Raw genomic sequence first — 144,179 nt, forward strand, 5'->3', positions numbered from 1 at the left:
ACGGATACAATTGTATCCACCTCTCAGCTGAGGGCAAAAACGGCTTTGGGGACTCCCAAAAATGAAGGAGGGAAAGAAAGGACCCAATCTGTATCAATGTGTGACAATATACAGCAAGGTGTAATGGTATGAGCGTGGTATATATGTAGCTGTATTGGAAGCAGCACATATTCCATGTATCAGGTGCCTATGGGCATACACCCATCAACCACAGGATTATCTGGTGACAATGGCGCCTGTCTGGGGGGGGGGGGGATATATCAGGCGGCAATGAATGCTCTGTTCTGGAATTTGTTGGAAGCAAGAAATATGGGCAAGCGCGAGGCGTTGAGCGACTCTGACACGGGCCAAAGTGTGGCATGTGGACACCTGGGTCAGAACATCTCCAGAACAGCCGATCTTGTGGAGGCCCCAGCACTCCAGTGAGCATTGTAGCCTCCTTTCAGCATACTAAGCACAGCGCCGTACATTGCATAGTGGCTGTGCTTGGTATTGCAGCCCAGACCCGTTCATTGACTGTTCTTTAGACAGTAGCAGCATCCAGAGTTGGGACCCATTTCTTTAAGCCACTGATGACCACAGATATCCAGATAGAAGCACCCCTTTAATTTTGTCCATGCACCCGTATTTAGTGACCACTAGGGATGAGCGAATCAACTTGAAACATCCAAAGTCGATTCGCATAAAACTTTGTTCTAATACTGTACGGAGCAGGCGCTCCGTACAGAATTAGAATGTATTGGCTCCGATGAGCCGAAGTTATTGCTCTGCGAAGTCTCGCGAGACTTCGCGCAATAACTTCATAAATAAACTTGTACTGTAAAAAAACATTTTCCGAACTCGGGTTTGGGACCAAGGTACCACTTGGAACTGAACCCGAGTTCGGAAAATGGTTTTTTTACAGTACAAGTTTATTTATGAAGTTATTGCGCGAAGTCTCGCGAGACTTCGCAGAGCAATAACTTCGGCTCATCGGAGCCAATACATTCTAATTCTGTATGGAGCTCCTGCTCCGTACAGTATTAGAACAAAGTTTTATGCGAATTGACTTCGGATGTTTCATCCAAAGTCGATTCGCTCATCTCTAGTGAACATCAATGCTCCTTGTTATGGTGGTCACTAAGAGGCCTTAGGCTGAGCCACAGTGGAGTGGAGAGTGGGGGGTTTGGCTCTCCCATGAGAACCCGGACTGTTTAACCCCTAAAATGCTGAGGACAATAGCGTCCATGACATAAAAGTGGTTACAGAGGGAGCGGACGGGGGAGCACGCAAATAAGATTGTGGGGGTGCTGCTACCAGAACATGCAGGCCAGGACCTAGTGAAGGCCCCAGGCCTGCCTCCAGCATGTCCTAGCAGCATATACTCTCTGGCGCAGCCTGCTGGTGAATGTCAGTATAGCACTGACAGTAAAATACATTGCACTGCATGAACAGTGCAATGTATTTTAGAAACGATCAAAAGAATGCCTATTATAATCCCCTTGTGGGACTATTAAATGGTTAAAAAAGTTTTAATAAATAAAAAAATAAAAAAGTTAAAAAATAGACAATTTTTGCATTGGGAAAAAAAAATATTTCAATGCAAAAAAATTGCAAAAATAAAATATTTCATGTCACCATGTCCGTAACGACCTGCACTACGCAATTATCATGTAATTTATATTGTAAGATGAAGGGTATTTAAAAAATGCCAGAATTACTGCTCTTTGCTGATTCGCCACCAAAACAAAAACAGGATAAAAAGTGATTAAAAAGTGTTATGTACCCAAAAATGATACCAATGAAAACTACAAGTTGTCCCACAAAAATCTAGCCCCACACAGGTCCGGAGAAATAAAAAATACAAAAACGATGGGTCTCGGGATGCAGCGTTGCAAAACCTTTTTTTTCTTAAAAAAATAAGTTTTAATTATTTAAAAGTAGTAAAACATAAAAAAATAATAACTTTTTTGGTATCACTGTAATCGTACCGACCGAGAGAATAAAGCTATCATGTTATTTAAACTGAAAAATGAAAGCAGCAAAATTTATAACGTAAAAACTCAGTGGTAGTATTGCTGTATTTTTCCTAATCAGCTATGTGTACCCCAAAAATAGTGCCATTAAAAACTACAACTTGTCCCACAAAAATAGACCGAAAAATAAAAACGTTATATCTTTTGGAAGGCAATGATGAAAAAAAAAATTGCTTGGTCATCGAGGCCTAAAACAGGCCGGTCACTAAAGCCCCTTTCACACGGGCGAGTTTTCCGCCCGGGTGCAATGAGTGAGGTGAACGCATTGCACCCGCACTGAATCCGGACCCATTCATTTATATGGGGCTGTGCACATGAGCGGTGATTTTCACACATCACTTGTGCGTTGCGTGAAAATCGCAGCATGCTCTATTTTGTACGTTTTTCACGCAACGCAGGCCCCATAGAAGTTAATGGGGCTAAGTGAAAATCGCAAGCATCCGCAAGCAAGTGCGGATGCAATGCGATTTTCACGCACGGTTGCTAGGAGACGATCGGGATGGGGACCCGATCATTATTATTTTCCATTATAACATGGTTATAAGGGAAAATAATAGCATTCTGAATACAGAATGCTTAGTACAATAGGGCTGGAGGGGTTTAAAAAAATAAAAAATAATTTAACTCACCTTAATCCACTTGATCGCGCAGCCGGCATCTCCTTCTGTCTTCTTTCTTCAGGACCTGGTAAAGGACCTTTGATGACGTCACTGCGTCCATCACATGATCCATCACCATGGTGATGGGTCATGTGATGGACCATGTGATGAGCATAGTGACATCATCAAAGGTCCTATTCCTCACAGATGAAGACAGAAGAGATGCCGGCTGCGCGAACAAGTGGATTAAGGTGAGTTAAATTATTTTTTATTTTTTTTAACCCCTCCAGCCCTATTTTACTTAGCATTCTGTATTCAAAATGCTATTATTTCCCCTTATAACTATGTTATAAGGGAAAATAATACAGTCTACACAACCTTGAACCCAAACCTGAACTTCAGTGAAGAAGTTCGGGTCTGGGTACCACAGTCAGTTTTTTATCATGCGCGTGCAAAACGCATTGCACCCGTGCGATAAAAATTGAACAACGGAACGCAATCGCAGTCAAAACTGACTGCAATTGGGTACCTACTCGCGCGGGTTTGCCGCAACGCATCCGGACCTTTTCCGGACATGCTCGTGTGAAAGAGGCCTAAGGGGTAAAATCTCTGGCAGCTAGGAGCCAACAGCGAGCACAACATAAACGGAGGGTCTTGGTGCCAGGAGCAGACTTGTTTCGGAAGCATGAGAGTATTCCTAAGAAGTCACCCAGGTCTGGGAGACATTTTTCTATTTTGGACCGGTTTCTTCTGTATGATGGACTACCACTGGACCTAAAAGGTTGTGTCATGGAAGGAAGTCTTTGGTGGGGTCACAGTTGCCTTTGCTCTGTTGCAGCCATGACAGAAAGGTATGAGGGATGTGATGTCCACATGGACGAATGGACATGTTTGAATTGTAAGTGATGGCAGAACATACAACTTACGGGCCTGTTCTCCAGCAGAATGTATTGACATGATGTCACGGACGTTCCCGTGGCAGGTATCAGGAGATTGGAGAGACTGGAAACTCGTGGGTTAAATTGACAAGTTCACTGTGGATCTTATTGTGTCTGTGTTTTGGTGAATGCCACACCCCTTGCTTCAGGTGTTGCTTGTTGGTAATTTACCTTTCCCATAAGTAGCCGCTTCTCATTCTTGGAGGTCCGGTTTATAGATTTTCTAGCTGGTCGGTTGCACTCTTTGGTGCTTCTGGAGTTGCCAGTTTTCTACTTTCAGATAAGTCTTGTCTGTTCTTATTGCTTTGTGTTTGTTATATTCCCTGTTGTTTGTATCTGGGCCTTAGACAGAGACTTCCATTCGTCCATCTGGGGAAGAATGAGTTGTCTCTGGTCCTAACCTTATTCCAGGGCCTTATAGGGATATAAGGACCTAGGTACACAGCATATGAATATTCCTACCTTAAAGGTCTATTCATATTGATAGGTAGTTAGGGTCCGGATAAGGGTTGTTTAGGAGATGACCTGTTCCTTCCCTAGTTTCCAGGCCCAGTTACTGTTCCCTTTCCCTCCTGTGTTTAGTGTGTGTCACGGGTAAGGAAGGTAGAGAGGAAGTGCACACCCTAAACTGCCACTCTCAACCCTGTCCCTGCCTACTTGCACCACCCGCCCTAGGTGACGAGGCGCAACTGGGCGACGGTCCCTGACCTACGTAAGTGTAGAGCAGAGCGAACAGAGAAAGAGAGGAACAGACAGTCAAAGCAGAAGGCTGTACACAAGACTAAGGCAAACGGGTAGACAGGGAGGTAGATAAAACAACAGTACCCAGTGATGGAAAAGGCAATGGCGAGTCAACTAGCCGAGGTCGGTCCAGGAGGTTGCGTCAATACAAGGGATGAGGCAGGAGACGAAATCCGAGAACGAGCCGAGGTCAAATCCGAGAGATAGTGTAGGTACCAAGGGAGTGGGCAAAGCGAGGTCAGGAAACAAACAAGGTCAATACCAGAGGTCAAGTAGGAAGCAATAATAATAGTACACACAAGCCTAGAGACGAAAATCACAGGCAACCTGTAGCCAGCAAGCCGCCTGTATTTATAGTGGGGAGTGAGGGGGGAGTGAGGGTCATGTGACATGGCTAGCGTCACATGACCGACAGACAGACAAGTCAAGCGCCGAGTGATCAGCTCGGCGCTCAAGGCAGACCTAGGAGCAGGGAGCCTCCCAGCTAGCAAAGCCGCCCTGGGAACGAGGCCAAACACAGATCCTTGCTCCCGAAGCTAAGCAGCAGGTCTGTGGCTGATTGGAGACCAGGTGCGTCTTCGGCGCCCCGTTACAGTGTGGAGTTTTTCCCCCACACTGATCTTGACATTATAAACCGCCGAATAACCGTCATTTTGTTGTCTGTATCAGTTCAGCCATGGATGTTATCGCTGCACTGACCGGACAGCTCCAGGGGCTGTCTCTGAGGGGGATGACCTCCGCACGACTGTCTCACAGATGCAGAGACCACTGTTGGCTGATCCTAGTACCAGGTTACCTGACCTGTCCTGAACCTAAAGTTGCACTCCCGGATAGATTCTCGGGGGGAGTGATACTTTTATTCGGTTCAGGGAAGCGTGCAAATTGTACTTTAAGCTGCATCCACACTCATCTGGGGACGAGAGCCAGAGAGTGGGTGTGATTATTTTGTTGCTTAAAGGGGACGCCCAGTCTTGGGCTTTTTCTCTGCCGACCGGATCACAGTCTGTCCGATCAGTAGATGCATTTTTCGGAGCTTTAGGTCTCATCTATGATGACCCGGACCGAACCTCCCTGGCCGAGACTAAATTACGCGGCCTGCGTCAGGGAGAGCGTTCGGCGGAGATCTATTGTTCCCAATTTAGGAGGTGGGCTACGGATACTGAGTGGAACAATCCAGCTCTCCGTAGCCAGTTTTGTCACGGATTATCTGAGAGGCTGAAGGACGCTTTGGCCTTTCATGAGAATCCTTAGTCTTTGGAAGCCGCTATGTCTTTGGCTGTACGTATTAATAGACGCCTGAGAGAGAGATCTAAGGGCCCACTCTCTCAGGACGTTCTATTACATAACGTACCATATTCCTTTGACCCTTTGGGTGAAGAGACTCCTGAGCTTATACCTGGGGATGAACCCATGCAATTAGGGGGAGCGACTCCGGGATCTGCTTGCAAAAGTAGGAGTCGCAAGCAGGGAGAATAATTTTTCTGCGGTCAAAGGGGAAATTTTCCTTCCGTAGTTTCCAGGCCCAGTTACTTCCCTCTTTCCTGTGTTTAGTGTGGAGTTTTCCCCCCACACTGAACGTGAGACATGAAACTGATCTATAACTGGAGGTAACAGAGTCTACTCCACCTGCTATAGTGTCCTATGTCCAACCAAGACCATGCAGAAAGCACATAACACCCACCTTACTCCATGAACACTTGTCATGTCCACTGAAAACTAAGAGCCACACCAGAGCTAAATTAAAGTTGGAGGGGGCCCCTCTAGAGGTCGAGGATCCTAGTTTTACTCTATAAGTCTCTGACATAACCACTCTTCTCCGCATCTCATCTCATACATGTCTGTAGGTTTCCTCTCATGCTGCCCCTATTCCCTGGAACATTCTTCCTTTTTATACCTCAAAAGTATTAAAACGGCAAAGAACTCATGAAGCTCTAGACCATGGTTGGTTGAAACCAATGCATGCTGAGTTCCCAGTAATCCCTGGAGAAAATGTTCCCTGAATCTCTGAATGGTTCAGTCATTGGCTGCCAATTTGTAGGTTCTTCATCAGGCTGACCATTAGCCAAGGCACCTGAAGACCATTTAAGCCAAATCTGCCTTCCAAAAATCAATATGGAGCACCTTCCCTTCTGAGCCCTGCAGGGAGCCCATACAGCAGTTTATAACCGCATATTGTGCATTGTCGTATTGAGGACAAAATGGGTAAAAAATTGTTGGGTGTTTTTTCTCCTGCTACCCATTGTGAAAATGAAAAGTTTGGGGCAAAATAACCACTTTATTGGAAAAAAAATTATTTTTCATTTCCACAGCCAAGTGTTTCTGAAGTGTATGAAAAGCCTGTTGGGTCAAAGTGCTCACTATACCCCTCAATAAATTCCTAGTAGTTTCTAAAACAGGTTCATTTCTGGGTGGTTTCCCCCGTAAAAAGACATGAGGATCTCTTCAAATGCATCATGGCACCTGAAAACTATTCTAGCAAGATCTGCTCTCCAAAAACCATATAGAACTTCCCTTCTGAGCCCAGCAGCTTACGACCACAGATGGGGTGTTTCCGTATTCAGGAGAAAATGGTTAACAAATAGTGGGAATCATTTTCTCCTGCTACCTCTTGTGAAAATGAAAAATAAAGTACTAAAGCAGCATTTCATTGGAAATGTAATTTTTCATTTGTTTCTAAATTCTATGAAACATCTGTTGGGTCAAAGTGCTCCCGACACCCCTTTGAAAAATTCCTTGTAGGGGGTAGTTACTAAAATGGGATCACTTCTTGGGGTTTCCACTGTACGGGTACATAATGGTCTCTTCAAATGCAATGATGGTTATATGTGTAAAGACCCGAAACTTAAAATTATGGAATTTTACCACCAAGAGGAGGAGGATTTCACGCAGAATATGATATAACAAGCCATCTACTCACATAGTAATCCCCCGAGATGTCATCGGGTTCTTTAGCATGGAGATGGGACATCACGACCATCATTATCAGCACACTTTCTATTAAGGTTCTTCTCCTCTCCATTCCTCGATGTTGCTCAACCATAAATTAAGCTGCAGCCAGGATGGACACTGTATACGAGGAGGTTGGATGCAAATATTTCTGATCCCATATGGATGTCTTTTGGGAGGTCGGGTTACTCGTAGTGACACATTTAAATTGGAATTCGACTAAGTCATTTGCATTCATTTCTCTTAGAAATTTGCAGATGATCTTCATGGAGAGCCATCGACAACCTGTCTCCGCAATGGAATGAGTTACAGATCTGTAAGTGAGATCTAATGAGGACACCTTGACCAGTCTCCAAGGTCCATCATTGTGCTACCACGCACCTGTTACCAAATTTTTTAAGTGTGCCGGTCCTCCAAATCAGTGAGCGTGCTGTCCTATGACAACACCAGCATCCTTTCCTCCCCATGCCGCTGTCTGGCTCCTCTGGATCGGTGGGAACAGCACCACCAGGTCCGGCTGCTAGATGGTTCTGTGCCCCTAGGACGATGACGAGCAGTGATGATGCGGCTAGTACGCCATCAGTTCATAAAGGAGAGCATGTGAGCCATTTTAGGACAGAGCATATCCTTCTGGGGGTTAGTGTAAGGTGGGCCCTGCTGCAGCAGCCAGGACTGAGAGAGGGGCTGCAGGGGCATAATGCCTGCTGGTAATAACTGGCATCTAGGAGTGTGGAATACTTGGATCCTGAAAAGACCTACATTTCTGTGGAGGTAGACTGAGGTGGGGGAGGTGGATGTGGTCTGCAAAGAGCTGCACAAGTTGGTGCACTGAGGTTATGCTGTCCTACCGAGTGAGCTGGGGGTCACTGGAGCAGGGAGGTCTCAGTCACTAACCCTATGGAGATAGGAAGAGACCTCGCTACAGTATATGATGGAAAGTCTGTGGAAATGAAGATTTCTTTGTCTTTTCTTTCACTTTCTCTCACTCATGGTCGAATGGACAAGAACAGTTTGTTATATTTATTTCTGCCGATTTTGAGATACACCTACTCTACTCACATCCAGAGCTGTACGTGCTATCCTCATAGACTTGAAGGTTCAGTATCCTCTGAGGACTGATAGCTTCGAGATGAAGCCACCTTCTGGTAATGGCTTCCTATTAGTCAAAATCTGAATTTTTAACAAGAGAAGGGAAAGTAGCAAAAAAAACTAACAAACAAAAAAATGGATTTTGACTGCCACAAGGTGGCGCTAGCAAGATGCTTCCCTTTTCCTGGGAGATACCTCTTTGCATTCTGGTGCAGATAGCTGTGGAAAGAATTTTCTTCTTATGACAATATGGTAGAGCACTGATCCTGAGTTGTTGCGAGACTACAACTCCCAGCATGATTTGCTGCACCTCTGTAAACACGTCCTCCGAACAGCACATTGTGTTAAGAACAGGCTGCTATACCAGAAGTCACCACTAGATGGGGACACTCAATACTCAGGTTGATGAGGGATTGTACTGGGACAGGAGGAGGAGCGACATTTCTTCACAATGTTCACAACCTCTGGCTCTCCAACTGTTATAAAACTGCAACTCCCATCATGCCCCCAACAGCCTTCAGCTATTATGGCATGATGGGAGTTACAGTTTAGCAACATCTGGAGAGCGGCACTCTCTATTGCAGGGAACACCAGCCAGATGGAAGTTGAGGTGCCCTTGATGGTGTAGGTGTTTAAGGTGCTTTGGTGGCTGGGCCCCTGTGTTCGTGACGCCAGCAACATAAGGTGCAAATGTTGAGGGTAGTAGAAAGGATGAGGAGTCAGTTGTAATAGAACAGTTGAACATTTACTTAAATCAAATGTCTCGGGACCGTTGGTCCAGTTCATCAGTAGAGTGCACTTATATGGCATAAAGGAGGATTCAGAAATTAGTGTAACTGTAATCCTTACAACAGGTCTGGCAATTATCAGTTGAGGAGTTTTCCTAATGCTGTTACTTTACAGGCAAGACAAAAGTTCTCTTCTTCTTAGATAGTTCTACTTTAAGTCCAATCTCTAGAACTCAAGTACTGAATATAATGGTTTCCTTACTTTTATATTGAGCAATCCAATAAGGGCGTTCTCCCTCGTGGCAGGCAAACTCTCTGCTACATTATTTTATGCAGGATGCTCTCCTGAAATATTCAGGTTCACTATGTCCCAGTAGGCATTTAGTGAAAAAGGATAATTATGGCCTTTAATAATCAAGTTGTGTCCAGGTACCTTTAAGTTCCTCCTGGTCACTGAAGCTTGTGAAGTCCCTTGGCTCGACTCACTCTAATCTTCACTAGACTTGCTTTATATTCCTACATAGACTCACTTGTCTGTACTGGGCTGCTGTGACTACTTGGTCTGTCCTCTCCAGGCTTGATCAGGGCCCAGAGGAAAGAAAGGCAGCTACATCTTGGACTGAGCCTGCTCTGCTCCTCCATACACTTGCTTCTCCTCTCTGTTTCCTTTCTACACACTTCCTCTCTGAGCTAGCACACCCCAAGCTATATATAATATGTGGCTCCAGCACCACCTAGGGGCGAATAGATGAAATGACAATGCCAGCCTGATATTAGGAAATACAATACATTAAATACAGAAATTTAATGAGACCACTTATACGCATATCAGTGGGACGCTGCAGGGGCGCTGTGGATGTCACTGTTATGGGGGCGCTGTGGATGTCACTGTTATGGGGGCACTGTGGATGTCACTGTTATGGGAGCACTGTGGATGTCACTGTTATGGGGGCACTGTGGATGTCACTGTTATGGGGGCGCTGTGGATGTCACTGTTATGGGGGCACTGTGGATGTCACTGTTATGGGGGCGCTGTGGATGTCACTGTTATGGGGGCGCTGTGGATGTCACTGTTATGGGGGCGCTGTGGATGTCACTGTTATGGGAGCACTGTGGATGTCACTGTTATGGGGGCGCTGTGGATGTCACTGTTATGGGGGCACTGTGGATGTCACTGTTATGGGAGCACTGTGGATGTCACTGTTATGGTGGCACTGTGGATGTCACTGTTATGGGGGCGCTGTGGATGTCACTGTTATGGGGGCACTGTGGATGTCACTGTTATGGGGGCGCTGTGGATGTCACTGTTATGGGGGCACTGTGGATGTCACTGTTATGGGGGCACTGTGGATGTCACTGTTATGGGAGCACTGTGGATGTCACTGTTATGGGGACACTGTGGATGTCACTGTTATGGGGGCGCTGTGGATGTCACCGTTATGGGGTCACTGTGGATGTCACTGTTATGGGGGCGCTGTGGATGTCACTGTTATGGGAGCACTGTGGATGTCACTGTTATGGGGGAACTGTGGATGTCACTGTTATGGGGGCACTGTGGATGTCACTGTTATGGGGGTACTGTGGATGTCACTGTTATGGGGGCACTGTGGATGTCACTGTTATGGGGCACTGTGGATGTCACTGTTAGGGGGGCGCTGTGGATGTCACTGTTATATGAGCACTGTGGATGTCACTGTTATAGTAGCACTGTGGATGTCACTGTTATGGGGGCACTGTGGATGTCACTGTTATGGGGCACTGTGGATATCACTGTTATGGGGGCGCTGTGGATGTCACTGTTATGGGGGCGCTGTGGATGTCACTGTTATGGGAGCACTGTGGATGTCACTGTTATGGAGGAACTGTGGATGTCACTGTTATAGGAGCACTGTGGATGTCACTGTTATGGGGGTGCTGTGGATGTCACTGTTATGGGGGCGCTGTGGATATCACTGTTATGGGGGTGCTGTGGATGTCACTGTTATGGGGGCGCTGTGGATGTCACTGTTATGGGGGCACTGTGGATGTCACTGTTATGGGGACACTGTGGATGTCACTGTTATAGGAGCACTGTGGATGTCACTGTTATGGGGGCGCTGTGGATGTCACTGTTATGGGGGCGCTGTGGATGTCACTGTTATGGGGACACTGTGGATGTCACTGTTATGGGAGCGCTGTGGATGACACTGTTATGGGGGCGCTGTGGATGTCACTGTTATGGGGGCGCTGTGGATGTCACCGTTATGGGGGCGCTGTGGAGGTCACTGTTATGGGGGCGCTGTCGATGTCACCGTTATGGGGGCGCTGTGGATGTCACTGTTATGGGGGCACTGTGGATGTCACTGTTATGGGGGTGCTGTGGATGTCACTGTTATGGGGGCGCTGTGGATGTCACTTATGGGGGCACTGTGGATGTCACCGTTATGGGGGGCACTGTGGATGTCACTGTTATAGGAGCACTGTGGATGTCACTGTTATAGGAGCACTGTGGATGTCACTGTTATGGGGGCGCTGTGGATGTCACTGTTATGGGGGCGCTGTGGATGTCACTGTTATGGGGGCACTGTGGATGTCACTGTTATGGGGGCACTGTGGATGTCACTGTTATTGGGGCACTGTGGATATCACTGTTATGGGGGCGCTGTGGATGTCACTGTTATGGGGGCACTGTGGATGTCACTGTTATGAGGGGCACTGTGGATGTCACTGTTATGGGGGCGCTGTGGATGTCACTGTTATGGGGGCGCTGTGGATGTCACTGTTATGGGGGCGCTGTGGATGTCACTGTTATGGGGGCGCTGTGGATGTCACTGTTATGGGGGCGCTGTGGATGTCACTGTTATGGGGGCACTGTGGATGTCACTGTTATGGGGGCGCTGTGGGTGTCACTGTTATGGGGGCGCTGTGGATATCACTGTTATGGGGGCACTGTGGATGTCACTGTTATGGGGGCGCTGAGGCTCAGCCTCCTCTCTCTTGTGTTTCACGGTGCCTCCCTCACTTAAGCCTCATTCACACGTCAGTGTTTGGTCAGTGATTTCCATCAGTGATTTTGAGCCAAAACCAGGATCGGAGCCTCCACAGACAAATGGTATAAATGAAAGATCTGCTCCTGTTCTGTGTTTAGAGCCGCCCCTGGTTTTAGCTCACAATCACTGATGGAAATCACTGACCAAACACTGACAGGTGAATGAGGCATTACTCTCTTGGCCTCTTCCTCTCGCCCACTCCTCGCGGTGACCTTCACACGACCTCGTGCACACTATGCGGTCGGTTCTCTAAGTGACGGGTTTACGTGGAGCTCAGTGAAGTCAATGACTCGTCCTCCTTTTCTATTCATGATTTCTCAGTTATCTGTACCTGGAAAAGCTGGGTGTCCGCTCATCACCTCGCTGTCTCACCGCTCGCCCTGCGTTTCTCTGCGTCTGTGTACTGGATAATATGAGAAGATATTAGGGGTGAAATCATAATGTACACCAGTCGTTCAGTGCTCCAGGAAAGCTGGGTGACCTCCTCGGTGGCCATATTGTTCGTCCCAGATCCCAGAAACTGCTGGAGCCACGTACAATATGTGAGGACACCTTATACTCTAGTCACATCCAAATCTGCATTCAAGACTTCTGCTAGTTTCCCCTCAGAGCAGCAGGCAGCGGATTGTAGACTGGTACGAAAATTATTATTGTGGCCTGCAGTATAGCTATGAGGGGGTGCAGGGGTACAGCATGGCAGATGGGGCCCTGGGGCAGATTTTGCTCGGGGCCCCTGGTTCTGCAATCTCCCCTTCTGATCATTTATAAGAGGGGGAAATGAAATGCCTTTGTGACAATGTAAATCCATCAGTGTCATTCTGCAGTCTCGCCACCAGGTGGCAGCGCTCATTGCTATTTCTGTGACCCTCCATATGAACATCTGTGTAAATCCCGGATTTTGCGCCTCACATCAGCCCCTCCAGATGGGCGCGCGATACATTATTATTATTATTATTATTATTATTATTATTATATGTGTGTTTTATAGCATTTTTACTCATTCCTTTATTATAACCCATTTACGTCCCCTTCCCCCGCTCTTCACAATAATGACACCTAGTGACAAACGCCTCCCTGACATCTGCTGAGATGTCACAAGCCCCGGTCGACATGTACCAACCGAGCTTGGACTCTACTTCCCTATTGTTTGCAGAGGTGAACATACCCTCAGGACTACTACCCCCAATTAGACAGCGCATTGATAGAACATTAAAAAATATTGCGCCGTGCATTTTTTTTTTCCGCCCGTCCATGCCCTTAAGATCCAGTGTGGTGCCGCTAACCCCTGCGCAGTGTTAACCCCTTGCACCGCTGCACACAAAGACTCTGCATTATGTATGGAGGCATGTCATTGCCCCAGCCTCTTATCAGGACTACAGCCCCCAGAATTCCTATGCAGGATATTATCCCGCCTCCCCTGGGGCTGAGATCATCCTCCTGGTGGGCTGGGTCCTGTGGCCTGCACAGTGGAGGCATCTCCCTCCCTCCCCTGTTCTCCAGAGCTCCAGCAGCTCCAGCATCATTCCCAGGCCCCGCCCCGGCCCCAGTCCCTGTTTTTCCCTGTCATTCTACCACAGACAGCGGCTGCACTGCAATGAATGAGGATCCATCGCTGGGGGAGAGACTAGGCGTTTCCAGCTGCTCGCTGCTGAGGAACATCAAAGAGGATTAGAGGCCAAAGCTGTAAGTGACACAAGGACACCCTGCCGTCATCGTTGCCCCTGGGTCACGCTCCTCTCCCAGCTGCATCCCTGTCACTTCGGCATCTGGTGGGCAACCATGGGCAACGCAGAGAGAGAGATGCTGCACGGGGATCATTGTGCCCGTTAAATCCAGGTCCGAAGAAAAAAGGTGAAGAGGAGGAGGAAACGTTCCAGATCTATCGATGACCAGGAACGTCTGAGGATATCTCTCGCTCTTCCTAGGAATAAACAATCTCATCGTAAGGAGACGCAGGAGGGGAGGGGAAGCAAGATGTGCAGCAAGACCAAGAGCAGCGAGGCTCTCAAGGTGGTGGTCAGATGCCGCCCCATCAACAGGAAAGAGGAGGCAGCTGGTTCCAACAGGATTGTGTCCATGGATGTCAAACTGGGGCAAGTGACCATCCGGAATGCCAGGGCAAACCCCGGGGAGCTGCCAAAGACGTTCACCTTCGATGCGGTGTACGATGCCAACTCTAAGCAGGCGGACTTGTATGACGAGACCGTGAGGCCCCTCATTGATTCCGTCTTGCAAGGGTTCAACGGGACCTTAATTGCTTATGGACAGACTGGCACGGGCAAGACCTACACCATGCAAGGTCTGTGGGCAGAGACGGATAAAAGAGGGGTCATCCCCAACTCGTTCGACCATATTTTCACCCATATTTCCCGATCCCAAAACCAACAGTATTTGGTGAGGGCATCTTACTTGGAGATCTACCAGGAGGAAATTCGGGACCTGTTGTGCAAGGACCAGACGAAGAAGCTGGAGCTCAAGGAGAATCCAGAGAGCGGAGTTTACATAAAAGACCTGTCTTCATTTGTGACCAAAAATGTTAAGGAGATTGAACACGTCATGAATCTGGGTAACCAGGCGAGGTCGGTCGCTTGTACCAACATGAACGAGTACAGTTCTAGGTCCCACACGATATTTGTGATAACCATAGAGTGCAGTGAGTTGGGTGTGGATGGGGAGGAACATATACGAGTGGGCAAACTCAACCTGGTGGACTTGGCCGGCAGCGAAAGACAAAGCAAAACTGGAGCAAACGGAGAAAGACCCAAGGAGGCTTCAAAAATTAACCTCTCCCTGTCGGCACTGGGGAACGTAATATCATCGCTGGTGGATGGCCGGAGTACCCACATTCCATACAGAGACTCCAAACTGACACGCTTACTGCAGGATTCACTGGGTGGCAATGCTAAAACCATCATGGTTGCCACCTTGGGCCCAGCATCGCATCACTACGACGAGACCTTGTCCACTCTCAGGTTTGCCAACAGGGCTAAAAACATCAAGAACAAACCAAGAATCAACGAGGATCCCAAAGACACTCTGCTGAGGGAATTTCAAGAAGAAATTGCACGTCTGAAGGCCCAACTTGAAAAGAGAGGGATGCTAAGCAAGAAACGGAGGAGGAACAGTCGAAGGAAGAAATCGGTGGATGGGGACAATGTCCCGGAGATGGAAGCTGAAGAGGACAATGAGGAGAACCTCATCGAGAACAATGTCGGGAATTACTTGAAGGAGCAGGCCGAGAGACTAGAGCAGGAGAAGGCCGCCATACAAGATGACCACAGTCTGCTGGCGGAGGAGAAGCTCAAGCTGATCGAAGAGAAGGAGAAGATGATGGAAGACTTGTCCAAGGAGCAGAAAGCCACCGAGCTACTGGCTGTCAAATTCAAGGTAATTCTCTAAACTTCTTCTCTTGTGCACTAGGACGACAGGGGAACTTAAAGGGGTACTCCCATCTTAGACACTGGTGGCATATCTCTAGGATGTCAGATAAGTGCAAGTCACACTTCGGGGAACCGCTCCTATCTCCAGATCATGACTCCCAAAATTAAGGAGAGTGCACTGATCAAGAGCGTCCACCCTCTGTCCACCACGATATGCTGCCAATGTACGAGATAGGTATAACCCTTTAAGGTCTACTTAAAGGGGTCATCCAACATTAAAGCAGCACCACAACACCTGTCTGTGGTTTGTGTCTGGTATTGCAGCTGAGCCCCATTGAAGTGAATGAGGCTGAGCTGCAATACCACATACAACCTGTGGACTGGTGTGGTGCTGTCTTTCTAAGACAGAAGCCATGTTTTTCTAATTTCTAAAATCCAAAAACTACCAATGATGGTGACAACCAACCGGAAGGACTGGGTTCCAACCAATGTGATTGCCTTGACCCTTTTGTAGCCCTGAATATTAATTCTGATGGGTAATGTACACTGGGCTCCCATATGTCTACAGTACATAGCAGTTGGACTCTATAGACTTCTCAGAAAGCTGTTGACAACCTCTGTAGGAGCAGTCATGGCAGCCATATTGGTTGTTACCCAATTTCCACGGACTTTGTGGAAATTTTCTCATGGTGTTTGGACCACGAGTGATGACAATGAAGATCTGATGGGATGGAAAACTATAACTGGGCAATGCCTGCTCAATGTCTTCATTTGACCCTTTAGTTTTTATGCTTCTCCTGTTATGTGTATGGAGCCTCACACTGTAGACGTCTGCACAATGTCAATAAGCTGCAGTAAAGCTCAATCATAAAGGCAGTAAACATAAAGTAAAAGGGAAAAATGAAACATTTCCCAGTTAGACCTGTCTGAACGTATATGTTACATTTATAGTATGCGGGCCATCTGATAGTCCTCAGTGCTGTGCTCCATGAATTCAGCTTCCACCTTCATCACCTGCAGATCCCTCAGCTCAGGAGAGTTCTCTCTGGTATCTGGAGAGATGAGATCATAATCAGTCTTCATTAAGTGATTGAGGTTTGGCCAACTGGAACCCGTCTTCTCCTGGCTCCTGTCCTAGGTGATAATCACCACTTGATCTCTTGTTAAGGGGATCATCTGGAAACAATATGGAGACCAGAGGATGGAGCCAGTGACACGGTGCAGTATAGACAGGATAGTGTCAGATGCAGGGTTCACGGCACGTCTTATGGGGTTCATACTTTGTGACTGTGCTTCATATGTACCACGTCTGTTATTCCCGGGGTAAGATAAGGCCTCGTTCACATTGGTCAAGCATCTGCTTCAGTTGCCCTCTGATGTGAATTAGTAAATGTAGCTAGAACTGATTCCGTGGGATGATCGTTCTCAGACATCCAGTGCAGGACAGAAAAACGCTGCATGCCCGGTATCTCTGCCCGGTGCTATCAGTGTGCAGTCGCCGGATCTGAGCTCTGAAGTACAGTACACATATATCAGTAATGTCCAGCTCCCGGCCTAAAATAGCTGACCAGACACAACAAATATGTGAAGCAGGCCTAACAATTATATTTTAAAGGTTATGTCTGACTTTCTACGCAATTTACATACAGTATTTACCTATATATAGAGAATAGAGTCACTATATACTGTATATCCGTTACTGTACTGATCCAGAGCTATATCCTGTATTATACTCCAGAGCTGCACTCACTATTCTGCTGGTGGAGACACTGTGTACATACATTACTTATCCTGTACTGATCCTGAGTTACATCCTGTATTATACTCCAGAGCTGCACTCACTATTCTGCTGGTACAGTCACTGTGTACATACATTACATTACTTATCCTTTACTGATCCAGAGTTACATCCTGTATTATACTCCAGAGCTGCACTCACTGTTCTGCTGGTGCAGTCACTGTGTACATACATTACTTATCCTGTACTGATCCTAAGTTACATCCTATATTATACTCCAGAGCTGCACTCACTATTCTGCTGGTGGAGTCACTGCTTACATACATTACTTATCCTGTACTGATCCTGAGTTATATCCTGTATTATACTCCAGAGCTGCACTCACTATTCTGCTGGCACAGTCACTGTGTACATACATTACTTATCCTGTACTGATCCTGAGTTACATCCTGTATTATACTCCAGAGCTGCACTCACTATTCTGCTGGTGCAGTCACTGTGTACATACATTACATTACTTATCCTGTACTGATCCTGAGTTACATCCTGTATTATACTCCAGAGCTGCACTCACTATTCTGCTGGTGCAGTCACTGTGTACATACATTACTTATTCTGTGCTGATCCTGAGTTGCATCCTGTATTATACTCCAGAGCTGTGCTCGATATTCTGCTGGTGTAGTCACTGTGTATATACATTACTTATCCTGTACTGATCTCGAGTTATATCCTGTATTATACTCCAGAGCGGCACTCACTATTCTGCTGGTGCAGTCACTGTGTACATACATTACATTACTTATCCTGTACTGATCCTGAGTTACATCCTGTATTATACTCCAGAGCTGCACTCACTATTCTGCCGGTGCAGTCACTGTGTACATACATTACATTACTTATCCTGTACTGATCCTGAGTTACATCCTGTATTATACTCCAGAGCTGCACTCACTATTCTGCTAGTGCAGTCACTGTGTACATACATTACATTACTTATCCTGTACTGATCCTGAGTTACATCCTGTATTATACTCCAGAGCTGCACTCACTATTCTGCTGGTGCAGTCACTGTGTACATACATTACATTACTTATCCTGTACTGATCCTGAGTTACATCCTGTATTATACTCCAGAGCTGCGCTCACTATTCTGCTGGTGCAGTCACTGTATTCATACATTACATTACTTATCCTGTACTGATCCTGAGTTACATCCTGTATTATACTCCAGAGCTGCACTCACTATTCTGCTAGTGCAGTCACTGTGTACATACATTACATTACTTATCCTGTACTGATCCTGAGTTACATCCTGTATTATACTCCAGAGCTGCGCTCACTATTCTGCTGGTGCAGTCACTGTGTTCATACATTACATTACTTATCCTGTACTGATCCTGAGTTACATCCTGTATTATACTCCAGAGCTGCACTCACTATTCTGCTGGTGCATTCACTGTGTACATACATAACATTACTTATCCTGTACTGATCCTGAGTTACATCCTGTATTATACTCCAGAGCTGCACTCACTATTCTGCTAGTGCAGTCACGGTGTACATACATTAAATTACTTATCCTGTACTGATCCTGAGTTACATCCTGTATTATACTCCAGAGCTGCACTCACTATTCTGCTGGTGCAGTCACTGTGTTCATACATTACATTACTTATCCTGTACTGATCCTGAGTTACATCCTGTATCATACTCCAGAGCTGCACTCACTATTCTGCTGGCTGTTACTGGAAACAGTCAACAACAACAGTCATAGAATAGCTGTTGGGGGCAATTAATTTTTTATTTATTTTTTACAATATAATTAGACAGCGTTTAATGTATAAAAAAAACACAGGATACACATTGCCAAACCAAGTGTGTATGTGCTGAACAAGCAGGGAATGATGGGAGAGTTCAGAGAGGTTTTTAATATATATATATATATATAATAGAGGTTACCTCAGTGTTACTACATCTTTGATTGGCAGTGTTAGTGTGGTAACATCTTTGAAGATCATCGGATGGTCAGCTCAGCAGTGGGCAGTGCATGGCATGTGCCACCTCCTTCCCCTCTACAGTGTGTGCCCGCTGTGCTGTTGTCCTCAGTAGTAGTGCCTCTTCCCCTCTGCAGTGTGTGCCCGCTGTGTCCTCAGTAGTAGTGCCTCTTCCCCTCTGCAGTGTGTGCCCGCTGTGTCCTCAGTAGTAGTGCCTCTTCCCCTCTGCAGTGTGTGCCCGCTGTGTCCTCAGTAGTAGTGCCTCTTCCCCTCTGCAGTGTGTGCCCGCTGTGTCCTCAGTAGTAGTGCCTCTTCCCCTCTGCAGTGTGTGCCCGCTGTGTCCTCAGTAGTAGTGCCTCTTCCCCTCTGCAGTGTATGCCCGCTGTTGTCCTCAGTAGTAGTGCCTCTTCCCCTCTGCAGTGTGTGCTCGCTGTGTCCTCAGTAGTAGTGCCTCTTCCCCTCTGCAGTGTGTGCCCGCTGTGTCCTCAGTAGTAGTGCCTCTTCCCCTCTGCAGTGTGTGCCCGCTGTGTCCTCAGTAGTAGTGCCTCTTCCCCTCTATAGTGTGTGCTCGCTGTGTCCTCAGTAGTAGTGCCTCTTCCCCTCTGCAGTGTGTGCCCGCTGTGTCCTCAGTAGTAGTGCCTCTTCCCCTCTGCAGTGTGTGCCCGCTGTGTCCTCAGTAGTAGTGCCTCTTCCCCTCTGCAGTGTGTGCCCGCTGTTGTCCTCAGTAGTAGTGCCTCTTCCCCTCTGCAGTGTGTGCCCGCTGTGTCCTCAGTAGTAGTGCCTCTTCCCCTCTGCAGTGTGTGCCCGCTGTGTCCTCAGTAGTAGTGCCTCTTCCCCTCTGCAGTGTGTGCCCGCTGTGTCCTCAGTAGTAGTGCCTCTTCCCCTCTGCAGTGTGTGCCCGCTGTGTCCTCAGTAGTAGTGCCTCTTCCCCTCTGCAGTGTGTGCCCGCTGTGTCCTCAGTAGTAGTGCCTCTTCCCCTCTGCAGTGTATGCCCGCTGTTGTCCTCAGTAGTAGTGCCTCTTCCCCTCTGCAGTGTGTGCTCGCTGTGTCCTCAGTAGTAGTGCCTCTTCCCCTCTGCAGTGTGTGCCCGCTGTGTCCTCAGTAGTAGTGCCTCTTCCCCTCTGCAGTGTGTGCCCGCTGTGTCCTCAGTAGTAGTGCCTCTTCCCCTCTATAGTGTGTGCTCGCTGTGTCCTCAGTAGTAGTGCCTCTTCCCCTCTGCAGTGTGTGCCCGCTGTGTCCTCAGTAGTAGTGCCTCTTCCCCTCTGCAGTGTGTGCCCGCTGTGTCCTCAGTAGTAGTGCCTCTTCCCCTCTGCAGTGTGTGCCCGCTGTGTCCTCAGTAGTAGTGCCTCTTCCCCTCTGCAGTGTGTGCCCGCTGTGTCCTCAGTAGTAGTGCCTCTTCCCCTCTGCAGTGTGTGCCCGCTGTGTCCTCAGTAGTAGTGCCTCTTCCCCTCTGCAGTGTGTGCCCGCTGTGTCCTCAGTAGTAGTGCCTCTTCCCCTCTGCAGTGTGTGCCCGCTCTGTCCTCAGTAGTAGTGCCTCTTCCCCTCTGCAGTGTGTGCCCGCTGTGTCCTCAGTAGTAGTGCCTCTTCCCCTCTGCAGTGTGTGCCCGCTGTGTCCTCAGTAGTAGTGCCTCTTCCCCTCTGCAGTGTGTGCCCGCTGTGTCCTCAGTAGTAGTGCCTCTTCCCCTCTGCAGTGTGTGCCCGCTGTGTCCTCAGTAGTAGTGCCTCTTCCCCTCTGCAGTGTGTGCCCGCTGTGTCCTCAGTAGTAGTGCCTCTTCCCCTCTGCAGTGTGTGCTCGCTGTGTCCTCAGTAGTAGTGCCTCTTCCCCTCTGCAGTGTGTGCCCGCTGTGTCCTCAGTAGTAGTGCCTCTTCCCCTCTGCAGTGTGTGCCCGCTCTGTCCTCAGTAGTAGTGCCTCTTCCCCTGTGCAGTGTGTGCCCGCTGTGTCCTCAGTAGTAGTGCCTCTTCCCCTCGGCAGTGTGTGCCCACTGTGTCCTCAGTAGTAGTGCCTCTTCCCCTCTGCAGTGTGTTCCCGCTGTGTCCTCAGTAGTAGTGCCTCTTCCCCTCTGCAGTGTGTGCCCGCTGTGTCCTCAGTAGTAGTGCCTCTTCCCCTCTGCAGTGTGTGCCCGCTGTGTCCTCAGTAGTAGTGCCTCTTCCCCTCTGCAGTGTGTGCCCGCTGTGTCCTCAGTAGTAGTGCCTCTTCCCCTCTATAGTGTGTGCCCGCTCTGTCCTCAGTAGTAGTGCCTCTTCCCCTCTGCAGTGTGTGCCCGCTGTGTCCTCAGTAGTAGTGCCTCTTCCCCTCTGCAGTGTGTGCCCGCTGTGTCCTCAGTAGTAGTGCCTCTTCCCCTCTGCAGTGTGTGCCCGCTGTGTCCTCAGTAGTAGTGCCTCTTCCCCTCTGCAGTGTGTGCCCGCTGTGTCCTCAGTAGTAGTGCCTCTTCCCCTCTGCAGTGTGTGCCCGCTGTGTCCTCAGTAGTAGTGCCTCTTCCCCTCTGCAGTGTGTGCCCGCTGTGTCCTCAGTAGTAGTGCCTCTTCCCCTCTGCAGTGTGTGCCCGCTGTGTCCTCAGTAGTAGTGCCTCTTCCCCTCTGCAGTGTGTGCCCGCTGTGTCCTCAGTAGTAGTGCCTCTTCCCCTCTGCAGTGTGTGCCCGCTGTGTCCTCAGTAGTAGTGCCTCTTCCCCTCTATAGTGTGTGCCCGCTCTATCCTCAGTAGTAGTGCCTCTTCCCCTCTGCAGTGTGTGCCCGCTCTATCCTCAGTAGTAGTGCCTCTTCCCCTCTGCAGTGTGTGCCCGCTGTGTCCTCAGTAGTAGTGCCTCTGCCCTGAGACCTTGCAGTAAATCCCCTCTTGTTGGGTGATGTTTCTCAGGCAGCAGACTCCAGGGATCTCATGGGGCATCCTTTGTGCTCTAGAATTCTCTCCTCTCCAGAATTGGCACTCTTGTCTCCTGACATACACAGCAGTGGGCAGCGTGCCAGCGTACAGCAACTATTCAGGGGCCAAGAGGTCGCCTAATGTGTGGGACAAGAATGATGACCAATGGGTCCTGACAAAGGGACGACTGACCAGAGCACAAACCCCACTGTCCTCTGTCAGGAGCAGAGATACCATCAGACTCATGTCATCCTGCGGATATGAATGTGGACTGTGTGCAAGATGGAAGATACAGTATATTGTACAATGCCTCTGATAGCACCCAGTGTAATACAGCAGTGTCTGGGGTGATATCTGATGTATTATATAATATTACATACTACATTATATAGCACAGTGTCTGGGGTGATATGATGTATTATATAATATTACATACTACATTATATAGCACAGTGTCTGGGGTGATATCTGATGTATTATATATATAATATTACATACTACATTATATAGCACAGTGTCTGGGGTGATATCTGCTGTATTATATATATAATATTACATACTACATTATATAGCACAGTGTCTGGGGTGATATCTGCTGTATTATATATATAATATTACATACCACATTATATAGCACAGTGTCTGGGTGATATCTGATGTATTATATAATATTACATACCACATTATATAGCACAGTGTCTGGGGTGATATCTGCTGTATTATATATAATATTACATACTACATTATATAGCACTGTGTCTGGGGTGATATCTGCTGTATTATATATAATATTACATACCACATTATATAGCACAGTGTCTGGGGTGATATCTGATGTATTATATATATAATATTACATACTACATTATATAGCACAGTGTCTGGGGGTGATATCTGATGTATTATATATATAATATTCCATACTACATTATATAGCACAGTGTCTGGGGTGATATGATGTATTATATAATATTACATACTACATTATATAGCACAGTGTCTGGGGTGATATCTGCTGTATTATATATATAATATTCCATACTACATTATATAGCACAGTGTCTGGGGTAATATCTGATGTATTATATATAATATTAGACATTAAGCCTGTTACAATAACGGGCGCTAGAACAGTAGTGCTGGCACTGTTATGGGGGATCTGTGGATCACACTGTTATGGGGGTATCTGTGAATGGTACTGTTATGGGGTATCTGTGAATGGTACTGTTATGGGGGATCTGTAGATGGCACTGTTATGGGGGGATCTGTGAATGACACTGTTATGGGGGAATCTGTGGATGGCACTGTTATGGGGGATCTGTGGGTGACACTGTTTTGGGGGTATCTGTGAATGGTACTGTTTTAGGGTGATCTGTGGATGGCACTGTTATGGGGGGATCTGTGGATGACACTGTTATGGGGGAATCTGTGGATGGCACACTGTTTTGGGGGTATCTGTGAATGGTACTGTTTTAGGGTGATCTGTGGATGACACTGTTATGGGGGATCTGTGAATGACACTGTTATGGGGGAATCTGTGGATGGCACACTGTTTTGGGGGTATCTGTGAATGGTACTGTTTTAGGGTGATCTGTGGATGGCACTGTTATGGGGGGATCTGTGGATGACACTGTTATGGGGGATCTGTGGATGGCACACTGTTATGGGGGTATCTGTGAATGGTACTGTTATGGGGTGATCTGTGGATGGCACTGTTATGGGGGATCTGTGGATGGCACTGTTATGGGGGGATCTATGGATGACACTGTTATGGGGGATCTGTGGATGGCACGCTGTTATGGGGGTATCTGTGAATGGTACTGTTATGGGGGGATCTGTGGATGGCACTGTTATGGGGGTCTGTTAATGGCACTGTTATGGGGGGATCTGTGGATGGCACTGTTATGGGGGGATCTTTGGATGGCACTGTTATGGGGGGATCTTTGGATGACACTGTTATGGGGGATTTGTGGATGGCAAACTGTTATGGGGGTATCTGTGAATGGTACTGTTATGGGGGATCTGTGGATTGCACTGTTACTGTTATGGGGGGATCTGTGGATGGCACTGTTATGGGGGATCTGTGGATGACACTGTTATGGGGGTATCTGTGAATGGTACTGTTATGGGGGGATCTGTGAATGGCACTGTTATGGGGGTATCTGTGAATGGTACTGTTATGGGGGGATCTGTGGATGGCACTGTTATGGGGGATCTGTGGATGACACTGTTATGGGGGTATCTGTGAATGGTACTGTTATGGGGGATCTGTAGATGGCACTGTTATGGGGGGATCTGTGAATGACACTGTTATGGGGGAATCTGTGGATGGCACACTGTTTTGGGGGTATCTGTGAATGGTACTGTTTTAGGGTGATCTGTGGATGACACTGTTATGGGGGATCTGTGAATGACACTGTTATGGGGGAATCTGTGGATGGCACACTGTTTTGGGGGTATCTGTGAATGGTACTGTTTTAGGGTGATCTGTGGATGGCACTGTTATGGGGGGATCTGTGGATGACACTGTTATGAGGGATCTGTGGATGGCACACTGTTATGGGGGTATCTGTGAATGGTACTGTTATGGGGTGATCTGTGGATGGCACTGTTATGGGGGATCTGTGGATGGCACTGTTATGGGGGGATCTGTGGATGACACTGTTATGGGGGATCTGTGGATGGCACGCTGTTATGGGGGTATCTGTGAATGGTACTGTTATGGGGGGATCTGTGGATGGCACTGTTATGGGGGTCTGTTAATGGCACTGTTATGGGGGGATCTGTGGATGGCACTGTTATGGGGGGATCTTTGGATGGCACTGTTATGGGGGGATCTTTGGATGACACTGTTATGGGGGATTTGTGGATGGCAAACTGTTATGGGGGTATCTGTGAATGGTACTGTTATGGGGGATCTGTGGATTGCACTGTTACTGTTATGGGGGGATCTGTGGATGGCACTGTTATGGGGGATCTGTGGATGACACTGTTATGGGGGTATCTGTGAATGGTACTGTTATGGGGGGATCTGTGAATGGCACTGTTATTGGGGGATCTGTGGATGGCACTGTTATGGGGGATCTGTGGATGGCACTGTTATGGGGGATCTGTGGATGACACTGTTATGGGGGGATCTGTGGATGGCACTGTTATGGGGGGATCTGTGGATGGCACTGTTATGGGGATCTGTGGATGGCACTGTTATGGGGGATCTGTGGATGACACTGTTATGGGGGATCTGTCTGTGGATGGCACTGTTATGGGGGATCTGTGGATGGCACTCTTATGGGGGCACTGTGGCTGACACTGTTATGGGGCTGGTCTGTGGCTGACACTTATTGGGGTCTGTGGCTGACACTGTTATGGGGGTATCTGTGGATGACACTGTTATGGGGGTATCTGTAAATGGTACTGTTATGGGGGATCTGTGGATGGCACTGTTATGGGGGATCTGTAGATGGCACTGTTATGGGGGATCTGTGGATGGCACTGTTATGGGGGGATCTGTGGATGACACTGTTATGGGGGGATCTGTGGATGACACTGTTATGGGGGATCTGTGGATGACCCTGTTATGGGGATCTGGGGATGACACTGTTATGGGGGATCTGTGGATGACACTGTTATGGGGGATCTGTGGATGGCACTGTTATGGGGGATCTGTGGATGGCACTGTTATGGGGGATCTGTGGATGGCACTGTTATGGGGGATCTTTGGATGGCACTGTTATGGGGGGAACTGTGGATGACAGTGTTATAGGGGATCTGTGGATGACACTGTTATGGGGGATCTGTGGATGACACTGTTATGGGGGATCTGTGGATGACACTGTTATGGGGGATCTGTGGATGACAGTGTTATGTGGGATCTGTGGATGGCACTCTTATGTGGCTGTGGCTGACACTGTTATGGGGCTGTTCTGTGGCTGACACTTATTGAGGTCTGTGGCTGACACTTATTGGGGTCTGTTGCTGACACTGTTATGGGGGTATCTGTGGATGACACTGTTATGGGGGAATCTGTGGATGACACTGTTATGGGGCTGGTCTGTGCCTGACACTTATTGGGGTCTGTGGCTGACACTTATTGGGGTCTGTTGCTGACACTGTTATGGGGGTATCTGTGGATGACACTGTTATGGGGGTATCTGTGAATGGTACTGTTATGGGGGGGATCTGTGGATGACACTGTTATGGGGGATCTGTGGATGGCACTGTTATGGGGGATCTGTGGATGACACTGTTATGGGGGATCTGTGGATGACACTGTTATGGGGGTATCTGTGGATGACAGTGTGATAGGGGATCTGTGGATGACACTGTTATGGGGGATCTGTGGATGGCACTGGTATGGGGGGATCTGTGGATGGCACTGTTATGGGGGTATCTGTGAATGGTACTGTTATGGGGGGATCTGTGGATGGCACTGTTATTGGGGATCTGTGAATGGCACTGTTATGGGGGATCTGTGGATTGCACTGTTATGGGGGAACTGTGGATGACAGTGTTATAGGGGATTTGTGGATTTGTGGATGACACTGTTATGGGGGTTCTGTGGATGACACTGTTATGGGGGATCTGTGGATGACACTGTTATGGGGGGATCTGTGGATGACAGTGTTATAGGGGATCTGTGGATGGCACTGTTATGGGGGATCTGTGGATGACACTGTTTTGGGGGATCTGTGGATGACACTGTTATGGGGGATCTGTGGATGACAGTGTTATGTGGGATCTGTGGATGGCACTCTTATGTGGCTGTGGCTGACACTGTTATGGGGCTGTTCTGTGGCTGACACTTATTGAGGTCTGTGGCTGACACTGTTATGGGGGAATCTGTGGATGACACTGTTATGGGGCTGGTCTGTGCCTGACACGTATTGGGGTCTGTGGCTGACACTTATTGGGGTCTGTTGCTGACACTGTTATGGGGGTATCTGTGGATGACACTGTTATGGGGGTATCTGTGAATGGTACTGTTATGGGGGGGATCTGTGGATGGCACTGTTATGGGGGGGATCTGTGGATGACACTGTTATGGGGGATCTGTGGATGGCACTGTTATAGGGGATCTGTGGATGACACTGTTATGGGGGATCTGTGGATGACACTGTTATGGGGGTATCTGTGGATGACAGTGTGATAGGGGATCTGTGGATGACACTGTTATGGGGGATCTGTGGATGGCACTGGTATTATATAGCACAGTGTCTGGGGTGATATCTGCTGTATTATATATATCATATTTCATACTACATTATATAGCACAGTGTCTGGGGGTGATATCTGCTGTATTATATATAATATTACATACTACATTATATAGCACAGTGTCTGGGTGATATCTGATGTATTATATATAATATTACATACCACATTATATAGCACAGTGTCTGGGGTGATATCTGCTGTATTATATATAATATTACATACCACATTATATAGCACAGTGTCTGGGGTGATATCTGCTGTATTATATATAATATTACATACCACATTATATAGCACAGTGTCTGGGGTGATATCTGATGTATTATATATAATATTCCATACTACATTATATAGCACAGTGTCTGGGTGATATCTGATGTATTATATATCATATTACATACCACATTATATAGCACAGTGTCTGGGGTGATATCTGCTGTATTATATATCATATTACATACTACATTATATAGCACAGTGTCTGGGTGATATCTGATGTATTATATATAATATTCCATACTACATTATATAGCACAGTGTCTGGGTGATATCTGATGTATTATATATCATATTTCATACTACATTATATAGCACAGTGTCTGGGGTGATATCTGCTGTATTATATATAATATTACATACCACATTATATAGCACAGTGTCTCGGGTGATATAATACTGGACAGGGCATTGTCTGCTGGGATATAGAATATATCATTCAAAGGAATGCCTAATGTATTATTATTATATAATGGACTACACCTTATGCAGTGTAGGAGATATATCATACAGTAGAAGGGATCATCGAATGCAGTATAGGATGCAGTGTCTGCACATGTAATCATCATACAACACGGGAAGGCCGTGGTTAGACGCCAGCGCTGTGTACACTGTGAATTGCTGGTGTCTGTAAATCTGGGCTGTGAGGACAGACATGAGGCTCTCAATGTAATTACCCTCAACCATCCTCTCACACTTCAGCCATTTCCTCTGACCTTCCTGAGATCCTGTCCTATATCTGTCTCCTGTCATCAGCCCAACATGTATGACACTTCCTCTGAGACGCCTTCTGTAAGAGGCAAGCCAAGGTCCTCACTGCAATGTCCTAGTCTGCCATATACCCCTCAGACCTGATATCTACCATGCAATGTCCTAGTCTGCCATATACCCCTCAGACCTGATATCTACCATGCAATGTCCTAGTCTGCCATATACCCCTCAGGCCTGATATCTACCATGCAATGTCCTAGTCTGCCATATACCCCTCAGACCTGATATCTACCATGCAATGTCCTAGTCTGCCATATACCCCTCAGGCCTGATATCTACCATGCAATGTCCTAGTCTGGCATATACCCCTCAGACCTGATATCTACCATGCAATGTCCTAGTCTGCCATATACCCCTCAGACCTGATATCTACCATGCAATGTCCTAGTCTGCCATATACCCCTCAGACCTGATATCTACCATGCAATGTCCTAGTCTGCCTATTACCCCTCAGACCTGATATCTACCATGCAATGTCCTAGTTTGCCATATACCCCTCAGACCTGATATCTACTATGCAATGTCCTAGTCTGGCATATACCCCTCAGACCTGATATCTACCATGCAATGTCCTAGTCTGCCATATACCCCTCAGGCCTGATATCTACCATGCAATGTCCTAGTCTGCCATATACCCCTCAGACCTGATATCTACCATGCAATGTCCTAGTCTGCCATATACCCCTCAGGCCTGATATCTACCATGCAATGTCCTAGTCTGCCATATACCCCTCAGACCTGATATCTACCATGCAATGTCCTAGTCTGCCATATACCCCTCAGACCTGATATCTACCATGCAATGTCCTAGTCTGGCATATACCCCTCAGACCTGATATCTACCATGCAATGTCCTAGTCTGCCATATACCCCTCAGGCCTGATATCTACCATGCAATGTCCTAGTCTGCCATATACCCCTCAGACCTGATATCTACCATGCAATGTCCTAGTCTGCCATATACCCTCAGGCCTGATATCTACCATGCAATGTCCTAGTCTGCCATATACCCCTCAGACCTGATATCTACCATGCAATGTCCTAGTCTGCCATATACCCCTCAGGCCTGATATCTACCATGCAATGTCCTAGTCTGCCATATACCCCTCAGACCTGATATCTACCATGCAATGTCCTAGTCTGCCATATACCCCTCAGGCCTGATATCTACCATGCAATGTCCTAGTCTGGCATATACCCCTCAGACCTGATATCTACCATGCAATGTCCTAGTCTGCCATATACCCCTCAGACCTGATATCTACCATGCAATGTCCTAGTCTGCCATATACCCCTCAGACCTGATATCTACTATGCAATGTCCTAGTCTGCCATATACCCCTCAGACCTGATATCTACCATGCAATGTCCTAGTCTGCCATATACCCCTCAGGCCTGATATCTACCATGCAATGTCCTAGTCTGCCATATACCCCTCAGACCTGATATCTACCATGCAATGTCCTAGTCTGCCATATACCCCTCAGACCTGATATCTACCATGCAATGTCCTAGTCTGCCATATACCCCTCAGGCCTGATATCTACCATGCAATGTCCTAGTCTGCCATATACCCCTCAGACCTGATATCTACCATGCAATGTCCTAGTCTGCCATATACCCCTCAGACCTGATATCTACCATGCAATGTCCTAGTCTGCCATATACCCCTCAGGCCTGATATCTACCAGGCAATGTCCTAGTCTGCCATATACCCCTCAGGCCTGATATCTACCATGCAATGTCCTAGTCTGCCATATACCCCTCAGACCTGATATCTACTATGCAATGTCCTAGTCTGCCATATACCCCTCAGACCTGATATCTACCATGCAATGTCCTAGTCTACAGTATACACATTACATGGACATAAGACCTGGACCTCTCCACATTCCACCTCCAGGAGATTTTCTGACCTCTCATTCTACATCCAGGCCTTAATGTGGAGTTGGTCCCCCTTTGCTCTTCTGGGAAGTCTTTCTACAAGATTTTGGAGAGTGTCTGTCGGAAGTTTTGCTTATTCATCCAGAAGAGCATATGTGAGGTCTGTGAGATGTTGGACGAGAAGGCCTAGCTCACAATCGTCATTCTAGTTCATCTCCAAGGTGTTGGATGGGGTTGAAGACAGGACCCTGTGTGGACCAGTCAAGTTCTTCCACACCAAGCTCCCCAACCATGCCTTTATGGAGCTTGCTTTGCGCACTAGGGCACAGTCAGTATGTAATATTATCATGGTCATTGTGGAACAGAAAAGGGTCTTCCCCAAACTGTTCCCACAAAGATGGAAGCATACATCTAGCATTATCCTTCCTCCGCAAAACTTTACAGCTGGCATCAGGCTCGGACTGGCCAACAGAGGAGCAGGTGAATCCATCAGTGGGCCCCTGAGCAAGGTGGGGCCCTAGTCCCTCACCTTCTACTCAAGTGGCACATGGCACAGTACACGTACTGCACTACATAAATGGTAAATAAGCAGCGTGACATGGGAGATGACTTCTAGGCACAGTGGCAGGCCATCCAGTATCTTCTTTCCCCAGGGACCTCTCCTCTAAAAGTCAATAAAGGGCCCCATAATCATCTTACCTTGCTGCTGCCAATGTGTGAGCAGGTAATATTTGCATGGAACTTTACAGACGGCCCTCAGAATGAATTTTACTGGTGGGCCCCAGGCAATCCAGTCTGACATTGGCTTGAGCAATGCAGTAAGACAGATAGCGTTGAGGTGGCATCCACCATTAACTCGTCCATCACTAGATAGACAAGTGTGATTCATCATTCCACAGAAGACATTTCCACTGCTCCTGTGGTTGCATTCTTTACACCACTCCATCCAACGCTTGGTCTTATGCTTAGTGATGTAAGGCTTGCATGGAGCTGTTCGGCCATGGAAACCCATGCCATGAAGCTCCCAGCACAGCACAGTGGTTCCTTCCACTATGCAATAATAACACTGGTGGAATATCAAGGAGGGAAGAAACTTCAGGAAGTGACTTGTGGCAGTGGTGGCATCCTATGAGAGGACCATACTGGAATTCAGAGAGTTCTTTAGAATGAAACATTCTTTCAAAAATGTTTTAAAGCCAACTGCATAGCTAGAGGCTGGATGTTATACATGTGTGGTTATGGCAGACTGCATGTCTAGGGGCTGGATGTTATACACTGTGGTAATGGCAGACTGCACGGCTAGAGGCTGGATGTTATACACCTGTGGTAATGGCAGACTGCACGGCTAGAGGCTGGATGTTATACACTGTGGTAATGGCAGACTGCACGGCTAGGGGCTGGATGTTATACACCTGTGGTAATGGCAGACTGCACGGCTAGAGGCTGGATGTTATACATGTGTGGTTATGGCAGACTGCATGTCTAGGGGCTGGATGTTATACACTGTGGTAATGGCAGACTGCATAGCTAGAGACTGATGTTATACACCTGTGGTAATGGCAGACTGCACGGCTAGAGGCTGGATGTTATACACTGTGGTAATGGCAGACTGCATGTCTAGGGGCTGGATGTTATACACTGTGGTAATGGCAGACTGCATGTCTAGAGGCTGGATGTTATACACTGTGGTAATGGCAGACTGCACGGCTAGAGGCTGGATGTTATGTACCTGTGGTAATGGCAGACTGCACGTCTAGAGGCTGGATGTTATACACCTGTGGTAATGGCAGACTGTACGGCTAGGGGCTGGATGTTATACACCTGTGGTAATGGCAGACTGCACGGCTAGAGGCTGGATGTTATACACTGTGGTAATGGCAGACTGCACGGCTAGAGGCTGGATGTTATACACTGTGGTAATGGCAGACTGCACGGCTAGAGGCTGGATGTTATGTACCTGTGGTAATGGCAGACTGCACGTCTAGAGGCTGGATGTTATACACCTGTGGTAATGGCAGACTGTACGGCTAGGGGCTGGATGTTATACACCTGTGGTAATGGCAGACTGCACGGCTAGAGGCTGGATGTTATACATGTGTGGTAATGGCAGACTGCACGTCTATAGGCTGGATGTTATGTACCTGTGGTAATGGCAGACTGCAGTTCTAGAGACTGATGTTATATACCTGTGGTAATGGTATACTGCATGGCTAGAGACTGGATGTTATACACCTGTGGTAATGGCAGACTGCACGGCTAGGGGCTGGATATTATACAGTACACCTGTGGTTATGGCAGACTGCATGGCTAGAGAATGGATGTTATACACCTGTAGTAATAATAGACTGCATGGTAGAGGCTGGATGTTATGTACCTGTGGCAATGGCAGACTGCATGGCTAGAGGCTGATGTTATATACCTGTGGTAATTGAAGACTGCATGGCTAGAGGTTGGATGTTATACTCCTGTGGTAATGGCAGACTGCACGGCTAGGGGCTGGATATTATTTAACTGTGGTATTGGCAGACTGCATTGACAAGGGCTGGATGTTATACTCCTGTGGCAATGGGAATGAATGAAACACCTGAAGTCAATGATTAAGACGTGGGGACCAATACTGTTCTGTATATAATGCACATGTAGCACAGATCTGATCTCTACACTGCAGTGTGCTAGTCTGCAATATTAGCCACCGTCCTGATTGCAGCAGATCTGCCCTGCGGTGCCCCATCCTGCACTGTCAGCCGTCCACATCCAGTCAGTGCAGACCTTCACTGCAGCTCTGTCTGAACACATCTGCACTTCCCAATCCTGCAATGTCCATAGATGTTACTACTGGGGACCCTGGAAACAGCTCAGCATTCTGCAGCTCCCCTGCTGTTGGTGGCCTAATTAGCAGGAATTCTGGACCATCAGATTTCTGTGTGACTTGTTTATCCAGATTCTCGGACATTGACCCATGTGCTGCACTGCAAAGAGTCCATGAGAGCAGATCCCTCCCTCCCCCCAGATATGAAACTGGGGACAATAAATAATTAAAGGCACTCGGTGGCATCAGATCACTCGGAGTCAGCGCCCTCGCCTCTGCCGGGCTTTGTCTGGCATCCAGTGATTTCCAGTGATAAATTCATTAGCCTCTGACCAGCTGCTTTGTGCTCAGTCCTAAGCTTGGAGACAGTTAGTTCTCCCCTTAGTCACTCCTTCTGTGTGGAAGCCCCTCGCTTCTCCTCTCCACCCAGATTATAAGCCATGTGGGCCATGTAATTAGGGACGGGATGTTAGAACCACAGTCAACCATATTGGAGGCTACAGAGTAATGTGGTCACCTGTCTGCCTGGAAGTATAGAAAATGTTATCTCCCCTCTCCTCTTTGCCTTCCATCCTCTCCTCTTTTTTATAGTCTTATCTCTTCTATGCTCCTCTTCTCCAATCTTCTTCATCTTCCACCCTCCCCTCTCTTCTGTAGACTTCTCTATTCTATGATCACCTCCTCCTTTCTTCTTCATCTTCCATCATCTCTACTCTTCTGTAGTCTTTCTTATATGCTCCTCTCCCCTCCTTTCTTCATGATCCACCCTCTCCTCTCTTCTATAGTCTTCTCTCTACTATGCTCCTCTCTTCTTCACCTTCCAGCCTCTCCTCTCTTCTATAATTTTCTCTCTTCTATGCATCTCTCCTCCTCTCTTCTTTATCTTCCATCGTCTCCTCTTTTCAATGGTCTTCTCTCTTCTGTGCTCCTCTCTTCCTCTCTTCTATCCTTTGCTCCTCTCTCCTCTTTTATTCTCATCTCTTTACTCTGATCTTCTCTCTGCCATCGTCTATCCTCTCTTCTATGCTGCTTCTATTTTCCTCTTCCCAGTTTCATACTTTCCTCTTCTATCCTCTTATTCTGATCTCCTCTTTTCTTCTCCCCTCTTCTATCCTCACTTCTATACTCTCCTCCTCTTCTATTTTATACTATTCTGATCTTTTCTATATTTTCTTATTCATCCACTACACTTTTCTGCTTTCTCTCCTCTTCTCTCCTCCTCTTCCCAATTCTTTCCTCTCTTCTGCTCTCCTCTATTCTTGGTTCTTCCCCTCCTCTTACCACTTCTTTCTTCTGTTCTCCCTCCTCTGGTCTCTTCTTCCCTCTATTCTTTCCTCTCTTCTCCCTTCACACCTCTCTCCTATCCTCTTATGCTCTATTCTCCTCTCTTCTCACTTCTTCACTGTCTTCTCCTCTCTCCCCTTCTGAGTTGTGGAAGCATCTAACACACAGAGCGCTAACATACTGGGGGTCATTTATCGGAGTTTTCCGCAAGTCTTTGATACACCTGTGCTGCTGGAGGATGAGCCTAATTTATTACAATGATTAATGGGGCAGGCCTTGCTGTAGATTAGGAGCCCCTCCGACAGTCCATGGCCCCTGATGTGAGTAGATTTCAAACATCACTTACTCCTTTCTCCAGGTGTAAACGTTAGTGAATTTGTTGGCGCCGAGCCTGTCCTGCCCCCGACTCCTGAGTGATGGGGAGAAAACGCCAGTGCGAAAAAATTCTGTCATATGGTTTTAAAAAGAAAGAGGCTTTGTGAATTATGTAAATTCCAAATTGGCTTTAGTAAATGACCCCCACTGTCTGCCGAGCCAGGGTATCCAATTCTATCATGTGTGATACTGTCTGCTGAGCTGTGTATCCAATTCTATCATGTGTGATACTGTCTGCTCAGCTGTGTATCTAATCCTATCCTGTGTGATACTGTCTGCCGAGCCAGGGTATCCAATTCTATCATGTGTGATACTGTCTGCTGAGCTGTGTATCCAATTCTATCATGTGTGATACTGTCTGCTCAGCTGTGTATCTAATCCTATCCTGTGTGATACTGTCTGCTGAGCTGTGTATCTAATCCCATCCTGTGTGATACTGTCTGCTGAGCTCTGTATCTAATCCTATCCTGTGTGATACTGTCTGCTGAGCTGTGTATCTAATCCTATCCTGTGTGATACTGCCTGCTGAGCTGTGTATCTAATCCTATCCTGTGTGATACTGTCTGCTGAGCTGTGTATCTAATCCTATCCTGTGTGATACTGTCTGCTGAACTGTGTATCTAATCCTATCATGTGTGATACTATCTGATGAGCTATGTATCTAATCCTATCATGTGTGATACTGTCTGCTGAGCTGTGTATCTAATCCTATCATGTGTGATACTGTCTGCTGAGCTGTGTATCTAATCCTATCCTGTGTGATACTGTCTGCTGAGCTGTGTATCTAATCCTATCTGCTGAGCTGTGTATCTAATCCTATCCTGTGTGATACTGTCTGCTGAGCTGTGCATCTAATCCTGTCATGTGTGATACTGTCTGCTGAGCTGTGTATCTAATCCTATCCTGTGTGATACTGTCTTCTGAGCTGTGTATCTAATCCTATCCTGTGTGATACTGTCTGCAGAGCTGTGTATCTAATCCTATCATGTGTGATACTGTCTGCTGAGCTGTGTATCTAATCCTATCATTTGTGATACCATCTGCTGAGCTTCTGTATCTAATCCTATAATGTGTGATACTGTCTGCTGTATCTAATCCTAGCATGTGTAATACTATTTGATGAGCTGTGTATGTAAGCCTATCTTGTGTTATATTATCTGGTGATCCAGTGTATCTAATCCTATCCTGTGTGATACTGTCTGCTGAGCTGTGTATCTAATCCTATCCCGTGTGATACTGTCTGCTGAGCTGTGTATCTAATCCTATCATGTGTGATACTTTCTTCTGAGCTGTGTATCTAATCCTATCATGTGTGATACTGTCTGCTGAGCTCTGTATCTAATCCTATCATGTGTGATACTATTTGAGGAGCTGTGTATCTAATCCTATCCTGTGTGATACTGTCTGCTGAGCTGTGTATCTAATCCTATCATGTGTCATACTGTCTGCTGAACTGTGTATCTAATCCTATCCTGTGTGATACTGTCTGCTGAGCTGTGTATCTAATCCCATCCTGTGTGATACTGTCTGCTGAGCTGTGTATCTAATCCTATCCTGTGTGATACTGTCTGCTGAGCTGTGTATCTAATCCTATCCTGTGTGATACTGACTGCTGAGCTGTGTATCTAATCCTATCCTGTGTGATACTGTCTGCTGAGCTGTGTATCTAATCCTATCCTGTGTGATACTGACTGCTGAGCTGTGTATCTAATCCTATCCTGTGTGATACTGCCTGCTGAGCTGTGTATCTAATCCTATCCTGTGTGATACTGTCTGCTGAGTTGTGTATCTAATCCTATCCTGTTTGATACTGTCTGCTGAGCTCTGTATCTAATCCTATCCTGTGTGATACTGTCTGCTGAGCTGTGTATCTAATCCTATCCTGTGTGATACTGTCTGCTGAGCTGTGTATCTAATCCTATCCTGTGTGATACTGTCTGCTGAGCTGTGTATCTAATCCTATCCTGTGTGATACTGTCTGCTGAGCTGTGTATCTAATCCTATCCTGTGTGATACTGTCTGCTGACCTGTGTATCTAATCCTATCCTGTGTGATACTGACTGCTGAGTTGTGTATCTAATCCTATCCTGTTTGATACTGTCTGCTGAGCTGTGTATCTAATCCTATCCTGTGTGATACTGTCTGCTGAGCTGTGTATCCAATCCTATCATGTGTGATACTGTCTGCTGAGCTGTGTATCCAATCCTATCATGTGTGATACTGCCTGCTGAGCTCTGTATCTAATCCTATCATGTGTGATACTATTTGAGGAGCTGTGTATGTATACCTATCCTGTGTTATATTATCTGGTGATCCACTGTATCTAAGCCTGTCACGTGATACATGCTCAGAGAAGCTCCCAGCTCTGCATTCCTCTGCCCAGGATTTACATTCCCTGGAGAGGCAGAGTTCTCTGGAAGCTCCCAGAGGAGCCTCATCCCGTGCCAAGAACCAGCCTCCTTATAAACACCAACACGATTATATCATCACACGTGCTAGCGCATAGCAGAGCTGAGTTTGCTGTTTTCAGGATGGAAAAGAAAAGATCCTCATTACTTACAGTACAGACCAAAAGTTTGGACACACCTTCTCATTCAAAGAGTTTTCTTTATTTTCATGACTATGAAGGCATCAAAACTATGAATTAACACATGTGGAATTATATACATAACAAACAAGTGTGAAACAACTGAAAATATGTCATATTCTAGAATCTTCAAAGTAGCCACCTTTTGCTTTGATTACTGCTTTGCACACTCTTGGCATTCTCTTGATGAGCTTCAAGAGGTAGTCCCCTGAAATGGTTTTCACTTCACAGGTGTGCCCTGTCAGGTTTAATAAGTGGGATTGCTTGCCTTATAAATGGGGTTGGGACCATCAGTTGCGTTGAGGAGAAGTCAGGTGGATACACAGCTGATAGTCCTACTGAATAGACTGTTAGAATTTGTATTATGGCAAGAAAAAAGCAGCTAAGTAAAGAAAAACGAGTGGCCATCATTACTTTAAGAAATGAAGGTCAGTCAGTCAGCCGAAAAATTGGGAAAACTTTGAAAGTAAGGGCTATTTGACCATGAAGGAGAGTGATGGGGTGCTGCGCCAGATGAACTGGCCTCCACAGTCACCGGACCTGAACCCAATCGAGATGGTTTGGGGTGAGCTGGACCGCAGAGGGAAGGCAAAAGGGCCAACAAGTGCTAAGCATCTCTGGGAACTCCTTCAAGACTGTTGGAAGACCACTTCAGGGGACTACCTCTTGAAGCTCATCAAGAGAATGCCAAGAGTGTGCAAAGCAGTAATCAAAGCAAAAGGTGGCTACTTTGAAGAACCTAGAATATGACATATTTTCAGTTGTTTCACACTTGTTTGTTATGTATATAATTCCACATGTGTTAATTCATAGTTTTGATGCCTTCATAGTCATAAAAATAAAGAAAACTCTTTGAATGAGAAGGTGTGTCCAAACTTTTGGTCTGTACTGTATATTCCCAGGCCATTGTCCCTGTCCCATCAGTGTGATTACTGGGGGAGGAAGATTCTCTTGGAGGATATAAGTCGCGCTGTAGCTTTAAGAGACACAGCTGCATCATTTTCTGAGGATTTCCCGTCTTCTGCAGCATCTGCTCTGTGGATCCGCACCATGTGTGCAGCAGCTGCAGATGTGGACAACAAGTCATTAGACATGGGAAACCTCAGCGGAACTACTACAACCCCCAGCATGACACAATAGACAAAGAGAAGTGGTACTATGCAGTGCCCAGATATACAGAATAAGAGCAGATACTGAGGATTACACCCAGTATACAGGACAAGAGAAGTGGTACTAGGGGGTTGGCACTGCTGTCTGTGGGCACCTGGAGGCTGATGCCAGAGGAAGAACAGTTCTTCTGCTGATTCAGATCTAAGCCTCCACTGAACAGGAAGATGTCATATTTGAAATAACTTTCCTTCTGTACAGTACATCCTACTATGTGCACAGTCACTGATAGCTGAGGCACAACACAGCAGTACCAGGGTATTACAGGATCGTGTACAGTATCACAGAGAAATGCCATTATATTATAGGGCAGGACACAGTAAAACAGACCAGTACCTGAGTATTATAAGGCAGTGTTTATTAGCATATCGTAGCACTACAGGATTATAGGATTATAGTATTACCTTATCTAGTACTTTAGAACAGTACTAGAGAATCACAGGGCAGTATTTGGCATCACAGAGCAGTGTCAGAGTACTTTAGGACAGTTTATAATATCACAGAGCATTGCCAGAGTATTATAGGACAGTATATTATATCACAGAGCAGTTGTAAAGTACTATAGGATAGTGTATTATAATTATAATACAGAGCAGTGTCAGAGTACTATAGGAAAGTATATTATATCACAGAGCAGTACTGGAGTACTATAGGACAGTATATATCACAGAGCAGTACTGGAGTACTATAGGACAGTATATATTACAGAACAGTACCAGAGTACTATAAGACAGTATATATTACAGAACAGTACCAGAGTACTATAGGACAGTATATTATATCACACAGCAGTACCAGAGTACTATAGGACAGTATATAATATCACAGAGCAGTTCCAGAGTAGTATAAGAAAGTATATTATATCACAGAGCAGTACTGGAGTACTATAGGACAGTATATATCACAGAGCAGTACTGGAGTACTATAGGACAGTATATATTACAGAACAGTACCAGAGTACTATAGGACAGTATATTATATCACACAGCAGTACCAGAGTACTATAGGACAGTATATAATATCACAGAGCAGTAGCAGAGTACTACAGGTCAGTATATTATATCACAGAGTAGCCTCAGATTACTATAGGACAGTATATAATATCATAGAGCAGTGTCAGAGTACTATAGGACAGTATATTATATTACAGAACAGTAGCAGAGTACTACAGGTCAGTATATTATATCACAGAGTAGCCTCAGATTACTATAGGACAGTATATCATATCACAGAGTAGTGTCAGAGTACTATAGGACAGTATAAAATATCACAGAGCAGTGTCATAGTACTATAGAACAGTATATAATTTTAGAGAGCATTGTCAGAGTACTATAGGCCTGTATATAATACTACAGAGCAGAATCAGAGTGCTATAGGTCAGTATATAATATCACAGAGCAGTACCAGAGTACTATAGGAAAGTATATTTTATCACAAAGCAGTGTCACAGTACTATAGGACAGTATATTATATCAAGGAGCATTGTGAGAATACTTCTGGACAGTATAAAATATCACAGAGCTGTACCAGAGTACAATCGGAAAGTATATTATATCACAGAGCAGTGTCAGAGTACTATAGGACAGTATATAATATCACAGAGCAGTGTTAGCGTAATACAGGGCAGTACATAATATCACAGAGCAGTACCAGAGTACTATAGGAAAGTATATTTTATCACAAAGCAGTGTCACAGTACTATAGGACAGTATATTATATCAAGGAGCATTGTGAGAATACTTCTGGACAGTATAAAATATCACAGAGCTGTACCAGAGTACAATCGGAAAGTATATTATATCACAGAGCAGTGTCAGAGTACTATAGGACAGTATATAATATCACAGAGCAGTGTTAGCGTAATACAGGGCAGTACATAATATCACAGAGCAGTACCAGAGTACTACATGATAGTATATTATATTACAGAGCAGTGTCAGAGTACTATAGGACAGTATATAATATCACAGAGCAGTAACAGAGTACTATAGGACAGTATATATTACAGAGCTGTAGCAGAGTAATATAGCACAGTATATATTACAAAGCAGTACCAGAGTACCATAGGACAGTATATATCACAGAACAGTACCATATTACAAAAGGACAGTATATTATATCACAGAGCAGTACTGGAGTACTATAGGACAGTATATATCACAGAACAGTACCAGAGTACTATAGGAAAGTATATGATATCACAGAGCAGTGTTAGAGTAATATAGGACAGTATATAATATCACAGAGCATTGTCAGAGTACTATAGAACAGTATATAATATCACAGAGCAGTACCAGAGTACTATAGTAAAGTATATGATATCAAAGAGCAGTGCCAGAGTACTTCTGGACAGTATATAATATTACAAAGCAGTAACAGTGTACTATAGGATAGTATATTATATCACAGAGCAGCGTCAGAGTACTACTGGACAGTAAATAATATCACAGAGCAGTACCAGAGTACTATAGGTATGTCAATTATATCACAGAGCAGTGTCAGATTAATATAGGACAGTATATAATATCAAAGAGCAGTACCAGAGTACTATAGGAAAGTATATAATATCACAGAGCAGTACCAGAGAACAATAGGACACTATATAATATCACAGAGCAGTGTCAGAGTATTATATGACAGAATATAATATCACAGAGCAGTAGCAGAGTACTATAGGAAAGTATATTATGTCACAGAGCAGTTTCAAAGTAATAATTGACAGTATATAATATCACAGAGCAGTCCCACAGTACTATAGGAAAGTATGTTATATCATAGAGCAGTATCAGAGTACTATAAAACAGTATATAATATCACAGAGCAGAACCAGAGTGCTATAGGTCAGTATTTTATATCACAGAGCAGTGTCAGAGTACTATAGGAAAGTATATAATATCACACATCATTGTCAGAGTACTATAAGACAGTATATAATATCACAGAGCAGTAACAAAGTCCTACAGCTCAGCATATTATGACACAGAGCAGAGTCAGAGAACTATAGGAAAGTATATAATATCATAGAGCATTGTCAGAGTACTTATAGACAGTATATAATATCACAGAGCAGTACCAAAGTATTATAGGAAAATATATTATATTGCAGAGCAGTGTCAGAGTACTATAGGACAGTATATAAGATCACAGAGCATTGTCAGAGTACTATAGGACAATGTATAATATCACAGAGCAGTACCAGAGTACTACAGGTTAGTATATAATATCACAGAGCAGTACTAGATTGCTATAGAAAAGTATATTATATCACAGAGCAGTGTCAGAGTACTACTGGACAGTATATAATATCAAAGAGCAGTACCAAAGTACTATAGGAAAGTATATTATATCGCAGAGCAGTGTATTAATACTATAGGACCGTATATAATATCACTGAGTATTGTCAGAGTACTAATGGACAGTATATAATATCACAGAGCAGTACCAGAGTACTTTAGGAAAATATGCTATATCAAAGAGCAGTGTCATAGTACTATAGAACAGTATATAATTTTAGAGAGCATTGTCAGAGTACTATAGGCCTGTATATAATATCACAGAGCAGAATCAGAGTGCTATAGGTCAGTATATAATATCACAGAGCAGTACCAGAGTACTATATGAAAGTATATTATATTACAAAGCAGTGTCACAGTACTATAGGACTGTATACTATATCAAGGAGCATTGTCAGAATACTTCTGGACAGTATAAAATATCACAGAGCTGTACCAGAGTACAATCGGAAAGTATATTATATCACAGAGCAGTGTCAGAGTACTATAGGACAGTATATAATATCACAGAGCAGTGTCAGGGTAATACAGGGCAGTACATAATATCACAGAGCAGTACCAGAGTACTACAGGACAGTATATTATATTACAGAGCAGGGTCAGAGTACTATAGGACAGTATATAATATCACAGAGCAGTAACAGAGTACTATAGGACAGTATATTATATCACAGAGCAGTGTCAGAGTACTACTGGACAGTATACAATATTACAGAGCAGTACCAGTGTAGTATAGGAAAGTATATTATATAACAGAGCCGTTTCAGAGTACTACTGGACAGTATATAATATCACAGAGCTGTACCAGAGTACTACAGTTCAGTATATTATATCACAGTGCAGTGTCAGAGTACTATAGGAAAGTATATAATTTCACAGAGCATTGTGAAAATACTAATTGGACAATATATAATATCACAGAGCAGTACCAGAGTACTATAAGAAATTATATTATATCACAGAGCAGTGTCAGAGTACTATAGCAAAGTATATTATATCACAGAGCAGTGTCCGAGTACTATAGGAAAGTATATAGTATTACAGAGTAGTGTCAGGGTACTACAGGGCAGTATATAATATCACAGACTGGTAACAGAGTACTACAGGACAGTATATTATATCACAGAGAAGTATAAGAGTACTTAAGGACAGTATATAATATCACAGAGGATTGTAAGAGTACTATAGGACAGTATATAATATCACAGAGCAGTGTCAGAGTACTGTAGGAAAGTATGTTATATCATAGAGCAGTGTCACAGTACTATAGAACAGTATATAATATCAGAGAGCATTGTCAGAGTACAAAAGGCCTGTATATAATATCACAGAGCAGAATCAGAGTGCTATAGGTCAGTATATAATATCAAAGAGCAGTACCAGAGTACTATATGAAAGTATTTTATATTTTAATGCAGTGTCACAGTACTATAGGACAGTATACTATATCAAGGAGCATTGTCAGAGTACTACTGGACAGTATATAATATCACAGAGCTGTACCAGAGTACTATAGGAAAGTATATTATATCACAGAGCAGTGTCAGAGTACTATAGGACAGTATATAATATTTTACAGAACAGTACCAGAGTACTACAGGCCAGTATATTATATCACAGAGCAGTGTCAGAGTACTATAGGACAGTAGATAATATCACAAAGCATTGTCAGAGTACTACTTGACAATATATAATATCACAGAGCAGTACCAGAGTACTATAAGAAAGTAAATTATATCACAGAGCAGTGTCAGAGTACTATAGGACAGTATATCAAATCACAGAGCATTGTCAGAGTACTATTGGCCAGTATATAATATCACAGAGCAGTACCAGAGTACTATAGGAAAGTTTATGATATCACAGAGCAGTGTTAGAGTACTATAGGACAGTATATAATATTACAGAGCATTGTCAGAATACTATAGGACAGTATATAATATCAAAGAACAGTACCAGAGTACTATAGGAAAGTATATGATATCACAAAGCAGTGTCACATTACTATTGGACAGTATATTATATCACAGAGCAGTACCAGAGTACTGTATGAAAGTATATTATATTTCAATGCAGTGTCACAGTACTATAGGACAGTATACTATATCAAGGAGCATTGTCAGAGTACTACTGGACAGTATATAATATCACATAGCTGTTCCAGAGTACTATAGGAAAGTATATTATCACAGAGCAGTGTCAGAGTACTATAGGACAGTATATCATATCACAGAGCATTGTCAGAGTACTATTGGCCAGTATATAATATCACAGAGCAGTACCAGAGTACTATAGGAAAGTATATGATATCACAAATCAGTGTTAGAGTACTATAGGACAGTATATAATATCACAGAGCAGTACCAGAGTACTAAAGGAAAGTATATGATATCACAGAGCAATGTTTGAGTACAATAGGACAGTATATAATATCTCAGAGCAGTACCAGGGTACTATAGTAAAGTATAAGATATCAAAGAGCAGTGTCAGAGTACTTCTGGACAGTATATAATATCACAAAGCAGTAACAGTGTACTATAGGATAGTATATTATTTTACAGAGCAGCGTCAGAGTACTACTGGACAGTAAATAATATCACAGAGCTGTTCCAGAGTACTATAGGAAAGTATATTATCACAGAGCAGTGTCAGAGTACTATAGGACAGTATATCATATCACAGAGCATTGTCAGAGTACTATTGGCCAGTATATAATATCACAGAGCAGTACCAGAGTACTATAGGAAAGTATATGATATCACAAATCAGTGTTAGAGTACTATAGGACAGTATATAATATCACAGAGCAGTACCAGAGTACTAAAGGAAAGTATATGATATCACAGAGCAATGTTTGAGTACAATAGGACAGTATATAATATCTCAGAGCAGTACCAGGGTACTATAGTAAAGTATAAGATATCAAAGAGCAGTGTCAGAGTACTTCTGGACAGTATATAATATCACAAAGCAGTAACAGTGTACTATAGGATAGTATATTATTTTACAGAGCAGCGTCAGAGTACTACTGGACAGTAAATAATATCACAGAGCAGTACCAGAGTACTATAGGACAGTATATGATATCAAAGAGCAGTACCAGAGTACTATAGGACAGTATATATTACAGAGCAGTAGCAGAGTAATATAGCACAGTATATATTACAAAGCAGTACCAGAGTACTATAGGACAGTATTTAATATCACAGAGCAGTACGAGAGTACTATAGGAATGTCAATTATATCACAGAGCAGTGTCAGAGTAATATAGGACAGTATATAATATCACAGAGCCGTTCCAGAGAACAATAGGACACTATATAATATCACAGAGCAGTAACAGAGTACTACAGGTCAGTATAAACTATCACAGAGCAGTGTCAGAGTACTATAGTATAGTATATAATATCACAGAGCAGTACCAGAATACTATATGACAGAATATAATATCACAGAGCAGTAACAGAGTACTACAGGTCAGTATAAACTATCACAGAGCAGTGTCAGAGTACTATATGAAAGTATATTATGTCACAGAGCAGTTTCAAAGTACTACTTGACAGTATATAATATCACAGAGCAGTCCCACAGTACTATAGGAAAGTATGTTATATCATAGAGCAGTGTCAGAGTACTATAGAACAGTATATAATATCACAGAGCAGAACCAGAGTGCTATAGTTCAGTATTTTATATCACAGAGCAGTGTTAGAGTACTATAGGAAAGTATATAATATCACATAGCATTATCAGAGTACTATAGGACAGTATACTATATCAAGGAGCATTGTCAGAATACTACTGGACAGTATAAAATATCACAGAGCTGTACCAGAGTACAATAAGAAAGTATATTATATCACAGAGCAGTGTCAGAGTACTATAGGACAGTATATAATATCACAGAACAGTGTCAGAGTACTATAGGACAGTATATAATATCACAGAGCAGTAACAGAGTACTATAGGAAAGTATATTATATCCCAGAGCAGTTTCAGAGTACTACAGGACAGTATATAATATCGCACAGCATTGTCAGAGTACTACTGGACAGTATATAATATCACAGAGCTGTACCAGAGTACTACAGGTCAGTATATTATATCACAGTGCAGTGTCAGAGTACTATAGGAAAGTATATAATTTCACAGAGCATTGTCAGAGTGCTACTGGACAATATATAATATTACACAGCAGGACCAGAGTACTATAAGAAAGTATATTATATCACAGAGCAGTGTCAGAGTACTATAGCAAAGTATATGATATCACAGAGCAGTGTCAGAGTATTATAGGAAAGTATATAGTATTACAGAGCAGTGTCAGGGTTCTACAGGACAGTATATTATATCACAGAGCAGTGTAAGAGTACTATAGGATAGTATATAATATCACAGAGCAGTGTCAGAGTACTATAGGAAAGTATGTTAAATCATAGCGCTGTGTCATAGTAATATAGAACAGTATATAATATCAGAGAGCATTGTCAGAGTACTATAGGCCTGTATATAATATCACAGAGCAGAATAAGAGTGCTATAGGTCAGTATATAATATCAAAGAGCAGTACCAGAGTACTATAGGAAAGTATATTATATCGCAGAGCAGTGGCTTAGTACTATTAGACAGTATATAATATCACAGAGCATTGTCAGAGTATAATAGGAAAGTATATTATATCACAGAGCACAACCAGAGTGCTATAGGTCAATATATTATATCACAGAGCAGTAACAGAGTACTATAGGACAATATATTATATCACAGAGTGGTGTCAGAGTACTACTGGACAGTATACAATATTAAAGAGCAGTACCAGTGTAGTATGGGGAAGTATATTATATCACAGAGCAGTTTCAGAGTACTACAGGACAGTATATAATATCGCACAGCATTGTCAGAGTACTACTGGACAGTATATAATATCACAGAGCTGTACCAGAGTACTATAGGAAAGTATATTATATCACAGAGCAGTGTCAGAGTACTATAGGAAAGTATATAATTTCGCAGAGCATTTTCAGAATACTACTGGGCAATATATAATATCAAAGAGCAGTACCAGAGTACTATATAAAAGTATAATATATCACAGAGCAGTGTCAGGGTACTACAGGGCAGTATATAATTTCACAGAGTGGTACCAGAGTACTACAGGACAGTATATTATATCACAGAGCAGTGTAAGAGTACTTAAGGACAGTATATAATATCACAGAGCATTGTAAGAGTACTATAGGACAGTATATAATATCACAGAGCAGGGTCCGAGTACTATAAGAAAGTATATAGTATTAAAGACTAGTGTCAGAGTACTACAGGACAGTATATTATATCACAGAGCAGTGTAAGAGTACTTAAGGACAGTATATAATATCACAAAGCATTGTCGGAGTACTATAGGACAGTGTATAATAACACAGAGCAGTACCAGAGTATTATAGGAAAGTATATCACAGAGCAGTGTCAGAGTACTATAGGACAGTATATAATATCACAGGGCAGTTTCAGGGTACTACAGGACAGTATATAATATCACAGAGCATTGTCAGAGTACTACTGGACAGTATATAATATCACAGAGCAGTACTAGAGTACTACTGGACAGTATATAATATCACAGAGGAGTGTCAGAGTACTATAGGAAATATATTATATCACAGAGCAGTGTCCGATTACTATAGGAAAGTATATAGTATTAAAAACTAGTGTCAGGGTATTACAGGACAGTATATTATATCACAGAGCAGTGTCAGAGTTCTATAGGACAGTATATAATATCACAGGGCAATGTCAGGGTACTACAAGACAGTATATAATATCACAGAGCAGTACTAGAGTACTAAAGGAAAGTATATTATATCACAGAGCAGTATCAGAGTACTATAGGACAGTATATAATATCACAGAGCAGTATCAGAGTACTATAGGACAGTATATAATATCACAGAGCAGTATCAGAGTACTATAGGACAGTATATAATATCATTAGAGTAGGACCCATCTGATTAGAAGCGACCTTGACGACCGGTAGATGGGCCCGAAATATTTTTGATCAATTATATTCGCAAAGAGCTTCTAGCTGCATTTGCAGTAAGTATGACCGCCAAGCATTTATTCTTTCATTGTTTGCTTATATCTTTGTGCAATTGACTAGCAGAGTGCTGTTACCTGTAGTTCTACTAATCCAAGTGTATAATATCACAGAGCAGTGTCAGAGTACTATAGGACAGTATATAATATCACAGAGCAGTGTCAGAGTACTATAGGAAAGTATATAATATCACAGAACAGTACTAGAGTACTATAGGAAAGTATTTTATATCACAGAGCATTAAGAGAGTACTACTGGACAGTATATAATATCACATAGCAGTACCAGCATACTACAGATCAGAATATTATATCACAGAGCAGTGTCAGGGTACTATAGGAAAGTATATAATATCACAGAGCATTGTTAGAGTACTATATGACAGTATATAATATCACAGAGAAGTACTAGAGTACTATAGGAAAGTATGTTATATCACAGAGCAATGTCAGAATACCATGCAATGCGTTTTCACTGCAGCCCTATTCACTTCTATGGGGCAGGGCTGCGTGAAAAACGCAGAATATAGAACATGCTGCGATTTTCACTCAACGTAGATCTGATGCGTAAAATAATAAAATGCTCATGTACGCAGACCAATTTAAATGAATGGGTCAGGATTCAGTGCGGGCGCATTGCACCCACGTGAAAAACTTGCTCATGTGAAAGGGGCCTTAAAGCACAGAAGAGTTCCAGGGAGTATCTCAGCATCATAGAGAAGTACCAGATTATAACAGGGTGGTATATAACAGTATTATAGGACATTATAGCACAGCAGTACCAGTGAACTGTATGTACTATCACTGTCTGCTGAGCTGAGTATCTAATCCTATCCTGTGTGATACTGTCTGCTGTATCTAATCCTAGCATGTGTAATACTATCTGCTGAGCTGTGTATCTAATCCTATCCTGTGTGATACTGTCTGCTGAGCTGTGTATCTAATCCTATTATGTGTGATACTATCTGCTGAGCTGAGTATCTAATCCTATCCTGTGTGATACTATCTGCTGAGCTGTGTATCTAATCCTATCCTGTGATACTGTCTGCTGAGCTGAGTATCTAATCCTATCCTGTGTGATACTATCTGCTGAGCTGTGTATCTAATCCTATCCTGTGATACTGTCTGCTGAGCTGTGTATCTAATCCTATCATGTGTGATACTATCTGCTGAGCTGTGTATCTAATCCTATCCTGTGTGATACTGTCTGCTGAGCTGTGTATCTAATCCTGTCCTGTGTGATACTGTCTGCTGAGCTGTGTATCTAATCCTATCCTGTGTGATACTGTCTGCTGAGCTGTGTATCTAATCCTATCCTGTGTGATACTGCCTGCTGAGCTGTGTATCTAATCCTATCCTGTGTGATACTGTCTTCTGAGCTGTGTATCTAATCCTATCCTGTGTGATACTGTCTTCTGAGCTGTGTATCTAATCCTAAAATGTGTGGTACTGTCTTCTGAGCTGTGTATCTAATCCTATGTGTGATACTGTCTGCTGAGTTATGTATCTAATCCTATCATGTGCGATACTGTCTGCTGAGCTGTGTATCTAATCCTATCCTGTGTGATACTGTATGCTGAGCTTTGTGTCTAACCCTATCATGTGTGATACTGTCTTCTGAGCTGTGTATCTAATCCTAAAATGTGTGGTACTGTCTTCTGAGCTGTGTATCTAATCCTATGTGTGATACTGTCTGCTGAGTTATGTATCTAATCCTATCCTGTGTGATACTGTCTGCTGAGCTGTGTATCTAATCCTATCCTGTGTGATACTGCCTGCTGAACTGTGTATCTAATCCTATCCTGTGTGATACTGTCTGCTGACCTGTGTATCTAATCCTATCCTGTGTGATACTGTCTGCTGAGCTGTGTATCTAATCCTATCATGTGTGATACTGTCTGCTGAGCTCTGTATCTAATCCTATCCTGTGTGATACTGTCTGCTGAGCTGTGTATCTAATCCTATCCTGTGTGATACTGTCTGCTGACCTGTGTATCTAATCGCATCATGTGTGATACTGTCTGCTGAACTGTGTACCTAATCCTACAATGTGTGGTACTGTCTGCTGAGCTGTGTATCTAATCGCATCATGTGTGATACTGTCTGCTGAGCTGTGTATCTAATCCTAAAATGTGTGGTACTGTCTTCTGAGCTGTGTATCTAATCCTATGTGTGATACTGTCTGCTGAGTTATGTATCTAATCCTATCCTGTGTGATACTGTCTGCTGAGTTATGTATCTAATCCTATCCTGTGTGATACTGTCTGCTGAGCTTTGTATCTAATCCTATCCTGTGTGATACTGTCTGCTGAGCGGTGTATCTAATCCTAAAATGTGTGGTACTGTCTTCTGAGCTGTGTATCTAATCCCATGTGCGATACTGTCTGCTGAGCTGAGTATCTAATCCTATCCTGTGTGATACTGTCTGCTGAGCTGTGTATCTAATCCTATCCTGTGTGATACTGTCTGCTGAGCTTTGTATCTAATCCTATCCTGTGTGATACTGTCTGCTGAGTTATGTATCTAATCCTATCCTGTGTGATACTGTCTGCTGAGCTGTGTATCTAATCCTATCCTGTGTGATACTGTCTGCTCAGCTGTGTATCTAATCCTATCCTGTGTGATACTGTCTGCTGAGCTGTGTATCTAATCATATCCTGTGTGATACTGCCTGCTGAGCTGTGTATCTAATCCTATCCTGTGTGATACTGTCTGCTGAGCTGTGTATCTAATCCTATCCTGTGTGATACTGTCTGCTGAGCTGTGTATCTAATCCTACCCTGTGTGATACTCCCTGCTGAGCTGTGTATCTAATCCTATCCTGTGTGATACTGTCTGCTGAGCTGTGTATCTAATCCTATCCTGTGTGATACTGTCTGCTGAGCTGTGTATCTAATCCCATCCTGTGTGATACTGTCTGCTGAGCTGTGTATCTAATCCTATCCTGTGTGATACTGTCTGCTGAGCTGTGTATCTAATCCTACCATGTGTGATACTGTCTGCTGATCCTATACCTCCATGCGGCGTAGAAAGGGTTAACTCCTGGGTATTGATTGGGGTGACGTCACGCCCCGTTATTACACTATAGATCAGCGGGCTGTGGCTCCTCGGCCTCTGGCAGTCGTGCGTGGTTCAGGCCCTGTCACTAAGCGGAAGACATTTTGTTGCTATGACAACCCCTGACTAAACAGCACTCGGAGGATGGTGAGACAATGGATGAGGAGGATGAAGGCTGCCATGTCTGTCTCCTCATCTCTATGATATCATCAGTGACCCCGACCCTCAGCATCATTGATCCTGACATCATCCACCTGTTCCCAGAACATCACCCCGGGGGAGGGGGCTGCAGGGTGTCAGGGGAGGGGGCTGCGGGTGACAGGGGAGGGGGCTGCGGGTGACAGGGGAGGGGGCTGCGGGTGACAGGGGAGGGGGCTGCGGGTGACAGGGGAGGGGGCATCTGGGTGTCAGGGGAGGGGGCTGTGGGTGTCAGGGCAGGGGACTGCCAGGTGTCAGGGGAAGGGGTTGTAGATGTCAGGGCAGGGGGCTGCTGGATGTCAGGGGAGGGGGCTGCAGGGTATCAGGGGAGGGGGCTGCGGGTGTCAGGGGAGGGGGCTGCGGGTGTCAGGGCAGGGGTTGAAGGGTGTCAGGGGAGGAGGCTGCGGGTGTCAGGGGAGGAGGCTGCGGGTGTCAGGGGAGGGGCCTGCGGGTGTCAGGGGAGGGGGCTGTGGGTGTCAGGGGAGGGGGCTGAGGGTGTCAGGGGAGGGGGCTGCGGGTATCAGGGGAGGAGGCTGCGGGTGTCAGGGCAGGGGTTGAAGGGTGTCAGGGGAGGAGGCTGCGGGTGTCAGGGGAGGAGGCTGCGGGTGTCAGGGCAGGGGTTGAAGGGTGTCAGGGGAGGAGGCTGCGGGTGTCAGGGGAGGAGGCTGCGGGTGTCAGGGGAGGAGGCTGCGGGTGTCAGGGGAAGGAGCATCTGGGTGTCAGGGGAGGGGCCTGCGGGTGTCAGGGGAGGGGGCTGTGGGTGTCAGGGGAGGGGCCTGCGGGTGTTAGGAGAGGGGGCTGTGGGTGTTAGGGGAGGAGGCTGCGGGTGTCAGGGCAGGGGTTGAAGGGTGTCAGGGGAGGAGGCTGCGGGTGTCAGGGGAGGGGGCTGTGGGTGTCAGGGGAGGGGGCTGAGGGTGTCAGGGGAGGAGGCTGCGGGTGTCAGGGCAGGGGTTGAAGGGTGTCAGGGGAGGAGGCTGCGGGTGTCAGGGGAGGAGGCTGCGGGTATCAGGTGAGGGGGCTGAGGGTGTCAGGGGAGGGGGCTGCGGGTATCAGGGGAGGAGGCTGCGGGTGTCAGGGGAGGGGGTGAAGGGTGTCAGGGCAGGGGTTGAAAGGTGTCAGGGGAGGAGGCTGCGGGTGTCAGGGGAGGAGGCTGCGGATGTCAGGGCAGGGGTTGAAGGGTGTCAGGGGAGGAGGCTGCGGGTGTCAGGGGAGGAGGCTGCGGGTGTCAGGGAAGGGGTTGAAGGGTGTCAGGGGAGGAGGCTGCGGGTGTCAGGGGAGGAGGCTGCGGGTGTCAGGGCAGGGGTTGAAGGGTGTCAGGGGAGGAGGCTGCGGGTGTCAGGGGAGGAGGCTGCGGGTGTCAGGGCAGGGGTTGAAGGGTGTCAGGGGAGGAGGCTGCGGGTGTCAGGGGAGGAGGCTGCGGGTGTCAGGGGAGGGGGCTGCGAGTATCAGGGGAGGAGGCTGCGGGTGTCAGGGGAGGAGGCTGCGGGTATCTGGGGAGGAGGCTCAGGGCGGGTGTCAGGGGAGGGGGCTGCGGGTGTCAGGGGAGGGGGCTGCGGGTGTCAGGGGAGGGGGCTGCGGGTATCTGGGGAGGAGGCTGCGGGTGTCAGGGGAGGGGGCTGCAGGTATCTGGGGAGGAGGCTGCGGGTGTCAGGGCAGGGGGCATCTGGGTGTCAGGGGTAAGCAGGACTAATTGACATGACAGCAAACACTGAGAAGACAGACCGCTCCCTGGGAAACAAGATGTCCGCCTGAGATACAGATAAGGGCAACACACTGGTCCAGAGCGGGTCCTGCTGAGCAGTGGATACAATGTATCTAATCCGGACCAAACCTCCTGGACTTCAGAGGAGTGTATGATGGGTTTACCTCCCAGAGAATTGTCTACATCAGATACAACTGTAACAAACTTGCTTTCAGTGAATAGAAATAGTGGTGTGTACATCCAATGGCTAAAACCCTGTCCTAACTTAAAGGGGTTGTAACATCTCACACATTGGGGGCATATCCCAGCGATATGCCCCCAGTCTCTGAGATGGGAGTGCCCCTTTACAACTTCTCACTTGTCTTAATTGGGAACAATTGTAACAGATCTTCTGCTGTGAGAATATTAGGGCAGCACAGGTTTTCAGCCACTGAATGTAGAAAAAACTGTTTCCATTCACTGACAACAAGATTGCTACAATTGTATCACCGCCCTCCTCCGCCCTAATGCATTCTGAATGGAAAAGGATCTGCTCAGAATGCACCAGTTTTCCTCCGTTCCGTGTAGAAGGCTCGTAACTCTGTACCCCGAACCTCAATGACCTGAGGGCCACCCTTCAAGAAGAGTGGGGTGCCGTGCCTCAGCGGACGATAAGTCGCCTTGTGAAGAGCAGGAGACGTCTTTGTCAAGCTGGAATTGATGCTCAAGTTCCTGAGACGCTGACATTTTTGTGGCGGTATACCCGGCACCGGGGTCGGCTTTTGTTTCAATAAATTGTGTGAGATGAGGAAATCACCATTGCTGCTTCTACTGAAATGTCCGACCTTCATGATATAATGTCACCGGAGCGGGAACTTTTTACGTTTTCCATAAATTTCACCCGAAAGCCAAATATCCCAAACTTTTTGTGTGTGGTGCAAATATACGGGTCAGTATTAGTAGTTTTATTCTTATTCATGGGGCAGTGACATACGGCAAGGCCTGTGTCAGATAACGTAAGGATGACTCCTTCTCCGGTGATGATATCACCTGGACTTTCTCCAGTCCGTACGGTTCTTAAAATAGTCTCTGGAAAGACGGAATATTCTGTCATCTTCCTGGCATTGAGCTGTAAGAATGGAGTGAAGGAGAGAGCTGTGACCTTTGTCCCTCGTCCATTACTGGTTGGAACGGTTCCAGCAGCTCGTCCTCCCTCTTCTGTGTGAAGTACCTCTCTGGAGAAGATGGGCAGCCGCTCCCCTCTCTATGATGTGGCCCTCACTCATCGCCGGGCTAATTTTACATCTGCTTGTGCGAATTAACTTTAAATTATTCCCTTAATTTTGTAAGACTGAGATGCAATACGACACCTGTTTATAAATGACATTAATATAAGGGAGGAGGTTATGAGGTCTGTGATGGAGGCAGCTTATAATACGTCTCTATGGATGGGCCTACATTTTAGGAAGCTGCTGTGTCGTAGATCCGTTGTGTTTTAGTACATGGTCAATCACCAGTGCTCGATTAAGCTGGCCATTGCCTCCTCTCCTTCCCTACCTCCATCCTGCCTCGCTGTGATATTATTACTTTTCTGAGCGAGGATTGACCACAGGCTGTTTCCCTACATACTGACTGTGTCCAGTCCGTTGGTCAGTTAGGCCTGGTTTACATGGAGACTTTGCAAGTATTTACCATATCAGACATGACAGGAGTGGTGACGGCTCTTCTATATGTCCAGGCCCTCACAGGTGACATCTCTTCTGATTGTAGATGCTCTCTTTCACTTTCTTGTCCATTCAGCCCAGACCACCATGATGGCTTCTTCTGAAGAATGCAGAGTTTTCTGGTGAGACAGTTTTGACCCCTTACTTCCGGAACTTTCTGCAAAATATCTGTAAATTCAGAAGTTAAACTAAGTCCCAGAATAAATACAACACCCCCCCCCCCTTCCAATAAAGATATAGATAGCCGTAAGCTATTACAGTCAATAGACATCTAGGGCAGACGACCAAAATAAATTCAGACCTATAACCTCTAAACAATTCAGTTCCCAGACCAGGCTCCCCCATAAATAAACACCAACCCACAACCAGACCCTAGAATTAAATACAGCTCTCCAAACGAAACCCCCTAAATACAGACCCAGAGCAGACACCCTAAATACAAACACAGACCTGCTAAATACAGATTCAGGGCATGAAGCTCACAGTTATTTCTCCTTTCCCTTGGCTTGAGGACCTGCATGGGACCATGTTCAGGTCCTTCAGCAGGTCACATTTTTTCCCTAGGATTCATGGCAATAAAACTGAAACAAACCCACAAGGCTCATCAAGTCTTTGGCCAAGATGATTGCACCAAGTTGTTTTGTGGTTTTGCTGCAATTTACAGGAAAAATGTGATACTGTAACACTGTAATATGCATCTTGTCTTTGCACACTTTTGGGATTGCTGTGAACCCACCGAACGCCTCAGACCCCTAAACTGCCAATATTGTAAACCACCATTGGAAATCACCTATCTTAAAGAATCCTTCCCTGACTTAACCCAGAAGAGGGCAGAGCTTTGGTCCTCTGTGTATTTCCACTTTGACTCATTGTACCAAGCCCACAGCTCCCAACCATCCTGGATCCAGCAATCCTGATGTTTGGGTGCTGTCCCATGAATGTCACCATTTGTCTCTCTATGTCACTAATTTCCTAGCGTGGTGCCTGTGCCTATGGTACTTCCCTCTAAATACTACTTCCACCATTTCATGTGTATCTTCTCTCCCTTGCACATCAGAGGTAGCTTTACCTGAGCTGTTCTTGGCTATCTCTATAGACCGTGAATGGAGTGGTGGTCACAGAAGTGCTCTACAGCTCCATTCCACATGCTCCATTCATACGGGGGTACACAGGACCCCTGTTCTCATGCATGTCCACAGGTTTGACCCTTGCTGATCAGACTCTTACCCGCTACCCTGTGGATAGGGAATATTTTTTAATCTTCGCACAAACCTTTCAAGCTTTATAAACCTGGACAAGCCCTTTAAAGTCATGATGGGTATAAATAGGACAGTGTTGGCTTTGCCCGCTGTGCTCCTTTTTATACCATGGGTTCAGGAGCAGGCCTATAGGGGGCAGCAGTTGGGCCCTTGTACCTGAGAAGACCATATAAGAAGACACACAGCATTGATTATGGCACATGCTAAGTGGTGGGGTCAGGGACAGGTCATAGATTTTGCATTGGGAGCCTAGAGCTAAGCTCTTGGTTTAGTTTATCACCCAATAGTCATAGTGTACTGTACCTTTAAAAGATGACGTTCATCGGTCTGGTATAGTCGGAGGATCAGACTGGGCTCAGCTGCTGCAGAACTGTCTCCCTGTCATTTATGGTCTGTAGATTCATTGATATTTCCATCTTATGCCCCAGGGGACACCTACCCACATGAGAACTATTGCTGGCTGGGATGATAGCGCTGTATCTGTGCAGTACATTATCATCTATAATTCATGCTCCGGTGATGGAGAGCAGATGACGCTGTGGCCCTCTATATGGATCACTATTGGAACATAGGGCACAATGTTATTACTGGAGGCCTCAGCGGACATCACACAAAGCCTCAGCTTCATGATGAGATTCTAGATAGCTAGGGGTCCGGAGCATTGGCAGAGCAATGGAAACACAGCAGAGTAGAAGTCTGTGGATCATGTACTGCCCAAGGGCTTCATACATGGGGGCATGCAATGTCCCTGCTGGTTGGACCATAGAAGCAGAAGCTTCAGGATCTGTGGTCAGCATCGACAGGCTTCTCACCCAGCTTTCCATAGACCCTGAATGTCATATACATACAGTATAGAATGCACACTGCATAACAAATAATCCAGATTTATCCTCAGGGGCTGACAACCTGTATGCGTATGGTGGTTGTCACTCAGTATCTGTACAAAACAGAAAATGAAAGTCTGGAGAACATGCTAACATGCTAATATGCATACATCGGCAGGCTTCTAATCCAGCTTTCCATAGACCCTGAATGTCATATACATACAGTATAGAATGCACACTGCATAATAAATAATCCAGATTTATACTCAGGGGCTGACAACCTGTATGCGTATGGTGGTTGTCACTCAGCATCTGTACAAAACAGAAAATGAAAGTCTGGAGAACATGCTAATACGTCTGTGAAGGTTCTCATTTATCCAGGTCATGGTATATCTGTAAAGAATAAATCAAGGCAACTGGACTTACTGTAGATTTCTTGAAAACGTTTCACTCGTTCTTCCAACGAGCTTTCTCAATTCTGAGTGACTGTACAAGAATTCTCTGGGAATAGATATGTAACTGAATCAACATGCTAATATGCTTCATATTCCAATGTCTCATCATTTTAAAGATCTTTGCTTGCTATCAGTGAATAAAGCTATTCCTATTCAGTGGTAGTAACCCTGTCTGTAGCCAGTCCTGCTCTCTTCTGAGAAGTGGATACAATTGTCTCCAGTGTAGACAATACTCTAAACATTCTGGACTCCACACTGATACATTTTATCAAACCACAAGCCTTTAGCTCACAGAGCATTGTTTAGACTGAATACAACTGTATCCACAGCCACAGGGTTACTGACCTTGGATATAGCCTAAAGTGTTCCCATTCACTGATAGGAAGCAAAGTTCTTGAAAATAATGAGGAACTGAAACACATTGTCTATTAGAGAGCTGTAAACCTTCATTTCTACAGGGGATGTACTCTCTTTGTGATTCCCAATAGATAATTATATGCATTATATGGCTGTTTGGACGTCAGCCTGAAGCCCGGGGCACAGCTGCATTCTTATTCAATGACAGGGAGCAGAGATCTTGAAAGTGGCGAGGAAATGAAATAGAAAGATGTAGAAGTATCCATTTATACACTGATTATGCTTTAAAAAACTGGAGAACCAGAAAAACTTCCAGTACTACGTGTGATATTGTGATTTACTGTAAGTCGTTGTATCTCGGTAAGTTGCAGAAAAACATCTCCTGATTGTCTTTTCTTCATTCTTGTTGAGACACAGGCGATGGAGAGCAAACTTCTCATTGGTGGAAAGACCATTATGGACCATACCAACGAGCAGCAGAAAATGCTGGAGATAAAGAGACAGGAGATTGCCGAGCAGGTGAGACGTAGACCCTCACAAGATTTGACATCCGACCACCACAGATGACATATCTATGGGCCACAATGATGGTAAGGAATTAAGATTCTTACCCTAGAGTGAAATCTACCGCAGTGTCTCTGGGAATCTACAAGATTTACAGGGGCTGGTCAGAAATTTTGGACCTACCAACATGTTTAAGAGAGTCCGCTTCCTACAGTACCCTATAGAGAGGAAATAACTACTCCTACATTATATGCAGGCTATGGGGATGAGGGATTGTATTTAGCATAAAAAGTAAAAAATAAAGTTCCAACAATCTGTAGGCTCTTCACTTAGATTAGGATTTAGTTCTGGAGATCTTGGACCTTGACATCTTAAGGGTATGGCCACATGGTCAGGTTTCTGCATGCAGTTTTGTAATACAAAACCAGGAGTGAATTAAAAAAAACAGGAGACATTGTATCTGTCCTTTATACTTTCTCTCCTTTTATGATCCAGTCCTGATTTTGGCTGTGTGGTCGTGTGGTTGTACCCTAAGAAAGCTGTGAGACCACTAGAGTAGGAGTTACTGTGTGATCGAGCAACCAAAAAGGATGACCTCCGCTCATAGACCAGATGCGGTTAGTGATCATTGAAGAGGCAAGTGAAAACTGAGGGCAAATCAGCAGATGACCAAGGAAAGTCATAAAGAACTGAGGGTCAAATGTGCTGTGAATAGTGGCCATAATGGATTGGGGTCCCCATTAACATTTTTAGAAAGGGGCACCATGGATATTTGCTATATAACCAGCTATCAATACTTTTTAATTATTAATTGAACAAATTCCTTACTCCCCCCCAAAAAAAAATAAAAAATACTAATTTATGAAATATACATGGGGATCACTCCCCTCTCACAGCAGGAAGTCCCAGCACTTTCTTAAGCACCGTGTTATTTAGCAGCTGAAACTCATGTAACCAAAGCTTGTGTACTATGTTAGAAAGCTGAGGAAATTCTCTTTAGTCCGAGTCATTTCCCAGTATCTATCAAGATGGTAGTCATAAAGTTCACGTTTCCATCTTGTTGGACTGCCGATGGCCTACTATATCCTAACATCAAGTTATTATTGCCAACTTCTTCATCAAAAGTGTCCAAACAACAGATTATACTCACATGATTTGGGATTGAGGTCAAAGGACCAAATTATAACATTTTTAGTTAAATTAACCCTTTAATATAACAAATTCCATTCTTTGTTTCAGAAACGTCGGGAACGTGAGATTCAGCAACAGATGCTCCTCAGAGATGAGGAGACTGTGGAACTGAGAGGGACATACACATCTCTACAACAGGAGGTTGAGATGAAGACCAAGAAACTGAAAAAGGTGACACGTCTACGTCTTTCTACAGCTATGAAAAACAAGCCTGGCCATGATATAGAGGCACTCCCCTATGCAGCACATAACCCTGTAGATTTAGGTGGACACTTGACAGATCTAGTGAATTGAATTCCTCACAAGATGGACTGTGTTCTTCTTTCAGCTCTATGCCAAGTTACAGGCTGTAAAGGGAGAGATCCAGGACCAGCACGACGAGTACGTACGGGTGAGGCAGGACCTAGAACAAGCCCAGAATGAGCAGACACGGGAGCTGAAATACAAGTGAGTTTGCAATTTCTCAAGAGCTTATGATACATGTACCTCAAGAATTCCCAAAACTGGAGCTTTACTGCAAGTCAACATCTCAGAACCAAACTTTCATCTTCTTAACTCCTAGGTATCTGATCATTGAAAATTTTATTCCTCCGGAAGAAAAGAACAAGATCATGAACCGTCTCTACTACGATGCAGAAGAGGACCATTGGAAATTTCAGCCTCTTGTACCTCCAGGAAAGTAAGTTCTTCTAATATCCTCACAATAAGTCCCTAAAACTGTCTTGTGAGACCATGGAGGCCGGACAGAGTGTACAGTGTTGGACTTGGGTTCCTTGGATGCACTAGAGAAAATAATCCTGAGGGCCACCAACCATCTATACAGACCATTGCATCATAATTGTAACAGTCTGATTCCTGTGATACCCAGTTAAAGAACTGGATGGCACAATTTCACCTTTAGCGTTCCCATTTCCCTCGACCTTGGGTTTGGGTTGAGGTACTAAGCTGACTCCATGTGCCTCTAGATGGTCCAGTGGTCATTTTCCTGGATAACTTTAATAGGTTGGGATCCAATATCGGCGAGATTAGAGATATTGGTGTTATGGTCAGGGAATTTAAATATTCCACCCACTTAAGAGTCCCCATAATGTTTAAAGGTGTTGTGCAGCAAGGGAAAACATTTTTGAAAAAAGGGATAGAATGGATTAAAAAGTTAAAAAAGAGTAATACTCACATTACTGATCCCCACCATTCTTGTTGCTTGCAGATGTCTACTTCCTGGTCCCTGCTCGGCCAATCACTCGCCACAGTGGTGACCCACCTTGGCTAGTGATTGGCTGGGGTGATCATTTCCAGTGTGTTGAGAGGTACCAGGAAATAGAGACCAGGGAGGAACCATCAGAACGGTAGTGGGAGGGGATCGTTCTGTTGAGTAGGATTTTTTACAGTATTCTGAGCATTTCTAAATGTTTTTCTTGGCTGGACCACCACTTTAACACTATCAGGGGATTTGGGAAGCCAAGAGTGCTAGATAGGACTTACTATAATTTACAGCAAAATGTTAGACCGAGATGTAAATGGGATGAGAAAAATACAAATATCAAGGCTAATATTGTACGGGGTGTTCCACAGTGAAAGCGGAGGTGGAAGCACAATGAAGAGGCGGCCAATATCAGCTGTTGGATACAAAAGGCCAATCAGCCAGTATGCCAGGGTGGCCATGGTGATGGGCTATCATCCGAGGTACCGGGTAAGTAACCTCACTGTTTTTCCAACCCAGTAGTACTAAAGTGGAAACATTAGTAGCAGTAAGTCCTCTATATGTCAACATTTATGTTGACATATAGATGTGCAGTGGCAGGATTTGGGATGGTCTCAACACTACGATGAGTCCTCTAGACACTGTTGAGGTGTCACCACATATTGCTGCTCTCCAGAAGGCGAGGTAAGGCGCAGTGCACTGTAATGGGAAATAAGTTCTGAGGGTCAGGGTTTGTAGTAAACCAATGTGCTTTTTTACTGGAGGAACTCAAGTGAAAAATAATACAGGTAATGCACTGAGCTGGCTTCTCCAGTTTCCGACCTGGCAGAAGGAGGTTCTTTGTCTAGAAAAGGCTTGAGCTAGTTGTCCCTCTGTCTATCAAAAAGTTAGTACCCTGGGCTGGTGGCCCAGGGTCTGTGGGTCAGTCATCGGCTAACCCTCTGGTCAAAGGGCTGGTATCCCTGTCTCAGTGTCTTTTTCTGGTCACTTGTGCAGTCTGGCAAAGTCTCTTCTACTAAACACTGGTCCCTACCTGCAGATCACTAGGGGCTCTGACTGCTCTCCTTATGTACAGTTTTTAACTGAACTAGAACCTTCTAGTGGGAGGGGTGGATTGGAGAAACACAGCCTAAACAGAAACAAGGTTGCAATTTCAGTCCATTAGAAACTTACATGGAGTTTTAATTCAAGTCTATGGGAATGACTAAGCTGTTTTTCAAGACATAAACAAAGCTTCAGACATAAGCAACAGAGCTAAACCGGACAGTCAAAAGGTCACTGCATCTGTTTTTTTTTTGTTGTCTTTTTACTTCCAAAACGTTGCATAGTCCCTAATAGTAACTTCTCAGTGCATAGATAGAAAGTCCCAACGTCTCTCAGTATTAGCTGACTGTGCATTATCTCTTTCCACATTGCAGTGCAATAACAGGATATATTACAATAAACATATAAAATGCAGTTCAACAATATAAAACATGATAGGTGCACACAACAGCATAAATCACAGTGTAAGGTAACCCTTAAAAGTGTAATAGAGAGTTGATGGTGTTGCATAGTTGCAATAGGACTAATGTCCACAAATGTCCAAGGTCCAAAATACTCCAGCGGTTCCTATGTAAGAACTAGTGTAAAATGTTTACATGATGGCTATCGCTGTCTTGGCTTTTCGTTTCTAGGCCGAAAACATCATGTTCCTCGAGTTGGACCTGACTCCCCCCACTGTGTTTGAGATGGACTTTTCTAAGGATCGAGCAGAACAGGACCCGCGAGCTCTTCATCTTGAGAGACTGACTCGTCTTGATAGTCTTTTGGAGCGTCCAGCTGCTGCTCGGGTCAGGAAGTCCAGGTCTTGGTGAGTAAACCCCTTAGATATCTCCACCAATCTACGGAGTCATGATTGTACATATGGAATCATTACATACCTTCTCCATATTAATATGTATAGTTTCAATAAAAAGTAAGTGAACAAATCAGAATTACCTGGATTTATGCATAAAAATATGGTCTGGTGGTTATTTAAATCACAACTGTAGACAAACACAATCTAACTAAACTAATAACATGCTATCCATTGGCAGATCTATGTTTACCAACCTGTGGCCTTCCAGTTGTTGCAAAACTATACTTCTTGTCATGCCCTAACAGCCTACAGCCATCAGGTCATGATGAGAGTTGAAGTTTTGCAACAGCTGGAGAGCCACAGGTCGGTAAGCATAGGGCTCCAGTATTGTAAGAAGTGCTGTAGTAAAATGATAACAATGGTAACAAACAGTTTGTCTTTTAGACAGTACATGCAGGGAGATGAGAGGCAGAGTGAGAAGCAGTGCCTCGGCAACTACAGTTCTATCAGTGTATAATATACGTGCTGCATAACTGGTTGCTATGGGAAACAAAGTTTTGGACAGCACACGTAGGGAGATTACCACTCTGAACGGGCCTTATTTTCTGACAACATACAAAGAGAGGCAGATTGAGAGGCTCTGTAGTAAAATGACAGCTGTGCTGTGATTGGGTGCTGTGGGCAACAAACAGTTTGTCTTTTAGAACAGTTGAGGAAGGCTGGACGGGCCGAAACGCGTCTTGTAAACTGATGATGTACTTGGAATAAAATATACTACAAACAACAAGCACGTTTGCTGGGATTATCTTCTATATGTCTTTTAGAACACACATGCAGGGAGATAAGAGGCAGGTTGAAATGCAGGGGAGAATGGAGGCAGCAATGTGTGGCAAGCACTATTATAGTGGAGAACTAAATGGTTGGCACTGTTATAGTGAATAACTGTGTGGCTGGCACTGTTATACTGGAGTGCTACATGGCTTCCACTGTTATGGTGAAGCACTTTCTGGCCAGCACTGTTATAGCGTAGTACTGTGTGGCAGGCACTTTATGGTGGAGTACTGTACGGCTGGCACTGTTATAGCAGAATACTGTGTGGCTGGCATTGTGATACTAGAGTACTGTGTGGCTGGCATTGTTATACTAGAGTACTGTGTAGCTGGCGCTGTTATAGCAGAATACTGTGTGGCTGGCATTGTTATACTAGAGTACTGTGTGGCTGACACTGTTATAGTGGAGCACTGTGTAGCTAGCATTGTTATAACAGAGTACTGTGTGGCTGGCACTGTTATAGCGGAGTACTGTGTGGCTGGTACTGTTATACTGGAGTTCTGTGTGGCTGGCATTGTTATAGTGGAGTAATGTGTGGCTGACACTGTTGTAGTGGAGTACTGTGCAGCTGGCACTATTATACTGGAGTACTGTGTGGCTGGCATTGTTATACTGCAGTATTGTGTGGCTGGCACTGTTATAGTGGAGCACTGTGTAGCTAGCATTGTTATAACAGAGTACTGTGTGGCTGGCACTGTTATAGCGGAGTACTGTGTGGCTGGCACTGTTATACTGGAGTACTGTGTGGCTGGCATTGTTATAGTGGAGTAATGTGTGGCTGACACTGTTGTAGTGGAGTACTGTGCAGCTGGCACTATTATACTGGAGTACTGTGTGGCTGGCATTGTTATACTGCAGTATTGTGTGGCTGGCACTGTTATAGTGGAGCACTGTGTGGCTAGCATTGTCATGGTGGAGCGCTGTGTAGCTGGCACTGTTATAGCTGAGTACTGTGTAGCTGGCATTGTTATACTGGAGTACTGTGTGTCTGTCACTGTTATACTGGAGTACTGTGTGGCTGGCATTGTTATAGTGGAGTACTGTGTGGCTGGCACTGGTATACTGGAGTACTGTGTAGCTGGCATTGTTATACTGGAGTACTGTGTAGCTGGCATTGTTATACTGGAGTACTGTGTGGCTGGCATTGTTATACTGGAGTACTGTGTAGCTAGCATTGTTATAGTGGAGTACTGTGTAGCTGGCATTGTTATAGTGGAGCACTGTGTGGCTGGCATTGTTATAGTGGAGTACTGTGCAGCTGGAACTTTTATACTGGAGTACTGTGTAGCTGGCATTGTTATAATGGAGTACTGTGTAGCTGGCATTGTTATAGTGGAGTACTGTGTAGCTAGCATTGTTATAGTGGAGCACTGTGTGTCTGGCACTGTTATACTGGAGTACTGTGTGTGGCTGGCATTGTTATAGTGGAGTTCTGTGTGGCTGGCACTGTTATACTGGAGTACTGTGTGTCTGGCACTGTTATACTGGAGTACTGTGTGGCTGGCATTGTTATAGTGGAGTACTGTGTGGCTGGCATTGTTATAGTGGAGCACTGTGTGGCTGGCATTGTTATAGTGGAGTACTGTGTGGCTGGCACTGTTATACTAGAGTACTGTGTGGCTGACACTGTTATAGTGGAGCACTGTGTAGCTAGCATTGTTATAACGGAGTACTGTGTGGCTGGCACTGTTATAACGGAGTACTGTGTGGCTGGCACTGTTATACTGGAGTACTGTGTGGCTGGCATTGTTATAGTGGAGTAATGTGTGGCTGACACTGTTGTAGTGGAGTACTGTGCAGCTGGCACTATTATACTGGAGTACTGTGTGGCTGGCATTGTTATACTGCAGTATTGTGTGGCTGGCACTGTTATAGTGGAGCACTGTGTGGCTGGCATTGTTATGGTGGAGCGCTGTGTAGCTGGCACTGTTATAGCTGAGTACTGTGTAGCTGGCATTGTTATACTGGAGTACTGTGTGTCTGGCACTGTTATACTGGAGTACTGTGTGGCTGGCATTGTTATAGTGGAGTACTGTGTGGCTGGCACTGGTATACTGGAGTACTGTGTAGCTGGCATTGTTATACTGGAGTACTGTGTAGCTGGCATTGTTCTACTGGAGTACTGTGTGGCTGGCATTGTTATACTGGAGTACTGTGTAGCTAGCATTGTTATAGTGGAGTACTGTGTAGCTGGCATTGTTATAGTGGAGTACTGTGTGGCTGGCATTGTTATAGTGGAGCACTGTGTGGCTGGCATTGTTATAGTGGAGTACTGTGCAGCTGGAACTTTTATACTGGAGTACTGTGTAGCTGGCATTGTTATAATGGAGTACTGTGTAGCTGGCATTGTTATAGTGGAGTACTGTGTAGCTAGCATTGTTATAGTGGAGTACTGTGCAGCTGGAACTTTTATACTGGAGTACTGTGTAGCTGGCATTGTTATAATGGAGTACTGTGTAGCTGGCATTGTTATAGTGGAGTACTGTGTAGCTAGCATTGTTATAGTGGAGCACTGTGTGTCTGGCACTGTTATACTGGAGTACTGTGTGTGGCTGGCATTGTTATAGTGGAGTGCTGTGTGTCTGGCACTGTTATACTGGAGTACTGTGTGTCTGGCACTGTTATAGTGGAGTACTGTGTAGCTGGCATTGTTATAGTGGAGCACTGTGTGGCTGGCATTGTTATAGTGGAGTACTGTGTGGCTGGCACTGGTATACTGGAGTACTGTGCAGCTGGCACTGTTATACTGGAGTACTGTGTGGCTGGCATTGTTATAGTGGAGTGCTGTGTGGCTGGCACTGTTATACTGGAGTACTGTGTAGCTGGCATTGTTATACTGGAGTACTGTGTGGCTGGCACGGTTATACTGGAGTACTGTGTAGCTGGCATTGTTATACTGGAGTACTGTGTAGCTGGCATTGTTATAGTGGAGTACTGTGTGGCTGGCACTGTTATACTGGAGTACTGTGTAGCTGGCATTGTTATACTGGAGTACTGTGTGGCTGGCACTGTTATACTGGAGTACTGTGTAGCTGGCACTGTTATAGTGGAGTACTGTGTGGCTGGCACTGTTATACTGGAGTACTGTGTAGCTGGCACTGTTATAGTGGAGTACTGTGCGGCTGGCATTGTTATACTGGAGTACTGTGTGGCTGGTACTGTTATACTGGAGTACTGTGTGGCTGGCATTGTTATAGTGGAGTACTGTGCAGCTGGAACTTTTATACTGGAGTACTGTGTAGCTGGCATTGTTATAGTGGAGTACTGTGTGGCTGGCACTGTTATACTGGAGTACTGTGTAGCTGGCATTGTTATACTGGAGTACTGTGTGGCTGGCACTATTATACTGGAGTACTGTGTGGCTGGCACTATTATACTGGAGTACTGTGTAGCTGGCACTGTTATAGTGGAGTACTGTGCGGCTGGCACTGTTATACTGGAGTACTGTGTAGCTGGCACTGTTATAGTGGAGTACTGTGTGGCTGGCATTGTCATGATGGAGTATTGTGTGGCTGACACTGTTATACTGGAGTACTGTGTAGCTGGCATTGTTATACTGGAGTACTGTGTGGCTGGCACTGTTATACTGGAGTACTGTGTGGCTGGCACTGTTATAGTGAAGTATTGTGTGGCTGGCATTGTTATGATGGAGCACTGTGTGGCTGGCACTTTTATACTGGAGTACTGTGTGGCTGGCACTGTTATAGTGAAGCTCTTTTTTACCATCATATAGGTGATGTACAGTGAAAGAAATAACTAAAACTCAGCTTCTTCTAATTCCAGGTGTCAACAGCCAAAGCCTCTGCCGTCATCAACCACCAACATCTCCTTGTCATCGAGCAGCCAAAGGCGCCCACTGTCTCCCACCCATGAGTGATGCCCACCTCATTTCCTTGACAGCTCTACCCACGCACATTAACCTATATGCCAGGCTTTGCTTCCAACAGGATAAGGAGAGGACGGGGCGTTTGTGCGCCTTGTCGATCCTTTGCTTAACTCTGCCTGGAGATGAGACCTCAGTTGTGGAAGATGTGAAGACTTTTTTATTTTATTTAAGTAATTAACATATTTATTTAATTTATTAACCTGTGAAAAAGTCCACGCTGGTGGTTCTGGCACTTTCACCTAACAACCGTTGCTTGAAAACAGGTTCCGATAGCTCCAGAAGCTTGTAAAGAGTAAAGATCAGGAAATGCTTGACCAAGGTTTGGGTCTTCTAAGATTCTGAAGTGCTGAATCTTCTAATATCTGAAGGATATTTGAATATCTGAAGGAATATTGATCTTCTGGTCACGTTACCTGATGGATGTCAAAACATGCACTCGCCTTGCAGATCCAGCAGCTACGCCTCTACTTACTTTTAACTGCTCCAGGACAATTTAGTTCACCAAGACTGGATGATTCCTTTCCTTCCTCCGATAAGTTGTGTTTCGAAGCACACAAGGCGCTTATCTTGCCTTGAAATCCTTGCAAACTCTGCAGCTTACACATCAAAACGCCAGTGCCTTATCTCAAAGGCTTCTTTTATCCACCTCTTGTGACATTGGCCTTCAGGTACAAGAATTCAGAGCTGAGATTTGAAAGGACAGCCGTCTGTGTGGGCAGGTCTATCTTCAAGAACAGGGAAAGTTCTTACTCAGTCATGCTCGGTCTTTGACCATATAGAATGTTGCCAATGCCTGTTTTTGCCATGTTGCTTCTTCTTTCGTTGCTCACCACTGTCGTCTTTTTTGGAATTCGTTAGGACAATGGCATCTAAATGTTGCAGCTGAAAAGCATTCATCTCTCGCAAGGGACAGGACAGGACTGAATCTTCGAGAGAGGTCTCACAAGAAGTTAGGGTGTGTTGAGATCTTTTGGTGTAATTGAGAAATGCTGTCGATATTGAGGAACAGGGGTCGGAGGTCTCCCAGCAGAATGCAATGTTCGGTGTAAATCTATAATGGTCTAGTACACAGCATGGAGTATGCGAGCTGTATGCACATTTAAAGCAGAATTGTTGAAACAACTTTATCCTTCTTTTTATTACTTGAAGTTGATGTTTTTTATGCAATTAGCAAGGTGTAACCACTATACAGATCCTATTGTGTGGTAGGTAGGGTAGGTAGGTTTCCAGGTCCCATTCTTTACATAACATATTGCCATGAATGACACAAAAAAGGATTCAGATGAAAATTCTACAATGATCTGGAACTTCGTGTACAATAATGTGCAATAATCTTTCTATGCAGTCAAAAATCTACAACATTGAGTAAGCTGGAGATCCACAGCATGCCTGGTCATCCTTCAAAATAACTGCACATGGGTTTTCACTGCACCTCAGTCATTTACCGAGTAGTTATAATTTATAGGGGTTGGTGGCGACCCCATGGCGGTTCCTATTCAGGTCATCCTAGTTCTATGAGATACTTTATAAAGCAGCCTTGTTCAATCACTTTGCTCATGCATCAAGTGCCCCCTCCATATCTCCTGTTCAGTTAAGTGTCTGCATTGTGCACTTTGGTTGCCAGCAAGAGTTAGATATTTGTATTTATAGCACCCTTATCATCCAGAGTTGCAGGCTCCAACATCCTGTAGATCTATGATTCCTATCCACAATGATCTGTTCTGAAAAACAGAATGATTTTACTGGAGGGTTGGCTGCATAAATACTCAAACCAATGAATTCATGTGCTATCGTTCGGCACTGTGTTCTCCTTAATTACATTATTGTATGACATGGCCACCCGAGAACAATTTTCAAGCACAAATTATACATTTTGCCAGATTTTTATCAATGGACCAAAAATTCTGCTTAAAAGGCGGATCTAACATTTTTATAAAAACCTGCCCCATAGGGATGAAGTGTAACTGTTGTCTATGCCTGACCTGAGCTGGTCACAAGATGTTTGAGTGAGGTTCAGTAGATGCAGGAGAGCATGCCACATCAGAACATGCTCACCAATGGGCTGATGATCTGTGAACATAGTAGAGCTCTACCACCACTACATCCCACTCCCCACAAGAACCATGGGCAGAATTTTGTCTTTTTTTATTAAAGGAGTACTCTCATCAAGTCCTTGCCAAGTATCCGATTTGATTACAGCCAGGTCCATAAATATTGCGACATTGACACAATTCTAAAATTTTTGGCTCTATACACCACCACAATGGATTTGAAATGAAACAAACAAGATGTGCTTTACCTGCAGACTGTCAGCTTTAATTTGAGGGTATTTACATCCAAATCAGGTGAACGGTGCAGGAATTACAACAGTTTGCATATGTGCCTCCCACTTGTTAAGGGACTAAAAGTAATGGGACAGAATAATTATCATAAATCAAATTTTCACTTTTTAATACTTGGTTGCAAATTCTTTGCAGTCAATTACAGCCTGAAGTCTGGAACGCATAGACATCACCAGACGCTGGGTTTCATCCCTGGTGATGCTCTGCCAGGCCTCTACTGCAACTGTCTTCAGTTCCTGCTTGTTCTTGGGGCATTTTCCCTTCAGTTTTGTCTTCAGCAAGTGAAATGCCTGCGCAATCGGATTCAAGTCCGGTGATTGACTTGGCCATTGCATAACATTCTACTTCTTTCCCTTAAAAAACTCTTTGGTTGCTTTGCAGTATGCTTTGGGTCATTGTCCATCTGCACTGTGAAGCGCCGTCCAATGAGTTCTGAAGCATTTGGCTGAATATGAGCAGATAATATTGCCCGAAACACTTCAGAATTCATCCTGCTGCTTTTGTCAGCAGTCACATCATCAATAAATACAAGAGAACCAGTTCTATTGGCAGCCATACATGCCCACGCCATGACACTACCACCACCATGCTTCACTGATGAGGTGGTATGCTTAGGATCATGAGCAGTTCCTTTCCTTCTCCATACTCTTCTCTTCCCATCACTCTGGTACAAGTTGATCTTGGTCTCCTCTGTCCATAGGATGTTGTTCCAGAACTGTGAAGGCTTTTTTAGATGTCGTTTGGCAAACTCTAATCTGGCCTTCCTGTTTTTGAGGCTCACCAATGGTTTACATCTTGTGGTGAACTCTCTCTATTCACTCTGGTGAAGTCGTCTCTTGATTGTTAACTTTGACACACATACACCTACCTCCTGGAGAGTGTTCTTGTTCTGGCCAACTGTTGTGAAGGGTGTTTTCTTCACCAGGGAAATAATTCTTCGGTCATCCACCACAGTTGTTTTCCGTGGTCTTCCGGGTCTTTTGGTGTTGCTGAGCTCACCGGTGCGTTCCTTCTTTTTAAGAATGTTCCAAACAGTTGTTTTGGCCACGCCTAATGTTTTTGCTATCTCTCTGAGGGGTTTGTTTTTTCAGCCTAATGATGGCTTGCTTTACTGATAGTGACAGCTCTTTGGATCTCATCTTGAGAGTTGACAGCAACAGATTCCAAATGCAAATAGCAGACTGGAAATGACCTCTGGACCTTTTATCTGCTCATTGTAATTGGGATAATGAGGGAATAACACACACCTGGCCATGGAACAGCTGAGAAGCCAATTGTCCCATTACTTTTGGTCCCTTAGCAAGTGGGAGGCACATATGCAAACTGTTGTAATTCCTACACCGTTCACCTGATTTGGATGTAAATGCCCTCAAATTAAAGCTGACAGTCTGCAGTTAAAGCACATCTTGATTGTTTCATTTCAAATCTATTGTGGGGGTGTATAGAGCCAAAAATGTTATAATTGTGTTGATGTCCCAATATTTATGGACCTGACTGTATATGGATGTTATAGAGGAGGTCCTCCTAAAAGACCCCTCCATCAACCAAGACCAAGAACTCTCACTCTGACGGACCATTTGTTTATTTGCATGGCCAACAAGTAATAGTCTACATCAGGGATGGCCAACCTGCGGCTCTCCAGCTGTTGCAAAACTACAACTCCCAGCATGCCTAGTCTACTAACAGCTATCAGCCCACAGCAGGGCATGGTGGGAATTGTAGTTTTGCAACAGCTGGAGAGCCGCAGGTTGGCCAGCCCTGGTCTATATCAACTGTAGCTTCCCTTTTAGATACTGTGATTTTTAGAGGTACTGCAACACAATTCAGCAACACTATTCATACATGTCTCTCCCGTCAAATCACATGACCCTCACGGCAGAAAACCATGTCATGCTAGCAGAGCTGGACGAGGACTCTGCATCATTTTATGTGTATAGACTATGACTTACTAACTGTTCTGGTAACACAATGTGTATGGAGTGTGATATATGATCACAGGACAGATGTTCTGGTTGTATATTATGGTGGTCCAGTCTGTGAGTGGTGACCAAAGGAGTCCAAAGGGCCAGTGTGTGCTCAGATAGTTCCGGCTTTGGTTATGCCACCTACATTTTGCAGAATTATTGAGATAAGCAGGATTTCTTTAAGGTCGTTGTTTGTATTCTTCAAGCCTTGAGTCATGTGACTGCAGAGTGGTCATACACATTGGAGCAGTGGTCAGGAGGATACATTGACCTTGCTGGCCCACTCACTTTTTACAGCAAAGTAACTTCATATAGAGCACATTTTTTATTTATTTTTTTGCTATCCCCCAAATTTCTATGCCAAAAATTTCTCACACTTAAAGGAAACAAGAACCCCTATCCCAGCTGGGACAATGCTCCATATAACATACGTGATATTTACACTGACTCCATATATATAGCCAACGTATATTTTGTCATTTGGTGTATAAGCCACTGGTCATGGGCTGAGCAAAGGGTTGGGCAGTTGTAGGGTCCAATGACCCACATTCCCATACCATGAAGGGTCAAGATTGGTGCGTCTTTAGCTCCATTGATGAGGTTGGATGCTGCATTGATTAAAAGCCCTCACACCTTATAGAATTGATAACATCTATGCTGATTTCCTCATAATGGTCTTCTCATGACTTTTGTATAGGTCAAGGCACTATAACATTCCCCCCGACAAACCCATACTCATCACATTTTTTAGGTATTTTTAAGATCCTTGGATGAAGACGAAGCAGATGCACTACTGATGTGAAAGATTTGGCCGGTGCTTTTTGGAGCAACTTGTATAACAGATAATAATGGGGCAAATAATTCTTGAATCTAGACCATGTTGGGTGAAGGCCCCATCACACCTGAGTCGGCAGACTTCCTCTAAGTCTATGGCCATCTTAAGATTTTTGGATGTATATAGTTGATCGGGCCACCCACCACCACATCCTCCATAATGTACTCTGACAAACCTATATTCATTACGTCACAGACCCAGCTGTCCATGGACATTAAGCTGAAGCCAACTGGTGTTGACCTATGTAAAGATGCCTGAGGTTAAAATTGGACAATTATGGCAAGAAATGGATTGATCTCATTGACATTTTGTCAGATAATTTTTAGGCTCCTTGGCAAGAGATGAATCAGGTACACTACAGGTGAAGCCTTTGGTCAATGCTTATTGAGGCAACCTGTAGAACTGGTAATAATGGAGCAAATAATTCTTGAATCTTGACCATGTTGGCTGTAGATCTCTTCCTCTAAAGTCTATGGCCATCTTTAAGATTTCTGGATGTATATAGGTCACTGGGCCCTCCATTGGGTTTGCTTTTAGTGTTGACCTCGATAAATACAATATGTGTTTACTCATCATGTTGGGTGAAGGCCCGATTATATCTGAGTTGGTAGACTTTCCTGTAAGTATATGGCCATCTTAAGATTTCTGGATGTATATAGTTGATCGCCCCATCCCTTTCTGGGTTCAAACAGCACATCACCCATAATGTACTCTGACAAACCCATACAAACTCAAATTAGACCCAGCTGTCCATGGACATTAAACTGAAGTCCACTGATGTTAACCTATGTCCACATGCCTGAGGTTGAAATTGGACAGTTATGGCAAGAAACAGATTGATCCCATTGACACCTTTTTTGTTATATATTTTTGGGCTCTTTAGCTGAAAATGAGGTGGGTGCACTACTGGGGTGAAGCCTATGGCCAATGCTTTTTGGAGTGACGCTTAACAATGGGGCAAATGATTCTTGAATCTTGACCATGTTGGCTGAAGGTCTCTTTCACCAAAGTCTATGGCCACCTTAGGATTTCTGGATGTATATAGGTGACTGGGCCCCCACCATTGGGTTTGTTTTTAGTGTTGACCTAGATACGGTAAGTGCAATATGTGAGTGTTTACTGGGAAGTGTGGACAATTTAGTTGAGTGTTTGGCACCCCCTTATCAACTCCCTGATTGTTGTTTCTAGATAGAATGGGAAGGTAAACGGACATGTATGGTGGTATACAGCTATGTCACTATATACGGTATATATATATGAGTACTGTATACAAGACATATACATATATAGATATATATTATATATACATACTGTGGGGAGGGGGGACTTCCCTGCTCCCAGCTTTTGACTGACAGTTTGATTTGCTTGACCTAACACGGAGGAGTGCCGGACAGTGCACCCTTCACACAATCAATAAATAAATGATAAACATTGTACTCCGCTGTCCCGTGTGTTTTGTATGATATATCGCGTGTTCATTACTCATGGGTATAGATCATATGCATAATCTGACGCATTTCGGACTGTACATTTCTTACCCACAAATAAAATCTTCTATGTCCTTTCAGCCAAAGATAAGGAATGTGCCAGCAATGTAGATATCTAGATATGTAGATATAATCTTCTCTTCATTTAGATCACTAGAAACATATGTCGACGCATTTCGGACTACACGCTTCTTACGCATAGATAAAAACTTCTCTTTATATATACTGTAATAAACATAAACCATATTATGATGTATTTCATCAATGTGCAGTCATAAGTGAATCTTCGCTTAATTTAGAAAATCATTAATATAATCATATCCTGACACGTTTCGAACTATACAGCTGTATATAGTAAATATATACTATTACCACTGACTTGCAATGTATATTTAACAGCAGTTCTATTTATATGAAACCTTCTGTTTATGTGTCTCGATGCATTTCAGACTACCGTATATAGTTCTTAGTGAAAGATCATGATAAATATAGGTAGACGCGTTTTGGACTATACAGTAGATAAAATCTCTTTGTTTATGTAGTCTGCCGTAACAATACACTTATACATCACACATGTCCAAGGATGCCGTTTTAGGTGAAATCTGTTTATTTAGATCTTCAAAAATATAACCATACTCTGACGCGCTTTGAACGACACCCCACTTAGTTATATATAGCTGTATATATTCAAGATAGGTTATTTGTAATCATTTGTATGTAGTTATGTTCATTCAATTGGAACCTCCAAGTATACATTCACCGAGATCATAATAAACATATGTAGACGCGTTTCAGGCTATACACCTAGTGTATAGTTAGTGTAGTTAAAATCTTCCATTTATTTAGATTGTAGTAAAAATACACCATAGGCGGATGCGTTTAGAACAAGACAATTTTGGGTTGCAGGTGAAATTTTTATTTTGAAAATTACAATCACGAATCGTGCCATGACGCATTTCGATCTATACTGTAGTCCCCGTGTAATACTTGCGTTCACTTGCCTACAGTTACAGTATTTTCATTCAACCACGGATAAATAAAAAGTAGATAGAATCTTTTCATTCAGCTCTTCAGTCATTGAAAGATGTAGACGCATTTTGAGCTATACAGATATTAGTAAGAATACACCATATCTTGATGCATTTCAAACAGTACAGACTTAGTTATACTCTTCACATAGATCATCATAATCATACATCGAAGGCTGGCACGTTTTGAGCTACACCTTTGTCAGTTGTAGATGAAGTCTTGGCTTTTATCTAGGCGTTTATGAAAATATATATATACCCTATACTGATGCATTTCATGATAAACATACAATACATATACCCTATACTGATGCATGTCATGGTTTTATATTAAATCTGTTTGTTTAGAGCATCATAAACATACATTGTACGCTGACGCATTTCATAGTAAACAGCTCTTAGCCATCGATAAGCCTCCTGGCATTGACCATACGGATCTTAGAAACCCATTTCACAAACATCACAACTTTAGTAAAGTGCCAATAGGGACCACAGCAGCAGAGCTCGCCACGACACATGCCTCTGCCCAGTCCTTGATGGCACTAAGGGGGCATCATACTGCATAGGAAGGCATCGGTCGTGGCGAGCTCTGCTGCTGTGGTCCTTATTGGAAAGCTCAATGCCAGTCTCCTGCGGGTGTGGAGTAAGCACGTCATGACTGGACTGGTCCCTGGAGTGGTGAATCAGTCTGATGATGGATGAACCTGGGTTTGTCGGATGCCCAGAGAACACTACCTACCGGAATACCAAGTACCCGCTGTAATATGTGGGGGAAGGGGGGAGGTACTGTCATGTACTGTATGGGACTGTTTTTCAGGCTTCTCGTGGACACTGCAGTATATTGTAGGTCTTCCCATAAGAGCTGCTGATGTTATAAGCAAAAAACAAGCCCAACGTCACATTACCTCCATTTTGGAACAGGATGTACAACAAGCTGACGTACACAAAACGGGAGAACTTGGGTAACATTGTCTCATGTTTTATTCCAGATGAAATAAAAAAGAGTCAAACACTTTATTGGGGGATGATATACGGCTGAGTATCATTCATCATCTGTAATACCCCCACATGGTGACATCATCATCTGTAATACCCCCACATGGTGACATCATCATCTGTAATACTCTCACATGGTGAAATCATCATCTGTAATACCCCCACATGGTGACATCATCATCATCTGTAATACCCCTACATGGTGACATCATCATCTGTAATACCCCCACATGGTGACATCCTCATCTGTAATACCCCCACATGGTGATATCATCATCTGTAATACTCCCACATGGTGACATCATCATCTGTAATACCCCCACATGGTGGCATCATCATCTGTAATACTCCCACATGGTGACATCATCATCTGTAATACCCCCACATGGTGGCATCGTCATCTGTAATACCCCTACATGGTGACATCGTCATCTGTAATACCCCTACATGGTGACATCGTCATCTGTAATACCCCCACATGGTGACATCATCATCTGTAATACCCCCACATGGTGACATCGTCATCTGTAATACCCCTACATGGTGACATCGTCATCTGTAATACCCCTACATGGTGACATCGTCATCTGTAATACCCCCACATGGTGACATCGTCATCTGTAATACTCCCACATGGTGACATCATCATCTGTAATACTCCCACATGGTGACATCATCTGTAATACCCGCACATGGTGACATCATCTGTAATACCCGCACATGGTGACATCATCTGTAATACCCGCACATGGTGACATCATCATCTGTAATACCCCCACATGGTGACATCGTCATCTGTAATACCCCTACATGGTGACATCGTCATCTGTAATACCCCTACATGGTGACATCGTCATCTGTAATACCCCTACATGGTGACATCGTCATCTGTAATACCCCCACATGGTGACATCGTCATCTGTAATACCCCTACATGGTGACATCATCTGTAATACCCCCACATGGTGACATCGTCATCTGTAATACCCCTACATGGTGACATCGTCATCTGTAATACCCCTACATGGTGACATCGTCATCTGTAATACCCCCACATGGTGACATCATCATCTGTAATACCCTCACATGGTGACATCATCTGTAATACCCCCACATGGTGACATTGTCATCTGTAATACTCCCACATGGTGATATCGTCATCTGTAATACCCTCACATGGTGACATCATCATCTGTAATACCCTCACATGGTGACATCATCTGTAATACCCCCACATGGTGACATCATCATCTGTAATACTCCCACATGGTGACATCATCATCTGTAATACTGCCACATGGTGATATCGTCATCTGTAAGACCCCCACATGGTGACATCATCTGTAATACCCCCACATGGTGACATCATCATCTGTAATACCCCCACATGGTGACATCATCATCTGTAATACCCCCACATGGTGACATCATCATCTGTAATACCCCCACATGGTGACATCATCTGTAATACCCCCACATGGTGACATCATCATCTGTAATACCCAAACATGGTGACATCATCATCTGTAATACCCCCACATGGTGACATCCTCATCTGTAATACCCCCACATGGTGATATCATCATCTGTAATACTCCCACATGGTGACATCATCATCTGTAATACTCCCACATGGTGATATCGTCATCTGTAATACCCTCACATGGTGACATCATCATCTGTAATACCCCCACATGGTGACATCATCTGTAATACCCCCACATGGTGACATCGTCATCTGTAATACCCCCACATGGTGACATCATCTGTAATACCCCCACATGGTGACATCATCATCTGTAATACTCCCACATGGTGACATCATCATCTGTAATACTCCCACATGGTGATATCGTCATCTGTAATACTCCCACATGGTGACATCATCTGTAATACCCCCACATGGTGACATCATCATCTGTAATACCCCCACATGGTGACATCATCATCTGTAATACCCCCACATGGTGACATCATCTGTAATACCCCCACATGGTGACATCATCATCTGTAATACTCCCACATGGTGACATCATCATCTGTAATACTCCCACATGGTGATATCGTCATCTGTAATACCCCCACATGGTGACATCATCATCTGTAATACTCCCACATGGTGACATCATCATCTGTAATACTCCCACATGGTGATATCGTCATCTGTAATACTCCCACATGGTGACATCATCTGTAATACCCCCACATGGTGACATCATCATCTGTAATACCCCCACATGGTGACATCATCATCTGTAATACCCCCACATGGTGACATCGTCATCTGTAATACCCCCACATGGTGACATCATCTGTAATACCCCACATGGTGACATCATCATCTGTAATACCCCCACATGGTGACATCATCATCTGTAATACCCTCACATGGTGACATCATCATCTGTAATACCCCCACATGGTGACATCATCATCTGTAATACCCCCACATGGTGACATCCTCATCTGTAATACCCTCACATGGTGACATCATCTGTAATACCCCCACATGGTGACATCATCATCTGTAATACCCCCACATGGTGACATCATCATCTGTAATACCCCCACATGGTGACATCCTCATCTGTAATACCCCTACATGGTGACATGAATATATAGGAGGCTATATACAGAAGGTCAGAGCTCCAGAACCTCAGGGTCACCATCCCACCTGATACATCTGGGTAATGAGCTTCAGCCACCACAAAAATCATTCATGATGATTACAAGAAGTGTCTTTCCAGGGATGCGGTCTCCATGGTAACTGTATCCAAGGAGGGTGTCAGCATGGATGCTATACACGGGGGAGTCACGGCTCAGATGTTACATGAGATTCTAGATGACATTAATAGCTGCAGGCCCAGTCAGCCATAATACAGCACTGCCTCCAGACAACAAGGGGTTAATCCGTGAGCCTTCATCCAGCAGCCGAAAACTGGAGAATGGACGAGATACGCACCAGAGAGATCTGCTCTAGATCTGTTATATGCAGCACAGGATCTCCTCTAGATCTGTTATATGCAGCACAGGATCTCCTCTAGATCTATTACATACAGCACAGGATCTCCTCTAGATCTGTTATATATAGCACAGGATCTCATCAAGATATGTTATATGCAGCACAGGATCTCCTCCAGATCTTTTATACACAGCACAGGATCTGCTCTAGACTAGATCTCATACACAGCACAGGATCAGAATCTCCTCTGGATCTGTTATATACAGCACAGGATCTCCTCTAGATATGTTATATACAGCACAGGATCTCCTCTAGATCTGTTATATACAGCACAGGATCTCCTCTAGAACTGTTATATATAGCACAGGATCTCATCAGGATATGTTATATACAGCACAGGATCTCCTCCAGATCTTTTATACACAGCACAGGATCTGCTCTAGACTAGATCTCATATACAGCACAGGATCAGAATCTCCTCTGGATCTGTTATATACAGCACAGGATCTCCTCCAGATCTTTTATACACAGCACAGGATCTGCTCTAGACTAGATCTCATATACAGCACAGGATCAGAATCTCCTCTGGATCTGTTATATACAGCACAGGATCTCCTCTAGATCTGTTATATACAGCACAGGATCTCCTCTAGATCTGTTATATGCAGCACAGGATCTCCTCTAGATCTTTTATATGCAGCACAGGATCTCTTCTAGATCTGTTATATGCAGCACAGGATCTCTTCTAGATCTGTTATATGCAGCACAGGATCTCCTCTAGATCTGTTATACACAGCACAGGATCTCCTCCAGATCTTTTATACACAGCACAGGATCTGCTCTAGACTAGATCTCATATACAGCACAGGATCAGAATCTCCTCTGGATCTGTTATATACAGCACAGGATCTCCTCTAGATCTGTTATATGCAGCACAGGATCTCCTCTAGATCTTTTATATGCAGCACAGGATCTCTTCTAGATCTGTTATATGCAGCACAGGATCTCCTCTAGATCTGTTATACACAGCACATGATCTTCTCTAGATCTGTTATATACAGCACAGGATCTGCTCTAGATCTTTTATATACAGCACAGGATCTCCTCTGGATCTGTTACATACAGCACAGGATCTCTCCCAGATCTGTTATATACAGCAAATGATCTCCTCTAGATCGATTATATACAGTACAGTATCTCTTCTAGATCTGCTATATACAGCACAGGATCTCTTCCAGATCTATTACATACAGCACATGATCTCCTCTAGATCGATTATATACAGTACAGTATTTCCTCTAGATCTGTTATATACAGCACAGGATTTCCTCTAGATCTGATATATATAGCACATAAGCTCCTCCAGATCTATTACAGACAGCATAAGATCGCCTCTAGATCTGTTATATACAGCACAGGGTCTCCTCTAGATCTATTATATACAGCAAAGGATCTCATCCAGATCTTTTATATACAGCACAGGATCTCCTCCAGATCTGTTATATACAGCACAGAATCTCCTCTAGATCTGTTATATGCAGCACATGATCTCTTCTAGATCTGTTATATACGGACAGGATCTCTTCTAGATCTGTTATATACAGCACAGGATCTCCTCTAGATCTGTTATATGCAGCACAGGATCTCTTCTAGATGTTATATACAGCACAGGATCTCCTCTAGATCTGTTATACACAGCACATGATCTCCTCTAAATCTGTTATATACAGTACATGATCTCCTCTAGATCTGTTATATACAGCACAGGATCTGCTCTAGATCTGTTATATACAGCAAATGATCTCCTCTAGATCTGTTATATACAGCACAGGATCTGCTCTAGATCTGTTATATACAGCAAATGATCTCCTCTAGATCTGTTCTATACAGCACAGGATCTCCTCTGGATCTGTTACATACAGCACAGGATCTCTTCCATATCTGTTATACACAGCACGGGATCTCCTCTAGATCTGTTATATACAGCACATGATCTCCTCTAGATCTGTTATATGCAGCACATGATCTCTTCTAGATCTGTTATATACGGACAGGATCTCTTCTAGATCTGTTATATACAGCACAGGATCTCCTCTAGATCTGTTATATGCAGCACAGGATCTCTTCTAGATGTTATATACAGCACAGGATCTCCTCTAGATCTGTTATACACAGCACATGATCTCCTCTAGATCTGTACTATACAGCACAGTATCTGCTCTAGATCTTTTATATACAGCACAGGATCTCCTCTAGATCAGTTATATATAGCACAGGATCTCCTCAGGATCTGTTATATACAGCACATGATCTCCTCTAGATATGTTATATACAGCACATGATCTGCTCTAGATCTCATATACAGCACAGGATCAGAATCTCCTCTGGATCTGTTATATACAGCACAGGATCTCCTCAGGCTCTGTTATATACAGCACAGGATCTCCTCTAGATTTGTTATATACAGCACAGGATCTCCTCCGGATCTGTTATTTACAGCACAGGATCTCTTCTAGATCTGTTATATGCAGCACAGGATCTCCTCCAGATCAGTTATATACAGCACATGATCTCTTCTAGATCTGTTATTTACAGCACATGATCTCTTCTAGATCTGTTATATACAGCACAGGATCTCTTCTAGATCTGTTATATACAGCACAGGATATCTTCTAGATCTGTTATATGCAGCATAGGATCTCTTCTAGATCTGTTATATACATCACAGGATCTCCTCCAGATCTGTTATATACAGCACAGGATCTCTTCTAGATCTGTTATATACAGCACAGGATCTCTTCTAGATCTGTTATATACAGCACAGGATCTCTTCTAGATCTGTTATATACAGCACAGGATCTCTTCTAGATCTGTTATATACAGCACAGGATCTCTTCTAGATCTGTTATATGCAGCACAGGATCTCCCCCAGATCTGTTATATACAGTACATGATATCCTCTAGATTTGTTATATACAGCACAGGATCTCCTCTAGATATGTTATACACAGTAAAGGATCTCTTCTAGATCTGTTATATACAGCACAGGATCTCCTCTAGATCTCATATTCAGCACAGGATCTCCTCCAGATCTGTTATATACATCACAGGACCTCCTCCAGATCTGTTATATACAGCACAGGATCTCTTCTAGATCTGTTATATACAGCACAGGATCTCTTCTAGATCTGTTATATACAGCACAGGATCTCTTCTAGATCTGTTATATACAGCACAGGATCTCTTCTAGATCTGTTATATACAGCACAGGATCTCTTCTAGATCTGTTATATGCAGCACAGGATCTCCCCCAGATCTGTTATATACAGTACATGATATCCTCTAGATTTGTTATATACAGCACAGGATCTCCTCTAGATATGTTATACACAGTAAAGGATCTCTTCTAGATCTGTTATATACAGCACAGGATCTGCTCTAGATCTGTTATATACAGCAAATGATCTCCTCTAGATCTGTTATATACAGCACAGGATCTCTTCTAGATCTGTTATATACAGCACAGGATCTCTTCTAGATCTGTTATATACAGCACAGGATCTCCTCCAGATCTGTTATATACAGAACAGGATATCCTCTAGATCTCATAATCAGCACAGGATCTCCTCCAGATCTGTTATATACAGCACAGGATCTCTAGATCTCATATTCAGCACAGGATCTCCTCCAGATTTGTTATATACAGCACAGGATCTCCTCTAGATCTCATATTCAGCACAGGATCTTCTCCAGATCTGTTATATACAGCACAGGATCTCTAGATCTCATATTCAGCACAGGATCTCCTCCAGATCTGTTATATACAGCACATGATCTCTTCTAGATCTGTTATATACAGCACAGGATCTCCTCCAGATCTGTTATATACAGAACAGGATATCCTCTAGATCTCATAATCAGCACAGGATCTCCTCCAGATCTGTTATATACAGCACAGGATCTCTAGATCTCATATTCAGCACAGGATCTCCTCCAGATCTGTTATATACAGCACATGATCTCTTCTAGATCTGCTATATGCAGCACAGGATCTCCTCTAGATCTGTGTTATGCAGCACAGGATCTCCTCCAGATCTGTTATATACAGAACAGGATATCCTCTAGATCTCATAATCAGCACAGGATCTCCTCCAGATCTGTTATATACAGCACAGGATCTCTAGATCTCATATTCAGCACAGGATCTCCTCCAGATTTGTTATATACAGCACAGGATCTCCTCTAGATCTCATATTCAGCACAGGATCTTCTCCAGATCTGTTATATACAGCACAGGATCTCTAGATCTCATATTCAGCACAGGATCTCCTCCAGATCTGTTATATACAGCACATGATCTCTTCTAGATCTGTTATATACAGCACAGGATCTCCTCCAGATCTGTTATATACAGAACAGGATATCCTCTAGATCTCATAATCAGCACAGGATCTCCTCCAGATCTGTTATATACAGCACAGGATCTCTAGATCTCATATTCAGCACAGGATCTCCTCCAGATCTGTTATTTACAGCACATGATCTCTTCTAGATCTGCTATATGCAGCACAGGATCTCCTCTAGATCTGTGTTATGCAGCACAGGATCTCCTCTAGATCTGTGTTATGCAGCACAGGATCTCATCTAGATTATTATACACAGTAAAGGATCTCTTCTAGATCTGTTATATACAGCACGGGATCTCCTTTAGATCTCATATTCAGCACAGGATCTCCTCCAGATCTGTTATATACAGCACATGATCTCCTCTAGATCTGTTATATACAGCACATGATCTCTTCTAGATCTGTTATATACAGCACAGGATCTCCTCTAGATCTGTTATATTCAGCACAGGATCTCCTCTAGATCTGTTATATACAGCACAGGATCTCCTCTAGATCTGTTATATTCAGCACAGGATCTCTTCTAGATCTGTTATATTCAGCACAGGATCTCCTCTAGATCTGTTATATACAGCACAGGATCTCCTGTAGATCCGTTATATACAGCACAGGATCTCCTCCAGATCTGTTATATACAGCACATGATCTCCTCTAGATCTGTTATATACAGCACAGGATCTCCTCCAGATCTGTTATATACAGCACAGGATCTCCTCCAGATCTGTTATATACAGCACAGGATCTCCTCCAGATCTGTTATATACAGCACAGGATCAGGTTTTTCTCTATAGTAGACTGTAGGATGATATCATTTGCTCTCTCACATACATCATGTGAGAATTGTGATTGATCGGCGTCTCCCTCATTCCTTTGCTCCTTTGTTACAATCCTACACAATGTATGGCACAATGCTGTTGACTGATCTTTGTAGCCGCAGGAGTCCAGCAATGATGCGGATGAGCAGGTATTTCCCAGCGCCCAGGCCATGATGACAGATGACACTGATCTCCTTCATGCTTTGTGACAGCAAAGACCAGAAAACAAAGCTGAGTCTTTCAGGCTGGACTGACACTGCCCCCTGCTGGACCTGCCATGTAATGTCCTGCAGAACAACCTGCCTATAGAAATGTATACCTGACATATAGAAAAGAGCATAGAGAGGGGGCCCCTAGACAAAACTAAAAACCTCTGCTGCCTGACATTACAGCTTTCAATGCCTGAAAATCATTTGCTAATATTCTACAAACTCTGCCTGCGGTCAGTGAATGGAAACACTGGAACAGACCTTATACTTGTCACAGCAGGCTGCTCGCTACTGTACTTATGAATGAGCTTCTATGGAGAATCAACCCCCCTCCAATCAATCACCTATTTCGCTGCTGCCCCTAAACCCTGCGGCCCCATGCAGGAGCCCAGTTTGTACTGGTTTGCCATACTGGTTTCTTTTTCTAAAAATAAAAGAAGACGATGGTTTATGGCGACGGTGTGAGAAAAAAACTGTTCTGATGGAAACCTTCTCCACTTCTCCACCCAACAGAAATATATCAGAACTTCCTCCGTAGTCTGCGGGTTTCTGTCGCTGTGACCCGGACGATGGGTCGTGGGTCGATAAAACTGCCTAATTAGGGGCAGAGGGGATTAGATGGCGAGAGATTATCTTCTCATTGCTGAGAAATGAGGTGACATATACTGGATGTGTCCGTCAGACAGCAGCTACGCCGCCACTACCGTAGGGTCGCCACCTCTCCCAACAAAAAAATGCCCGGCAAGTTAAGCCACGCCCCAAAGGGGGTGTGGTTGTGGGGCATGGCTTAACACAGGGTGGGAAGTCGCTGTCATACTGTGGCTCCCCAGGAATATTAAAGCCTCCATTAGTAGCCCCAGTAATATTAATGCCCCATTAGTGCCCCCTCAGTAATAGTAATGCCTCCATTAGTGCCCCCTCTGTAATAGTAATGCCTCCATTAGTGCCCCCTCAGTAATAGTAATGCCTCCATTAGTGCCCCCTCAGTAATAGTAATGCCTCCATTAGTGCCCCCTCTGTAATAGTAATGCCTCCATTAGTGCCCCCTCAGTAATAGTAATGCCTCCATTAGTGCCCCCTCAGTAATAGTAATGCCTCCATTAGTGTGCCCCAGTAATAGTAATGCCTCCATTAGTGCCCCCTCAGTAATAGTAATGCCCCCATTAGTGCCCCCTCAGTAATAGTAATGCCCCCATTAGTGCCCCCTCAGTAATAGTAATGCCCCATTAGTGCCCCCTCAGTAATAGTAATGCCCCATTAGTGCCCCCTCAGTAATAGTAATGCCTAATTAGTGCCCCCTCAGTAATAGTAATGCCTAATTAGTGCCCCCTCAGTAATAGTAATACCCCCATTAGTGCCCCCAGTAATAGTAATGCTCCATTAGTGCCCCCTCAGTAATAGTAATGCCTCCATTAGTGCCCCCTCAGTAATAGTAATGCCCCATTAGTGCCCCCTCAGTAATAGTAATGCCCCCAGTAATAGTAATGCCCCATTAGTGCCCCCTCAGTAATAGTAATGCCTCCATTAGTGCCCCCTCAGTAATAGTAATGCCCCATTAGTGCCCCCTCAGTAATAGTAATGCCCCCATTAGTGCCCCATCAGTAATAGTAATGCCTCCATTAGTGCCCCCTCAGTAATAGTAATGCCCCATTAGTGCCCCCTCAGTAATAGTAATGCCCCCATTAGTGCCCCATCAGTAATAGTAATGCCTCCATTAGTGCCCCATCAGTAATAGTAATGCCCCCATTAGTGCCCCCAGTAATAGTAATGCCCCCATTAGTGCCCCCTCAGTAATAGTAATGCCCCATTAGTGCCCCCTCAGTAATAGTAATGCCTCCATTAGTGCACCCCAGTAAGAATAATGCCCCCATTAGTGCCCCCCAGTAAGAATAATGCCCCCATTAGTGACCCGTCATTCCCCTCATTGTTATCCGGCCTGATCTGGGAGTGAGAGCAGCTCAGTCCCGGCGCGGCCGCCATGCTGTGGGGCGAGGGTTTGCTGCTCTCCTTCAGCAGCGTCTTCGTGCTCCTGCTCCTGACCACCCGCAGCCCCCAGCTCTCCAGCTTCCAATCCATCCTGACCGGCGACCTCGTCCTCTTCAGGTTTGAGTCGGTCCCGGAGTGCCGGCCGCTCACTCACCGCCAGCTGTCAGGACCGTGAGCGAGCAAGTCAGACAGTCTGCACTGCAGTTTAAAATGAATCCTGTGCCCGGGCCTGAGAAAGGCTTGTACCCGGGCACAGGATTACAAACCCGGACTGTCCGGGTCAATCCCGTACGGGTGGCAACCCTAGACTACGGGGGGCGGGGGGAGACTGAGGTCACATCTGCGGTCACTTTTCCGTCAAAGGAACAGAAAAATTGAAAAAAAGGTTCCGGTAAATGGATTCATAACAGATAAAGGGATCACCTTCTATTTCTGTCCGTTATTCATTCATTGCCTTTAATGTAAAAAATATAATAAAAGCTCCTTATCGCCATGTTTCCACCCTATTGGGGTAATATTTCCACCATATATGGGTAATATCTCCACCATATTTGGACCATGCTTCTACCATATTTGTGTCATGTTTCCACCATATTTGGGTCATATTTCCACCATATTTAGGGCATGTTTCTGTCACGAACAGGAGGTCCCAGGAGAGACCCCCGCGTCGTCAAGCAATAAACAAACGGAAATCAGGTACAGACACATAAGAGTTTATTGCACAAACAAAAACCAGGGAAGGCAGCACAGACAAAACATGAGCTCTATGTACCGTCAGCACCGTGGGAGAAAACCCCCACTGCGCCACTGTCTAGTAATACTCCAGAGGGGCGTGACTAAGCAACTCCTGGTATTCACTAGGGCCCCAGATGGTAGGGTTAGACTTTGCAGCAGGAAGTTGCCAGGGTCCACTCTGGAGCGTGAACTAGACAGTGACAGCAGGAACGAATGGACAACGGGTACCAGAAGGTACCGACGGCACATAGGCATACATAACATAGACAGGCAAATACAAACAGGGCAACTAATAACACAAGCAGGACTACATAGCAAGGAAACAGGATTGACAATGAGCAGAGAAGGACTTGCTCCACCAGTAGTAAACTGCATGGCCTTGCGCATGGCACTCTGCTGCAAAGAAAGGTGCAGCAAGGGCTTGCTGAACAGAGACATATAACATAAGACAAGGTGACTCAAACATAACTGGCAGAACAGATAACAGAAAGACAGGAAAGAGGACGGGAATGAACAAGTAGGAAACCCACAGAGCACAGACAGACAGACAGACACGGATCCCATGGGTCAGCAGCATGGGAGAGTGAGTACAAACAAGGAGCAGGACAAGACAACACACACCAGGAGAGCTGACCCAGAACTGAGGAAACCTCAGCCTTATATACAGGTTCCATGGGTGCAGCAGAGAGGCCACACCCATGGAGCAGACAGAAAGGATTAACTCCTAATAGGAACACAGGGGAGTTAACCCATACAGAACCACAAACACACAGAAACGAAACTTCAGCGAGGAGCGCTGAACGAGCAAGGACGTAAGGTCACAGCCAGAGATAGTGGCTGTGACAGTTTCCACCATATTTGGGTCATATTTCCACCATATTTGGCGCATGTTTCCACCATATTTGGACTATGCTTCCACCATAATTGGGTCATGTTTCCACCATATTTGGGTCATATTTTCACCATATTTAGGGCATGTTTCCACCATATTTGGACTATGCTTCCACCAGTTATGTTTCCGCCATGTTTTCACTATATCTGGGACATGCTTCCACCATATTTGGGTCATGTTTCCACCATATTTGGACCATGCTTCCACCATATTTGAGTTATGTTTCCGCCATGTTTTCACCATATCTGGGACATGCTTCCACCATATTTGGGTGCTGTTTCCACCATATTTGGATCCTGTTTCCACCATATTTGGGTCATATTTCTACCATATTTGGGTCATATTTCCACCACATTTCCACCGCCATGTTTTCACCATATCTGGGACATGCTTCCACCATATTTGGATCCTGTTTCCACCATATTTGGGCCATGTTTCCACCATATTTGGGTCATATTTCCACCACATTTGGGTCATGTTTCCACCAAACTTTGGTCATATTTCCTCCATGTTTCCACCATATTTGGGTCATATTTCCACCAGATTTGGGTCATATTTCCACCAGATTTGGGTCATATTTCCACCATATTTGGGGCATGTTTCCACCATATTTGGGGCATGTTTCCACCATATTTGGGTCATATTTCCTCCATGTTTCCACCATATTTGGGTCATATTTCCACCACATTTGGGTCATGTTTCCACCAAACTTTGGTCATGTTTCCACCAAACTTTGGTCATGTTTCCACTATATTTTGGTCGTGTTTCCACCATATTTTGGTCATGTTTCCACATATTTGGGTCATATTTCCTCCATGTTTCCACCATATTTGGGTCATATTTCCACCACATTTGGGTCATGTTTCCACTATATTTTGGTCGTGTTTCCACCAAATTTTGGTCATGTTTCCACATATTTGGGTCATATTTCCTCCATGTTTCCACCATATTTGGGTCATGTTTCCACCAGATTTGGGTCATATTTCCACCAGATTTGGGTCATGTTTCCACCAGATTTCCACCATATTTGGGTCATGTTTCCACCATATTGGGGTCATGTTTCCACCATATTTGGGTCATGTTTCCACCATATTCGGGTCTTCCACCATGTTTCCACCATATCTGTATCATGTTTCCACCATATCTGGGTCATGTTTCCACCATATCTGGGTCATGTTTCCACCATATCTGGGTCATGTTTCCACCATATCTGGGTCATGTTTCCACCATATTTGGGTCATGTTTCCACCATATTTGGGTCATGTTCCTGTTGCTTCCTGCAGACAGATATAACGGAAGCACGGCAGCCGCTTGCATCAATAGTAATAAAGCGCTGATATGAACTTAGCTGGGTTCAAAGTAGCATTTTTCTTTCTATTGCTCTGCTCCATCGTAGGCGCGGTGTTTTCATGAAATGACGGAAATGGCCACCACCTGACGAACCCCACTGACTGTAATGGAGTTTCCATTAAAAAAAATTCTCATCTTGTTTTAAAGCTTAGATTCTTGGTTGAACAGGACGTTGGTAACGCCGCCTATGCTACTTTCACATTAGTGTTTTAGGGCCAATGTACTGTGAGTGGAGTATGCTCCGATCAGGACGCATTCCGATCCAGCAGCATTTCGTCTTGTGAGCGGACACTAAACTGCTGCAAGCTGTGGTTTTCTCTCCAGTCATTAAAACAGAACAAACCGGATCCGTCACTAAAACAATGTAGATCAATGGAGCCAGATAAGTTTTTTTTCGAATCATAAAAATAACTGATCCATCACCCATTGACTAACATTGTTTTTAGTGACGGATCCGGTTTGTTCCATTTCGATTTAACACAACCGCATCCTAACGGAACGGATGCATCCTGATGTGTTAAATGAAACAGAACCGTTTGGTCCGGTTTTGAGATCTTCTGCCAGATCTCAAAACCGGAAACCAAAGTGCAGATGTGAAAGTAGCCTTAGACTAGTGCTTTACTGGCCGGATGGCAACCCTAGGGCAAGCTGGAATTATGAGCTGGGTTCTGGTGCTGTAGATATGTACTGAGCGGGTTCTGGTTCTGTATTCATGTAATGAGCTTGGCACTGGTTTTGGTTCTGTATTTATGTAATAAGCTTGGTTCTGGTGCTGTATCTATGTAATGGGTTTGGTTCTGGTGCTGTATTTATGTAATGGGTTTGGTTCTGGTTCTGTAGTTATGTAATGAGCTTGGTTCTGGATTTATATAATAAGCCTGGTTCTGGTGCTGTATTCATGTAATGGGCTTGGTTCTGGTGCTGTATCTATGTAATGGGCTTGGTTCTGGGGCTGTATCTATGTAATGGGCTTGGTTCTGGGGCTGTATCTATGTAATGGGCTTGGTTCTGGTGCTGTATCTATGTAATGGGCTTGGTTCTGGTGCTGTATCTATGTAATGGGCTTGGTTCTGGGGCTGTATCTATGTAATGGGCTTGGTTCTGGGGCTGTATCTATGTAATGGGCTTGGTTCTGGTGCTGTATCTATGTAATGGGCTTGGTTCTGGTGCTGTATCTATGTAATGGGCTTGGTTCTGGTGCTGTATCTAAGTAATGGGCTTGGTTCTGGTGCTGTATCTATGTAATGGGTTTGGTTCTGGTGCTGTATTTATGTAATGGGTTTGGTTCTGGTTCTGTAGTTATGTAATGAGCTTGGTTCTGGATTTATATAATAAGCCTGGTTCTGGTGCTGTATTCATGTAATGGGCTTGGTTCTGGTGCTGTATCTATGTAATGGGCTTGGTTCTGGGGCTGTATCTATGTAATGGGCTTGGTTCTGGGGCTGTATCTATGTAATGGGCTTGGTTCTGGTGCTGTATCTATGTAATGGGCTTGGTTCTGGTGCTGTATCTATGTAATGGGCTTGGTTCTGGTGCTGTATCTATGTAATGGGCTTGGTTCTGGTGCTGTATCTATGTAATGGGCTTGGTTCTGGTGCTGTATCTATGTAATGGGCTTGGTTCTGGTGCTGTATCTATGTAATAGGCTTGGTTCTGGTGCTGCAGTGAGACAGGCCGCCCACATGACTCCAAAGAACAGAAAAATTCCCTGTTTTTCGGACTCTTCCCCGTCACCCTCGGCTGCGCTCCTCCTGCGCTATGGCTGGCGCCTGCAGACCGCACAGGTTACTTCTAGTTGTATTCCCTATTATAAGGTGAGGCGCAGTATATGGTAATAATATTTGTGTAAGGGGCTTACGGTAGTACAGTGAAGAGCCCTGGGAAAGCAGGGAATGAGTGCAGTCGGTTGTGGTGTGCCGAAACCGAGGATGAGGTAGGCCTGAGAAAGAAGAGGGCAAAAATGGAAATAAACCAGTTTATTGTAGCCAATTGATGTATCAATAGCTTGACCCGACATGTTTTGGAAAGCCACTCTTAAACTCTTGTGTTGGTTTGGGAATGTATTGCGCGTAAGCGGATGACTCCCAGCGCCCCAATTCCCTGATGACATGAGTGAGGATGTTGGCACTGGAGGCCGTGAACGTGGCTCCAATGCGAAAGGAGTGCCCTGAGTAGTTGGCTGCGTTGAGGCCTAGTTGTGTGAGGGATGACCTGACATGGGTCATGAAGGTGGTGGTGGTGAGTACCGAACCATGTAGTTGAAGTAGCGATTGAGAGGGTAGAACTTGTGACGCTGATTGTAAGCATCCAGGACCCTGACTGGACACCATCTGTTGTGCGTGGGGTAATATGAAATGTTGACGGGTAAGTGCTGACTATTCTTGGAGTGAGGTAAGGACAGGATGTAGTGATCCATGTGTTTTGACAAGTGGGAGACAAGAAGACAAGGTGAGGTTCGGGTCGTGGAGGCTGTAGTGAATTTCCCGGAACTCAGGAATCCGTAGAAGGCCAAGTAAATTGCCGTTTTGATGATGGAGTTGGTATCTGTTTCAAGAGGCGTGGCGTCCAGCAAGTCGGATAATGCTTTGAAGATATGATTGATTATGGGTAGCCTCTGGGCTGGACGTGCGGGTTCCGTTTCCTGAATACCTCTGAGTATGGATTTGATCTGGTGCGAGGACATGAAGCTGATGTTATTGGGGTGTATGATTAGCATATGATGTTGAAATGCCAGTGAGATATAGTTTGATGGTGTTGTATGACATTTGAGTTTGAGGTGGCAAAAAGAAGCCAACCCCGGAAGAGACGTCATGACAAAAGGGTGCGTGATGTTGTGTTCCAACAGGGACCTGTTGAATAGTGTGAACGCTCTGTCGTATGTTCTATGTGTATTTGTCTGACAGTGCTAAGTGGGACAAAGACTGGCTATGCCGCATGATGCCTTCTAATCCAGAATGAGCTGTTTGAAATGATGGAGTGATGGAGGCCATGGGTGACGCTGATGAGAGAGCTTGATGAAATGCCTGAAATTTGACGCGAGACAGACTGTCAGCTGCCGTATTGCCCACCCCCGGGACATGGAAACAATGTAAGAAGAAATTATTGCAAGCGGCCAACCAAGGAAGTCTCCGCAGAAACCTCACGATTGTGAGAGATTTGGAACGATCCTGTTGATGAACTGGCAGGTCGTATGGTTGTCTGAATAGCACCGGACCGACATGTTTGCCCATGAATGACCCTACGCTACGGCAGCCACCACGATGGGGTAGATCTTGAAAAGCGCTGAGGCAGTGGAGGATCCTTCCAAACCCCGGACCGCAGGAGGCCAGCTGCCCCACAGCCAATCGTTCCCAAAAATGGCCGCGAAGCCTGTGGTAGATGCCGCATCTGACCAGATAGAGGGGGAAGAGTCCGACGGCTGAGGGAGAAACAAGCTCCCGCCATTCCAGGTGGACAGAAATCTCCCCCACATGCCCAGACCTGCCGCAGCGTGGGCATCCAGGGACAACCTGTGCGAGTCGTGTAGGAAAAAAGGGGAGAGGTGCAGGAGCCGTGATATAAATGAGCGACCCTGAGGTGGATGCGCATGGCAAAGATCAGGGAGCCCAGCAGGGACTGCAGTTCTTTGCGGTTGCCGGTGCTGAGTTGAAGGTAGTTGTCTATGTGGGCGAGAATGTCCTGGATCTTCCCGGATGGCAAACTGGCTTGCATTGAGGCTGAATCCAACTGGGTACCCAGGAAAGGTGATGACCCTGTCTGGCCCTTCTGTCTTCTTGGTGGCGATGGGTACCCCAGGTTCCTCCTCCGGTATTATGTGCGCCAGGCTGACTTCTTGGTCCTCCAGGCTAACGGTCGACGTGATCACTGGCAATCCGGCCAGCGCCGGTGACGCTGCCGGTGGTGGCCCTGCCAAGGAGAGGGTCGCGGTGACCGATTCCAGCCTCTCCAACCTGGCGTTGACTTTAGACATGGATGACATTTAGAGAGGACAGCATGGTATGTATATCCCCTGTGCTGGACTGGCTAGGTCCTCCCCTGCCTCCCTGTTATCGGTTGGTGTGCGCAGCAGCCGGAAAAGCTCTGCTTTCCTCGCCGTGGCGGGGAAGGGAACATGCCGTCACCTTAACTCCGTCGTTATGCGCGGGATTGTCCAGGATCTGATGGGTGCTGGACTGGCTAGACCGTCTCCCTGGGTAGCAGTGACGGATCTAGCAGGGGTGCCAGGTAGGGAGAAGTTCTCTTTCCCTTCCAGAGACATGGTAAAACAAAACAGTTGATTAGCTTGGGGAAACACAGGATCGTGCTGGCAAGCTAGCTAGGCCGGATGGCGAAAAAATTATACTTGCATGGTGACAGATGAGGCCCTGCTAATTTGCCAAGCGGCTTGAGAGACTCTACCTATGATTTGGCGCGAGGGGTTAATGAGGCCACTTGTGGTAGTGGCAGGAGCGTTGGCCTCTCGGTGACTGTAAGACAGGACTAGGGGAAGGGAGTGACAGGTGAGGCCCTCTCTATGCAACACGCGAGGCGGCTTACCAACGAGGTGGCGCGTTGGGCGGTTGCCTCTGTACGTTTAAGGCGGGGTGTCGGCCTCGCGGGACCACTAACTGCTGGCGAAGCCAAGAAGGGGGTAACCTAGTGGGATGATGGTGCCCCTAAAGCCAGCACGCTGACCCTAACGGGATCATTCGAAATGTAAGGAAGACTGTTGTTAAATGAGCAGGTGAACGTACCTGGTGGTAAGAAAAAATTCTCCGGATACACGGTAGTGCAAAATACAATATAGGTTGACCGCCTGAAAAAAGGGGGTTGGGTAGACATAAAATAGTGTGATGAAATGTGACAATGTACATGGTACATATACACGACCGGGAGGATCATGACGGTTGTTCATGTAATGATAGCTTGCGCCTGGTGTGAGAAGAGACCAGCGCGTGGCGCATGGCCGTGCACAAGTGGGAATGTGCGTTTTGCAATCCAATGGAACGTATTGGTCTGTGTCCTTTAATTTGTTTTTTTGTTTTTTTTGGTGACCAGCTGATATCTCTTCCCCCCCCCCCTTTTTTTTTTTCTTTTCTTTATTAGTAACCAGACGATAACTCCTCCCCCCTGTTTTTATTTTTATTTTTATTGTGTGGGGCTGCTGGGGTGATGTTTGACTTTGGAGGGGCGTGCTGGAAGCCCCCCCTGCAACCTGCGCAGGAGGGGCCCCCTGTGTGACCGGCGCCCCCTGAGCTTTTGTTGGGGCTGCTGGGGTGATATATGACTTGGAGGGGCGCGCTGGAAGGCCCCCCTGCCATCCGACGGCGGCCCCCTGCATCAGATGCGGCGCGCATGCGCCGACGGAATCGCCGCGCATGCGCAGACCAGGCACCAGGAGCGGTAAAACAGGCAGGAGGCGGTTGGGAGGGGATGTCTGTGCAGCGGTCAGCCCAGAGGAGGTTGAAATGAATGGGGGGTGTGCCGGGTGTACCGCAGCTGGCCCCTGTGCTGTGTAGATGAATACGAGGAGGGGGGGGGGGGGAGGAGGGCATGAATGTTGGATGTTGAGGGGTGGAATGAAATAACCAGAAATGGGGAATGGGGCTGGAACCATCAGGGAGCTGACCGGGGTGACGGTCCTGTGGGGAGACGCCAGAATAGGCATGAGCAATGAGCTGCCGGTGATTGCTGCGAGAAGCTGTGACATGGTGCAGCGTGTGTGATATAAACAACAGAAATGGGGGATTGGTCCAGGCACCATTGGCCGTCTGCTGCAGAGCTGTTGACCGGAATGGTGGTGCGGTTTGCGAACAAATGCGCATGAACAGGTGTGACAGAAATGAATGCTGGTGAATTTGTATGAAAACCGTGACATTGGTGCGCATTGATGACATGAACCGGTACAGGGGCAACCGTGAGACCCCAGCTGTACCGTATGAAATAACTCATACGCATTGTGCTCCTGCAGCCGTGCACATGAACATGAGGAGGGGGGGGGGGGGCATGAATGTGGATGATTGTGGGGTGATATGGACTGAAAAAGAAATGGGGAACGAGCCTGGACCCCAGGGGTGCTGACCGCAGTGTTGTTTCTGTGGGATTGCTTGAACAAGACATGACAAAATGAGATGCTGGTGACTGTGAGAAATCCGTGACATTAGCGCAGCGTCCATGAAATGAAACAGAAATGGGGGATTAGGCCAGAAACCATTGCCGCATGCTGCAGAGGTGTTGACCGGAAGCGTAGTACGGTGTGGACAAATTGCGCATGAACAAGGCGTGACAGAAATGAATACTGGTGACTTGTATGAGAAAACCGTGACATTGGTGCAGCGTATGATGAAATGAAATGAACCGGTACAGGGGCAACCGTGAGGCCCCGGCTGTACCGTGTGGATGACTCAGAACCACTGCCTGCATGCCGCAGGGGTGTTGACCGGAGTGGCGATACGGTGTAGATAAATTTACGCATGAACGAGACATGACAGAAATGAAATGCTGGTGACCTGGGCGAGAAAGCTGTGACAGTGCAGCGTTTGGTGAAATGAAATGAACAGAAATGGGGATTGCCCAGGAACGACTGCATGCCTGCCGCAGGGGTGCTGACCGGAATAGTGGTACGGTGTAGACAAATTGTGCCTGAACAAGGCGTGACAGAAATGAAATACTGGTGACTTGTACGAGAAAACCGTGACATTGGTGCAGCGTTTGGTGAAATGAACCGGTACAGGGGGCAACCGTGAGGCCCCGGCTGCACCGTATGGATGACTCGCAGTTTAACGGGCAAACGTGACCCACAGTGAACCTGAGTAAAGCCGGAAAAATGGAACCGAAATGCTCCAAATCCAGAACTGATGGCAACGAAAAACTCCCAGAAATTCAGCGACTCGCAGGCAACTCTCCAGACACTCCACAAGCGACCTCCTCTCTCAAAAGCTCAGACCGCAATGATGCAGGAGCCAGGTAAGGGGAGTGCCCTAAATAGGCTGGAGGCGGACCTCAGCCCCTCCCACAAATCCAGGCAATCTGCCTTAATACATGTTGCTGTATGTGGGAGCAGTAGATGTGATGGTCTGTTACTGCGTATGACACGCTACAGTGTGTGTTATAGGATGGTGAGCTCTGCTGTGGCATAGTGTGGGTAACCAGAGCCCAGGGCAAGCCAAGTATTGTGCACCCCGAAATTGTGACACATGATCACAGGGTCCACTGGAGGAGGCAACATACCCACTTGCTCAATTTCCTGCATATCACTCATCCATTCACCCAGCATTATCGTCTCCTGACAACGCCTTCCCAACTGGCAGCAGTATTGTTCCCAGACCACCTATCCTCATCTCCCATGACAGCAGTATTGTCCTCTGACAACCCCACCCTTACTGTCTAGATTATTGTCCCCAGACAACCTCTCCTCCACTGGAAGCAGCATTGCCCCCATATGTCTCACCTGTCTTGTGGACTTGTAGGACAGGAGCCACAAAGCTGGAGTTGGAGGCAGAGAGCTTCTCTTGCAGTTCTTCTATATACTATCAGGGAATGAAGAACCTGCGCCCCCCGATCCTCAGAACTAAACACCAAAAACCTTGAGCATATCATGCAGTTTTGGAGTGAAGTAAACACACCAAAACGCATCAAAAAGCACAAAAAAAACCACAATGTATGTACACAGTGACTGCACCAGCAGAATAGTGAGTACAGCTCTGGAGTATAATACAGGATGTAACTCTGGATCAGTACAGGATAAGTAATGTATGAACACAGTGACTGCACCAGCAGAATAGTGAGTGCAGCTCTGGAGTATAATACAGGATGTAACTCTGGATCAGTACAGGATAAGTAATGTAATGTATGTACACAGTGACTGCACCAGCAGAATAGTGAGTGCAGCTCTGGAGTATAATACAGGATGTAACTCAGGATCAGTACAGGATAAGTAATGTATGAACACAGTGACTGCACCAGCAGAATAGTGAGTGCAGCTCTGGAGTATAATACAGGATGTAACTCTGGATCAGTACAGGATAAGTAATGTAATGTATGAACACAGTGACTGCACCAGCAGAATAGTGAGTGCAGCTCTGGAGTATAATACAGGATGTAACTCAGGATCAGTACAGGATAAGTAATGTAATGTATGTACACAGTGACTGCACCAGCAGAATAGTGAGTGCAGCTCTGGAGTATAATACAGGATGTAACTCAGGATCAGTACAGGATAAGTAATGTAATGTATGTACACAGTGACTGCACCAGCAGAATAGTGAGTGCAGCTCTGGAGTATAATACAGGATGTAACTCAGGATCAGTACAGGATAAGTAATGTATGTACACAGTGACTACACCAGCAGAATAGTGAGTGCAGCTCTGGAGTATAATACAGGATGTAACTCAGGATCAGTACAGAATAAGTAATGTATGTACACAGTGACTGCACCAGCAGAATAGTGAGTGCAGCTCTGGAGTATAATACAGGATGTAACTCAGGATCAGTACAGGATAAGTAATGTATGTACACAGTGACTGCACCAGCAGAATAGTGAGTGCAGCTCTGCAGTATAATACAGGATGTAACTCAGGATCAGTACAGGATAAGTAATGTATGTACACAGTGACTGCACCAGCAGAATAGTGAGTGCAGCTCTGGAGTATAATACAGGATGTAACTCAGGATAAGTAATGTAATGTATGTACACAGTGACTGCACCAGCAGAATAGTGAGTGCAGCTCTGCAGTATAATACAGGATGTAACTCAGGATCAGTACAGGATAAGTAATGTAATGTATGTACACAGTGACTGCACCAGCAGAATAGTGAGTGCAGCTCTGGAGTATAATACAGGATGTAACTCAGGATCAGTACAGGATATGTAATGTATGTACACAGTGACTGCACCAGCAGAATAGTGAGTGCAGCTCTGGAGTATAATACAGGATGTAACTCAGGATCAGTACAGGATAAGTAATGTATGTACACAGTGACTGCACCAGCAGAATAGTGAGTGCAGCTCTGGAGTATAATACAGGATGTAACTCAGGATCAGTACAGGATAAGTAATGTATGTACACAGTGACTGCACCAGCAGAATAGTGAGTGCAGCTCTGGAGTATAATACAGGATGTAACTCAGGATAAGTAATGTAATGTATGTACACAGTGACTGCACCAGCAGAATAATGAGTGCAGCTCTGGAGTATAATACAGGATGTAACTCAGGATCAGTACAGGATAAGTAATGTAATGTATGTACACAGTGACTGCACCAGCAGAATAGTGAGTGCAGCTCTGGAGTATAATACAGGATGTAACTCAGGATCAGTACAGGATAAGTAATGTATGTACACAGTGACTGCACCAGCAGAATAGTGAGTGCAGCTCTGAAGTATAATACAGGATGTAACTCAGGATCAGTACAGGATAAGTAATGTATGTACACAGTGACTGCACCAGTAGAATAGTGAGTGCAGCTCTGGAGTATAATACAGGATGTGACTCAGGATCAGTACAGTCCCTTGGACCTTCTATGCGTTACACATACAGTCAGCGACTCTATTGCACATGCGCAGTTGAGAGTATGAACACCTGCGCTCTCCGTCACTTGTAACCCCGCCCCTTTCCTGCAGCCACGCCTATCGACTGACAGCCCCTCCCTCCCATTTGACAGCCACCGCTGTACAGTAGGTGACGTCACGCAGGTCACATGACCTCTCAGTACAGTAGCGGCCCCAACAACATGGCAGCTGTGGGCAAATAACCGCGGAACGAGCCGGGGAGAACCGGACACAGCATGAGGGACGCGGCGCGGAGGAAGAGGAGGAGGAGGCGGCGGAAGAAGAAAGGCAGGACGTGGGCTGAGGCCGCCAGGACGGTAAGAGCCGGCAGGAGCCGCCACAGGTGTCTCGGGCCCGGGCACTGCCTGCTGTAAGGAAGAGAGCCCTGCCGGACACAAGGGGTTAATGCTGAGCCTGACCAGCAATATGTATGGTGCTCGGCGGAACCCTGAGCTGTATGCAAGGTGCACAAAGGGTTAATAGTGATCCCAGAGCTGTTTGCAAGGTGCACAAGGGGTTAACCCGGATCCCAGAGCTGTTTACAAGGTTCACAAAGGGTTAACCCTGATCCCAGAGCTGTATGCAAGGTGCACAAAGGGTTAACCCTGATCCCAGAGCTGTTTACAAGGTGCACAAGGGGTTAACCCTGATCCCAGAGCTGTTTACAAGGTGCACAAGGGGTTAACCCTGATCCCAGAGCTGTTTACAAGGTGCACAAAGGGTTAACCCTGATCCCAGAGATGTATGCAAGGTGCACAAAGGGTTAACCCTGATCCCAGAGCTGTTTACAAGGTGCACAAAAGGTTAACCCTGATCCCAGAGCTGTATACAAGGTGCACAAAGGGTTAACCCTGATCCCAGAGCTGTTTACAAGGTGCACAAAGGGTTAACCCTGATCCCAGAGCTGTATACAAGGTGCACAAAGGGTTAACCCTGATCCCAGAGCTGTTTACAAGGTGCACAAGGGGTTAACCCTGATCCCAGAGCTGTATACAAGATGCACAAAGGGTTAACCCTGATCCCAGAGCTTTTTACAAGGTGCACAAAGGGTTAACCCTGATCCCAGAGCTGTATGCAAGGTGCACAAAGGGTTAACCCTGATCCCAGAGCTGTTTACAAGGTGCACAAGGGGTTAACCCTGATCCCAGAGCTGTTTACAAGGTGCACAAATGGTTAACCCTGATCCCAGAGCTGTATGCAAGGTGCACAAAGGGTTAACCTTGATCCCAGAGCTGTTTACAAGGTGCACAAAGGGTTAACCCTGATCCCAGAGCTGTTTACAAGGTGCACAAGGGGTTAACCCTGATCCCAGAGCTGTTTACAAGGTGCACAAGGGGTTAACCCTGATCCCAGAGCTGTTTACAAGGTGCACAAAGGGTTAACCCTGATCCTAGAGATGTATGCAAGGTGCACAAAGGGTTAACCCTGATCCCAGAGCTGTTTAGAAGGTGCACAAAGGGTTAACCCTGATCCCAGAGCTGTATACAAGGTGCACAAAGGGTTAACCCTGATCCCAGAGCTGTATACAAGGTGCACAAAGGGTTAATGCTGATCCCAGCACCGTATACAGAGTACTTAAAGGGTTATTACAGATCTCAGAGCTGTATACAAGATACTTAAAGAGTTAATGCTAATCCCAACTGTATGCAAAGCACATAAATGGTTATCTCTGATCCCAACTCTATTTAAGGTGCACAAAGGATTATTCCTCAACCTCGAGGGGTATACAGGGTGCATAAAGGGTTAATGCGGCTACAGGTGCACAGAGTGGTAATTTAGAGCTTTATGCAAGGTGTAGAAAGGGATAATCTGGAGCCTGGCGGCATATACAGGGTGCGGAAGCGGTTAATATGGAACCTGACGGCGTATACAGGGTGCGGAAGTGGTTAATATGGAGCCTGGCGACGTATACAGGGTGCGGAAGTGGTTAATATGGAGCCTGGCGACATATACAGGGTACGGAAGTGGTTAATATGGAGCTTGGCGATGTATACAGGGTGCGGAAGTGGTTAATATGGAGCCTGGCGGCATATACAGGGTGCGGAAGCGGTTAATATGGAGCCTGGCAGCCTATACAGGGTGCGGAAGTGGTTAATATGGAGCCTGGCGACGTATACAGGGTACGGAAGTGGTTAATATGGAGCCTGGCGACGTATACAGGGTGCGGAAGTGGTTAATATGGAGCCTGGCGACGTATACAGGGTACGGAAGTGGTTAATATGGAGCTTGGCGATGTATACAGGGTGCGGAAGCGGTTAATATGGAGCCTGGCGGCGTATACAGGGTGTAGAAGGGGTTAATATGGAGCCTGGCAGCGTATACAGAGTGAGGAAGGGGTTAATATGGAGCCTGGCAGAATATACAGAGTGCGGAAGGGGTTAATCTGCAGCCTGTCAGCGTATCCAGGGTGTAGAAGGGGTTAATCTGCATCCTTGCAGCGTATACAGGGTGCAGGAGGGGTTAATCTGCATTCTTGCAGCGTATACAGGGTGCAGGAGGGGTTAATCTGCAGCCTTGCAGCGTATACAGGGTGCAGGAGGGGTTAGGATGAGAGTTTTGTTGAGGGTGACAGAACCCAGAAGGGGTTAATGCTGACAGGATTGGAGACTAGAAAGGGTTAATCTGCACATGGAGATAACAGGGAGGGGTATTTCAGCTACATGACCGGGAATATGAGGGGTTAACACGATGTAGAGCTGGGCAGGTGCTGAAGGGTTAAGGAGCGGTGAGGGGCAGATGCTTCCTGTTTACATCGTGTGCTTGCAGTCTGCCCTCTGGAGGCTGAATACTAATACTGCATGGAAACCATCAGCAAGCTGCTACTGATGGATGCGTCCTTCCCATTACCATGCTGTGACCAGTAACCTCCATCTGATGCCAGGTCGGAGGCTTCCTGCAGAGCGTCGCACTGCCCGCAGCTTGTCCTCTCCCCATGGTAAGTGATGTAACCTGATTCATCAGACTGGGCCGCGGCTTCCATCGCTTCGTGGTCTCCCATTCACCGATTATCGTTCCTTGGACCACATTTGGTAGGTACTGGTGACCGCCACATACTGGGAGCACTCCACCAAGCCGGACCCTCTGGAGATCCTCGGAGCCGGTCACCACAGTTTGGCCCTTGTCGCTCACGTCCTCCCGCTTGCTCATGTTTCCTGCTTCCAGCACATCTACTTCAAGACCTGACTATTTAAAGGGGTTTTATCATCTCAGACATTGATAGCATATCGCTAGGACACGCCCACAACGTCAGAGAGGTGCCGCTCCCACCTCTGGGACCTGCACCTATCTCCCGAAAGTGAAGGAGAGTGCGCTGCGCATGCGTGTGGTGCTCTCCATTTATTTATATGGGAGTTCAGAAGATAGAAGTCCCATAGAAATGAATGGAGATCACACTGCGCAAGCGCTGCCACCGCTCCAGTCAGCTCTATGGCCGGTGCTCGGCTATTTTCGGAACTCCGATAGAAATTAATAGAGGGCGATGTGCATGCGCAGTCCGCTCCCCGTCACTTTCCGGGCCCCGTTCTGGAGATAGGAGCAGGTCTCAGAGATGGGAGCGCCACCTCTCTGAGACTACTACCCCCATCATTGGTATCACCACTAAGACGAGTAATTGGCCGCAGGGGGCACCTGGCGGGCGGGGGAGTGAACGGGTGAAGCCGGCCCTGCCTTTAAAACCAGTATTTTCCTTACTGGAAGCCCCCTTTACAGGGCTGGAGACACCGGACAGATTGGCTGCCGGGATTAGACGGCTTTACAGGATTAGACTCTGCAGATGGAGGAGCGGTGATGGTGTCACCGGGGGAGTCCACATGTCACGTCTGGTTCGTGTCTCCTGGATATCTACACTGGTGCTCGAAAGTTTGTGAACCCTTCAGAATTTTCTATATTTCTGCCTAAATTTGACCTAAAACGACATCAGATTTTCACTCATGATTCCATGATCCCACCACCACTGTGTCACACAGATGGGATGAGGCTTCCATGATCCCACCACCACCGTGTCTCACAGATGGGATGAGGCTTCCATGATCCCACCACCACCGTGTCTCACAGATGGGATGAGGCTTCCATGATCCCACCACCACCGTGTCTCAAAGATGGGATGAGGTTTCCATGATCCCACCACCACTGTGTCTCACAGATGGGAGGAGGCTTCCATGATCCCACTACCACCGTGTCTCACAGATGGGATGAGGCTTCCATGATCCCACCACCACCGTGTCTCACAGATGGGATGAGGCTTCCATGATCCCACCACCACCGTGTCTCAAACATGGGAAGAGGTTTCCATAATCCGACTACCACTGTGTCTAACAGATGGGATGATGTTTCCATGATCCCACCACCATCTCACAGATGGGATGAGGTTTCTATGATTTCACCACCACCGTGTCTCACAAATGGGATGAGGCTTCCATGATCCCACCACCACTGTGTCTCACAGATGGGATGAGGCTTCCATGATCCCACCACCACCGTGTCTCACAAATGGGATGAGGCTTCCATGATCCCACCACCACCATGTCTCACAAATGGGATGAGGCTTCCATGATCCCACCACCACCGTGTCTCACAAATGGGATGAGGCTTCCATGATCCCACCACCACCGTGTCTCACAAATGGGATGAGGCTTCCATGATCCCACCACCACCGTGTCTCACAGATGGGATGAGGTTTCCATGATCCCACCACCACCACCGTGTCTCACAGATGGGATGAGGTTTTCCCTCCTCCAAACCTAATGCTTCTCATTTACACCAAGAAGTTTTATTTTGTTCCACAAATCATTGCTCTAATAGCAAACTGCAGACAGGCAGCAATGTTCTTTTTGGAGAGCAGTGGCTTTCTTCTTGCAGTCCTGATATGCACACCACTGTTGTTCAGGGTCCTCCTGATGGCTCATTAGCTAATGTGAGAAAGACATTTAGTTGCTTAGAGCTTACCGTGGGCAACTTTGTGACCTGACGGAGTATTGTATTTCTTGCCCTTGACATGATCCTTGTTGGTCGACCACTCCTGAGGAGGGTATAATGGTCTTGAATTTCCTCCATTTGTATACAGTCTGTCTGACCGTGGATTGGTGGAGTCCAAACTCTTTAGAGATGATTTTGTAACCTTTTCCAGTCTGATGAGCATCAACAGCTCTTCTTCTGAGGTTTTCCACAAACGTATTCCTTCAAATTATCTGCTAATCCTAAAGGTTCACATACTTTTGCCAGTCCCAGATGTGTGATATTAGATCATTTTCCTCAATAAACATTGACCATTTTTGACTTGGTTATTTGATTTGGTTCTTTATGTACTTTTAGGACATGTGTGAGAATCTGATGTACAGTAGGTTTAGGTCAAATGTATGCAGAAAATTCTGAAGGGTTCACAAACGTTCAAGCACCACTGTATTTAAACACTTCACCACCCATACCACCAAGAAGGCCACGATAACCCCTTCAGCACACAGTACCACCAGGGAGGCCACCATAACCCCTTCATCACACAGTACCACCGGGGAGGCCACCGATAACCCCTTCATTACCCAGTACCACCAGGGAGGCCACCGATAAACCCTTCATCACACAGTACCACTGGGGAGGCCACCAATAAACCCTTCATCACACAGTACCACCGGGGAGGCCACCGATAACCCCTTCATCACAGTACCACCAGGGAGGCCACCGATAAACCCTTCATCACACAGTACCACTGGGGAGGCCACCAATAACCCCTTCATCACACAGTACCACCGGGGAGGCCACCGATAACCCCTTCATCACATAGTACCACCGGGGAGGCCACCGATAACCCCTTCATCACACAGTACCACCGGGGAGGCCACCGATAACCCCTTTATCACACAGTACCACCGGGGAGGCCACCGATAACCCCTTCATCACACAGTACCACCGGGGAGGCCACCGATAAACCCTTCATCACACAGTACCACCGGGGAGGCCACCGATAAACCCTTCATCACACAGTACCACCGGGGAGGCCACTGATAAACCCTTCATCACACAGTACCACTGGGGAGGCCACCGATAAACCCTTCATCACACAGTACCACCGGGGAGGCCACCGATAAACCCTTCATCACACAGTACCACCGGGAGGCCACGATAAACCCTTCATCACACAGTACTACCGGGGAGGCCACCGATAAACCCTTCATCACACAGTACCACCGGGGAGGCCACCGATAAACCCTTCATCACACAGTACCACCGGGGAGGCCACCGTTAACCCCTTCATCACACAGTACCACTGGGGAGGCCACCGATAACCCCTTCATCACACAGTACCACCGGGGAGGTCACCGATAACCCCTTCATCACACAGTACCACCGGGGAGGCCACCGATAACCACTAAGCACCCAAGACAACCAGAAATCTCACCATTTTTCACTTCCCCAGCTAACACAACCAGGGAGGTCACCACTAAAGGGTTTTTCTGGGACTCATATATTGACGACCTAATCTCAGGATAGGTCTTCAATATCAGACCGGTGAGGGTCCGACTCCCTGCACCCCCGCCGATCAGCTGTTTGAAGAGACCTCGGCATTCTGGTGAGCTGTGCAGCCTCTTCCTAGGCCAGAGACGTCAGGTTCATTGGTCTCATAGCCTATGTGCAGCTCAATCACATTGAAGTGAATGGCCTGGGTTGTAATACCAAGCACAACCACTATGCACGGTACAGCGCTGTGCTTGGTACGTTGTGGCCGGAGCTCTGCGTCCTCCTACAGCTGGTCGGCGGGGGTGTTGGGAGTTGGTGTTGGATTTTAGATATTGATGACCTATCTTGAAAATAGTCTGTCAGTATTGAACTCCTGGAAAACCCCTTTAACCCCTTCCACAGTCAACACCTCCAGGGTTGTCACTAATAACCCCTAACCACCCAACACAACCAAGGAGGTCGCCATTAAACCCTTCAACATCCAACACCATTTACTCCCTCACCACCCAGTATCTCCAGGAATGTCACCATTAACTCCCTCACCACCCAGTATCTCCAGGGATGTCACCATTTACTCCCTCACCACCCAGTATCTCCAGGAATGTCACCATTAACTCCCTCACCACCCAGTACCACTAGGGATGTCACTATTAACTCCCTCACCACCCAGTATCACTAGGGATGCCATCTTTAACCCCGTCACTACCCAGCACCACCAGGGATGCTATCATTAACCCAGCACCAATAGAGATTCCATCCTTAACCTCTTCGCTACCCAATAACGCCAACGGTGTCACAATTAATCCGATCACTGCGCCATTCTACCATCCCGTACATAGACGAGGGACAGGACCCCCACCAACCCTAAGAACGGGAGTCCTGTTCCTCGTCTGAATGGGGCAGCAGGTGGAGCTTGCCCCCAAGCTCCATTCATTCTCTATGATAATGCCGGATGCACAGCGCTCGGCAATGGACCGATACATAATGTAGTGACTTTAGTAGGTTCTACTTGTATGTAGAAAGGTGTCCATGCAGGGGTCTAATGACCCCTTTGTTCATTTCAAAAAAACTTTATTTCCAGTATTGGCATGAGGCTGGTTGTTATGGGAGCAGCAGGCGGCCACTTACCCGGTGGCGGAGGGTGCAGTCTGCGGTGTTATTCTTAGAGGCTGATGACTGATCCCGGCTCTCCTGACCTAATCCTGCCTGCAGATGAGAAATTCCCAAGACACCAGCTCCAGGGTTACAGCCAAACACAACAGACGATTATCCTGGAAGTCGCTGCCCCTGGGACCTACCCCGGCACGGGGGCCCTCTGAACAGTGGGGGCCAGTAATGACTTCTCACCAATTTGTTACACAGTCTATTCGGTTCTTAGCGTTGTCTGTTCCTGGGAAAGCTGGATGACAAGCAGTACTGCTCCCAAAGGAGCAGACTTCTGAAGGACAAATGTGCCCAGTTAGGTAGGAGTGCAGAATAGGGAGTGCAGCTCTGGAGTACAGATCACTACATTTCTAGGGGAACTCGTCACTCAGGACTTCAAGAAAGCTGGGTAGACACCAATATGGCTCCCAACAGAGTTGTTTCCCAGCTCTCCGGCACTCCTTAATGACAGATGCAGAATAGTGAGCGCAGCTCTGAAGTACAGATCACTACATACTGTAGCTAGGGAAACTCGGCACTCAAGACTCCAGAAAAGCTTGGTGGCAACCAGTATTTTTCCCAACAGAGTTGTTTCCCAGCTTTCTGATACTCCTGAATGACAAAGCTGCCTCTTCAGGTATGAACACAGAATAGTGAGCGCAGCTCTGGAGTACTGATCACTGCATAACGAGGGAAACTCGTCACTCAGGAAAGCTGGGTGTGGGAGCGACATGTCATGGCTACAATTATAGCTCCACATGCTTCACCTTTCAGATGAACTATGATAAGGGTAAAATCTGGCACTGATCTTGAATAACGTAACGTCGTATACTCCAGTCACATCCAGAGCTGCAATCACAAATCTGCTCAGTGCCTGGTGGAGACTGTCTGACACATCCCTAAATGTATTCTCCTGGAGAGTGAGGGACTGATGTAAGGACTATAAGCAGAATCTGCAGTGCATAGGCAGTGCCAGCAGGGGGCATAGTGCAATCCTAGACTGTGATTGCAGCTCTGGACCTTTTATGTAAGACTATTAAATGCCGCTGTTGGAGCACATGCAGAGCTGATCTGTCCGAGGACACGCCCGATCAGCATGTTCACTTCCTCTGTTCCCCTCGGGGCGCTCACTGAGCACCATGTCCAGAGAGAAAGAAAAGCCAAATAAACCACCTCTGTCTTCTTCATGAGGTCCCCGGGTGTCTCTGACAGACTGGTACCCGACCCCCCCCCTTCCCCGCTAGATTAGAGGAGCAGGAGCTGTAATCCCGCCCGGTAAATGTACGGCACTTGGTTGCCATTACTAACACTTCTTAGGTTAATGACGTCAGCGGTATAGTGATACTCTTCTCCTCAGACTGCTGACTGTTTCCATCCTCTACTCCTCTGCAGGTACTGGAGAAATACCACAACACACCCATGAGCCATAAAGAGATCCTGCAGGTGATCCAGCGAGAGGGGCTGAAAGAGATCAGGTCAGTCATTATCCTGGGTACACGGTATACGCTGTGCTGTGCGTTCACTCTCGGTATACGCTGTGCTCGGCGTTCACTCTCGGTATATGCTGTGCTCACTGTCGGTATACGCTGTGCTCGCTGTCGGTATACACTGTGCTCCGCGTTCACTCTCGGTATACGCTGTGCTCCGCGTTCACTCTCGGTATACGCTGTGCTCGGCGTTCACTCTCGGTATACGCTGTGCTCCGCGTTCACTCTCGGTATACGCTGTGCTCGGCGTTCACTCTCGGTATACGCTGTGCTCTCTGTCGGTATACGCTGTGCTCGCTGTCGGTATACGCTGTGCTCGCTGTCGGTATACGCTGTGCTCGCTGTCGGTATACGCTGTGCTCGCTGTCGGTATACGCTGTGCTCGCTGTCGGTATACGCTGTGCTCGCTGTCGGTATACGCTGTGCTCGCTGTCGGTATACGCTGTGCTCGCTGTCGGTATACGCTGTGCTCGCTGTCGGTATACGCTGTGCTCGCTGTCGGTATACGCTGTGCTCCGCGTTCGCTGGGCGCCGCGCTCCTTGTGTCACTAAATCATCTTCTGTTTCATCACCTTCATGGTGTCCTGTATACACACAGGCGGTTGGAGTACAGAGCACTGCTTCCATCACCCTCATCATCCCTGTGTACTCCCCTGTGTACAGTGTGTATAACCGTCTTGTGTACCTGTGTCTTACAGCGGCACGTCGCCCCTGGCCTGCCTGAATGCCATGCTGCACACTAACTCCCGTGGTGATGAGGGCATGTTCTACAAGGTCCCGGGCAGGATGGGAGTCTACACGCTGAAGGTAAGTGCCCTGCAGACCTTCTGTGTGGCATGTAGTGCAGAATGTTGTTATTGATGGTCTGTCCCCAGGATCGGCCGTTACTATCAAATCGATGAGGGTCCAGTATCCAACACCCCCCTCTCATCAGCTATTTACCGGTAGCTTCACCGCCAGAAGCTGGTGCTGAAACTCCACAGCGCCATCCATTGTGTGGTGGACAGAGCTGGTAACTGCAGGACTGATCATAGCCATCATTTTCTGAGATGAACCACTTCATCAATCAAATATAGTTTTCAACAGCATTTTAAGTTTATACTCCAGAGCTGCACTCACTATTTTTTCTGTTGCAGTCACTGTGTACATACATTACTTATCCTGTATTGATCCTGAGTCACATCCTGTATTATACTCCAGAGCTGCACTCACTATTCTGCTGGTGCAGTCACTGTGTTCATACATTACATTACTTATCCTGTACTGATCCTGAGTTACATCCTGTATTATACTCCAGAGCTGCACTCACTATTCTGCTGGTGGAGTCACTGTGTACATACATTACATTACTTATCCTGTACTGATCCTGAGTTATATCTTGTATTATACTCCAGTGCTGCACTCACTATTCTGCTGGTGCAGTCACTGTGTACATACATTACATTACTTATCCTGTACTGATCCTGAGTCACATCCTGTATTATACTCCAGAGCTGCACTCACTATTCTGCTGGTGCAGTCACTGTGTACATACATTACATTACTTATTCTGTACTGATCCTGAGCTACATCCTGTATTATACTCCAGAGCTGCACTCACTATTCTGCTGGTGGAGTCACTGTGTACATACATTACTTATCCTGTACTGATCCTGAGTTATATCTTGTATTATACTCCAGTGCTGCACTCACTATTCTGCTGGTGCAGTCACTGTGTACATACATTACATTACTTATCCTGTACTGATCCTGAGTTACATCCTGTATTATGCTCCAGAGCTGCACTCACTATTCTGCTGGTGCAGTCCCTGTGTACATACATTACTTATCCTGTACTGATCCTGAGTTACATCCTGTATTATACTCCAGAGCTGCACTCACTATTCTGCTGGTGCAGTCACTGTGTACATACATTACATTACTTATCCTGTACTGATCCAGAGTTACATCCTGTATTATACTCCAGAGCTGCACTCACTATTCTGCTGGTGCAGTCACTGTGTACATACATTACATTACTTATCCTGTACTGATCCTGAGTTACATCCTGTATTATACTCCAGAGCTGCACTCACTATTCTGCTGGTGCAGTCACTGTGTACATACATTACATTACTTATCCTGTACTGATCCTGAGTTACATCCTGTATTATACTCCACAGCTGCACTCACTATTCTGCTGGTGCAGTCACTGTGTACATACATTACATATCCTGTACTGATCCTGAGTTATATCTTGTATTATACTCCAGTGCTGCACTCACTATTCTGCTGGTGCAGTCACTGTGTACATACATTACATTACTTATCCTGTACTGATCCTGAGTTACATCCTGTATTATACTCCAGAGCTGCACTCACTATTCTGCTGGTGCAGTCACTGTGTACATACATTACATTACTTATCCTGTACTGATCCTGAGTTACATCCTGTATTATACTCCACAGCTGCACTCACTATTCTGCTGGTGCAGTCACTGTGTACATACATTACATATCCTGTACTGATCCTGAGTTACATCCAGTATTATACACCAGAGCTGCACTCACTATTCTGCTGGTGCAGTCACTGTGTACATACATTACATTACTTATTCTGTACTGATCCTGAGCTACATCCTGTATTATACTCCAGAGCTGCACTCACTATTCTGCTGGTGGAGTCACTGTGTACATACATTACATTACTTATCCTGTACTGATCCTGAGTTATATCTTGTATTATACTCCAGTGCTGCACTCACTATTCTGCTGGTGCAGTCACTGTGTACATACATTACATTACTTATCCTGTACTGATCCTGAGTCACATCCTGTATTATACTCCAGAGCTGCACTCACTATTCTGCTGGTGCAGTCACTGTGTACATACATTACATTACTTATTCTGTACTGATCCTGAGCTACATCCTGTATTATACTCCAGAGCTGCACTCACTATTCTGCTGGTGGAGTCACTGTGTACATACATTACTTATCCTGTACTGATCCTGAGTTATATCTTGTATTATACTCCAGTGCTGCACTCACTATTCTGCTGGTGCAGTCACTGTGTACATACATTACTTATCCTGTACTGATCCTGAGTTACATCCTGTATTATACTCCAGATCTGCACTCACTATTCTGCTGGTGCAGTCACTGTGTACATACATTACATTACTTATCCTGTACTGATCCTGAGTTACATCCTGTATTATACTCCAGAGCTGCACTCACTATTCTGCTGGTGCAGTCACTGTGTACATACATTACATTACTTATCCTGTACTGATCCTGAGTTACATCCTGTATTATACTCCAGAGCTGCACTCACTATTCTGCTGGTGCAGTCACTATGTACATACATTACATTACTTATCCTGTACTGATCCTGAGTTACATCCTGTATTGTACTCCAGAGCTGCACTCACTATTCTGCTGGTGGAGTCACTGTGTACATACATTACATTACTTATCCTGTACTGATCCTGAGTTACATCCTGTATTATACTCCACAGCTGCACTCACTATTCTGCTGGTGCAGTCACTGTGTACATACATTACATATCCTGTACTGATCCTGAGTTACATCCAGTATTATACACCAGAGCTGCACTCACTATTCTGCTGGTGCAGTCACTGTGTACATACATTACTTATCCTGTACTGATCCTGAGTTACATCCTGTATTATCCTCCAGAGCTGCACTCACTATTCTGCTGGTGCAGTCACTGTGTACATACATTACTTATCCTGTACTGATCCTGAGTTACATCCTGTATTATCCTCCAGAGCTGCACTCACTATTCTGCTGGTGCAGTCACTGTGTACATACATTACTTATCCTGTACTGATCGTAAGTTACATCCTGTATTATACTCCAGAGCTGCACTCACTATTCTGCTGGTGCAGTCACTCTGTACATACATTACTTATCCTGTACTGATCCTGAGTTACATCCTGTATTATCCTCCAGAGCTGCACTCACTATTCTGCTGGTGCAGTCACTGTGTACATACATTACATTACTTATCCTGTACTGATCCTGAGTTACATCCTGTATGATACTCCAGAGCTGCACTCACTATTCTGCTGGAGGAGTCACTGTGTACATACATTACTTATCCTGTACTGATCCTGAGTTACATCCTGTATTATCCTCCAGAGCTGCACTCACTATTCTGCTGGTGCAGTCACTGTGTACATACATTACTTATCCTGTACTGATCGTGAGTTCCATCCTGTATTATACTCCAGAGCTGCACTCACTATTCTGCTGGCCGCCTTGTCTCAGGGTCTCCTCCTTGTATTACAGAAGGACGTGGCGGACATGGTGAAGGATCTCTCGGACTGCTCAGAAGACAGCAATGAAGCTCAGTCCGATTCTCAGAGCTCAGAGAGCAGCTGCTCGACCAGCAGCACCAGCGCGATCAGTAACAAGGAGCCGAGGAGGAGCTGCTGGAAGAGGAAAGGTAAGGAGCCTCCACTGCTACTCCTCCAGCCTGGAGCTCACACAGCTGCTTGGCTTGTTACAGTGTCTCAGCGCAGGTAGTAACTGTCAGCCTGGAGATTTGAGCTGCTGCTGTGCCTGCACTGATACACTGTGACAGAGCAGCTGTGAAGGCGGTCAGTGCAGTGTCCACCTCACCTCTGCGCTGGCAGCAGCGTCTGTGCAGATGACATCAGCGAGCGATGCACGTACGTGTGACAAACAGGAAACAGATCTGTACAAACCACTTCCTTATAAGAGCGAAAAGATTCAACGTATATTCAAAAAACGAGAACCCCGAGAGCCCAGCCAGCGGCCTCCCCCCATATTACCATAGACTGTGCCGCCATATCTGCCGAGCACCAGCAGCACAGAGGATGGACAGAGGTCAGCAGCGAGGTCAGTGACATCTCCGCAGCACCCAGCCTGCTAGGTCGCCCGCCTCATCATGTATAGTGCGGTATTATGGGCTGTGTGACATTATCACTAACGTCTCCTCCTGAAGAGATGATGGGAGTGTTCACAGCCACATAAAGAGCACTCCCATCATCCACACTGTGTGATATATGTGATGGGTGTCTACACAGCCACATAAAGAGCACTCCCATCATCCACACTGTGTTATATGTGTGATGTGTGTGTACACAGACACTTACATCTATACCGTGCACCAAGCGGGTGGGATTGGTTTTTGTGCAATGTGTAGTTTTGGATTATTCATGTGTGTGTACTGTGTCTGTATAGATGTGTGTACTGTGTCTGTATAGATGTGTGTACTGTGTCTGTATAGATGTGTGTTGTGTCTGTATAGATGTGTGTGTGTGTGTATAGATGTGTGTACTGTGTCTGTATAGATGTGTGTACTGTGTCTGTATAGATGTGTGTACTGTGTCTGTATAGATGTGTGTACTGTGTCTGTATAGATGTGTGTACTGTGTCTGTATAGATGTGTGTACTGTGTCTGTATAGATGTGTGTGTGTGTGTACTGTGTCTGTATAGATGTGTGTACTGTGTCTGTATAGATGTGTGTACTGTGTCTGTATAGATGTGTGTACTGTGTCTGTATAGATGTGTGTGTGTGTGTGTGCTGTGTCTGTATAGATGTGTGTACTGTGTCTGTATAGATGTGTGTGTGTACTGTGTCTGTATAGATGTGTGTACTGTGTCTGTATAGATGTGTGTACTGTGTCTGTATAGATGTGTGTACTGTGTCTGTATAGATGTGTGTACTGTGTCTGTATAGATGTGTGTGTGTGTGTGTGTACTGTGTCTGTATAGATGTGTGTACTGTGTGTGTGTGTGTGTGTGTGTACTGTGTCTGTATAGATGTGTGTACTGTGTCTGTATAGATGTGTGTACTGTGTCTGTATAGATGTGTGTACTGTGTCTGTATAGATGTGTGTACTGTGTCTGTATAGATGTGTGTGTGTACTGTGTCTGTATAGATGTGTGTGTGTACTGTGTCTGTATAGATGTGTGTGTGTACTGTGTCTGTATAGATGTGTGTGTGTACTGTGTCTGTATAGATGTGTGTGTGTACTGTGTCTGTATAGATGTGTGTACTGTGTCTGTATAGATGTGTGTACTGTGTCTGTATAGATGTGTGTACTGTGTCTGTATAGATGTGCATTGTGTGTATTCAGCTGTGTACAGTCTTTGTAGTATAGTGTTTCTTGCTGATCTTTTCCGTATTGTGTGTATTACATCTGTGTGTCACCATACCGGTGTGTGTGCCGTGTGTGCATTATGTGTAGTCATTCAGTAGCAGCACCTTTCTGTATTGTGTATGTGTTCATAGCTGTGTGTTGTGTGTGTATATTACACTCTGTACTAATGTAGATATCACTGTGCAGGATGTTATGGTTTATGGCGCAGTATTACAGTATTTCATCATGTGTTCTAGTTTTTTAATGGTATATTGGAGCGATCAGACAGTCTGCGATGGACCGTACCTAGTGCACAATATTTGTTGCACGTGTGTAGAAAGCACGCTGCTGCACCAGCAGAATAGTGAGTGCAGCTCTGGAGTATACAGGGAGTGCAGAATTATTATTGTTGTATTTTTGAGGATTAATTTTATTATTGAACAACAACCATGTTCTCAATGAACCCAAAAAACTCATTAATATCAAAGCTGAATATTTTTGGAAGTAGTTTTTAGTTTGTTTTTAGTTTTAGCTATTTTAGGGGGATATCTGTGTGTGCAGGTGACTATTACTGTGCATAATTATTAGGCAACTTAACAAAAAACAAATATATACCCATTTCAATTATTTATTTTTACCAGTGAAACCAATATAACATCTCAACATTCACAAATATACATTTCTGACATTCAAAAACAAAACAAAAACAAATCAGTGACCAATATAGCCACCTTTCTTTGCAAGGACACTCAAAAGCCTGCCATCCATGGATTCTGTCAGTGTTTTCATCTGTTCACCATCAACATTGCGTGCAGCAGCAACCACAGCCTCCCAGACACTGTTCAGAGAGGTGTACTGTTTTCCCTCCTTGTAAATCTCACATTTGATGATGGACCACAGGTTCTCAATGGGGTTCAGATCAGGTGAACAAGGAGGCCATGTCATTAGATTTTCTTCTTTTATACCCTTTCTTGTCAGCCACGCTGTGGAGTACTTGGACGCGTGTGATGGAGCATTGTCCTGCATGAAAATCATGTTTTTCTTGAAGGATGCAGACTTCTTCCTGTACCACTGCTTGAAGAAGGTGTCTTCCAGAAACTGGCAGTAGGACTGGGAGTTGAGCTTGACTCCATCCTCAACCCGAAAAGGCCCCACAAGCTCATCTTTGATGATACCAGCCCAAACCAGTACTCCACCTCCACCTTGCTGGCGTCTGAGTCGGACTGGAGCTCTCTGCCCTTTACCAATCCAGCCACGGGCCCATCCATCTGGCCCATCAAGACTCACTCTCATTTCATCAGTCCATAAAACCTTAGAAAAATCAGTCTTGAGATATTTCTTGGCCCAGTCTTGACGTTTCAGCTTGTGTGTCTTGTTCAGTGGTGGTCGTCTTTCAGCCTTTCTTACCTTGGCCATGTCTCTGAGTATTGCACACCTTGTGCTTTTGGGCACTCCAGTGATGTTGCAGCTCGGAAATATGGCCAAACTGGTGGCAAGTGGCATCTTGGCAGCTGCACGCTTGACTTTTCTCAGTTCATGGGCAGTTATTTTGCGCCTTGGTTTTTCCACACGCTTCTTGCGACCCTGTTGACTATTTTGAATTAAACGCTTGATTGTTCGATGATCACGCTTCAGAAGCTTTGCAATTTTAAGAGTGCTGCATCCCTCTGCAAGATATCTCACTATTTTTGACTTTTCTGAGCCTGTCAAGTCCTTCTTTTGACCCATTTTGCCAAAGGAAAGGAAGTTGCCTAATAATTAATTATGCACACCTAATATAGGGTGTTGATGTCATTAGACCACACCCCTTCTCATTACAGAGATGCACATCACCTAATATGCTTAATTGGTAGTAGGCTTTCGAGCCTATACAGCTTGGAGTAAGACAACATGCATAAAGAGGATGATGTGGTCAAAATACTCATTTGCCTAATCATTCTGCACGCAGTGTAATACAGGATGTAACTCAGGATCAGTACAGGATAAGTAATGTATGTACACAGTGACTGCACCAGCAGAATAGTGAGTGCAGCTCTGCAGTATAATACAGGATGTAACTCAGGATCAGTACAGGATAAGTAATGTATGTACACAGTGACTGCACCAGCAGAATAGTGAGTGCAGCTCTGGAGTATAATACAGGATGTAACTCAGGATCAGTACAGGATAAGTAATGTAATGTATGTACACAGTGACTGCACCAGCAGAATAGTGAGTGCAGCTCTAGAGTATAATATAGGATGTAACTCAGGATCAGTACAGGATAAGTAATGTAATGTATGTACACAGTGACTTCACCAGCAGAATAGTGAGTGCAGCTCTGGAGTATAATACAGGATGTAACTCAGGATCAGTACAGGATAAGTAATGTATGTACACAGTGACTGCACCAGCAGAATAGTGAGTGCAGCTCTGGAGTATAATACAGGATGTAACTCAGGATCAGTACAGGATAAGTAATGTAATGTATGTACACAGTGACTGCACCAACAGAATAGTAAATGCAGCTCTGGAGTACAATACAGGATGTAACTCAGGATCAGTACAGGATAAGTAATGTAATGTATGTACACAGTGACTCCACCAGCAGAATAGTGAGTGCAGCTCTGGAGTATAATACAGGATATAACTCAGGATCAGTACAGGATAAGTAATGTATGTACACAGTGACTGCACCAGCAGAATAGTGAGTGCAGCTCTGGAGTATAATACAGGATGTAACTCAGGATCAGTGCAGGATAAGTAATGTAATGTATGTACACAGTGACCCCACCAGCAGAATAGAGAGTGCAGCTCTGGAGTATAATACAGGATGTAACTCAGGATCAGTACAGGATAAGTAATGTAATGTATGTACACAGTGACTGCACCAGCAGAATAGTGAGTGCAGCTCTGGAGTATAATACAGTGTGTCACTCAGGATCAGTGCAGGATAAGTAATGTAATGTATGTACAATAGTTGCACCAGGTATCCAAATTTCGATATTTATTCAATACTTTTTCACCCAGTTTGATACAATACCGGGATTTGCATTTTAATATACAGTCCTGATCAAAAGTTTAAGACCACTTGAAAAATGGCAAAAAATCATATTTTACATTGTTGGATCTTAACAAGGTTCCAAGTAGAGCTTCAACATGCAACAAGAAGAAATGGGAGTGAGACAAAACATTTTTTGATCATTCAATTAATTGAAAATAATGATTAAACTGAAACAGGCTGTTTTTCAGCTGATCCAAAGTTTAGGACCACGTGCCTTTAAAAGGCCAAATCTCTGCAAAGATGTGGATTCATTGTCATTTTCTGTCAGGTAGTCACACGTTGTGATGGCAAAGGCAAAAAAACTCTCCCTTTTTGAACGTGGTCGGGTTGTTGAACTACATAAGCAGGGTCTCTCACAGCGCTGCATCGCTGCTGAGGTGGGACGCAGTAAGACAGTCATTTGGAATTTCTAAAATGATCCTGAGGGTTATGGAACAAAAAAGTCAAGTGGAAGACCCCAAAAAATTTCATCAGCACTGAGCCGGAGGACCCAATTGGCTGTCTGTCAAGACACTGGACGATCCTCGACCCAAATTAAGGCCCTTACTGGTGCTGACTGCAGCCCATAACCATCAGACGGCATCTGAGACTGAAGGGCTTCAAAAACAAAAAACGTCTTCAAAGACCTCGTCTCCTTGAACGCCACAGAACTGCTCGTTTGGACTTTGCAAGAGAGCACCAAACATGGGACATTCAAAGGTGGAAGAAAGTTTTATTCTCTGATGAGAAAAAATGTAACCTTGATGGTCCTGATGGTTTCCAACATTACTGGCATGACAAGCAGATCCCACCTGAGATGTTTTCTACGCGCCACAGTGTAGGGGGCGCCATAATGGTCTGGGGTGCTTTTTCCTTCAGTGGAACAATGGAGCTTCGGGAAGTGCAGGGGCGTCAAACGGCCGCTGGCTATGTCCAGATGTTGCAGAGAGCATTCCTCTGAGGGCCCTCGTCTGTGTGGTAACGACTGGGTTCTTCAACAGGACAACGCTACAGTACACAATGCCCGCAGGACAAGGGACTTCTTCCAGGAGAATAACATCACTCTATTGGCCCATCCTGCGTGTTCCCCTGATCTAAATCCAATTGAGAACCTTTGGGGATGGATGGCAAGGGAAGTTTACAAAAATGGACAACAGTTCCAGACAGTAGATGGCCTTCGTGCGGCCGTCTGTCACGGCCATGGCTATGACTGTGACTCCTTAACCGCATGCGGTTGCCTGCGGTTTGTATTTGGTTGTTCAACCACAGGTGAGGGCTGCTTGTGTGTTGCCTCACTTGTGGTTGCCGCGGGCAACAAGTGGTTGGAGACTGTCGCAGATAGCAGCCTGAGCTGGTGCTAGGCAGCTTGCGGCATCTTCATGCGGTTACACCTGGCTACCGCTTTGTTAGGTGTGTGTGTGTATTTATGTATGGTGTGCATTGTGTTTATGTTACGTGTGCACTGAGACCTTTCCCTTCACTGTGGCTGCTCGCAGCAACGTTTTGTATAGTGTGTACATGTGGTGGCAGTGTCCCGGCCTTCTGGCTGACTCCCAGGACATGGTAGGCACCCATGTCGTTGCCTGCGGCAACAGCCACAGTGTGACTTTCGTTTTGACACTTCCCCTTTAAGTTGGTGTTTTCCCTTCCCTGTGGTTTTGGAAGGGTTAACTCCCTTTCTGTGTGTATGAGTCACGGGGTGTGTCTGATTGTGTGGGTGTGGCCGTGGCCATTTAGGCCTATATAGCCTTAGTGTTTGGCATGGCTCAGGAGGTTGCTTCAGCCATGCTTAGCTGGAGCAGCCTCCTGTGTTTACCAACTGCCAGTGAGAGCCACCCTTGTGGTTCATAAATATTATGTCACATTAAGTTTATGTTCATCTTTATGTGTGATGTCTATGTGATGGTCTGTTGGGATTTTCCTATGTTGTTTAGTGCAGCTTATGGATCTGGATTCCTGTTTGCACAGGGATCCAGTCAGCAAGGCTGTGGCAGGTAGGTGGAACTCGGATAGTTCACCTGCCATATCCATAAGTCTGTTTGTGTTTCCCTTTTCCCTGCAGCTTGGCCAGTGAGACCCCTGTTCCTCCGTGTCCAGTAGGAACAGGCCGTCTTACCTTGACTCCTAGTCCAGGGACCGGTCGGAGGGTGAGTTAGGGATCCGAGGTTCCTGCGCATGGGTCCTCCTACCTTTAAGGTCGGCCCATGCAGATAGGAGTTGGGGTCAGGTTAGGGACGCTGTAGGAGGTGACCTGCTCCCTAATCCTGTGGTCCTGGCCGAGCAGCCATAACATCATCTGGCATCGCACGGCTGAGGATTTCCCCCATCTTCAGCCGTGACACCGTCTTCACCACTTGGAGAAATGTTCCCACTCACCTCATGGAAACGCTTGCATCAAGCATGCCGAAACAATAACGGCGGAGCTACTCATTACTGAGCTCCTGTTTGGAAGTTGGATTTCTGTTTTGGGGGGTTTAGTTTTTATTTGGAGGTGTGGTCCTAAACGTTTCAGTTTATTCGTTGTTTTCATTAAATTGAATGCTCAAAAAATGTTTTGTCTCACTCCCATTTCTTCTTGTTGCATGTTGAAGCTCTACTTGGAACCTTGTTAAGATCCAGCCATGCTAAATAGGATTTTTTGCCATTTTTCAAGTGGTCCTAAACTTGATCAGGACTGTATGTACACAATAAAATGCAGTGTGTGAACGAGGCCTTGCTCATGAGATACATGTCATTTTATGCGGAGAATATGTAAGCTTTGTCCCTGTGGATATGGACCTGCACATGTACAGCTTCCATCCTCCTGCAGAGCCTGACGTCTGGGTCTTAACACTAGATCTCTGAGGTATTTTGGGCCTCTGACATCACAGATTTACTGGGCGCCGGCGTTACATACTATATATAGTCCCAGGAGCAGCGGACTGCAAGCACCGCGTGTTTCATTCATAGCGCGACCGCATGCATTCCTGGAAATGAGCTATCTAGATAGAAAGTACCAGCGACCCCACGTGTGGCCAATAGTCTTCCTGGTGAGAGGTCTGTATTGTGTATGAAGACTTACTCAGTGCGCGGTATAAGGGACCAAGAGGTGTTGTCATAGCCTCATATCCAGCTGCCTATGGGCAAGATCTACCACAGGTATAGTACACAACTATAGTGCCAGTGTCACACACTGTTCCTCAACTTCTACATAGCAGACAGTATTATAGTATATTCCTGTACATAGGAGCAGTATTATAGTATATTCCTGTACATAGGAGCAGTATTATAGTAGTTATATTCTTGTACATAGGAGCAGTATTATAGTAGTTATATTCTTGTACATAGGAGCAGTATTAGAGTAGTTATATTCCTGTACATAGGAGGCAGTATTATAGTAGTTATATTCTTGTACATAGGAGCAGTATTATAGTAGTTATATTCCTGTACATAGGAGCAGTATTATAGTAGTTATATTCTTGTACATAGGAGCAGTATTATAGTAGTTATATTCTTGTACATAGGAGCAGTATTATAGTAGTTATATTCCTGTACATAGAGGCAGTATTATAGTAGTTATATTCCTGTACATAGGAGCAGTATTATTATAGTATATTCCTGTACATAGGAGCAGTATTATAGTAGTTATATTCTTGTACATAGGAGGCAGTATTATAGTAGTTATATTCTTGTACATAGGAGCAGTATTATAGTAGTTATATTCCTGTACATATGAGCAGTATTATAGTAGTTATATTCCTGTACATAGAGGCAGTATTATAGTAGTTATATTCTTGTACATAGGAGTCAGTATTATAGTAGTTATATTCCTGTACATAGGAGCAGTATTATAGTAGTTATATTCTTGTACATAGGAGCAGTATTATAGCAGTTATATTCTTGTACATAGGAGCAGTATTATAGCAGTTATATTCTTGTACATAGGAGCAGTATTATAGCAGTTATATTCTTGTACATAGGAGCAGTATTATAGTAGTTATATTCCTGTACATAGGAGCAGTATTATAGTAGTTATATTCTTGTACATAGGAGCAGTATTATAGTAGTTATATTGTTGTACATAGGAGCAGTATTATAGTAGTTATACTCTTGTACATAGGAGCAGTATTATAGTAGTTATACTCTTGTACATAGGAGCAGTATTATAGTAGTTATATTCTTGTACATAGGAGCAGTATTATAGTAGTTATATTCTTGTATATAGGAGCGGTATTATAGTAGTTATATTCCTGTACATAGGAGCAGTATTATAGTAGTTATATTCTTGTACATAGGAGACAGTATTATAGTAGTTATATTCTTGTACATAGGAGCAGTATTATAGTAGTTATATTCTTGTACATAGGAGCAGTATTATTGTAGTTAGATTCTTGTACATAGGAGCAGTATTATAGTAGTTAGATTCTTGTATATAGGAGCGGTATTATAGTAGTTATATTCTTGTACATAGGAGCAGTATTATAGTAGTTATATTCTTGTATATAGGAGCGGTATTATAGTAGTTATATTCCTGTACATAGGAGCAGTATTATAGTATTTATATTCTTGTACATAGGAGCAGTATTATAGTAGTTATATTCTTGTACATAGAGGCAGTATTATAGTAGTTATATTCTTGTACATAGGAGCAGTATTATAGTAGTTATATTCTTGTACATAGGAGGTAGTATTATAGTAGTTATATTCTTGTACATAGGAGGTAGTATTATAGTAGTTATATTCTTGTACATAGGAGCAGTATTATAGTAGTTATATTCTTGTACATAGGAGACAGTATTATAGTAGTTATATTCCTGTACATAGGAACAGTATTATAGTAGTTATATTATTGTACATAGGAGCAGTATTATAGTAGTTATATTCCTGTACATAGGAGCAGTATTATAGTAGTTATATTCTTGTACATAGGAGCAGTATTATAGTAGGTATATTCTTGTACATAGGAGCAGTATTATAGTAGGTATATTCTTGTACATAGGAGCAGTATTATAGTAGTTATATTCTTGTACATAGGAGCAGTATTATAGCAGTTATATCCTTGTACATAGGAGCAGTATTATAGTAGTTATATCCTTGTACATAGGAGCAGTATTATAGTAGTTATATTCTAGTACATAGGAGCAGTATTATAGTAGTTATATTCTTGTACATAGGAGCAGTATTATAGTAGTTATATTATTGTACATAGGAGCAGTATTATAGTAGTTATATTCTTGTACATAGGAGGCAGTATTATAGTAGTTATATTCTTGTACATAGGAGGCAGTATTATAGTAGTTATATTGTTGTACATAGGAGGCAGTATTATAGTAGTTATATTCTTGTACATAGGAGCAGTATTATAGTAGTTATATTCTTGTACATAGGAGCAGTATTATAGTAGTTATATTCTTGTACATAGGAGGCAGTAATATAGTAGTTATATTCTTGTACATAGGAGCAGTATTATAGTAGTTATATTCTTGTACATAGGAGCAGTATTATAGTAGTTATATTCCTGTACATAGGAGCAGTATTATTGTAGCTATATTCCTGTACATAGGAGCAGTATTACAGTAGTTATATTCTTGTACATAGGAGCAGTATTATAGTAGTTATATTCTTGTACATAGGAGCAGTATTATAGTAGTTATATTCTTGTACATAGGAGCAGTATTATAGTAGTTATATTCTTGTACATAGGAGGCAGTAATATAGTAGTTATATTCTTGTACATAGGAGCAGTATTATAGTAGTTATATTCTTGTACATAGGAGCAGTATTATAGTAGTTATATTCCTGTACATAGGAGCAGTATTATAGTAGTTATATTCTTGTACATAGGAGCAGTATTATAGTAGTTATATTCTTGTACATAGGAGCGGTATTATAGTAGTTATATTCTTGTACATAGGAGGCAGTATTATAGTAGTTATATTCTTGTACATAGGAGCAGTATTATAGCAGTTATATTCTTGTACATAGGAGCAGTATTATAGTAGTTATATTCTTGTATATAGGGGCAGTATTATAGTAGTTATATTCTTGTACATAGGAGCAGTATTATAGTAGTTATATCCTTGTACATAGGAGGCAGTATTATAGTAGTTATATTCTTGTACATAGAAGGCAGTATTATAGTAGTTATATTCTTGTACATAGGAGCAGTAATATAGCAGTTATATTCTTGTACATAGGAGCAGTATTATAGCAGTTATATTCTTGTACATAGGAGCAGTATTATAGTAGTTATATTCTTGTACATAGGAGTAGTATTATAGTAGTTATATTCTTGTACATAGGAGCAGTATTATAGTAGTTATATTCCTGTACATAGGAGCAGTATTATAGTAGTTATATTCTTGTACATAGGAGGCAGTATTATAGTAGTTATATTCTTGTACATAGGAGCAGTATTATAGCAGTTATATTCTTGTACATAGGAGCAGTATTATAGTAGTTATATTCTTGTACATAGGAGCAGTATTATAGTAGTTATATTCCTGTACAAAGGGGCAGTATTATAGTAGTTATATTCTTGTACATAGGAGGCAGTATTATAGTAGTTATATTCTTGTACATAGGAGCAGTATTATAGCAGTTATATTCTTGTACATAGGAGCAGTATTATAGTAGTTATATTCTTGTACATAGGAGCAGTATTATAGTAGTTATATTCCTGTACAAAGGGGCAGTATTATAGTAGTTATATTCTTGTACATAGGAGTAGTATTATAGTAGTTATATTCTTGTACATAGGAGGCAGTATTATAGTAGTTATATTCTTGTACATAGGAGGCAGTATTATAGTAGTTATATTCTTGTACATAGTGAGCAGTATTATAGTAGTTATATTCTTGTACATAGGAGCAGTAATATAGTAGTTATATTCTTGTACATAGGAGCAGTATTATAGTAGTTATATTCTTGTACATAGGAGCAGTATTATAGTAGTTATATTCTTGTACATAGTGAGCAGTATTATAGTAGTTATATTCTTGTACATAGGAGCAGTATTATAGTAGTTATATTCTTGTACATAGGAGCAGTATTATAGTAGTTATATTTTTGTACATAGGAGGCAGTATTATAGTAGTTATATTCTTGTACATAGGAGCAGTATTATAGTAGTTATATTCTTGTACATAGGAGCAGTATTATAGTAGTTATATTCTTGTACATAGGAGGCAGTATTATAGTAGTTATATTCTTGTACATAGGAGCAGTATTATAGTAGTTATATTCTTGTACATAGGAGCAGTATTATAGTAGTTATATTCTTGTACATAGGAGCAGTATTATAATAGTTATAATCTTGTACATAAGCAGTTATATCGTACCCCTTAATCAGTATTTTGTGGAAGCAGGTATATAGAACCCCTTAATCGATATTTGGTAGAAGCAGGTATATCGCATCCCTTAATCAGTAATTTGTTGAAGCCGGTGTATCGCAGGCCTCAATCAATATTTGGTGGAAGCAGGTATATCGCACACCTCAGTCAGTATTTTGCGGAAGTAGGTATATTGCACCCCTTAATCAGTATTTTGTGGAAACAGGTATATCGAACCCCTTAATCAGTTTTTTTGGGGGCAACAGGTATATCACACCCGTTGCAAATATATACCTGCAGTATCACAGCAGAACCGCACACAACTGCCGCACAATACAAATGCAATATAATATACTTTCTATGTTAGAAAGTACATTATAATTATATCACACCTATCGATAGTACATGTATACCAGTCCTTATAAGGACTTTTGTGGCCCTATTAGCTAGCGTTTGGTGTCCTTAACAGTCTGTCCCTGCTCCACAAAGCAACCTCTACCTATACTGGCAAAACACAGAATGTAAAATGACTGCCACATCGGGTTCTATGATAGGGTGGAGGTGTGTCCATGTGCTGAAATTGGCTGTCCTGTCCCACCTGATGGATGTGTCATGGGGCAAAGTTCGCAGCGAAACGACCGCCGGGCGAACTGCAAGGCCATCTCTACTGGTCAAGTCCAACAACATATCTCCCACACCTCAGAGCTTTACATCTCTCAAACATCTCCCTTATCGAGATGACTGCTCCAGAGATGTTCCGCCCTTTTACTGTGCCGAACTGACAGCCTGCCAACAGTGCCCGGGACAAACAGACTAATCTACAAAACAGAATTTTTGCCAGAATCTTCCTGTCGACATTCAAGAGGGAAATTGGCCTCCAGTTCTTGATGTCACTAGGCTCCTTACCTTTAGACAGCAGAATTAACGAGGACACCCTCATGGATGGAGGCATCAGGTGATTTCCTAGACCATTTTTGTACACGTCCACGAGGATTGGAGCCAAGAGGTCTCTGAACTTCTTATAAAATTCTGCTGTTATACCACCTGGACCTGGTGCCTTCTTTAGATGTAATGGCCACTTTAACCTCCTCCACCGTCAATTCTGCTGTTAAAGGAGAAAAGTCCACATTATTAGTATCAGGTCCTGGAGTTGCCTCCAAGAATTGAGTCATCTTATCTTTATCCAAAGCCTTCCTCTGAAATAAGTCAGTATAGTAAGATCTCACCACCCCCAGGATACCCTCCCGAGATTCTTGCAAAACGCCCTGGGAGTCAGTGAGACCTGTGACCACTTTGTTCGCCACACGCTCCCGGCAGTTTTCAAACGGATCAGGTGACCCTAAGGTCCCCTAATCCCGTTCCAGAACCAGGTAGGTGTACCTGCTGTACTGATGCGGCCTTATCTCAGATTTCAGTCAGTTTATCTTTTGTTGGTCTCCCCCCATATGCCGACTAGAGTGACTCCAATTCTTTCCTAGCAGCTTGACTGGCTATACTTACTCTTCCCTTTCTTAAATGACAGTCTACTTAAGAGGGATCTGATCTCCTCCTTGACGTCCTCCCACCAGTCAGCCATGTTGTCATAATAGTCCACTCTCTCTAGTAGATGCTGAAAAAGAGAGTGGACGACTCTCTAAACATAAGGGTCTTTCAAGAGACTGGAGTTAAGTCTTCATAGCCCCCTACCAACATCAGGACGCTTAGTGGCCCCTAAGCAGAAAGACAAGGCCAAGTGGTCAGAGATCGGGATGATTTTCTCACACATCCCACTAACCACTTCTGTAGGGTTTACAAAAGCCATATCAATGCGACTACTTCTGTCAGCACAGGAGTATGTAAATGTTGGCTTTTTCCCATCCTGTGTGAACACATCACTGAGGCCTGCCTGCTAGATCATGCTATTTAGGACTTTGGAGTCCCTGGTCACTGCTCGGCCAGAGGATCTGTCACCCGATGTCCTAGTGACATTGAAATCTCCAGCCAACACCACTGGGACAGAGGTAAAAAGATACTGCTTAACCTCATTAAATAACTGGATCCTTTCCACCACTGACTGTGGGCGATAGATATTAATAAGCCAGAGTCTTCTACCATGGATTGTGACCTCCAGGACCCATAATAACTTCTGCCAGTCTATGTACAGTCACATCATTGGTGGTGGACAATATAGCAACCCCGGCATAAGGCTCCACAACTAGCGACCAGAAAGAAGGACCGGACTGCAATTCCCTCTCAGCTTCACGTAGAAGTCCTGATGTGGTCAGACGCGTCTCCTGCAAGAAGATGACATCTGCATTAGGGTTGTTTCGATACCCACATTTATATTCGGTTTCGATACCATGAAAAAGTATTGCGATACTCGATACCATTCGATACCACGCGAAAAAAATAACATGCCAAAAAAATCTGTTTGCATTCCGCATTTTATGGAACGTCCGGCCCATAATCAAACAGTCCTATCCTAAAAAAAATTGGCGAATAGTGTAGTTTTTCTTTTCTTTTTTTTTTTCTTTTACGGTGTTCACCGCATAGGAGATATTTTTAAATATTTTAATAGTTTGGAATTTCCGGACGTGGCGATATGTAATATTTTATTTATTTTTTTGTTTATATATTTTATATGTAAAATTTTGAAAGGGGGTGATTTATACTTGGTGTGTTTTTTTTTTTTTTTTTAACTTTTTTACAGTTTATTTAATAACTATTTACCCCTTAGGGGTAGAACCTGGGATCTTTTAATCCATTGTCCTATTCACCCTGATAGAGCTCTATCAGGGTGAATAGAACTTCACACTCTCCCTGCTGCCCTGTGCATAATACACACGGAAGCAGAGAGATTACCATGGCAGCCAGGGCTTCAGTAGCGTCCTGGCTGCCATGGTAACTGATCAGAGGGGTTAACTGCCGCGGATCGCAGCGTCCTGTCAGAGGCAGGGTACCGGCAATGTGTTTCTGCCTCCGGCTGTAGTTGTATATTGAACGTTAATTATCATTGGTGGCGCAGTGGCCACAGCCCCTCCCCTCCTCCTCCCCTCTGCGCTCTCATTGGTGGCAGCACAGGGGGAGGGAGAGACTGCTTCCTTCTTCCCGTGCTGCTGAGGGAACATGGAGCACGCTGAGAGCTGCGCGGCCATGTTCTCTGATACTGGGCTGTGCAGTAGCACAGCCTAGTATCTATAAAAGGCAAATCCTGGTGTCGTATCGATACTGGGCTAAAAGTATCAATTGGGTATCGAAAGTTAGATACCCAAAACAACCCTAATCTGCATCTAGAGATCTCAGGTGGTCATACACTATGTGCCTTGTCTTTCTTACTTTAATACTATTTACATTGCTGGAAAGCACTTTTAAAGAGAACCCGGCCTTAATCACACAACACAAAAGGAAGAGCAGCGAGGTAATACCCATCATCATAGATCGGAGTCACCCTGCTTACCACCCGTCTCCATGTCTGATTCTACCTGGGAGTCTACAGCATAGGGTTTCTTTTTGGTCGGGGGATCCTCAGTGTCCTCTTTACATTCATCATCTATTTTCTTCAGTTCTCACTCATAATCTCCCTCAGACTCTGACAGGACCCCGTATCTGTTGGATATGACCATTACCTGTGACCCTTTATGGACTTTCTTCCTGACCCTCTCGGCCATGCTGTGCTCTCTCTCAGGCTTACGGGAGGACTTGTCTTTTTTTCCTCCTCTTGTTATTTTTGCTTTCCTCAAATACTACTGGTGATGAAGAAGAAGAAGCTACCTCTGACTATTGCTGACCCTCAGGGACAACCTCCATACTCCCCTGTGCAGTATCTGGGACCTCATGTTCTGGAGCTGCAGTACCTGATCCCTGCTGAGCTTCTTGTCTGGTCAGAATGGACCTTGACATTAAGGCCTCCTCCTCTACAGCATCTGCCTCCAACAATTCCTCATCAGGAAGCTCCGCACAGTCCCTGTGAGGGTGACCCATGGTGCCACATAGATTACATTTGATGTTCTGACAATTTGCACCTATGTGGCCGACCTCACCACACAGATTGCACTTGACCACAGTGCACACACTCGCGACATGACCGGCTCTGCTACACTTAAAACACTTCCTTGGCTGACCTGGGTAGAAGCAGACGCTTTTCTCTCTGCCAATGAAGGAGTTTGGTAGATGCCACGTGACATTATTATGCTGGCGCAGCTTCACCAAAACCTTCCACCCTCCAGTCCAGATACCATCATTATCTCTGTTCTTGGTGAGATCAGAGACCATGTCACAGTGCCTCCTGAGCCACACCACAATATCTTGGGGAGGGACGGCTTCATTCCAGAAGATGATATTAACCGTGATGGTACCTGGCCTGGATATTGGAATAAAAATAAACTTACCCCAATCTTCAGTGTCTCTGAACTTGGGGAAATTAGCCCAAAATCTATCCAGATTAGACATGAGCTTGAATCTGGCGTCCTAGCCCTGTCTATCTGGTAGATTAATGACTGCCAAGATGTCCGCTGGCACAAACCCCATCTGACGACACAGGAGTTCCCGGACCACAAGCCTCCGATCTGGGAGGTCTTTGGAGCCTCGATGTTTGAATCTCACTACATTCCTCCTTTAAAAGGCCTGACCTGCATAATGAGCGCCGGAGGAAAAAGATGGAGTGTCGCGGCTCCAGGCATTACTGGGGGGGACCTTACGGGGTTCAGGGTCCTGACTTATTGGGGGAATGTCTGCACTAGGGGGGCCACTCACACCTTCTGTGCTTGAGGGTAAAGGTGGAAAATCACCCTCATTACTCTGTGGAGATTCCTCCAGCCTGTCCACCTCTATGCCATCCTCAGATATCTCCCATACAGACACTGACCCCTCAGGTACATGTCCACCATCACCCCCAGTCTCTGCCCCAGCAGTAGAGATCTGCTCTGCCACCCCATCACCTGGATGTACGGATACATGTCCATTGTCTTGCTGCTGATGTGCTGTGCCTCCTGGGACTTGTAGTGCTGGTGTCTGAGGTCCATGCGTCTCCTCAGGAACATCTGCAGTTTCTATTGGCCGCTGTTGCACACTGTCCTGTTTATGGATCTCTTCTTTTTGAAAGGAGAACTTTGCAGCTTGCAGCACAGGTCTTGTCGCCTGCTGGGCCTCCTCAGGGATAATGCTGGAAAATCCAGATTCAAAGCTCAATCCATGGATGGCAAAACGCTTCTGGTTTCTGTAAGATTCAGCAAGTGGTCCCATCCTGTCCAGGACAGTGTCCATCTGCTTCACCAGGTCACCAAGTTCCAAGCTGAGTGCATGTAGCTTACGGTCGTACGCGGCTGCACAGTTTGGGTTTGCAGTCTTCAGCTTGTACACACAATCTCCATTTGCAGCATCTGTTTGTGTCCCTTCAGCTCCTCCATGTTCCTCACCAGGGCAGGGATCTCCTCTGCTAGCTGCAGCTCAGGTGCACGGGTCTCTCTCGTTTGGTGTCCAGTCTTGGGCAGCTTCTCAGGCTGTTTGAACTCAGCAGACCTGGAGACTCCATGAGATTTCTCTGCAGATCTCTCTTGCACCACATCCTTAGATCTTTCTGCATTTTGGCTGCTGCCACCTCCAGACTGAGACCTGGTACGGCCTAAGCATGCCACCACCTCACCCTGCTGCAGGTTCTGCTGTAATGTCAGCCTCCCCAGAGATGTCCTCCGCTGCCTGTGTGCTGGAGGGGTGAGCTGCACACCTGATGCATGTGCTGCGTCCTGTCTCGCCTCCTGTGCACCCTGCAGGTTTGGATTTCCACTTTTCATAGAAGATGCCTTTTGGGAGTCACTGTACTGTGCTGGACGCTGCAGGCCTGGGCTGGAAGTCTGCTTCTCTGCACCTTTCTTAGGTGCACTCATTGCTGCTGAATCTTTCTTTTCTGCTGGAACCACAAGCGTTTCTCAATCTTTCTTACTTGCACTTAATGCACTGGTATTTCTTCCATTCTGGTCATTTCTTGTCACAGGATTCACTTTTGGACTTGTATCCATACTGGAAAGAGCCTGGGAGTTTCCTCCCAGTGGAGGCCTGGAAGCCTGGGCCTTGCTTGGGGAAGATCCCTGCCCAGGGAGGCCTCTCCCTGGGCTTTCTCGTACATAGGAGCAGTATTATAGTAGTTATATTCTTGTACATAGGAGCAGTATTATAGTAGTTATATTCTTGTACACAGGAGCAGTATTATAGTAGTTATACTCTTGTACACAGGAGCAGTATTATAGTAGTTATATTCTTGTACATAGGAGCAGTATTATAGCAGTTATATTCTTGTACATAGAAGCAGTATTACAGCAGTTATATTCTTGTACATAGGAGGCAGTATTATAGTAGTTATATTCTTGTACATAGGAGCAGTATTATAGTAGTTATATTCTTGTACATAGGAGCAGTATTATAGTAGTTATATTCTTGTACATAGGAGCAGTATTATAGCAGTTATATTCTTGTACATAGGAGCAGTAATATAGTAGTTATATTCTTGTACATAGGAGCAGTATTATAGTAGTTATATTCTTGTACATAGGAGGCAGTATTATAGTAGTTATATTCTTGTATATAGGAGCAGTATTATAGTAGTTATATTCTTGTACATAGGAGGCAGTATTATAGTAGTTATATTCTTGTACATAGGGGCAGTATTATAGTAGTTATATTCTTGTACATAGGAGCAGTATTATAGTAGTTATATTCTTGTACATAGGAGCAGTATTATAGTAGTTATATTTTTGTACACAGGAGCAGTATTATAGTAGTTATATTCTTGTACATAGGAGGCAGTATTATAGTAGTTATATTCTTGTACATAGGAGCAGTATTATAGTAGTTATATTCTTGTACATAGGAGCAGTATTATAGTAGTTATATACTTGTACATAGGAGCAGTATTATAGTAGTTATATTCTTGTACATAGGAGCAGTATTATAGTAGTTATATTCTTGTACATAGGAGCAGTATTATAGTAGTTATATTCTTGTACACAGGAGCAGTATTATAGTAGTTATATACTTGTACATAGGAGCAGTATTATAGTAGTTATATTCTTGTACATAGGGGCAGTATTATAGTAGTTATATTCTTGTACATAGGAGCAGTATTATAGTAGTTATATTATTGTACATAGGAGCAGTATTATAGTAGTTATATTCTTGTACATAAGAGCAGTATTATAGTAGTTATATTCTTGTACATAGGAGTAGTATTATAGTAGTTATATTCTTGTACATAGGAGGTAGTATTATAGTAGTTATATTCTTGTACACAGGAGCAGTATTATAGTAGTTATATTCTTGTACATATGAGCAGTATTATAGTAGTTATATTCTTGTACATAGGAGCAGTATTATAGTAGTTATATTCTTGTACATAGGAGGCAGTATTATAGTAGTTATATTCTTGTACATAGGAGCAGTATTATAGTAGTTATATTCTTATACATAGGAGGCAGTATTATAGTAGTTATATTCTTGTACATAGGAGGCAGTATTATAGTAGTTATATTCTTGTACATAGGAGCAGTATTATAGTAGTTATATTCTTGTACATAGGAGCAGTATTATAGTAGTTATATTCTTGTACATAGGAGGCAGTATTATAGTAGTTATATTCTTGTACATAGGAGGCAGTATTATAGTAGTTATATTCTTGTACATAGGAGCAGTATTATAGTAGTTATGTTCTTGTACATAGGAGACAGTATTATAGTAGTTATATTCTTGTACATAGGAGTAGTATTATAGTAGTTATATTCTTGTACATAGGAGGCAGTATTATAGTAGTTATATTCTTGTACATAGGAGCAGTATTATAGTAGTTATATTCTTGTACATAGAGGCAGTATTATAGTAGTTATATTCTTGTACATAGGAGCAGTATTATAGTAGTTATATTCTTATACATAGGAGGCAGTATTATAGTAGTTATATTCTTGTACATAGGAGGCAGTATTATAGTAGTTATATTCTTGTACATAGGAGGCAGTATTATAGTAGTTATATTCTTGTACATAGGAGCAGTATTATAGTAGTTATATTCTTGTACACAGGAGCAGTATTATAGTAGTTATATTCTTGTACATAGGAGGCAGTATTATAGTAGTTATATTCTTGTACATAGGAGCAGTATTATAGTAGTTATATTCTTGTACATAGGAGGCAGTATTACAGTAGTTATATTCTTGTACATAGGAGCAGTATTATAGTAGTTATATTATTGTACACAGGAGCAGTATTATAGTAGTTATATTCTTGTACATAGGAGCAGTATTATAGTAGTTATATTCTTGTACATAGGAGCAGTATTATAGTAGTTATATTATTGTACATAGGAGCAGTATTATAGTAGTTATATTCTTGTACATAAGAGCAGTATTATAGTAGTTATATTCTTGTACATAGGAGTAGTATTATAGTAGTTATATTCTTGTACATAGGAGGCAGTATTATAGTAGTTATATTCTTGTACATAGGAGCAGTATTATAGTAGTTATATTCTTGTACATAGGAGGCAGTATTATAGTAGTTATATTCTTGTACATAGGAGCAGTATTATAGTAGTTATATTCTTATACATAGGAGGCAGTATTATAGTAGTTATATTCTTGTACATAGGAGGCAGTATTATAGTAGTTATATTCTTGTACATAGGAGCAGTATTATAGTAGTTATATTCTTGTACATAGGAGCAGTATTATAGTAGTTATATTCTTGTACATAGGAGGCAGTATTATAGTAGTTATATTCTTGTACATAGGAGGCAGTATTATAGTAGTTATATTCTTGTACATAGGAGCAGTATTATAGTAGTTATATTCTTGTACATAAGAGCAGTATTACAGTAGTTATATTCTTGTACATAGGAGCAGTATTATAGTAGTTATATTCTTGTACATAGGAGCAGTATTATAGTAGTTATATTCTTGTACATAGGAGCAGTATTATAGTAGTTATATTCTTGTACATAGGGGCAGTATTATAGTAGTTATATTCTTGTACATAGGAGCAGTATTATAGTAGCTATAGTCTTGTACATAGAGCAGTATTATAGTAGTTATGTTCTTGTACATAGGAGACAGTATTATAGTAGTTATATTCTTGTACATAGGGGGCAGTATTATAGTAGGTATATTCTTGTACATAGGAGGCAGTATTATAGTAGTTATATTCTTGTACATAGAGCAGTATTATAGTAGTTATGTTCTTGTACATAGGAGCAGTATTATAGTAGTTATATTCTTGTACATAGGAGCAGTATTATAGTAGTTATATTCTTGTACATAGGAGCAGTATTATAGTAGTTATATTCTTGTACATAGGAGCAGTATTATAGTAGTTATATTCTTGTACATAGGAGGCAGTATTATAGTAGTTATATTCTTGTACATAGAGGCAGTATTATAGTAGTTATATTCTTGTACATAGGAGCAGTATTATAGTAGTTATATTCTTGTACATAGGAGCAGTATTATAGTAGTTATATTCTTGTACATAGGAGCAGTATTATAGTAGTTATATTCTTGTACATAGGAGGCAGTATTATAGTAGTTATATTCTTGTACATAGGAGCAGTATTATAGCAGTTATATTGTTGTACATAGGAGCAATATTATAGTAGTTATATTCTTGTACATAGGAGCAGTATTATAGTAGTTATATTCTTGTACATAGGAGCAGTATTATAGTAGTTATATTCTTGTACATAGGAGCAGTATTATAGTAGTTATATTCTTGTACATAGGAGCAGTATTATAGTAGTTATATTATTGTACATAGGAGCAGTATTATAGTAGTTATATTCTTGTACATAGGAGGCAGTATTATAGTAGTTATATTCTTGTACATAGGACAGTATTATAGTAGTTATATTCTTGTACATAGGAACAGTATTATAGTAGTTATATTCCTGTACATAGGAGCAGTATTATAGTAGTTATATTCTTGTACATAGGAGCAGTATTATAGTAGTTATATTCTTGTACATAGGAGCAGTATTATAGCAGTTATATTCTTGTACATAGGAGCAGTATTATAGTAGTTATATTCTTGTACATAGGAGCAGTATTATAGTAGTTATATTCTTGTACATAGGAGCAGTATTATAGTAGTTATATTTCTTGTACATAGGGGGCAGTATTATAGTAGTTATATTCTTGTACATAGGAGCAGTATTATAGTAGTTATATTCTTGTTCATAGGAGGCAGTATTATAGTAGTTATATTCTTGTACATAGGAGGCGGTATTATAGTAGTTATACTCTTGTACATAGAAACATAGAATGTGTCGGCAGATAAGAACCATTTGGCCCATCTAGTCTGCCCAATATACTGAGTACTATGGATAGCCTCTGGCCCTATCTTATATGAAGGATAGCCTTATGCCTATCCCATGCATGCTTAAACTCCTTCACTGTATTTGCAGCTACCACTTCTGCAGGAAGGCTATTCCATGCATCCACTACTCTCTCAGTAAAGTAATACTTCCTTATATTACTTTTAAACCTTTGCCCCTCTAATTTAAAACTGTGTCCTCTTGTGGTAGTTTTTCTTCTTTTAAATATGCTCTCTTCCTTTACCGAGTTGATTCCCTTTATGTATTTAAAAGTTTCTATCATATCCCCTCTGTCTCTTCTTTCTTCCAAGCTATACATATTAAGGTCCTTTAACCTTTCCTGGTAAGTTTTATCCTGCAATCCATGTACTAGTTTAGTAGCTCTTCTCTGAACTCTCTCTAGAGTATCTATATTCTTCTGGAGATATGGCCTCCAGTACTGCGCACAATACTCCAAGTGAGGTCTCACCAGTGTTCTGTACAGCGGCATAAGCACTTCACTCTTTCTACTGCTTATACCTCTCCCTATACATCCAAGCATTCTGCTGGCATTTCGTGCTGCTCTATTACATTGTCTTCCCACCTTTAAGTCTTCTGAAATAATTACTCCTAAATCCCTTTCTTCAGATACTGAGGTCAGGACTGTGTCAAATATCCTATATTCTGCCCTTGGGTTTTTACGCCCCAGGTGCATTATCTTGCACTTATCCACATTGAATTTCAGTTGCCAGAGTTCTGATCTTTCTTCTAGTTTTCCTAAATCCTTTTCCATTTGGCGTTTCCCTCCAGGAACATCAACCCTGTTACATATCTTTGTGTCATCAGCAAAAAGACAAACCTTACCATCGAGGCCTTTTGCAATATCACTTATGAAGATATTAAACAAAATTGGTCCCAGTACAGATCCCTGTGGAACCCCACTGGTAACATGACCTTGTTTTGAATGTTCTCCATTGACTACCACCCTCTGTTGTCTGTCACTCAGCCACTGCCTAATCCACTCAACAATATGGGAGTCCATGCTCAATGACTGCAGTTTATTGATAAGTCTTCTATGTGGGACAGTGTCAAAAGCCTTACTAAAATCTAGATATGCGATGTCTACTGCACCTCCACCGTCTATTATTTTAGTCACCCAGTCAAAAAAATCTATAAGATTTGTTTGACATGATCTCCCTGAAGTAAACCCATGTTGTTTTTCATCTTGCAATCCATGGGATTTTAGATGTTCCACAATCCTATCCTTTAATAGGGTTTCCATTAATTTGCCTACTATTGATGTCAGACTCACTGGTCTATAGTTGCTCGATTCCTCCCTACTACCTTTCTTGTGAATGGGCACGACATTTGCCAATTTCCAATCTTCCGAGACGACTCCTGTTACTAATGATTGGTTAAATAAATCTGTTAACGGTTTTGCCAGCTCACCACTAAGCTCTTTTAATAATTTTGGGTGTATCTCATCAGGCGCCTGTGACTTATCCGTCTTCACCTTAGACAGCAAACTTAGAACATCTTCCTCTGTAAAGACACATGCATCAAACGATTTATTAGTCATCCTTTCTAGTGGAGGTCCTTCTCCTTCTTTTTCTTTTGTAAAAACTGAACAGAAGTATTCATTAAGGCAGTCGGCTAGCCCTTTATTCTCTTCTACATACCTTCCGTCCTTTGTTTTTAATTTAGTTATTCCTTGTTTTAATTTCCTTTTTTCATTTATATATCTGAAGAATGTCTTATCCCCTTTTTTCATAGACTGAGCTAGTTTTTCTTCTGCCTGCGCTTTAGAAGTTCTTATAACTTGCTTGGCCTCTCTCTGCCTAATCTTGTAGATTTCCTTATCTTCATTGCTCTGGGTTTTTTTATATTTACAAAATGCTAGCTTTTTATTTTTAATGATTTGGGCCACTTCTGCTGAGTACCACAGTGGTCTCTTCCTTTTTTTGCTTTTACTGACAAGTCTAATGCAATTTTCTGTTGCCTTCAATAATGCACCTTTTAAGTAGTCCCATTTCTCCTGGACTCCATGTAATCCGTTCCAGTCTGATAAGGACTCATTTATGACTAATTTCATTTTTGAAAAGTCTGTTTTTCTAAAATCTAAAACTTTTGTTTTTGTGTGGTGGGACTCTTTCACAGTTCTTATATTAAACCACACTGACTGGTGATCACTAGATCCCAAGGTTTCGCCTACAATGACATCATATACCGAATCCCCATTTGTGAATACCAAATCCAAAATGGCCTCCCTCCGGGTTGGCTCCTCAACCACTTGTTGTAGAGATAACCCCAGTAGGGAATTTAGAATATCTGTACTCCTGGTAGAACTTGCTATTTTGGTTTTCCAGTTTATATCTGGAAGATTGAAATCTCCCATAATGATAACTTCTCCTTTCATTGTCATTTTAGCTATTTCTTCAACTAGTAGATCATCTAGTTCTTTAACTTGACCAGGTGGTCTATATATCACACCTACACGAGTTACTGCATGGTTAGCAAACTGCAACGTAACCCAAACTGACTCTATGTTGGCCTCACCAACTTGTATTAGGTTAGATTTAATGCTATCTTTCACATACAGGGCCACTCCTCCTCCTTTCTTGCCTTCTCTGTCTCTTCTGTATAAAGAGTACCCTGGTATGGTTATGTCCCAGTCATTTCTTTCATTAAACCATGTCTCCGTAACAGCCACTAAATCTACATTCTCAGATGCCATTATTGACGCAAGTTCATTGATTTTTTTACCTAAACTGTGAGCATTTGTAGACAGGACTCTGAGCTTATCATTTCTTAACCTCTGTGCTTCTGACCTGTTCTGGCATTGTTTCGGGGGGCAATTGGACTCTTTTATTTTCACTCTTTTGCCCCCCCTTCCTAGTTTAAATACTCTTTCGCAAATTCTTGGAGTTGTTCACTAAGTACATTTGTTCCTTTGAGAGAAAGATGCAAACCATCTTTTTTGTACAGTTCCTTTCTATTCCAAGTAGAGCTATCATGAGAAACAAAGCCAAATCCTTGCTCTTGACACCATTTACCAAGCCATATGTTGAACTCCTTTATGCGCCTCTGCCTATCATTCTGAACATTATGCACAGGCAGAACTTCAGAAAATGAAATGGTGGATGCAAAATCCTGTACGTCATTACCAAGTGTGATAAAAGATTTTTTCACCTCTGACACTTCATTGCAAGCCAGGTCATTTGTCCCTAGATGGACAAGAACATCCACGTCCCCTTCCTGCTTTGCTTGCTTAACAATATTAATAATACGTCTTCTATCTCTTCTAGCAGTAGCCCCAGGGAGACATCTCACAAAACCATTTTCTTTAAGCTCCACACTTCTTATGATTGAATCACCCAGCAACAGCTGCTTCCTTTGAGACTTCACTTTATCTTTTTTGTCCTTGGCTGCAGTCTTGCATACATTAGACATAGGAGTCAATGGTTTCTCACCCTCTGTGCTTGAGTCCATATCCATGTTGTCCTTACATTCTGAGAGTGCTGCAAATGAATTATGGAGAACCACCGACTGTGGGACATGTCTTCTATCCACCACTCTAAGTCTTCCAGAACCTACAGTAACCCATCTGCCATTCTGGGGGTCCTCTGTGGCAGTGGCATTGCAGCAGTCCTAGCTGGAGTTTGTTTAACAGATAATTTAAATATCTCTGATTTCAAAAATACAATTTCCTGCTGCAGTAAGGAGAACTGTCTACAGATCTGACAGCATCCGAATCTCCAAAGAGTGGAACATGAAATAAATGCACAACAATTCCTGCATTGAACCAAGTCTGCCATTTTAAAGAGGAGAAAAAAATAAAATTGTAAATTTAAATTGAACAAATCTTACCTTTTTTTTTTTGTATTGTTTCCACCTTCCAGCCTACCTCCTGACTATCTCCTGCAATATCTCTTAACTGTACTTAATGTAGTACTTGAAGGTAATGAATTAGGCCAGCTAATGAGTCTGTCTCTATATATATACACACACTCCTTCGCAAGCTCCTCCCCCAGCAACAAATGTAACACCTTAGTGAGCTAGGCTCATTAGGAGGCAGTATTATAGTAGTTATATTCTTGTACATAGGAGGCAGTATTATAGTAGTTATATTCTTGTACATAGGAGCAGTATTATAGTAGTTATATTCTTGTACATAGGAGGCAGTATTATAGTAGTTATATTCTTGTACATAGGAGCAGTATTATAGTAGTTATATTCTTGTACATAGGAGGCAGTATTATAGTAGATATATTCTTGTACATAGGAGCAGTATTATAGTAGTTATATTCTTGTACATAGGAGCAGTATTATAGTAGTTATATTCTTGTACATAGGAGCAGTATTATAGTAGTTATACTCTTGTATATAGGAGCAGTATTATAGTAGTTATATTCTTGTACATAGGAGGCAGTATTATAGTAGTTATATTCTTGTACATAGAGCAGTATTATAGTAGTTATATTCTTGTACATAGAGCAGTATTATAGTAGTTATGTTTTTGTACATAGGAGACAGTATTATAGTAGTTATATTCTTGTACATAAGAGCAGTATTATAGTAGTTATATTCTTGTACATAGGAGGCAGTATTATAGTAGTTATATTCTTGTACATAGGAGCAGTATTATAGTAGTTATATTCTTGTACATAGGAGCAGTATTATAGTAGTTATATTCTTGTACATAGGAGCAGTATTATAGTAGTTATACTCTTGTACATAGGAGGCAGTATTATAGTAGATATATTCTTGTACATAGGAGCAGTATTATAGTAGTTATATTCTTGTACATAGGAGCAGTATTATAGTAGTTATATTCTTGTACATAGGAGGCAGTATTATAGTAGTTATATTCTTGTACATAGGAGCAGTATTATAGTAGTTATATTCTTGTACATAGGAGCAGTATTATAGTAGTTATATTCTTGTACATAGGAGACAGTATTATAGTAGTTATATTCTTGTACATAGGAGCAGTATTATAGTAGTTATATTCTTGTACATAGGGGCAGTATTATAGTAGTTATATTCTTGTACATAGGAGGCAGTATTATAGTAGATATATTCTTGTACATAGGAGCAGTATTATAGTAGTTATATTCTTGTACATAGGAGCAGTATTATAGTAGTTATATTCTTGTACATAGGAGCAGTATTATAGTAGTTATACTCTTGTACATGGGAGGCAGTATTATAGTAGTTATATTCTTGTACATAGGAGCAGTATTATAGTAGTTATATTCTTGTACATAGGAGGCAGTATTATAGTAGTTATATTCTTGTACATAGGAGCAGTATTATAGTAGTTATATTCTTGTACATAGGAGCAGTATTATAGTAGTTATATTCTTGTACATAGGAGGCAGTATTATAGTAGTTATATTCTTGTACATAGGAGCAGTATTATAGTAGTTATATTCTTGTACATAGGAGGCAGTATTATAGTAGTTATACTCTTGTACATAGGAGGCAGTATTATAGTAGTTATATTCGTGTACATAGGAGCAGTATTATAGTAGTTATATTCTTGTACATAGGAGCAGTATTATAGTAGTTATATTCTTGTACATAGGAGGCAGTATTATAGTAGTTATATTCTTGTACATAGGAGCAGTATTATAATAGTTATATTCTTGTACATATAAGCAGTATTATAGTAGTTATATTCTTGTACATAGGAGCAGTATCATAGTAGTTATATTCTTGTACATAGGAGGCAGTATTATAGTAGTTATATTCTTGTACATAGGAGCAGTATTATAGTAGTTATATTCTTGTACATAGGAGCAGTATTATAGTAGTTATATTCTTGTACATAGGAGCAGTATTATAGTAGTTATATTCTTGTACACAGGAGCAGTATTATAGTAGTTATATTCTTGTACACAGGAGCAGTATTATAGTAGTTATATTCTTGTACATAGGAGGCAGTATTATAGTAGTTATATTCTTGCACATAGGAGCAGTATTATAGTAGTTATATTCTTGTACAATATAATATAAGTTATATATTTGTACAGTATTATAGTAGTTATAGGTGTCTGTATTTTAATATTGTGGGATGATGCTGGGAGTTATCGTTCTCCACTGTATCCAGGACCTCATTTTGTAGGCATGTTGTGGTGTGTTCTGTGGCTCACCTCTTGCCTCGTTGCTGACATAACTCATTGTTCTGTTTCTCATTTGTTTTTGTAGTTACATCTCGACTCTCCCAGCCATCATCCCCCCCGTCGAGCTGTCCATCTCCCCCCATCCCTGCCGGTAAAATCATCTCTCCATCTCAGAAGCTCAGCAAGAAGGCGCTGAAACAGGTAACTGAGATGAGGGGTTCATCTGTACACATCGATGGATGGTCACTTATCCATGTTTATCACTCCCATCATCCATCGTCAGGGGTAACACACTGATTACTGTGTCTTATATTTTCATGGATGTACAGTCTCAGTTAACCGCCTCCGGACCGCCTAACGCAGGATCGCGTTCCGGAGGCAGCAGTTTCAGGCAGAGTCACGCATATACGCGTCATCTCGCGAGACGCGAGATTTCCTGTGAACTCGCGCACACAGGCGCGCGCGTTCACAGGAACGGAAGGTAAGCGAGTGGATCTCCAGCCTGCCAGCGGCGATCGTTCACTGGCAGGCTGTAGATGCGATTTTTTTAAACCCCTAACAGGTATATTGGACGCTGTTTTGATAACAACGTCTAATATACCTGCTACCTGGTCCTTTGGTGGTCCCTTTTGTTTGGATCGACCACCAGAGGACACAGGCAGCTCTGTAATAAGTAGCACCAAGCACCACTACACTACACTACACCCCCCCCCCTGTCACTTATTAACCCCTGATCACCCCATACAGACTCCCTGATCACCCCCCTGTCATTGATCACCCCCCTGTAAGGCTCCATTCAGACGTCCGTATGTGTTTCACGGATCCATGGATCGGATCCGCAAAACACATACGGACGTCTGAATGGAGCCTTACAGGGGGGTGATCAATGACAGGGGTGATCACCCCATATAGACTCCCTGATCATTTTTTTTTTGTTTGTTTTTTTTGTTTTTTCTTACAAAGTCTCATATTCCACTAACTTGTGACAAAAAATAAAATCTCACATGAACTCACCATACCCCTCACGGAATCCAAATGCGTAAAATTTTTTAGACATTTATATTCCAGACTTCTTCTCACGCTTTAGGGCCCCTAAAATGCCAGGGCAGTATAAATACCCCACATGTGACCCCATTTCGGAAAGAAGACACCCCAAGGTATTCCGTGAGGGGCATATTGAGTCCATGAAAGATTTAACTTTTTGTCCCAAGTTAGCGGAAAGAGAGACTTTGTGAGAAAAAAAAAAATAATCTATTTCCGCTAACTTTTGCCCAAAAAAAATAATCTTCTATGAACTCGCCATGCCCCTCATTGAATTCCTTGGGCTGTCTTCTTTCCAAAATGGGGTCACATGTGGGGTATTTATACTGCCCTGGCATTTTAGGGGCCCTAAAGCGTGAGAAGAAGTCTGGGATCCAAATGTCTAAAAATGCCCTCCTAAAAGGAATTTGGGCCCCTTTGCCCACCTAGGCTGCAAAAAAGTGTCACACATCTGGTATCTCCGTACTCAGGAGAAGGTGGGCAATGTGTTTTGGGGTGTCATTTTACATATACCCATGCTGGGTGAGAGAAATATCTTGGCAAAAGACAACTTTTCCCATTTTTTTATACAAAGTTGGCAATTGACCAAGATATTTATCTCACCCAGCATGGGTATATGTAAAATGACACCCCAAAACACATTGCCCAACTTCTCCTGAGTACGGTGATAGCAGACGTCTGACACTTTTTTGCAGCCTAGGTGGGCAAAGGGGCCCACATTCCAAAGAGCACCTTTAGGATTTCACCGGCCATTTTTTACACATTTTGATTTCAAACTACTTACCACACATTAGGGCCCCTAAAATGCCAGGGCAGTATAACTACCCCACAAGTGACCCCATTTTAGAAAGAAGACACCCCAAGGTATTTCGTGATGGGCATAGTGAGTTCATGGAAGTTTTTTTTTTTGGCACAAGTTAGTGGAATATGAGACTTTGTAAGAAAAAAAAAAATCATAATTTTCCGCTAACTTGTGACAAAAAATAAAAAGTTCTATGAACTCACTATGCCCATCAGCGAATACCTTAGGGTGTCTACTTTCCGAAATGGCGTTATTTGTGGGGTTTTCTACTGTCTGGCCATTGTAGAACCTCAGGAAACATGACAGGTGCTCAGAAAGTCAGAGCTGCTTCAAAAAGCGGAAATTCACATTTTTGTACCATAGTTTGTAAACGTTATAACTTTTACCCAAACCATTTTTTTTTTACCCAAACATTTTTTTTTTATCAAAGACATGTAGAACAATAACTTTAGAGAAAAATTTATATATGGATGTTGTTTTTTTTGCAAAATTTTACAACTGAAAGTGAAAAATGTCATTTGTTTGCAAACAAATCGTTAAATTTTGATTAATAACAAAAAAAGTAAAAATGTCAGCAGCGATGAAATACCACCAAATGAAAGCTCTATTAGTGAGAAGAAAAGGAGGTAAAATTCATTTGGGTGGTAAGTTGCATGACCGAGCAATAAACGGTTAAAGTAGTGTAGGTCAGAAGTGTAAAAAGCTAGGGGAGCTGAGGTGGTTAATATTAGACCTGTAATCCTTCTCTTGTGCAGGTTCTGGGTAAGTTGGGTGATGAGAATTATGGCTGCCATTATATCTTATAGTCATGATCCTGCTTACTTAGGCTCCTGAATGTCATTTCTGTCAGGGTGTCCACTGATATTTTAGCTGTGGTTTCTTTCTCTTAGGCCTCATGCACACGACCGTTGTGTGCACCCGTGGCCGTTGTGCCGTTTTCCGTTTTTTTTTTTTGCGGACCCATTGACTTTTAATGGGTCCGTGGAAAAATCGGAAAATGCACCGTTTTGCAGCCGCATCCGTGATCCGTGTTTCCTGTCCGTCCCAGCTTTCTTGTTATGTAACACTAAGGTGGTGTTGGACACAATAAAATCATTTTTTCTGAATTCAAATATTTTGAGTGCCGTGGATATATACATACGTCCAAAAAATATGACCTGTCCTATTTTTTTGACGGACAACGGTTCACGGACCCTTTCAAGTCAATGGGTCCGTGAAAGAACACGGATGCACACAAGATTGGCATCCGCGTCCGTGATCCGTGGCTGTAGGTTGCTTTCATACAGACGGATCCGAAGATCCGTCTGCATAAAAGCTTTTTCAAAGATGAGTTTTTCACTTCGTGAAAACTCATATTCGACAGTATAGTCTAACACAGAGGCATTCCCATAGTGATGGGGACACTTCTAGTTAGAATATACTACGAACTGTGTGCATGACTGCCCCCTGCTGCCTGGCAGCACCCGATCTCTTACAGGGGGCTGTGATCCGCACAATTAACCCCTCAGGTGCTGCACCTGAGGGGTTAATTGTGCATATCATAGCCTCCTATAAGAGATCAGGGGCTGCCAGGCAGCAGGGGGCAGACCCCCCTCCCTCCCCAGTTTTAATTTCATTGGTGGCCATTGCGCCCCCCCCCCCCCCTCCCTCTATTGTATTATTTTCATTGGTGGCACAGTGTGCGGCCTCCCCCGGCCCTCCTCCCTCCCTCTATGTATTATTTTCATTGGTGGCACAGTGTGCGGCCCCCCCTCCCTCCCTTGTATTATTTTCATTGGTGGCACAGTGTGCGGCCTCCCCTTACTTAGCAATATTAGAAGCATCATACTTACCTGCTGCGCTGTCTGTGACCGGCCGGGAGCTCCTCCTACTGGTAAGTGACAGATCATTAAGCAATGCGCCGCACAGACCTGTCACTTACCAGTAGGAGGAGCTTCCGGCCGGTCACAGACAGCACAGCAGGTAAGTATGATGCTTCTAATATTGCTAAGTAACCATGGCAACCAGGACTGCAGTAGCGT

General features: G+C 44.2%; 2 protein-coding genes across 4 annotated transcripts in view; both read left to right on the forward strand.

The window, feature by feature from the left end:
• The first annotated feature begins 13,659 nt into the window (after positions 1-13,659).
• On the forward strand, positions 13,660-68,996 carry KIF3C (kinesin family member 3C). Its single transcript, XM_040427077.1, has 8 exons — positions 13,660-15,472; positions 57,785-57,886; positions 59,111-59,233; positions 59,391-59,509; positions 59,625-59,741; positions 60,635-60,752; positions 61,940-62,115; positions 66,718-68,996. Exons 1-8 carry the CDS (start codon positions 14,060-14,062, stop codon positions 66,809-66,811), a joined length of 2,262 nt encoding a protein of 753 aa, XP_040283011.1. The 5' UTR covers positions 13,660-14,059; the 3' UTR covers positions 66,812-68,996.
• Positions 68,997-98,498: 29,502 nt separating this feature from the next.
• The window catches only part of ASXL2 (ASXL transcriptional regulator 2), a 61,651-nt gene continuing 15,970 nt past the window's right edge, over positions 98,499-144,179 (forward strand). The window contains exons 1-5 of one of the 3 annotated variants that reach the window (XM_040427078.1): positions 98,499-98,674; positions 107,343-107,425; positions 108,136-108,244; positions 111,735-111,891; positions 140,401-140,516. In XM_040427078.1, coding sequence (XP_040283012.1) covers positions 98,594-98,674; positions 107,343-107,425; positions 108,136-108,244; positions 111,735-111,891; positions 140,401-140,516 — 546 coding nt within the window. In that variant the 5' untranslated portion in view covers positions 98,499-98,593. Of the gene's footprint in view, positions 98,675-107,342; positions 107,426-108,135; positions 108,245-111,734; positions 111,892-112,189; positions 112,308-119,549; positions 119,700-140,400; positions 140,517-144,179 lie in introns of those variants that run through there. The other 2 variants (XM_040427079.1, XM_040427080.1) reach the window with 2 other exon arrangements.

The sequence above is a fragment of the Bufo bufo genome, chromosome 4 (assembly GCF_905171765.1).
Source record: "Bufo bufo chromosome 4, aBufBuf1.1, whole genome shotgun sequence".
In the NCBI taxonomy this organism is placed as follows: domain Eukaryota; kingdom Metazoa; phylum Chordata; class Amphibia; order Anura; family Bufonidae; genus Bufo; species Bufo bufo.

Coding starts and splice junctions, on each gene's coding strand:
- KIF3C (XM_040427077.1), top strand. CDS start 14,060: ATGTGCAGCAAGACCAAGAGCAGCGAGGCTCTCAAGGTGGTGGTCAGA. Junction 59,234..59,390: donor AGACCAAGAAACTGAAAAAG/GTGACACGTCTA, acceptor TTCTTCTTTCAG/CTCTATGCCAAGTTACAGGC. Junction 59,510..59,624: donor ACACGGGAGCTGAAATACAA/GTGAGTTTGCAA, acceptor CTTAACTCCTAG/GTATCTGATCATTGAAAATT.